Source organism: Gasterosteus aculeatus, chromosome X (assembly GCF_964276395.1).
Source record: "Gasterosteus aculeatus chromosome X, fGasAcu3.hap1.1, whole genome shotgun sequence".
Taxonomy (NCBI): domain Eukaryota; kingdom Metazoa; phylum Chordata; class Actinopteri; order Perciformes; family Gasterosteidae; genus Gasterosteus; species Gasterosteus aculeatus.
In genome coordinates this window covers 14,411,108-14,515,585 of record NC_135698.1, presented here as the reverse complement: position 1 = coordinate 14,515,585, position 104,478 = coordinate 14,411,108, and the positions used below count along the sequence as shown (strand labels likewise).

At 43.3% G+C, this 104,478-nt stretch overlaps 4 protein-coding genes across 6 annotated transcripts; all 4 read right to left on the bottom strand.

Moving 5' to 3' along the window:
* Positions 1-24,178: 24,178 nt before the first annotated feature.
* cd82b (CD82 molecule b) lies at positions 24,179-41,106 on the bottom strand. Its single transcript, XM_040162694.2, has 9 exons — positions 40,940-41,106; positions 36,541-36,613; positions 35,613-35,685; positions 31,179-31,303; positions 30,134-30,208; positions 28,210-28,308; positions 26,614-26,787; positions 25,913-25,996; positions 24,179-25,492 (listed from the first exon to the last, which is right to left on the bottom strand). The coding sequence occupies exons 2-9, from the start codon at positions 36,601-36,603 to the stop codon at positions 25,415-25,417; spliced, it is 771 nt and encodes a 256-aa protein (XP_040018628.1). The 5' UTR covers positions 36,604-36,613; positions 40,940-41,106; the 3' UTR covers positions 24,179-25,414.
* Positions 41,107-42,276: 1,170 nt separating this feature from the next.
* On the bottom strand, positions 42,277-65,576 carry tp53i11b (tumor protein p53 inducible protein 11b). Of its 3 annotated transcripts, XM_040162695.2 has the most exons (8): positions 65,384-65,576; positions 62,459-62,562; positions 50,952-51,091; positions 47,546-47,604; positions 47,329-47,377; positions 46,663-46,759; positions 45,147-45,248; positions 42,277-44,521 (listed from the first exon to the last, which is right to left on the bottom strand). In XM_040162695.2, exons 3-8 carry the CDS (start codon positions 51,078-51,080, stop codon positions 44,388-44,390), a joined length of 570 nt encoding a protein of 189 aa, XP_040018629.1. In that variant the 5' UTR covers positions 51,081-51,091; positions 62,459-62,562; positions 65,384-65,576; the 3' UTR covers positions 42,277-44,387. The 3 variants fall into 3 exon arrangements, with proteins under 3 accessions (XP_040018629.1, XP_040018630.1, XP_040018631.1); XM_040162696.2 differs by lacking the exon at positions 62,459-62,562 and having other exon boundaries at positions 65,384-65,575; XM_040162697.2 differs by lacking the exons at positions 62,459-62,562; positions 65,384-65,576 and adding an exon at positions 54,448-54,900.
* A 15,277-nt stretch (positions 65,577-80,853) lies between these two features.
* On the bottom strand, positions 80,854-85,420 carry LOC120809222 (tripartite motif-containing protein 14). The gene is made up of 7 exons (XM_040162877.2): positions 85,094-85,420; positions 83,505-84,427; positions 83,293-83,388; positions 82,634-82,882; positions 82,512-82,534; positions 81,928-82,082; positions 80,854-81,817 (listed from the first exon to the last, which is right to left on the bottom strand). Exons 1-7 carry the CDS (start codon positions 85,335-85,337, stop codon positions 81,273-81,275), a joined length of 2,235 nt encoding a protein of 744 aa, XP_040018811.2. The 5' UTR covers positions 85,338-85,420; the 3' UTR covers positions 80,854-81,272.
* Positions 85,421-86,491: 1,071 nt separating this feature from the next.
* LOC120809223 (LHFPL tetraspan subfamily member 3 protein) lies at positions 86,492-102,946 on the bottom strand. Its single transcript, XM_040162878.2, has 4 exons — positions 101,768-102,946; positions 90,007-90,243; positions 88,593-88,622; positions 86,492-87,918 (listed from the first exon to the last, which is right to left on the bottom strand). The coding sequence occupies exons 1-3, from the start codon at positions 102,192-102,194 to the stop codon at positions 88,606-88,608; spliced, it is 681 nt and encodes a 226-aa protein (XP_040018812.1). The 5' UTR covers positions 102,195-102,946; the 3' UTR covers positions 86,492-87,918; positions 88,593-88,605.
* Positions 102,947-104,478: the final 1,532 nt, after the last annotated feature.

Sequence of the window (104,478 nt, the reverse complement as noted above, 5' to 3'; positions counted from 1 at the left end):
TTCCATTTGAGTCTAGGCTCAGATAGCAATCTGAGTCGAAACCCCATTTTTTCTTCTTCTCGTGTAGCTCTTATCTTTCCCCACCGTCTGAATCTAGTCTCAGTGGGGAAATGCGTTTTCTTTGGAAGTGTGTGACAAAGTAATCGTGCATGTCACTGTGTTTATCCTGACGATCTTTAACACACAAACCGGGAGGCATGGTGGAAGTCAACATCCTATTTATAAAGATGAGACGTCACTTGTGGGGGAAGGCGCCTCATTAAAAAGTTAGATCACAACAGCTTACTGCTTCCAATGGTGGATCAGAAGGCATAAAGTAGCCCGGTATTTTGTTCTTAAGGAATCTCAACACTGTTTTTGAATCCATCAACAGATAAGTGACATATCTCAGATAGATAGCTGATAGTTATTGTTTGTCCCCTGTTAATTATTCATGCCGTGTGGCTCTCTCACAGCCAGAGAACAAGAGTAGTGTTTTTGTTTTGGGGGGGGGGGGGGGGGTTGGTGGACTGCGAGTAGAGGGGAGGAGGGGTGAAGTGTTTTCTCTCCCTCTGTGCTCCTCGTGTCACAAAATCCACTACAGATGGAGAGCAAGATAAGCGCCTCGGAGACTGATCTTTTTGCCTTCTCCACTAAGGTCGCGACACTGACATTCCCAGTAGCATACGTGATGCTTCCAACCCCCAGAGTCTCCGCGTGTTTTCTCCTGATCCCTTTCTTATTGGCCTTTAGGAAGTCTGCAATTATAGGAGCGTTGCTGAGGTCAAGAATGCGGCTTATAGTAAAGTTGTGAACGAGGCAGACATACGAACAAACCAAGCGATCCAGGACTCATCGGGAGCTCGGTTCAGATAAAGTACCACGGGAACGGCTTGGCTGCCGAGGGAACAGCTGTGAGGTATTTTCTTTTTGGCTCCTTGGGTATTTCCCGAGGGCTCAGAGAGTAAAGAAAGGCTGAGGTGAATGGCTGAGTGAACTCCCCCCCCCCCCACCTTTTGAGCGCTGACACGGATCACTGGTTTTGAGGAAAAGTCTTCATGCTGAGGGATGATTTGTTTTTGCTGAGCTGATCAGTGATTGATCAACAAATGTAGTGATAGGCGGCACCCTGGGAAGTTACACACCCGTCAATACACAGCTCCAAAGTTGGTGTGCAGTCACTTTTTTTTGGCCTTTCAGTGATGATTACTTTATTGTAAATTACGGAACTTTAATAAAATGATTTACATTGACTTAGGATTTTACAAAAGCGGGGACTGAATTCCATTTACTCTCCAAACTTTATTCATTTGAGGCGACTGATTAAGACGTGGAAGCTTTCGCCGCTTCAGGAGCTTCTGTGAAAGCTTTAAAAGAGACAAAGCGGGTGTTGACCTGGAGTGAATTTGGATTGAACGCTTTGCTCATTACGCGTGCAAAAATGATTTCACACCCCTTTTTTTTGTTGGATGATTTGGTGTACAGTCTACTTGTTCTCCTGCATCCACGCTGCCGGCAATAAAATGAACGCTTTTTTCCATGTTAACCACGTAACACACACTGATAGGCGGACTGGCTCACAGGCCCGTCCTCACATGCACATTCTTATCGCAGACAAACCCATTCAATTCAATTTACATAGACCGCGCTTCAATTTCACACACATAGCATCCTACCACATGCTATCTCATTAAACAGGCTGTGGACATGCTTCACAAGCTCTCACAAAGTAGGCCTCATTGTTGGGCGCACACACACACACACACACACACACACACACACACACACACACACACACACACAGATGCACACAGGGGATGAAGTCTGAAGGAATTTCCCTGGCAACAGCATAGGAGTAATTTAATAATGTATTTTCTGCCAGATTCTTTTTTTTATGTAAATTTTGAATTCCCATAAAGACAGGATGTTTTTTTTTTTTACCATTCGGTTGTTGATGCACAACAATACAACTGTCTCTTCCTCCTGGTGGAATCTGGTTCATGTTGTTCAAAAGCTCTGTATAGCTTCTTTAGCTATACTTGGCCTTTAGACACAGACAAGCCCAGTGCTAAATATTAGTTACACATACATGAATGTGCTCTCTTGCTGAGCCATACATGAGAAGATTGATACCATCCCCTTGTGCCACAACACACAATTGTTTACTTCATCAGTTAATGTCCAGATTACTTTCTTGGTTGGTCTACAAAAGGCTGTGAAAAAATACCTCTCGCAATTTGACCGAGCCCTTTCTTTTGTCTGACCGCCAGCACATGACCATGAAATATTTATTATTATAAAACAATGGAAAGCACCAGATCACACAACTTAACTCCTATTCTTACTTAACCTATTAACAGATTATCATAACAGTTGAATAATTCATTTTCTGTGAAAAAACAACTAATTATTTCAGCTCAATTATTAAGCTACAGAGCCAGAGGAAGACAGGCTTAGTTTAGCATAAGAATTGGCTAGACGCAGGGACTTAAACTTGAACGTGTGTTTGTTTGGATTCTAAATAAGAATGGCCATCAGAGAGCGACTCAGTGGGAGGATCAGCCTCTATAATACTGGGTATTTCTTTTATTTCAGAATTTGTATTTCAAATGATCGAGCAAACAAACATGGAGGTTTTGTCCCCCAACCGTGCGATTATTCTGCCCTTATTCTGATAAATGTAACACAAGACTCACACAGATGTACATTAACACAGATGTCAAACGCAGTATTGCACCCTCAATCTGTCAGCTGGCATCAGACAACGCCGGGGAAAGGCCATCATGTCGTATTGCTTCTTGCGCCCTCCAATCGGGAACCAGGATCTGTGAGACATCGTGTTGGATGGCAAGACTCATCTTTGTAGAATCCCTATAGGGGAACCACACGCACATTTGGTTAAACTGACGCTGAACAGGCTTTGCTGCCTGATTCCTTATTTTTTTTCCCCAGAATGTAACAAAAATGTATTTGTTCTTGAGGCAAACCTTTTGAAAAAATAGCTCTCCTTTTAATGTAGATATTTAAGCAAAACTTGTCAGGCAAGAGGCAAACATCCCCTTCCAACAACTTGTCTGTGACACCATTCAAAAATCAGTGTGCTTTCGCATAAAAATCGTCTGTGAATTCATGCATCTCCATCTGGCTCAGTGAGCCAGTCTGCATCCGTCTCACTGCCAGCCTGGCGGAGAAGGGGCAGGAGATGGTGACAATAGAAATGACTCCCTCAAGCTTGAGGGTACTGATAATTCTCTTTTTGAAAGCATCTTCATCTTAACAAACCTCCTTTGGTAATGCTGCGTGTTACCTGGCTGTAGCCTAGCAACAAGCCATGACCGTTTAGAGGAATAATTGGACAAATCCGTAGCAACAGGCGTAAAGTAGAAAACCAGAGCATTGACATGCTTAATCTGAAATAAGAAAGCTTTTAGAAGTATCATTAATGCTTTCAGTCCCGAGACTGGTTTACATTTAGGCTTTTTCTCTGTGGCTGTGTGCATTCCCCCTGCATGAAAAAACACCTGTAGGCACTTCAGTGAGAGGTTTTCCACCACCTTAATAATTATGGATGTCTACCTGCTGTAGCTCAGTCGGTGACAGGAGCCTGAGGATACGAGAGAGAGAGTTAGGGAGGGAGAGAAAGTAGAGGGAAGAAATGTATGTCAATCTGTTATTTTTACACCTCTTCCTTCAGGAATGCACACAACAGAAACATCTGCTGGGTCTGATCTTAACCAAGCAGCGATGAAAAAACCCCACACAGGAGGCACCACGCCGCTGAGCGGCAGGAAATGGAGGGTTTAAAGATTTAAATATAGAGTGACCGCTCCATTTTTGCCCTTGTTGCCTTTCTATGTACAGTAGACGTGCTGACCGACCCCCCCCCCCCACCCCCCCCATTCCCCCCCATCCTTCCAAACGGCCTGAGTGCAGCCATTTCTTTGCTGTCTTGCAGTGACAAACCAAGCGTGCTGAACTTCCTCCATATATTGTAAGTCCATCGTTCCTTGGAGGATTCTGACTGGTGAATGGAGGAAAGTAGGCCAGAGGAGCCACCGCTGCATCCCCGCCTCCTCCAGAAATGTGATTCACCGAGAGAGGGAGAGAGAGCCATTTGTCCGTCACACACAATTTCTCTCCCCCTCCGTGTCATTCAAGGATTTTGTTTACCTCAGAGATGCACACGCGTTTTTAACTTCTGTAGACTTATTTCCCATATGCGCTCACTTGCTGTAGGGGCACTTTCCATTCAGTGTGCGTCTCGACCAGACATCACGGTTTAATTCAAATAGTTCTTTCCAACCTCTTCTGTCAGAGGACTGTGGTTGTGTGTGCAGCACAAGTATGGAGGTCTGTGGTTGTTGGTCCAGCCCAGACACAGTTTCTGGTCTTGGAGCCTTGGAAGGTGGAAATGTGGGATTTAAAAGATATTCTAAAATTAATTATGATTTGTGGCTGGAGGAGTTGTGGCCTGGTGCACTGTAAAATATGGCGTGCTGCTTAACTAAAGAAAGGCGCTTATGGCGCGTTTCCACCGAGTGGTACGGTAAATCCGAACCGTACCGTACCACTTTTTGGGTACCCTTCTGTTGGGGTACCTGGCACAGTTGTTTGGTACCAAAGGGTGGAGCTAGACTCACTGCAGAACGTTGATTGGTTGAAAGAGTGTCGTCATTTGCGCGTGCCGCAAGGGGAAAGACAACACACGTAACACACTTGCAGTATGTAGCCTTTGCTCAAACAAAGATGTCGTCTCCTTGTGACAAACGGACGGATCGGCTGTATGTCCTCCATTGTTGTTTGCGGTTAGCTTTCAGTTTTCGCGCAATCGAATGACGTCAATCTACTTTCCGTCATATACCACGCCTATCAAGTGACGTTATCACTACTTTCTGGAATACACCACGCCTATCAAGTAAGGGTACTGTTGGCGGTGGAAACGCTCGCCAAATCATGATTACCAGACCAGACCCGACCCGTACCGACCCGACCCGTACCGCTCGGTGGAAACGCGCCATTAGAGTCTTTAACAACACATCTTCAAACAAACCGACTTTAGTGAATCAGTACTAAACGAATAAGTAACTTTTACCAATGGAGCTCCAGCGGTGGGTGAAAGCACCGTTGATAATAATACAAAGACACATCCTGTCTAAGAGCTTAACTACTCTTCTGCAAATAGTCTGCAGAGCTATTAACCCACAGGTGCTTTCAGACAGCAAATGGTTTCAGCTGCCACCTCCATTTTTTACCATGTGAACACAAAAGCAGGACGCGCTAAATGGGCTTTCACAGCTGCCAGGTGAACAACCAGATCGATGAAGAGAAATAGTAGTGGAGTCATTTGGGCCTACTAGTGAGTTTGTTAACCTGGTTAGCAGCTATCACAGGCAGCCGGAGCCTGAGGCGAACCACCTCTTTATAAACAGTGGTTCAGCAGGCCTAGTTTTGGACTGAACTAAATGTAACAGCTTGTGCCACACTACTACTCAACTGAAGACTGTCAGAATCAGAGCTGCACGTTGCAGTCGTATGAACAGGGATGTGTATTTGTAAATCCTTCTGTGTGCACAATATATTTGTGAATTTCTCTGTGCGCATTTGGGAATCTTTCTGTAATTATTGAGACTGATCTGACTCCATATGTGTTCAGTTACTGTCCAGAGGCTGCATGGCTTTAACATCTTTTAACTGGAAGTAACCAGGTGTGGAAACTATGCTGTCATGGTGGTCACAATTTCTTCCCCCCTCTGACCTGATGGAGACCCCCTTACCAAAATGAATATGGAAACCTGGTCATACAATTTGAGCTGGGGACTTTCAGGACGTTGGTCTACTCGACCCTGCTCCACCACTTATGCTTTTTTGTTCATGTCCATAAACCGATAATGACGTTGCCAGAGTTTACTTTGGACCTCCTATACTTTACGCTGCAGCCTTTCTACAGATGCCCAGGTAATTTTCCTCTTCCCCTTAAGAGACCTACTATACATACATGAAATATGGATGTAGCTCAAAATCAACTCCAACGGCATCCAATCTCTTGAATCAACTTTGGGGGGCGCTTCCTTGCCAACTCCTGCTTGGATACCAACACTTCCTTAGCAACTGCATGGCCAGTGGCTGCACATGTGCATTTAATGCTGACGGTGGCTACAGGGCTCAGCTGTTGATGGAACACGGTTATCCCTTTTCTCATTACTGTCTGCTCCAAGTGAGATTCACCAGGCCAAGAGACAACCATCAGGGACTTGGACGTGTGTGTGTGCACAGTGTGGCAAATAAGGAGCTCCGTAGAAACACCTGTCCAACGCCCTGCACAGAAATCTGAGCATGCAAACAAAGGATCTATTTCTCATCAAACTCCAGATGTCGTCAGATATGGATGTAAACACAACTCCTTGACTAAAATGAAAATTATTCAAACATGATTAAAGTGCCAGGATCCGCATGGATTATTTAACGCGAGATGATAAAACACATATCTGGTGCTTCTTTTCCTAACGTCAGTGTTTGTGTCGGTTTCTTCTTGCACAGGAGCTGCGGCCACGCTTCCATTGACAAACACATAAGACAGCAAAGTCAGTGTCCCAAACAAAACCTGCTGCGCTGAATGGATGTTTATTTTGGCCCTGTTACCACGGACAGATCAATAAGCACCTCAGCCAGGAGAAAGGGTGATGTTATGCTCAAAGAGACACCTTGACCTTTTATGTGCGATATACATGTAGCTGTTCAACATGTAGCTCTGTAGTTCTTCAATATCAGAGGATGCCTATAAGGTCACTGGTTATCTTACAGGAGAAAGGAAAACAATCACTGCATTTCTTTATCGATTCCCTCTTGCTATACAGAATTTGCTGTATGTGTGCTCCATACCAGCTTGTAATGGTCACACAAGGCCAGCAGCACAAGCTTTCATCTCCTGGAAGTCCAAGCATTTAAATGCAGCCTCGAGAAACATGGTGCCATCTGAAAACCAGCGTGACAGATCGAGGTAGATAAATCACAAATGATACCGTTTTCTTACGGCACATAATAATAAATCAACGGATAATTAACACCAGACTCGAGTTATACGGATAGTTTGAGTATTTTTAGCTCATTGTTTGGGTTTAAAACTACTATTTAGTTTACTAAAATACTTGCTCGGCACTAAATAGCCATAAGCTAAATATTGGACTTTATTAATAATATAGTCACAAACGGGCAAATACTACGGCTGCCCTACATCTGCTGAATGTTTTAACAGGCCATTTGCTAGCATGGTTCTTATCATCATTAAAGTAGTGTCGTTACGGAAAGAATGGCCTCTGAGCAAGGTGAACGCTGCAGTTCTGCTGCTCTACGCTCCACTCCACTCACGCCTCTTTATTCCACAGTCAGAAAAGAGAGGAGTGAGTGGAAAGGTATTCAGTTGGTTTCATCCCTGAGACCACATCTCAGGTCCTGCAAGCTGTTAAAGGTGATAATGGCCTCCACCCTTTTCCCCTTGCAATCAATCAACCAAATATTTATACTCGGGAAGTAGCTCGGGAAGATAAATTTAATCTTTTGCTGTTTTCACAGGAAGATTGAAACATTTTATCCTAATTATGAACATTTTATGATCATTAAATAAAACATTCAAAAACATATATTTATACAAATATACACTGTATATTAAATTATTGTTTTAGGATTATTGAAATTAAATTAGGATTGTACTATGGTTGGTCCTCACCTTTAGATGTAAAGGTCATGTCATCATAAGCAATGTGGAGGGATGGATAAGAAATTAATAATTATAAGTCTGCAGGGAAAAGATGATCCCTGTCATATCTGAGTGATGTTACGCATTACATTACCAATGGATTTTTGTGGTGAAGTGAACAATCCAGGTGACGGATAGGAGCGGTGTAGAAACGGGAGAAAAGAATGCACAAGGGGGTAATTATTTATACTAAAGGACAAGACCAGGTGAAGGTATAGAAAGCCTCATTGAACATTTAACCTTGGATCACCATCATGATTCTACGCTCAGCCAATGAGCTGTGGAATATTTTAATAGCAAAGGCTTATAGTATGGTCTTTTTTTTGCAGCTTCAAAGAAAAAGTGCCCCATTCCATATGAGACTCAGTGAATAGAATAATCACACAAGGGGAAATAAAGCAAATGGCAGAAGCGGAGCCGAACAGGTTGACTCTTAATTGCATCTTTGTGTCAAAGCTCAGCATGCGGCTTCAAGAGAAACAGCAGAGTTCTGGGGGAGGATTGATGCCTTTGTCAGTTGGCAATGTACGTTTTCTTAATAAAAGAGATCGGATTCTTGGATGTGATATTTATATTCCCTCAGGGTGAATGTTCAATTTGCTCTCACTCTGTGATACCACTCCAAAATTGATAGATACATGAAACTTTAACGTGAGATGTGGATTCAGGGAATACAGCTAATATAAAATTGCAGGCCTCCTCCATCAGTTTTTTCTCATTTGAGCTACAGGAAGACTTGTAAACCTGTTCAGACCTTGAGACCTTGTGTCAAGAGTTTCCAACTCTTCAGCCGCTTACAGATAGTCTTCATTAAACTGTATATCCTGAAGGAACACGCATTAATTACTGCCAACGATTCAAACGTTTGGAGCCCTAAAGCCTTGTTTAATAATAATGTAATTTTCCTTGTTCCTGGCAGGGATGCGATGAGCTGCACACTACCAGTAAGCTGGAGAAGATTACTGCGTGTTTTATTGTAGCGCATCGCTGGTCAAAATATTCCACCTGCACGTCAAACTCAGGAGGGAAAGGCAACCGTCACAACACTGTGTGAGATGCAAACGATGATCTCTTCACGTTCAGCTGTAGGGGCAGAGAACAAAACTACTTGTTTAGGTTCAGGAATGATTGGGAAACGCTTTGGTTCGATAGTACAGTATTTAGTAGGTATATTTTCGAATGCTGTATGAGATCATCATCGTTTGACACGGACAAATGGTTTTGATTGTCCAACGCTGTCATTTTTATCACAGGCTTTAAGAACACCGACTTAAAAATGATTGAACATATTGATATTGTATATATTTGTATCTAAAGTCGTAGTAGCTGATATATGTGAAGGTACTTCCATGTGATTGAAAAGTGGCAAATGTATTTGGATAAAATGATTGAAGACGAGATTTATCTGCGACCAAAAAGGCATTAAAACTTCTTCATGAAAAGTATTTGATTAAAGTTTAAAGCAGAACATGTAATAACGGCTTTAGCGCAGATTTATATCAGAGGAAGGAGAAGGAGAAGAGACTATTCCAACCTTGCATTTTCATAGTTTGCACAGTTTTAACGGAAAGAGGAAGGTAAAAGAAATGGAAATCCCACTTGATGAATAATTTAAGATGTAAATCAATGCGGATCAAATATATATTTTAATCATTTTCTCTAGCTGTTAAAAAAAAGACACTCTTAAAGACTGAAAGACGTATACACAATAATTGTGGCGATGTTTAACTGCCACGTCTGAAAAAAAGAAAACAACCTTAAGGATGAGTCCAGCACTGAGTGCTAAAATAATATTTGATATTCTTTTGTATTTTACTAATCCTCTAAATAAAAGAAACGTACTTCTCTGCAGAGCGAGGGAAGAGATGAAGAGGCGACTGAGGCCATTTCCTCCTTTCACCTCCTTCCCTGTGAACCCTCGTCTAATGGCTATTTAATTCATAGTACTAACGGATTATCAAAGCCATTTAAATGAGTCATTATGGAGAGGATAGATTATAAAACAGCCTTGGGAGGCATGTTAACCCAAAGGCCTGCAGGGAAAATGAGAAAAGCATGCAAATGAAATACAAAAAAAGGATGATTTTCCTTCTCTCCCCGCAGATTCTGTGTCTCTACTTAAGATTTAATCTGCTATAGAGCTGAGCCCGCTGTGGCAGGCGCTCCAAGACGAGACCCTATACTGTGCTTTTACCAGAAATAATGTTACAAATTCGAGAATCTTAGAGAAAGGGCAGACGAAAGAAGATGTGTGTGTGTTGGAGCACAAAGCTCGAGAGAGAAAAATGGAGGGGCGGGTTGAAAAGCATGAAGAACAGACGGCACGGAGGCCAATAAAACACCAATCTCAGACATCACATTGAAGTGACAGGGTGACCTTGTAGCCGGAGAGTTGTATTCATGAAAAACTAAGAAAAGGAAGTTTAGATCATTTATTTTATGTCAATATGTGTTGTTCTTTCTTCTCCCAGTGGTTTCCAGACTGAAATTTCCGTCACTATTACACTTCTACGCCTCTCTGAGTACCAAACCATTCGACCACGTCTGTATATAAACCGGCTGTGACTTTGACATCCGTCCCCCGACCTGTCCATCTGAGTCCACTGGCTGATTTCCTTGTCACTGACTGTTGCACTTGCCACTTGCCACCCACCTCCTCACCTGCATCCCATTACATCATCTAAGTCCACTTCCGTTGTTCCGTTGTCCTCATCCTAGTTGCAAAAGCTCTGTCTGCCTGTGAGAGTTACCTGCCTGTCATCTTCTCTCTTGCGGACTGCAACTGTCTGCGTTTCGGTCCCGTCCCTGTTCCCTTTGTGTATCCACCACGAAATTTACTCCTTTAAAATATATCAGGATATTAGTCACAATTTAAGCTACGAATTGTTCCAGCACTGTAACATCACCGCTGAAAATATCCTTCAGCATCGGGGCTCTGCAAAAGAGATTAATGGTTTTAATTTAAAGGGTCGCCGGAGATGAGTGAGATTTAAACGTTAGACACAATAAAAAGCCCACTTTCTGTGACTGCGACTGTTATTCTTATAACCATTTGAGATGAAAGGGTGCTGAGAGACGCACTCGTGCGTCCACACAAAGTCACAGATGTGTGACGCAGGGCGCCTCATCGGCTCATGTCTCCGATAACCTCGGGCCACCCGCTCTCCTCCACTGTGAAAATATCTTCCAAAATTGTATAAATATTTATGTCCATTAATAGTAAAGAGGCAGCACGAGGAGACGCATAACGCTCTGCTGGTCTTATTTTCAATAGGAGATGCACTCCAACTGCGACGATGTTTTTGTTGCCATGACGACTGAGTTTAGCGAGCGAGCCACGCAAGACTTGCCCCCCCCCCCCTCCCATCAGTCTGCTGAGACACAAGTAGCGTGATTCTCACAGCGCGGGGGAAACAATGTGCCTGTTAAGTGCGCTCCGGCAGCAACATGCATGTTAATGTTATCTTGTAGTTACTTAAACATCCCAAAGACACGAGTCCCGACCAAGAGAGAGTGTGCAAGACACGCTGCGACGCCGCGTCTGTGGGTAGGCTCACAACACAGATGTCGAAATAAGGACATGCACATGATTAGATGATCTCAGGCCAATTTCAAGACATTGTTACCAAATAGCAGGAGCCACAGAATACCTTGCCCATATAAAGACGTGGACGCTTATGAGGAAAGCAGATGTGAGGAATTACGGCTATCGCATTCACATTCCACAGACCAATGTGCGCATGTGAGTCCAAGTCCTTAACAATATCAACAAGACGCAGGAGATGTATTGTCCACTTGCTGTCAGATGCTCGTCTTTACAAGGAATTGTGAAAGCATAATTATACATACGAACAAAGTAAACAAGCAAATGATTCCTGTTGCTCTGGGCTTTTGGGGTTTGGTGATCATGGCCATAATTTCTCCTTGCACATCTCCTCTGGGAGCAGGGACGGTTCTTCAGACGGTTCTTCAGCCACAGCTGGTGGATGAGACTCAAATAAAGCTGAGGCGTGTGTCAGAAAAACAGAAGAGAAGAGATGTTGCGGTGTGTGTTGAACACAGCAGCTCCACGAGGGATTAGGAGGGAAAGCAGCAGGAACGACATGTTCCAGAGAGTACAACTTAGTGACTCTCGGCTTTCAAGGTAAAAAACAGCCTTCACTTCCAGAACCAGCATGTAGGCACACGCAGGCTCAAAGCTCCTGGCAACAAGGAAGCCTGGTCATTGTGTGGAGGAGGAGAAGACATAAAGTATTCTACAGGAAGACAGAGCAGGGGAAGTTGAGTTTGATGAATAAAAGAAGCTGGGGAGGTGACGCTTTGCATCATAAGGCTCGTCATTTTCCCTCCCCATGAGAGTTCCTTTGTAATGACGCCGGTCTGTCCCTCATGCCGGCCTCAAAGACTTTCACTTCCCCCCTCAGCGATGACCTTGTGAGGGACTGGAAGCGTGTTCGTGGAGCACTCGACTTCTTTTTCAAATCTCTGGAGAAGAAGATAATTCTACTGTTAGAGAAGATGAGCTCAATTCTGCTGGTTCTGTTCTGAACATTAGATGAAGTTATCTTTGTGTTTTTTCCATCTGCAAGCTCCATCTTAGTTGCATTTGTCCACCTTACTGGAGATGAAGGCACAAAAAAAAAAATCATTCTTTTTACAAAACGCGCACGCTCATCGACACTGCTCTGCACCGTCTACTGATTAGAGGTGATGTTATTTGTTCAGACTGCAACCCCCAACACCCCCCACTCCTATCTGAGTGGGACAGAGAGAGACCCCATGCAGAGGTACAATAGATGAGGCTGTGGATGAAGACTGCCCCCCCCCCCCCGCAGTGACAGCAGGACGTTCACATGTACACACACACACACACACACACACACAGCCACACTGTGTCCCACTGATATCCTCAAAAGCAGCAGGGAGCCCAGAGAGCGTGAGAGCTGTGTGATGGGAGGACTCAGCTGAGCCTGGGGACAGTGAGACAGCAAAATCCAGGACAGGAACACACACACACACACACACACACACACACACACACACACACACACACACAGCATTAACTGTTATTAATACAGGTCATCAATTAGGCCTGACCTAGTAAGCATGTCGACACGACAGGCTGAGACACACAAAGAATTAGAAATCCCTCCACTGAGCTCACTGTCTAAAAGCCTGGATTAACTCTCACACACACACGCACGCACACACACGTAAACACAAATAGAAAATGCCCCTTTGATAAAAATATGAATTAAGACACCCTCTTCAACCCAAAGACTGATTTGCAGAAGCAGTAACTTTCAGAGGGGCAGACATAGACTACGTATTGTAGTATTCCAACACAATAATTCAACTCAAATTCAGCTTTTGGAAATGATTTCTGTGGAGCTGTCAGCGGAAGAGACAATTAGTTGTTTTTGTGAGTCTGCAGGCACCGCATGCTGCAAGGAAGCCGGCAAACCGTGTAGACAACACTGACCTACAGTGCGTCACACAGATACCCTCATCTTTTAGTCTTCGGGTGGGGGGCGGGGGGGGATGGGGTCACGTTTGACTGCATTAGCAGAAGATGTGTGTGAAGAGGAGGAAAGTTGTCACCCTGTGCCAGGGTCTCACTTAGCGGGCAAGGCCGTGCCAGGGGCGAGGCGTCGCGTGCTGGCTGTGTGCGCTGAACCCTCACCCTCTGCTTTCATTCACGTTCCCGTCCTAAGAACATTTTCCTCCTGCATTGTTCCACAAAGCCTATCGAAAGGGTTTATGCCTCCGACTTGTGCTAAGCGCTCGGGGTTGACAGAGCTCACCGCTCATCCCAAATCCTAAAACCCTCTGCAAATGTTTTTTTGCCTCTACCAGGCTGCTTTCTGTCTTTATTATTGTTTTGTGTTTTTTACCTCCCCCTTCTCTCCCTCCCCCTCTCGGTCTCCCTCCCGTACGCTTTTCTCTCTTCATCTCTTAATGCCTCTATCTCCTCTCCCCTCTCACTGTGACAGCGGCGTGCAGGCTCGCTCTAATCTAAGCCAGATGAGCTGGAAAAACACAGTCTTCCTCCGCCGGTTGCTTTCCCCATTAACCAAGAGGCCCATCGCTTCTCTCTCCAATCATAGAGTAGACTTCTGAGGTTTACCAGCACGTCTGCATATGCACTGCAGCGCACGAGCCAGTAAAACTCTTCTACGAGTGGTTTACAATGACGCTCCACGGCTGCTGCCATCTACTATCTCCTCAACGCAGACTATTGGGCAGTGGCTCCAAGCCAGACTGGTGGCACCTGTTGAGAATGCGGCAGCATCAAAGCAGCTTTACATAATGTTCTGTTTTTTATGGAAGGGTTTGGATTACCGGTGTATTCTGGATCCAAACGCTACTCTTTTTGGAATATACGGGTGCAGTTTTGCATGTAAACGTGGCTCCAGATTAGACCGGACTGAAGGTCCAGTTGCCACCAGGATCGAGCCGAGGCTCCATCCCCCCACTGTCATGGTGAGTTTGGGCTGAGGCTTTCATTTAGGACCGGCTGGCTCTCGCTCACTGCTGAGGCAGAAGGACATCACGTCCCTCTGGGGAGACTTGCTGTCCCGCCCTGTCACTTTCACTCTCTGAACCACATGCCACAAAAGCTCATGGCATAGTGCAGACTGCGTCGAGGCAGACAGGCAAAGGGGGAGAAAAAGATGAACTGAAGACTTGGCAGAAGGGTAGGGACAGCAGAGATTTTTTTGCTCTATTGCTCAAAGCTTAGGGTTTATAGCTTTTATGTTTTGCTAAGTTGCTATATCTTCATATTTATTGTGATGTACCTCTAGTTTAATATCCAGGTTTCTGAAATCTGAAGTCTGTTTTAACTTTTATTTTCCAATTATTTTCCATTATTGTCTGTTCAAACAATGTAACTGTTGTCACACCTTTACATATTATTTTCTATTGTGTGTTTTTCGACATCCAATCCCAAAACCCAAAGATTTTCTATTTACAATTATATACAAATCCCACATTTCATAGGTTGAAATTAGGGAATGTTTTTGTATTTCTGCCAGATCAATTTCCAAAACAGTTATACATCTTTTGTTGGGTTGAAGTAATTTCAATCGACTCATCGCCGGTGTTCTACAGGTGTATAAATCCTTTTAGGTGGCTTTTTTCTATCCGAGCCCAGCTCGCTTTGTCCCATTGGATCAAGTCTTGACGCTAAGTTGACTGATATTATACCACATGCTTTAGCAACACGCATAGTTGAGCATCTCCCGTGTGAGAAAACAAAGTGTGGCTGACGAATCAGACACCAGATTGTTCGGCTGAGTTTGTGTGAACTCTGTGTTGGGTTAGAGGAACCCACGTGGCAGCCGACACTCGACTTTAGAGAAGGTGTGAGGTAAAAAAAAGAGGCTGTTACATCCACAATGATGGGCCGCTGACGGCGGTCTCGCGCTGCAAACCACATCAGACCTTTTCGATATCCTACCGCCTCCTTTCTCCCTCACGCCCTTTGATCTTCCCCCTCCCCTGTGGTACCCGCTTCACCCGCCCAACAGTTCACAGCGGAGGGAACAATAAGAGAAGATGGTGAGATTTTATTCGGCAAAAAATAAACTTTCCTCTAACAACTGATCATTTTCCGAGCTACCCCCTGGGACTATTCATCTCTTACGGGGCACAAAAGATGCAAAGTTAATAACACCGAGGACGAGAGCACGTTGTAGGCGGGGGGGGGGGGGGGCTCGGGGTTGCTCTGTAACACACTCACTAGCGAGCCCCACATGAATCAAAATGACAAAGCCAATCCGGCGCAAAATTCTCTCCTGCTGGCAGTAAACTGCTTGACTCTCTGGATGGGTGGATGCAGGAGTGCAAGCGGGGGGAAGTTGTGAGTTCAATTTAAAGAAAACAATCCATTTATTCGTGCAGCTTCGACAATCCCACCTCTATTGCCTGGCGGTGGAGTTAATCACATCCTGTATTATTTTGACTGGTGCGCGCCCCGGTGATACCGGCTTTCACTTCTTGTGGGTGCACATGTGCATCATAAAGGCCTCACAGCGGCGAAGGGAAGGTCAGTAAAAGTCAAGTGAGTGCACTTATGCAGCTGCATGTTGAGTATAAAACTCACCAGAGCCACAACCTGACCTCAAGAGGGTAATGCTCTGTGTATATATATATATATATATATATATATATATATATATATATATATATATATATATATATACCGCTGGCCTTCACTGGCCAGTTCTGCTGCCACTACTATCATGAGCGTAAAGGCAGACAACATAAAGACAACCTCGCTGCTTTGGGGGGGCGATGTAAACAGAATAATGACGCCATGGAGTCGGTTTGTTGATGATGTGTGATGCTGGTTAAAAACGAGCCTGTTCTTTGAGCCTGTATTTGCTTAAATACAATCAACCCATAGACGCAAAGACATCTATGGGTTCACTGAAGACACACAAGAAGAAACACAATCATTGTCAGGTGAGTTTTGGAGTTATAAAGAGGTTTTTCTTTTTAGGCCTGCTGCACATTTGATGTAATGGAAACTGTGAAAGCTCACAGTGATAAGTGGTGAGGTGGAAAAATGAAAGGCAGGCTTGAGACGTGAAGGGGTTAAGCTTAGTTCTCCATCCAGGGCCCAGGTGCACCATGTCCCGCCCTCAGGCTGAGAGCGTCTCGGTGCTGGGGAGACCTTTAATAGCTTTGAGATGGAAGCAGACTATCGCCAGTAGCCTATAAAAGACATTGTTCTTCTGCCCCATTTTCCCCTTGTCTGTCTGGCATGTCCTCATAAAAGACTTAATTGGTCTCATATGACCCCTCTGTCCACCGGTGCAGTGATTGGGTGGAATAATCGATCTGGGCTGCAAAGGACGGTGGATGACTGCTGAGCTCATCCTGTGCTGCTGCGGCCGGCTCAGTCTGGAGAACCTTCCTCTGAGACGTCAAACCTTCACTGGGTCAGAGTGGGTCAATGGGATCCAACGGTTTACATATTAGGAAATAAGAAATGTTTAAATACACAGTCACCAGAGTGGGAAGTTCATACTGTATTTAGAGCTGAGTTGTGTGCATTTCAGATCAATTACAACGGGCTCAATTATGGTGTACATCTACGGTTATGGGTGTTTCAAAGAGTGACCACTGAGTCTGCAGCAGCACAGTCTAGACAGAAGCTTTGCACAGCGACATGTGGCGGACACTCCCCTGGACGCCGGTGGTTTGGCTTCATTCATCCTCTGCTGGGAGAATTTGTGTGTCGGGACCAGAGTGCTGAGGCAGCACGCTGGGATCCATCCCTCCGTTTGACCCCAGCCGACCTCTCCCTGTTTTGTCACGACGCGGAGCCTGCAGCCGCTCATCCGACATGGCAGAAGAAGTGTGTGGCCTCGGGGAAGCCATTAGAACCGGCCCGACTTTTTGTTGTTGAAACCGGATCACCTTCACACACAGACACACTTCTTCTTAATAGGGGCCACTTTAGTCTGGCTGCAAATGCTTTGTCCCTTTACCGCTATCCACTATCACGGTCTCAACTGCTTCCTCTAAAACCTCTCTCACTGAATCCTTTGCACATTTGTTTCTGTTTTCTGCTTCTGGCCAATGTTTTACTCTTTCCGTGTTGGATCTTAAGTGCTCTTATTCCTCCAAAAAAACTAATCAGGTCAGTTTATCTGATCAAAACACCGAAAAAACAATATGTACACATATGTCCTCAAACTGGCTGGATTAAGAGTTCTGGGGTCAACAGAGGCGAAAGACTCAGATGTTCTCCCCATGTACTCATCCTTGAGCTTCTTGAGCAGAAACATCTGGTCCCTCTACTTTCCACACACAGCTCTCCACTGAGCCCAGAGACGGATCCTTCAGGACTTGTTGCTGGTGGGCAACACGCGCACACCAAAGCGCTCTGTTGAGTGACAGCACCCGACAGGATATGATGATTTCATAGGCGAAAAAAAAAAAAAAAACAACAGCAGTGGTCGGCTCGTCGTGGCTTCTGTTAACGTGGGCCAGCTGCCTGCCTGCCCGCCTGCCTGCCTGCCTGCCTGCCCGCCTGCCTGCCTGCCTGCCTGCCTGCCTGCCTGCCTGCCTGCCTGCCTGCCTGCCTGCCTGCCTGCCCGTCACGTGACGCCACCCCGTCCCTGAATCCCTGAGCGTGCTCGCCGGCTGCTCCTCCCGCATGAATCCCCTCTGGAGGAACAGACAGCACGGCCGTGCAAAGCGTGTGATGTTCAAGGTGCGACTCCACAAAGGTGATTGTTGGAAAAGGGGCGAGAACCCCTGCTGTGTGAACACGCTTTCCTCCGTGGAGAAGGGACGGAGCGGCTGAATGTGAGTGGCTGAGTGCGAAAAAGAGCAGAAACATGAGGAGAGGAAGGCGACTGAGACAGACACAGCAGGGGGCATGCTGCTTCCTGTATTAGTGCGTCAATCATGGCTTCACTAATTAGCATCACATAATATTCCACTGACATCCATCCTCTCATTTGGGTAAGACTGATGCATGCATTCATTCATCACAACTTTTTCTCCTTTTTATTGAATAGAGCACAATTCAAACTCGGGGACATGGAGAGGCATCTGCTGTTCTGCTTCCACCACGTCCCCTGGTCTGTCCTCACATGTGAAACACAGCAGGCCCCCGTGTTAGGGACATCCACTCTGTGCTTATCACATCAGGAGAGGCATGTTTTCCACTATTTCAGTCCTGCCCAATAAGCAGAAATAAATGTGCACTCATGCTGAAAGCAAATCCTTTCCGACTGACAGCTCATTAAATTCAGCCAAATGACTTCTAATCGTTGATTGCGGGGACAGTTAAAAAAAAAATGAAGGTAGCTTGAAGAAAAGGTAACATTCATTTCAAAGAAAAAGATCAATTTTTAGATTTGATTTCTTTCGCATCATATGATCTGTATATATGCGAAGATGGGATGGAAAAAAGTGGCAGGATGCAGCGCGGGTTTCCCCCCCGCAAAGGTCGAGGATGAGCGCCCGCTGACAAAGAGGTGTCAATGGCGTGTTGGTCACACGCTTTCCCAGGAAGCTGGCTGGTTGTTAAACAGGAAGGTGTGACCCCATGAAGGGATGCTCCTCTCTTTTGTTTCCCCTGTGCGTTTCCTTAATGAGAGCAGCTGGTATCCAATGTAAACAAACTTCCGCTATTGTCCGTAGAGATGGAAACAGTAACGTTTGATTCTCCCCGGAGACTTCTGCATGGCATGAGATGAAAGCGAGGAGGTTGGATGTTGGGGGCAAAGAGCCGTGCCAGCAGACATTCCTGACACCACACAGGCTCATTCTTTAATCATGAACGAGTCCTGCCAAATATTGGAAAATCTAAATTCCAAAGGCTGTTTGGCATCAAATGGGTCGCGCAGCCTCATCTTTCTCAAAGATCTGACAGAGTGACTAATGGGATCTACCGAGGCCCCCCCTCCCCTCCCCGCCCCAAAGACCCCAGAACCAAACACAGCCTCCCTTTGCGTCCTACGAAGAAGTCCCGACTTTACATGCTGCAGATCCTCAGGTCCGGACTGATTTACTGTCCGTCCAGCGAGTCCTCTCCCTCTCTCGACACTCTCCAGCGGCACAAGGCAGCATTCCCGAAGTCCTGTGTGCTCCCCGGGTGTGTTCCTGGCACCCAATGTGCAGATAGGATAAATAAATCACACACAGGCCCTCTGGAGAGCAAAGAAAACCGACTGGAACCGGCTGCAGGGAGTAAAGTAGACATCTGGTGGACGAGCTGAGGAAAAAATAACTTGAAGAACGATATTATGAAAGGACACAGACTACTGGAGCCGGTCACACCAGTCCTTCAAAAGTTCAACCTTTGAAATATGTTTGCTAAGATTAGCTGTCACTAAATGTTTACAGCAGAACACAGCATACAGATACTACTCAGCAGTATCAGTAAGAGTTTGTATACATACTTTCACATGGTAGTACTTCTACTTGCATGTAAGTACATTATGGAAATAGCCAGAAGTAGGATAAGTGTTTTTACATGAAACAAAAATAAACGTACATTTAGGATTGGTGCTGAGGATCAATATATCTAAAAGTTCTGAGGCTAAACTGACTTCATGTTTTCCGTTAACAGCTTTTGATGAGATGACGCAGGCTACAAATGTATGTTAGCAAGCAATGTAAACTCCTCTGTAGGCTGTATTTGCCCTGCCAAACAATAAATGACATTAGTAGGTAAATAAATAAATAAGTACTTTAAACACTAATAATATAGCTGGTGCAACCACACTTTGTTGCGTGATACAAAAGGAAACGCATACTGGAGACAATCACACACTCTTTCCACATACTGCAGTGTAATCCACATATCTACAACATATCCGGTTTCCATGACAACGTGAAAAAGTGTGATGTGTAATTGGTGGTGTTTATTTTTTACTTTGGACTCAAGGCTCTTTCCTTTAAAAGAGAATAAGTCATTTCATATTTCAAAACATCTGATAAAATTGAATGTTTGCATAATAAATCTGTGTAGTATAATCGCTGCTTTCATCCTCAGATTTCACGTGTTTTTCTTTAATCCTTCAACATCAAACCCCCATGCACCGTGCTCTTGGCTTGCCTTCCTTTGTCACGTCTCCACGCGTCTCCTGGTAACCACCCTGTTTAACGTCCCATTGCTATAAATGGTGGTTAATTTCCTTGTGCAAAGTGAGCAGAATTGCGGACCCAGAAAAAAGGTCCACAAAGGGCTGAAAGCATCTGCCAGCGAGCCACCAAACACTAATTGATTCGACAGCGCACAGACCCTAAACCCTCACAGACTTTGCGGGAATGCGCATCAAAGTCTGTGAGTTTGGAGATCCCGTTATTTTCGGCACACTGTATTTATTATACATTCCGACATACTAAATCTTCTTGTGGCGTAATGATTCGTACGGCCGTGTGGAGGGGTAGTTGGATTCGTAGTCCACGCAGCCATGAAACGTGGAACAGTTGAGGTCCTGGTGCGTTAGTGAACACAGATCCTATTAAATACTTCAGCTGCTGCGTTCAGTAGAGGTATAGAGAGAGAAATACACACACAACAACCTCCATCTGCTCTTTGCAGCTTTGGCCCGATGTCAGCAAGACTCTCCAAACGATGGGGCTTGCTTTACGTGTGTGCCAGGGTACAGCAGGGCAGAAGCCTTTGAGAGAGAAGATGGAAACAGAAGGAGACGGATGGAGCGGGGAGGCGAAGGAAAGAAGAAAAAAAAAAAGCGGCGAAGAGGCGAGAACAGCCATCCACAACAAATGTGCTGCCAGGCTTTTGTATCAAGGTGACAGGTGCATTATCATAGGTTAATGAGAAGCCCAGTGCTGACTGCAGCTCCAATCAGGGCAGCCCTGCCTCCACTGCCGCCCTCATTCATCAGATCAGACATACACTCCCACTCAAGCACACAAAGGTACAGTGGGCATGTACACACACACACACACACACACACACACACTGGAAGTATACAATACAATATTAAGGTTCAGTTTGGTACAAAAGATTACAGTGTTATAATGAAGTAGTGATGGACACAATGAGAGATGATTAACACCTTTCGCACAGCTCTCAGGTGTGAACAGCAAAAGATACTAACTACAGCTGGTAGAGTGTGTGATTTCCCTGAGAAGTAGACGGTGGAGGAGGATTCAGACCTTTTACTTTAATTACTATTTAATAACTAGTCTTAGGTAACGGACGTGTCCTTCTTTAGCCAAACGATTGGTTGTCACAGGAGGTTTTTGTGTTATGCGGGTGATGTCATGCAACATATTGCCTGGGGCATTTGTCGATCAAATCTAATTAAGACTCATCCACAGAGCCTGGAAGTTAAATCGCTGAGGTTTTAATTAACTCAAGGTTATTCTAAGTGATACAAATGTAACTAAAAATGACTTTCCTTATCAATTAATCAGTTTCCCAGAACTAATAGTGAATCATTTAAATGTCTGGTCTTGTCAGACCAACAGTGTAAAACGAAATCTTATCATAAAAGACACCAACATGAATAAATTATTGAGATAGTTATTTGTCATTGTATTAGTTGATTAATCGACTAATCATCTCTAATAACTTCATCTTTAAATATATAATGGAGGAATATGTATGATTACAAAACCAGGTTTTGAGTTAAAGTAACAGATGCAGTAATGCAACACTGTACAAATAATGATCTCATCTCAACAAATATATTGTCTTCACTGGAAGGATGCAGCAAAGCCTTTCAAACCAACATATGATTCACGCACCTTATCGAAAGCTGTGAGAAGAAATGTGGAGTTAAAAGGTAAAATGATGGAGTTTACTCAAGTAGAGTACTTTTTATACTTCTACCAATGGATATATTGCTTTCTGTGGAAGCGGTTTTGTGGAATCTGTGGGAAATGTGCACACAGCAGCTTTCGGGCTCAGTCCATACTTCTCATCTCTCCAGGCAGGAGTGAAAAACTGTGTGTTTTCACAAACCCATATTGCTGGTGTTCACCGGCGCTCGACAGGGCGGTGCAGCTGCAGCCGAGTGATTTCAGAGGTCTCTACTGTCCGCCGGCCATAGAGGCCACATGGAGAGAAGAGCTTGTGACGAAGAAGAAGCAGGAGAAAGGAGGGTGGGTCTGAGGGCGATCCGGGGTACAAACCTCCTCTGGTCCAAGCTGCTGGGCAGGAAACGAGGCGGAGGACACCCGCTGACCTGCAGCCCCTCGCTGGCTCTCTGCCTGTCACAGAAACAATTTAAACAGCTAATGGAACTGGGCTGATTGTCTCATACTCACTGTGACTCATACTGCTCATTTCTGACAAGAGCTCCTCGGGGTTCAGGTAATCTGCAGCAGACAATGGAAAAGCCCTGAACGTTGTTTCATTCCACACATCTATCAGGCGGGTTTTCATTTAAGTACGACCCCGCAAGATTCAAAAACAGGAAAGCCAGCGAGGGTCTGTGCGGGGAGGGGGGGGGGCATCCAGACAGGTCAGTGTGCAGGTGGAGGTGGCGTCCATTGTAGGGTGGCTGAGGGGCGTGTGGGGACATGTGAACAGGATGCACGAGAGGAAGAGCACAACAGCTGCAGAGACCCCCCCCCCCCCGCCCCGCCCCCCACACCATATGTGTTGGATGAGCAGAAGGCTAACTAAAAAGAAGACGCCGGTAAGGAGACAAATAGGGACAGAGAGGACGTCCTGATGGAACATACATCACGCCTGTATGCGTGAGCTCTGCACAGTGCATGTATGCTCTTTGTTAAGGAAGGAAGGAAGGAGAGTCTTACAAAGGACACTCGCTTTTCAAATCAGCATATTCTTTTCACTGCAGGTTACTTTTACTCGAACATCTTCATTATTCATACTTTTATTTAATTGCGTCTCAGCGGGATCATCATCATCATCGCTCCCACTTCCTCTGCCCTCGACTCTCTGACTGACAGCCGTGTGGAAAAAAACAGGAAGCTTTCCTTCCTCATTAGGTGTGGACAGAATGACACCACAGCCTGATGTGTGTGTCTACATTATATATATATATATATATATATATATATGTGTGCGGGGAGGGGGGGGGGGCATCCAGACCCAAAAAGGTATATTAAAAATGATCAACCGCAATCCTTACCACATTTCCCTCCTCCATTCCCAACGTTTTTTGTGATTTAGCAGTTATCATTTTTTGGGCTTGGTGGTCATATGGTGGTTGTTGCTGACTATGACTAAACATTGATAGAATGTCAACAGGGTGTATCAACAATGTCCTTTACGAAACTTGTGTTCTTTGTCACATTCTTCGTTCTTCTTCGTTTGCCAGATGACCCTTTCTTCAGTCCAGGAACATGTTTGGGAGCTTTAATGATCCAGACTGTGGAAAGTCTCTTTCTGGAGCCCAACATTGTGTTACAGTGAGAAGTTGATATTTGGCGCCTGAAGCACTGAGCATGGCCAACGCTCCCCGATGAGATGTGGCTATATTGAGTTATTTGAAAAGGCTCTCCTGAGAGAACACTAAGCTGTACTTATTACACTGAGGTTAATAATAGCTGGAAAGAGCAGCAAGGTCAGTGCCGAAATAGTGTTTAGTGTGTAATGAAATGAATGGACGTGGAACTCTGTTCTGTTCTGCCACACGGTAGTCAGACTAAAATAACAAAATACACACAAAACAAGAACACACAGGGAAATAATCCACATACAAATGTAATGAATATTCGGATGGGTGTAAAACTAGGAAGGTAATGAAATGTTATTTCTTTAGAATGAAGCTCATGATGAAACCTGCAGCTTTATAAAATTGAGCTTTTACTCGCATGCATGTCTGCTTGAGCGTTTGGCTCCTGAATATATAGTGCCATCTTCTGGTGGGGTTTGGAAGTTACCAAGAGAACGAGCGAAGCGGAACCTTCCTGGCAGAAAATCAGTCAAGTTCTGTCAGCAATGATTAACAGAATTGAAGGAATGCGAGATGGATTCTACTGGGTTAGGGTTTATTAATGATCCTCGATAATAAAAACAAACACACATCTTTCTATATTCTACTAAACAATATTCCTTTTTTTTGTAAAAGTGAAAAAATACCTTAAACACACAATAAAAAGCCTTCATCTCTCATTAAGATAAATTAAAGTTTCATTTTGGCAACCCATTAAATATATGCTGACTGTTATGACCTTTTTTTAACACCTTTTTCAATAATAGCGTGTTAGAAGGAGAGGAACTGAGATGACGAGTGGGCAGGGGGAAGTCAAAGCAACGTTGGTGTAAAACATGAGCATGATTTGATAGAACGTGCTCATGGCTGCCTCTGGTGTTGCAATCACTGCAAGCTACGTTTCTCAGTAAAACTCACGCAATGATAAAGAAATTAAAATACAGCTTCATTAGTGATGACAGATTCACTCTGAAGGATCAAATTTCTCAGATTCATACCCAAATAGTGCCGCTGTGGCCACCACATTCAGTACAGCATTAACAACTGAGAGGAAACAATAGCACGCTTAAAACTAGAGCATGTGGGTGACAGCTTTCTCCTATAAAACGCTGACCAAGCCCTCACCAGTCATATATACACAGATATAAAAAAGAAGATATGATGTCATGAGACTATAAAATTAGAAATAAAAAATACACTAACTTCAGGCCAAAGTAGCCATTTTCCAGAGCTACAGTCAGACACACCCGAGAGGAGGGCAGACAGGATAACAGATGGAGGGAGGAAGGAGGAGGCCATGATGACGGGTGTAAAGGGAGGTTAATATCAGGGCTTCTGGGTACAAGGAGCTGATGACAGAAGCCAGAACCTCCACAGCAGCAGCCCTGCCCTCTCCTCCGCCCTCCACACCAGAAATACAAAGTGGCATCAATCCTGGGGATTGTCCACCATGCACCCACCCACCCACCCGCGCCCCTCTCATCCTACAGTGTGTCCCAAATGTCACTAAAGTGCTCTCGCTACTAACTATTATGAGCTATTCATTGAGGTCCGCCAAGGAAAACAAAAACAAATCCTAAACAAACATTTGCGTTTTATCAAATAACTCTCGGTCATTAACAAAAATACACAATAAATGTCTCCTTAAAAAACATGAAATGATAAGACAAGAATAGTCCAATAAGTTGTGTTGGAACTTTGAGAGGTGTCTGTGTAGAAAAGAGACAGAAAGAAGGGGAAGGAGTCCATCCATCTGTGCGTGGTGTGAAGCTCAGTACTTGGGTACTTTGGTATAATCCTCCTGGACGACGCTCTTGCAAAGACACATGGAGAGGATCATCCCGAGGAGCTGCAGGAAAAAAGAGACGTCAACGTAGTCATCAGTTGAAATTGACCCGGGGAGAACTCCCTCAAACAGAACGCCACAGAGCCGCCGTGTTTATCGTTACATGAGTATGACGAGGCCGTTCTTCAGAATAAACAGTAGGAGACGGTACCCCTCCGGTTATCAAACGAGAACAGAGGGGGAGAGGGAGCATTAAACAATGGAGAACAATGTAATAATGACATGTAGGGTTTTTTTTGTGCATACGTCACTCCAAACACATATTTTACGGGCTACATTAAGACTCCACTTTGAAAAGATGGTGAAACTAGCAAGCGGGTTCTTTTGCCTAACGTATTAATATATAGTAGGCATTACAATACCAGCATCTGTGCTTTATTATCTGTGTTATTCTTTTAGGTTAGTCTGGGGAGAGATAGATACCTCTATGACTGCCACACTGACACAGATTCCCAGAATAACTCCACAGTTTTCCAGGAGCCATTTCTCCACACTGGCTAAACAGCCCTAGGAGAGAAAAAGACAGGGAGAGATTTAAAAAAAACAAAAAACATGGAGGCCAAAGTGTGGAGGAGAGACGAATGGCTACGTGATCTGAGCCGGACGCGAACAGAGCCTTTCACAAAGCACGCCTGTTGTCTTTGGACTGAGTCCGTGAGGGAAAGAATAACACGGACAAGCTGTGCGCGCGCGTGAGCGAGAGTCCAGTTTCTGACAACCCTCAGCGCAAACAGCAGAACAGTAGACCTTCCCCCGGTGTTTGATCAAATCACACAGCACAAACACGCCTCAGCTGTTGGTATTCACTGCGTTGATGAAGTGCCACCGCCGGGGCACAGCGAGCCGGAGTTACACAAACAAGTCGCGAGCGGAGGCGTAAGGTCTGTTGGAACAATGGTGGCCGGCGTGTTGCAGCACCCGTCCCCCAGCGGAAATAACACCGCGCGGGACTAATGCTGGCATTCCCTGATGTTCCCATACATGGGGATCTACTGACGCGGAATCATGGCATCAAATGGGAAAAGACAGAAACGCATTTGAATGAATGTTTTATTTGCCATTGAGGTATCGCTTTAAGATATTGTGACTCATACTCATAGGAGTTGTAAAGATTTGCCGTGTACCGTTTCGTAGATGGGCGCTTCTGCAGACAGACGCTGACAGAGGCCTACTTCCCTGACGTCCGTGCCAGGGAGGGATTCATTGCGACAGGAACACGAGTAGAGGTTCAGGGAGCTGTTCTTGATCAGTATGTTCTCAGACCAGTTGCCTGGACCAGTCCATCCACAGCACTTCATCTGGTGGCATGAAGGAAAGGAGAGGAGGCGAGTGGAATGATTAGAGGAGATAAAGCAGAAGGATTTAAATCGTACAAAATACATGACGGAGGAAAGGGAGGCAAGAAGGAAATGATTCTTGGAATAAATGGGATGATGGAAAAACTATCAAATGCATCGGTTCACATTTCTAACACGTTTCTATTGTGGGGAATGAGACCAATCTGTTCTTGGCTGCTGTTCCTCAGAAAGATCGGGGGAGAAGAGGATTGGCAAGATGGCGAGAAAGAAGGAGGGAGGAGAAGAAAATGTATCAACTTTATCAGAACTCAGATTTCAGCTCGATTCAAACATGCTTTTTATTTGCAATGGGCAGATTTGTTTAATGGCTCTTTGTTAGTAAGAAGAAAACTGAAGTGTGTGATTGTGGAAATAGGTCCAATTTCATGTGCCACGATTTTAAGATATCCTTTGAAACTTCTGCCTGCCCGAAACAATAAAAGTGGATGGAATTTTGTTTGTTCTCCTCAAAGCATTTAAAAACCCACTAATCAGATTACGGTAGAAAATTGTTCCAATTAAACTGTGAGGTTCTTAGAGTGAGTTACTTATACACGTAATTTCCTAATGGCTTCAACAGCCGTTTAAAAGAGCTGCACTTAAGATTCAGAGCAGTACTAGAGCAAAAAAAAGCTACTCTGGCCCAACAGCGTTGAGAGGCAATCAAATGCTCACTATTTTAGATATTGCGCCTTCAATAAAATTCCAATCCCTCATATTGTAATGGCATGGAGGCAGAAAACTTTTAAACAAATTTAAAAACCTGGGCTTAAAAAATATAAAAATGTCTACATAGTTACCACTTGGGATACTTAAAAAAAGTGACATCGTAGATTGGCCTCTGAGTATTTCCTGAAGACAGTCAAAGATTTCATTGTCATTTCCAGCAGCAACAATATCCTCCACTTGGTGAAAAAGAAACGCATTTGGTCTCCTTTGTAACCAAAATGCTCCATGGCATACGTAGCAAAAGTAGCTGGTTGAGGCCATTTAAATGATGCGACTAGGAGGCCAGCGGTGCAGTCAAACATGTGTGCACAACTTTCCCTTCTTGCTTTGCTGAGTGTGGACGAGACTTATAATGAGAAGAACATGAGAGTAGCACTGAACGAATACAAGTTGAATTCACACAGGAAACATGTCTCTAAATGTATGCACTCATATTGTGAGAGAAACGCATGTAAACATCTGGTGATCCGACCTCTATGGGGAACATTATAAAGTTACGGCAATATTAGCATGGTGTCATGGCTGTTTTCAAACTAAAAGGATCATCGAATTCAGACGGACACCTCATCCCAACAGGTGGTGCATCTAGCTGCTTCCGTCGACATCAGACTTGTGGGCGTGTCTCGTTCAAACCGGGCTGAAGGGTCGACTCACCGTCTTCTGAACGTAGTCCCAGCTGTGCTCTGTGGTCCTATTCTGGCCGGTGTAGTTGATGATCATGCCCTTCATGATGTTGGACATTTCGTGTTTTAACTGCGCATGAGAGAAGAATACATCATCAAACACCATTTACGCTTCACAACTACACAGAAACAACGTTCGTAGCGAGGCGGTGGCGAGGAAAAGAAAACAAACACGCCCACGCTAAATCTTTTCTAAAATTGTACATCTGAACCTAATGTTTGTCGGGGGCGACAACTCGGGTGGCATTTCCCTTTGAAGTCCCATGCCCGGCTGAAACATGGGCCAAGTAGTAAGAGCACAGCGCTGTGTTTATGTGTGCGAGGACCGCAGAGCGCGTCTTCAGGGCCCCGCAGGAGACGAGCGAAGGCCTCTCGCTATTCTGGGAAACGGGCCCCGCCTCGCCTCGTGGTGGGCCTCAAACACAGGGAGCGCTTCTGAAGGCCGCGGACGCACGCGGCCTCTCGGAGAAGAACACAAACGCACACACACACACACACATGCTGGAGGGCTGACCGCTGAGAGGGTTACGACAGCCTCCGTGCAGACGCGGTGCTACAGGTGTCAGACTTTTTAAAAGGAAAGACTAATTGTGTCCTATGGGAAGGTGTGTGTTTCAAACCAAACACTCCCTCCACGTGCACAGTGCAAACATGCGGGTTTGGGCGCGGTTATTAAAGGCGCATCCTTACGGATGTAATGTGGGTTTTTCTGGTACTAGCTGCTGGACTGGTCTCTTAGCAATAGGAACTCTTTGTGATATGCATGTTTATGTTATTATTGTGTGTCAGTGCTCAGCACACATTGTATATTACCGCAGTCTTGTGAAATTTGAGTTCATAATAACATCCTTGTTTTCAGCTTTGGCTGACAATGTCTTTATTTCGATAACCCAGCAGGTTACGAATTCATTTATTTATCTGGGGAAGTGAAACAATAGGAACACTTCAGCCTTCAGCTAAAATTAAACACCCCAAATCCCACATTGTGTTGATATTGCCGGCCCCGTGGACTGCTGGTTTTGGTTCCTTTCCTTTCCCTCCAGCGGGCCCAACGATATGACCTTCGCCCCCAGCAGTGAGGTCTCAGTGTCGAATCCTAGCAGGGAAGCGCAGGAGGAGACGCTGCCGCCAGCAAGGCACGGAGCTCTCCTCCTCCGGTCGGAAGCGGATCTGGGTCGGTCCACGCCGGGCTTCGCTGCCTGAGTCTGATCGACCTGCATCATTTTATAGGATTTTCATGCAGAATCAGACTCTGCTGTACAAATTAATTAGGCACTAATAATTGATGGATTGAAAAAGAATACCAAACGGGCCGAGAGTCGACTCGATCGAGTCTGCTCATTTCATCTCGCCTGTAGAGGGCATCGTTTCATTAATACTTCAGGAGAAAGCGCTTTTTGTCTCCAGGGTGATAATTGCTGTTATAGATGAGGTTTCGACAGAACACAAAATGCATCACATGACGGCAGCTTTAGCAACCATACACACCATGAAAAAAACACCCAGAGGGAAAAAAGACAACGGAAACATTCAGATGGCTAAATCCTCTGCAGCTGTCACACTTCTACCTCACTCCACCTGCTTCATCTCACTTTCTACTTCAAGTCACAATCCGACACAGCGTCACGTTCCACTTGTTGAGGTAAAAAACTGGGTTTCATCACAGGATGCAAAGGGCTTCCTCACAGCTTCAGCTGCAAATCTAAATGCAGCCGATCAAAACTGTGAAAGCGGAAAGGACTATTACCAAATACCCAGAAGGCCCCCGGAAGAGCGGGCGGAAGACCGAAAGTAAAAAGAAGAAGAAAAAAAAGAGACAAAAACAAATAGAGTAAACAGAGAAATAAAAGTTCGGGGATAAACAGATAAAGTACATTATGGAGCGAGTGTCTCACCCGATCTCTTTGGAAGTAGATGAGAACTCCAGCGGTGACCTGGGCGATGAGGATGAGCAGCAGGCAGGTGAAGTACTGCAGGGAATAAAGGGAAATGTCAGAATAACAACATTTATGATTAAAACACAGTCAACGCTGAAGGAAATCAATAATCTCCTTTCTCAAATTAGATTTCATTGTTTTTAAGTGGGTATAATATAAGCTAAAGAGATATTTTCATCAGGAATTACTAGAGAATAAAAAAAGAAATGAGACTACACATTGGACTCGCATTCAAATCTCCAAAAAAAGATAATTTAGCATAAATGCTGAATGTTGCACATTCAAAAAGAAATATGTCAATGTAAAGTCCACAAATAGTTTCTGGCTCAAAAATTAAGTTATTGAAGTTTCGAACACACAAGCAGAACAAAAAACTATTTCTACCTTTCATTTAAACTCTTAATCTGCATTTAGAGTCTTTAATCTCCAAGACTTTCCGCAAGAATAATGCAAGCCATTAATGATCCTGGGTGAAAAAGTGCATGTGTTTCCGTGATGGGGGAGGAGGGGGGGGCTATGCCAGCTGGTCTCTGGGAAAAGTAGGTCACAGCAGTTCCTTAGTTAACCCCTAGCAGGTTTATCACTGTAGAGGTTATGCACCCATACCCACTTCAGTTGTACCCCCCTACATCTCCCTGGCTTTATCCCGGTCACCCCCTCCCCTCCGTAAGTCCACACATGCTGGACCCTGGCATAAACGCAAAAGAGCTTTACTGTCAGCAGGAATCTGTCCTGAGCTCATAGAGAGCTTGAGATCTCAAGCAGGTGCATTTAGCTGAATATTTCACGAGTGGCTACAATACAATATATCCACTAGTGTGTCGCCGAAGGACCGGGTAGAGGCAACTGGTTGATTTGAGCGCTAAACACAGCAGAGGGTGAATAAAAAAGGTAAAACCACGGCCGGGGATGACGCTGGCGTTTCACATGCACATTTAGTTTTTGAAACTGCCCAAGCCGCAGCGCGTCAGGAGTGGTGCTCAAAGTGAACGTGCTTCCTCACCAGACCCAGCAGACAGCGGACTTCGTAGATGGCTCCGATGCAGCCGAAGAAGCCCATGGCCATGGACAGGGAACCCACTCCGACGAGAATGTAAGAGGCCACTTTCACTGTGTCTGACGATTCCTCTGGAGAAACACATGAATACAGACAGAAACCACAGGAGTTTAATGTACATGGAACCACTGAAACCTGCATGGACGCTCTAATCCAAACACCTGCTGCAGTATTTTTAAAGCAACAGTTTGCAGTTTCTACTCAATGCAGAAAAAAAACACACAAAATGCTATCACACATGTTTTTTTTTCCTGACTGAATATCAGCAAATGATCTCTTGTTTTTCTACTTTAACCACCGTGTGTCTGCAAGCAGATGGAAAGCCTGGTTCACACGCTAAATCATTTGGATAAAGTTGGTTACATCAAGACAAAAAATGTTCACAAGCAAAACCATCTACTTCTGCTGCTTTTCTCTAACTAATGTGAACAGAGATTAATTGATTTCCCTCTTCCTTATGGAGAGCTGCACAGTGGGGGAGGGACCAATAATGGAGGACTGTGAGGTTGGAGGGGAGATAAACTGCAGCCATGTGGCTTTGTGTTATCTGTGCTGGAGGAGCTCCAGAGAGTCGGAGCTCGGCCCGCAGATGGAGCCAGAATCTGAGCTCTGTGAAGTGGCTCCAACACTGATAGATTCCTGGGCCAAACTACATAACTGTGTCCCATCTCATTTGGGTGAGAAGTTGACAGACACAGCAGCTCCTCCACCCGTCCTCGATGAACATAATGCAATGGTGCTTCTCGACTTCCCTCATCACATTAGCTACTTTATGTTACAGGAAGTAAACACCACATACAGTACACACGCGTGCACAATGAGAATTATACAACTCCACAATGATAAAGTTAATGTACAAACATTTGTATCAAATGTATGAAATTGCAGCAACATTTTTGGGGGATAAAGTAGTTCCTGTAGAAAAAACCCAAACTATGTTTTATTTCGAGCTTCTCCTTGAATATCTACAGGATAAAAACAACAAATGTTTCACTTTGTGAAAATATATATTTTAATTTCCTTTCTCTCTTTTTTTTGCAATCAATAGACCAAAAGATTAATCCATAACCAGGAAAATAATCAGTAGATGAATCACCAGTTACTAGCAAAATACAGCAAAAATATGTATTATCCATAAATGGTGCCGTGCACGGAGAAACTGCACGCACAAAGACATAATTGCATGCATGTACATTGCTGACTCCATATGGAATAGTAGAGCAACACATGTTGTGGTGGTTTAGGAATAAAAAGTACATCAGTCAACATATGCAGACAATCTATGTGGCTGAAGGGTAGCATTTAGCATTTAAAGGGAGGCAGATAAGCATGTTGTATGTTCTATATCCGGCACTCTGTTGAAGCGTGTTATTTCAATTCCTCTCGCAACAGATGTCAGCACGTTTCTTAAAAAAAGGGAATTTGACTTTCAGAGCATTGAGACACACTGAACGTGAGTGTTGCCAAAGCAAAGCATGCAGGAGACGGTTCAGATTGATATCTAGCTATTTATAGGAGGGGAAGAACTGGCGCACCAGAGTTCTCTTAAAAGTGATTGATGTTAAAGTAGAGCACTATTTGACTCTAGCACATTTAATGAACATAATAGAGATTTGGTCAGCCACTTTTCTATGGTTATTCAGATTGGGAACTATCACTGAAAGATGAAAGAAAGATGCTGTGTGTAGCTTCCCTGCAGGCCAGCAATTAAACACTTGTTCCAGTAAAAACATACAGCCTGTAGTTTGAGGAAATGCCGTGCCACAATAATGGAACCTCAAAACGATTCTCCCCGAGACCACAGCAATCGTTTAGTAATCAAATCCGTTTGGTAATATATTTGGCACGTTAACGGCAATACAGCCAGTCTTTGGAGTTGACTTTTTCCTCCAGCACCGTGCAGGATCATTAGTTAACAATGAAACATATTAAAGCTGTGCTTTATGTATATCTGTTTTTTTATTTAAGACGCAAAACAATGTTTCCAGGCGGACCCTCTGTCTGGTGTATCGACGTTATCAAGGTTGCAGAGCAACAGAAACTTTTCTCTATATTCCTTCCTGTCAGGACGTTAGCATCTGTGTTCTGTGGTTACACGTGAACTTTCGGCAGTTAGCTTGTGTTCGCGAGGCCGTTCTGTCGTCTGCTACGCTGTTTCCATGTAGGTCACCGCTCAATGTTACATAATAGATACTCCATGTAGAGAGCCTGATCTGGGAGACTGTTTGGTACTGGATGGCCGTCTGTAAACGTGACCACGGCTTCACATTCCGCTTGTATAGAGGGGACTTTGTATACGGTTTGAAATTGTAAATAGAAGTAGTAATAATCATCTGCCTGATTTCCTAATGAGTTTTCGTTTTTTATGTGCCTGAAAGTTTGGAAACTGAATTAATCTGCAACATATTTCCAAACTGGCTCAAGGACCTTATTTCCGAAGCTGACTGTTGTTTAAACATAAGGCAAGCCGAGCTATGGAAAGTGCCTGCAAGACAAACCGAAGGCATCACGTGACCTGAGGTAAACCATTAACAGCACTGAATTGATACAGGGGGCTGTGCACTGAGGGGAAGATGCCCTTTTAAGTGAGGAATAGGGGTCCCGAAACCAAAACATTCCCAGAGCTCCCCTCTCTGAACCAATTGGGACAGCTGCAGAGGTCTCTATTAATATAACTCATGAAGAATGGAAACTAAAAACACAGAGATCCTGTTTATGGTCCGGCAACGGTACAACTTCTGAGGGGAGCACACAGTCAATAAACAGAATTGCCTGCGGCTTTGGGGATTTTTTTTCCTCTATAGAGCAGTTTGAGATTTTCAGTGAGGTTGGAAATCCGTTAGTTAGCAGCCGCTGTTGACCTCTTCTGGGCGCATGGAACAAAAACATATGGAGGAGAGAAGGTCACCAAGCCCAAGATGGGAAGGGATATCCTCAGGGTCTCTGCTATCTCAGGAGGAACAGCTGGATTATCGTAACAATGGGACTGGGCTTGGCAGGGATGATGGATACTGCGCAGCCTTTGTATTCGGACCGCCTCGCTGGAAATAGGCAAACTGAGCTCAATATTAACCTTGGAGTGATGCCTCGAGAACTGACCTCAAGAGCTGAAAAATCATCCAGAGGAAGACGAGCGTCAGTCTGTTCAGGTCACAAGGTCAGTTTTGGCTGGTCTTTGTCGTGACTTAATTTCTTTCAAAATTCATTAGATAAAGCAGCACAGACCTTTGGGCTATATATAGAATTCTCCAGCTCTGCTTGGACCTCAGAGATCGCCCCTTTCTCATCGTACAACTGTAGTAATGGACTGCGAACAGAGGTTTCAAAAAGCTACGGCAATTCGCTCTTATTCAAATGTGTTTTTAGAAAAATCCAATAGTTCTTTCAGATCGGCCCAATAAACAGTCGTCGGGTTAACAATCATCAGAGTCACTGTAGTTTTGCACATGGCATCATATGGGAATTTCCTTTAGAAAAAGGGTTTCATGGTATCATTGAAAAAAACGCTATAAATTTAGCTTCAGACACATGATGCCAGATTATAAATGGTAAGAATTCGTTTTTATAGAAAGATTTGGGGGGAAAACCTCAATGGTGCTCTCTGCAATGCTCCATCTGGGATGAACACAAAGAATTTCTAACAAGATTTATGGCAACTAAGAGTTTCCATCCACAGCTTCTTTTCAGCTGGCGCTGGATTTCATTATGCTTCCCCAGTGCCTCCACAGCAGATAACCTAAGTAAGACATATTGTTTTCTATGACAAAGCAGATAACTTTGCCTCTAAGGAGAACGCCATCCAGGGCCTGGTTTCTTTTTCACTATGCAGCGTCTACAAATAGATCTGTAAAGGTGGGAGATTCTATCCGAGCACCTCCGCTATCTGGGGAGCCCGAGAGAGACGGCAACTCCGTGGAAGCAGTGGGGAAAATAAAGCCGCTATTCGCTGACATACGATTAATCGAGTTGACATGCCTTGGTAATGGTGGGCCTGTCACCTCCCCTGACTAAACCGAATTCCCAGGCTCTCCACAGTTGTGTCTGTCAGTGCGAGTCTAAAAAGGGAAGCTTCCGCATTGCAGAGGAAGTCAAAGTTTCATTTGTGAGTTATATTTTTGGTTTGTTGCCAAAAATGCCTGCGTAGTTCAAGTGTAATAAGCCCAGATGAATTCACTACTCGCTCTGCATAAGATGGGCCGATGGTTATAGGATTTAACGAGCACACCCCCCCGATCTCCTTTTTCAAATACTCGTGCGTTCAGACCTGCTGAACTGAGAGTAGGTCAAAGGGGCTGACTGTTTGTAAATGGGAGTGTTATCCCTAAACGTCAGTGACGTGGCAGCAGCACTGTGGGTGTGTGTGAGTGCTGCAACACTTACGTAGAACAACGATGAAGCTCTGGTTATCAAAGAGGACCCACAGGCCGAAGCCCATGATCAACCCTCCGAAGATCTGTGGAGATGGAAAGAGAAGAGAGTCAGGCACCAAGTCTGATCCTGGGATCAAACTGAATCCGTCCTGGTGTGTCTTCAAGCGAGTGCCTTATTTATGTTTCCGCAGTCCGTCACATCTGGGGCTCATCAGGACCCACCTCCTCACTGCCTTCTCTCACAGCAACGTACAGAGAGAAGGAAGATGTGGAGAGGCTCGAACAACAAATCTATCCGTCATACTCACCCATATCAGATATGCAAACTGAATAATGTTGTAAGGCTAGAGGGGTCTAATCAGACCAGAATATTCTGTAACAGGCAACTGAAAGCCCAGAAAGGAGGAACTGAACTATGTAATTGGCACTTGTTTAGAAGTTGCGGGACAATACCCCCCCCCCCCTCTCCACACACACAAAACAGTCATTAGAGCCCTGTTTAGGAGGTACAGTTGGGCAGCCATCATTAGCCCACCACTTCCTGGCTCTCCCTCTACATGGACAAACACACACACGCTTCCCATTAGACAACAGTTGAGTGTTCACATCAAAGTCAAGTTTACAGCCACGGTTTAATTGGAAAGGCTTGGACATCCTCACAGTCACTTTTAAGCGTCTGGAGTTTTATCAACCTTCTTGGCATCAGGTTGTGGTCTGCGTTTTTTTGCTGAGCAATCTCTCGCTCCGGGCATCTTTTTAGCCACATTTCGCACTGTGGCTCCAATATTCGTAGGTGCCGGAGGCCAAGAGACAGCAACACAAAGTCACGGGTGTCTCATTAATTCAGCATAGCTGCCTTTCTATCTCTGGGTAAATAAAGCTGCTGACAAAATCCAAGTCATGTGACTGAGCACCGTGGAACAAATGGGAATACTCACAAAGAAGAGGAGGTTGAAGATAAATAGAAAGTACTTGGTGACTCTGAGGCATCCTTTCCCCATGGCTGCGCTTCTAGAAGACAGAAATAAATAAAGAGTTGAGTTAAACATCAGAAGGAAATGTTGCATTGTACTGAGGGCATAGGAAACAAAAAAGTTTAAATTAGATTTAATTCAGTCTCATTTCACTTGTCTTTTAACGGCTCAACCCATCTTTGGGCTGTACGGCGACATAGTACACTTTTGACAGACTATAGCTAAGTGATTTTCAAACAAAAGGAACCACCCTGGTGAGACGGATGGGAGGAGAGACCACCACAAAGGGGGGAGCGGTGATGTCATGATGACATGCTACTGCCGCTTTTATCAAAAGAGGAACCAGGTCAATCTACGACTGTGTTTAACACTGGGTTCAAAATAGTGTTTACAGGAAATGTCGTCAAATTTGGGGGGGCTGGACGGTGTCATTCTAAGATGGGACATTTTAGGTGTGGGCGCGTTGCAACAACCTACACATATGACACCACTCTGTGAGTAGTGTGTTCCTATAAGGAAAGACCTGTGGGCTCCGTATAGGGAACACCACTCAGCCTGGGGCTACGCAGGTCAAAAGCAAATATATTTACCACAACCAGACCCTTTCCTTCACTGGGAGGGCTGAAAATATAACCAGCCATTGTGGTTATTTGAGGAGTCTGAAAATATCCGACAGTGAAAACTCCCTGAATATCAGATGACATGCTCTTCTCTTCTCACTTTCTCTTTTACATCATAACTGCAGGTTCTTCCCAAGGCCCCCGGGACTAGAATAGTCTGCATGTATTTGTATTTTACACAGTGTACAACTGTTGAAGGCAGAAACCTGTGACTTTAGTGATGCCGAGAATCTCTTTGTATACATGCAAGGAAAAGGGAAATGAATCCTCTCCAAGCTGCCGTCTCTGGCCATCTGCAAATTAGCTACAGCCTCATACATACGAAATGTATATCTGCCCGATGATTTAGTTGGCAATGTATTATTAAAAAATAAATTGGAACGCTTAAATTATTCTTCTCAAAAAGCGATTTGGCAGATCTAATCTCAAAGATTCAGGGGGTCATTAGCAAATAATCACACTGAAAGAGTTTCACTGACTAATACATTTTGAGCTGCTGGGAAACATCACAAAAGCACGAGTGATTCGGGGGATTAAATAATGACTTTATATCTATCGGATCCACCGTGCTTGGCTGGAAGGCACAATCCGTAGAGAAGGCCCGTCAAAAGATGGCTGGGCTTGATAATAACCACGCATGCATACTGTTAATGCACTTGATAGCCTAGATACTACCATAATTCATGTTTACAAAACTGTAAAGGGTACAAAGCCCAAAGCAGATAGCTCTGCAAAGTAGATAATCCCTAAAGGAGATTGCTGGTTTTATGTCTGGATGGTGAGCAGCGTTGTAGATTAAAAAAGGCTTAGTTATGACAACCGTTGTTTGTTGACGAACACCCCCCCCTCCATCTGAAAACAATTCCCCAACAATCCCTAAATGCCACTTATTATATTTTTTGAAGAACAAATGAAACAACAGGAAGGGCCCTACTCATGCTGAAGCAGCTGACCGAGCATGTTGAGGTGAGCAGCGAAGCCAAACCAAACCATGAATACACATTTTTAACCGAATTTGCATGCAAACTCACACGTTCACAGCAGATATGGTAAACTTTTGGGCAGTTTTAAAAAAGGTTTATTTTTCTAGACAAACCGGATCGCACTGCACTCCCCGAAGGCGAATGACAAATATTTTCCAAGCTGAAAATAAGGACTGGAAATTGCAATGGAAATGCAGAGCAGAGCCAAACTGCGATTCCAAGAAACAGTAACCTCATGCAACAGCTGGTATTCAACACGTTGCAGAAATCATAAGACAACGAAGATTGTCCAAATTGAGACAGCAGAAAAAAGACGATGACTCAGGAGGACTGGTGCATTTACTCACGAGATGTAGTCAATTAATCACAAGATTGGATATTGCATTTGGTAACCCAGTGACAATGATTAATTTTTGTCAAAAAAGGTCTAAAATACAACCAGTCAAGGGTCAACTCAAGTGGGCGGGACCCAGCTGTGGGCGGGGGAAAGAGCAGAGAACGGGCTGTGATCTGATTGGGCAGGCTGAGCACGACATACTTTTTGTCTTCTGGTAACAACGCGTCTGATTTTTTTGCAGTGATAGCGGGCGGATCTACACACTAGGTCTGTTTTATCTAAGACAACCTTTAGCGCCACACATTGCAGGGTTAAAGAGATGTAGTGTTGCCACTGATTCATTACTGCACCGTAATAAAACCACAGATGAACCATTAGTCTACAACGAGGCAAAGTGTCCACCAGGGGTTTTAGCGGTACTTTGGTACTTTTCGGTTCAACTTGAGCCGAAAATGGAATTACTCTCTCAAATAAAGCTGAAAATGAGTCACCTGAACTCTCCAAACTCTGTGACCTCATTCAGTCATTTCTTCCCCATCATAAAAAAATCCCATTTCCCACCAACTGATTTGGCAAAAGTTGCTCGCATCTGTGTTCAGTGTGTTCTAAATCAGTCAATTAAAACAAAAGACAAATACACATGCATGGGACCCACAGAAGATTAAGAAAGCAGCATTAGTGGCAGATGGCATCGGCCGTGTCCGTAATGGACCCAGCGTGGATCAACTATAGCCTAAAAAACAGCCAGTGTGCCAACCTCCATCCACCTCCTCCTCACTATATTCATATTTGACCCATTAACACATCGCGCAGGCCGCCCGGCTGCCACAAACCTGCCGGGTATTAAGCTCTTAATTCCACATGCTTTCACATCTGCAACAACGTGGTTTGTTCCGCTGTGCCGACAGGATGTCGCTCATTATCTCAGCAGCATTTTGGTGACTGAACTGAAATTTGCATTTCTTCTTTGAGTAAGTTGCGGGTGGAAGTCAAGTTTTGTGCGTGATGTCGTTAGTAATGATTATTTCAAACAATTGTTTTTGTAAAGTGCCCTCTCGGTCATTCATAATCTGGAGTGGTGGTTATTTTTCATTACATGGGTTGCTTCAAAAGTTGATAAGTCAAAACTAATTACGTAGGATGGAGGGGATTGCCCATTTAGAGACTATTTACTGTCCCGACATAAAATAAAGGGGCTAAATCTCTCACAGTTCAGTACCATGTAAAGTCCCACTATCCTGTGAAAACAATGAAGCATCTGTTACAGAGATGAAAAGGAGCTCAACTTATTCTTACTTACTCATCATCTTTTGGCACTTGATGTACGTACACGAAGGATAACACCTTCTACAACTTACCCCATGGTAAATAATAATTGCTTTGTTCGTGTGACCAGCATATTATTATTGATTTGATTAAACAAATATACAGCAATAAGGATGGGGCCTAGTGAAAAATACGGGCTTTAAGCCGATGTAAGCTGCTGATTTAACAAAAAAACAGCGTTTCCATCCCAGCGAGCTTAAAATATGATGGAAACACCACTATCGGATGGATGAATCTACTTGGCTTTTCTGCAGGAAAACCAAATGAAACTAAAACTAGGACAAGGAAAATAACCAGAGCAGGGAGTAACAGTTGTCTGCTCGGATAGGAATTTCTGCTTGCAAACCACAATTTTGCTAAAGAACCTCAGCTACATGCAAGAGGGCTGCAAAAGGCACAGAGGCAGCTGGCATTTCGGTTTCAGAAATGAAACACGATGTGAAGCCTTTGCTGTCAAATCTGAATAAAACAATAGGACAGCTAAACATCCCATGTGCATAACCTGAATATTTGCGGGACGAGCCTCATTTTTGCGCCGATAACACACTTCATCGAAGTTTATGCCTCCATCTAATAACAACAAAAAAATGTTCTGTCTGCCAATTCTATGTAGTGAAAGGCGGTAATGTAACAATAGCCCCATGAAAGTGAAGCATGTACCGCAGGTCTCACTTCCGGGACCTCGCGACAGCTGCTTTTACGTCAGCGGTCTTTATTAAGACCCCAAAGCACGTTAAATAGCACGTTAAATAGCATTAATAACCCATTAACAGATGCGGAATAACTGCACTCAACGTGACCGTTCACCGAACACTGCGATTTACCGAAGACAAAAATAACCCGCTGACATACGCTTTATTATCCGCGGGTTTCTAACGTGAACTTATAAACTAAACGAGTCGGTTTTAGGCTCCTGGTGGCTTTGCATTAACGGATAAAGACACAGCTGAACTACACGTTAAGTTTGTCGGACGAGTAGTCATTAAAAGGCTTTTTTTTTTAAGGAGCCGGACAGTTTTTTAAAAGGGCGAAGTAAAACGCGGAGTAACTTACACGAGTTGCACGTGGTTAACGCGCAGTTGACGCTAAAAACTTACTTTGAATTCTTCTCCCAGATAAAAGGCGGCTGAAGGGTCGACGGTATTCGGCCTCTCTGCTCGGAGGACTAAAGCGTCTCCAGTGAGAAACGAGACGTGTGTGTCCCCGTCTGTGTGTGTGTGTGTGTGTGTGTGTGGTAAAGGGTTCACACCCCGCGTGCAGCTCCATTAACCCCCTCCTGCCACTAAACACCGCGTGCACAGAAGGTCTCACAAGACCACACAGGTGCATTTTATAATAAAGTCATTTGGAACTATTATAATAAAGTATCGTCTCATCTCACGCATTTCTGAAGTTGCCCACTTTTTTTCTGCTGCTTTAAGAATATTGTCCTGTTTGCATTTATAAATGTGACGATTCAGAATGACAAACTTATGAGATTGTGATATAAGACTAACAATAAAGAGTGATACACATTAGAGCATCAAATAATATACATTAGTATTAAATATATATTAACAAATGATCAATTCTGTAAGTTCTATGGTCGTCATTTCATTGTTTTCTTTTTTTAAGGAACAAACTAACATGTAAATCGTACTATAAGGGGACAAACTAGTTTTACATGTATATTGCTAATAAGCAGTTGAACAACAATGTTTTAAACAGCCTTTTCAGCTTCTGCCCAGCGGGACGCGGCGGCACCAGGGAGGATGTTGAGCAGTATGTGGAGGGAAGCTCTTACGCAGACCTGGAGATGTCATGTTATGACATGTTGAAACTTCCAAGTTAAAAAGAAAAACACTAAACATTTGGTGACGTGAAACAACAGCTCTGTAGTTCTTTGTTGAGACTTGCTGTGTTTGGATGCGTTTTGAAGAAGGCTCTTCGAGGATACTCCAGCTAGTTGGAATCCCGTTTGATGCCGGCAAGGCAATTGGTGATTGTAAAGTACGTAGACCTGTGCCAATTTTAATTAATTCCTTGTTGCTGGGAAACCGCAACACAGAGGAGCATTACTCAAGCTTCTGTCAGTGGGTGTAGGAGTCATGAGTGGACTTTCCAGAACCTCAAGATTTCTCATGTGAAAGTTGCGTAATTTGGAAAATTGTGTAAAGTGTAAACCACAAATAAATAAGAAGTAGATATCATTCCCCCCAAAATGGCAAATAATCTTTTGCTTAATATTTTTTACCATATGTGACAGTAAACTGAAAAGCTTTGGGTTTTAGAGTGTTTGTTAAGAAAAAATAAACATGTCACACATAATGTGGGGTTGTAAGAAATTGCGATCTCGGAGTAATCTGCACATGAGTCAACGGTACGTTACGTTAGCCATGCCATTTAAATAAAAGATCTATCATAAAGAAGAAATAATGAGGATGGATTTCATTGCTTTTGCAGTCTTCAAAAGAAACAGCAGTTACCTTTATTTGAAACTAAAATCTTGGAAAGCCATAACAATTCATTTTTGAGGTACAATATAGCACGTGTATACATAAAAACAATGCTACAACTTGAAACATTTTGACTGGGTATGCTATTCACAACAGTACAATTAATGTTTGATGTACATCAGAGGGAATCAACAGCACTCTAAAACGTCAAGGACACAACTAACCGATGTAATATGTGAGCTGATTCACATCAGAGAAGCAGGAGGATCAAAGAGCCGTCTCTTCGCCTCTTTTTCTGCCCATCTCTCCTAAAATAAACCGCCTCACAGACCCTCGAACATCTCACAGGGCTGATGATTTGAGGCCTGTAGCAGACGAAAATGGAACAAGATTTTTTCCTCTGAACTCCATAATTACAACGCTACTCAGGACCGAGCAGTACGTCGGGGCACACAATTGCACTTGGGAGGGGGATCTAATTAAATGCTCGGAGAAAAAAAAAAAAAAAAAAGAATATAATTACAACTTTTGAGGGCGTACGGAGGACCTCCTTCACGTTTCCCCTATTTGAAATGAAAACTCACCCATGTAAAGCACATCTGCCGTCAGCGCTGGACTCACAACTGCAAACCCACAATCACCCCGACCTCAGGACCCCTCCCTTTTAGGGCAGGACCCAACGTGGTCATTTGCAACAATATGGACCTCCACCTTTGGAGGAGGCAGACAGAACGTTCCTTGTTCCACTCAAAATACATCTACAAAATGAGTCTTGAATGGGGTTTTTGTTTTTTTTGGTAAAAGGTCAAGTGATGGGTTCAATGATGAGCATGTTCCTTTAGGCCTTTTGTAGCAAATTCTTTCATCCATTCACCTCCATTAACATCTTAATTTATCAGCTTTGTGCTCTAGTTGGTGGCAGCAAGAAATCTCACTTATTGACAGAAAAGTCATTTTATCAATACTCAAGTTCCCCGTTTGCGTCACACAAAAACCACAAAATAGCTAATACTTTTCATTTACATATGTACAAGTAGGACGCAGTGTTGATGACTGTTCTTTGAGTAGTTTTAAGGCCAAGGATCAGGTGAGGAAGAGGAACCAGCACAGGTTTGCGCGCTCGGCTTGTGAAATCATTGGTCAGAATGTTAAAATACTTTCTGTAAGATCACTCAGGGTGAAGTCCTGCCACACACACGCAGAACTAAATCACTTCTAGGAAATAGGAAAAATAATTCCTATTCACTTGGGTCGAACTTCCTGACTGATAAAAAATAAAGTACAATAATCACAATGTCCCTGAAAAACGTTTAGATTCAGCATTTTGTTTGGAGTAATCTAAATAGGACTTTGGTTGATTGGGAATAAAAACAGACCTTTAGGAATGTTTTGACCAAGAAAGCTGCCGGCAGTATAAGAAAAAGGTTCATCATCACCCACCCAGCATTTAGCTTATCCAACTGCATCTGGATTTACACGAAGCAGCGGATGCATTTCCAGTCTATGTGTTCAATGACGCGTTGTCAGAGAAGCATGCAATAGCAGATATTCAAGCTTCATTTAAGCAAACCTAGAGTATGAGTCAACATCAAAAACATCGACCAGGAAACTAATTGGAACACACTTTGCTCAAGAGCGATTAAGAAGTTGTGTCAAGATGCAACTTTAGACAACACAAAATACTGAATCAGGAAATCTCGTGGCTGCACACAAACAAATTCGATGCACTGTACAAATTAAATAAAAAAAAAAAAAACTAAATGACAGAAGGCAATGCCCTTTAAGCTGCTTGCTCCTTCTTTATAAACAGCTCTGGGAACTGCACAAAGGAGGGATGTGTGCGTCAGGAGGGGCTTGACCTCCCAAAGCGCGATTCACTTTCGCTGAAATTCTCAATCTTGTTGGTGAGTCTGGAATGTGAGACGGTGCTCATCGGTTGGATGCTCGGGGGTTACAATAGGCTAGGTCCCATGGGAGGGGGCATCCACCGGCAGGGCAACGCTCCAAGCCCCGATCAAATAATATTCCACACCTTCTGGTCCCTCGTCTGTGCTCAGCTGCCCCCCCCCCCCTTCCTCCTCCTCCTCCCTGGAAGTGTCAACCAGGCAGCTCAGATCTTCTTCAGTTTACGGCCAAGTTGGTAGTAGTACGCCAACGTGACCACCAGGAAGAACACCCGACTGAGGAGCAGAAGAATGGCGGCGTTGGGCAGGATGCCAACCTCCATTAAGGTGATGGACGTCACTGAAAGCACAGAATCACATCAAGTACCTAACATTTTAACGGTATCGTTTTTACTACATTGAACAAGTTTTTCTTCTAATCCTCAGGAACAGGCACTTTAGAGGAGGTTAATCTAAGCACAATAACTTGTCCATTAGTACATTGGAAGGGTTATCTGCAACAGTCAGTGAAGTGAATACTTGCGGTAAAAAATGGGACTTTTGGCCTTTCCCAGGGCAGCGCTTCCATACAGAGCCGGTTGGAGGGGGATTAACACAAAGAGGGGATTTTGGGCTGTAACCAGCTTGATTTATGTAACAGACTCCAGCTGACCTTTAGAAGTATCTGTACCACATACAAGAGGAATGTGCCACCCATGACTCACAATGAAATTGTATTAGTAAAAGGCCTCTCCGGTTATAGTATCGACATGAGCAACGGTTATAGTGACTATAGTGATGCAATGTTATGACTGAAACGAGTGAACCTATCCTTTGATACGATGCGAGGCTGTGACTTCTGACTCTATCCACAAGGGGGCAGCACCAACACAAATATGCTCTCAACTCAAAGTGTGACAGCTAGGGACAAAAAAAGAAAAGAAAAAAAAAAGAAGGTAAAATAGTGTATTGAGTAATCAAATCACCAAGAAACTGGACGGCAAAGTAGCAGGCTTCGCTGAGCAGAGTCCACTGGATGACGATCTTCTCTGCCGTGTAGAGACCATTCCAAATAATCAGGGCCAAGCCTGGAAAGGGATGTGATAAAAGAAAGATAAGAAAATTATAGGTGCATTGGCATACAGACAGACATTTAAGAGTCCTGTTTTTGCTGATCTTCCAACCACAGCGTATGAGAATGGTTTATTTGTAGCTGTTTTGCGTAAGTGTAAACTGTGATGCACTGTGATAATTGGCCGTTTGATCATCCGTTGAATGCTCTGACTCATTGACGCCGTGCTCAGTCATGCAAAACACACACACACACACCCTAAAGTTAGGCAATGGAAGTAACAAGGTTGGGCAGAAAGGTGGGAAGGGCGGATCGATGGAGTCCTCTCGCTGTCAGGTTCCATCTGTGTAGCAGATGAGATCCTTGGCTCTCTTCACAACTTCAAATGAAGTAGCCCTCCTTTCGTTGAGAATGAGAGCTGGTTCGTGCGTTTAAGGGTCACTCTCAGGAAACATAGTAATCATCCACAGGGTTATTTTTGATTAGTTCAGACCTTGCTTTCTTCAGATTTATCAAGTTAGTCGTACAATGAGTTAAGAGTGCCGTCTGAGGGTTCCTCTTAGTATTCACACAATCTTGTGGAGGTAGAACACGTTAAATTATATATTTTCTGGTCGTACGTCGTTCCGACACACATTATGTCCTGATTTAGATTAAAGTCACAACCTGGCTACCTAATAATGTTTGTGAAGCATTTGCGCGCATGCTTCTTCATTTCCCGGCTTACTTTCACCTGAAGTTCCTCGCCTCTCTACCACACTCACATTGTGCCTCTCCAGAGAGATTACAAACCCTCTGTCACTGAAGACAGTAGAAAGTGATTTTGAATAAAAACCTTCAGTTTCAAGCCGCGCACCCAGTCGACAACCTATTGATATCGGAGACTCCGCCATATGCAGTTACATAATCTCCATGTTTGTGGTGTCAAAGTTGTGGGATGAGAGAAAACTGGTACGGCCGGCTTCCTTTGAGACATTTGTTTTTAGAGTCAACAGAGTCCAATAGAGCACTTAAGGCCTGATGAGACCGTATGGGCCACAGTTAAGTGTTCACAACAAAGGCCCATGTATGTGGACTGTTGTTGTCGCCGTTTGTGATTTCCATGGACCGATTACCGATCAGGCCAGAGTTTTTTTGATGGATTCTTTTGCTTTTAGCGTTCCAAACCTTTGTGCGGTTTTTGATTGAGATTGAGGACATGATGAATAAACTCGCAGGATTATAGTCATTGTGTGCTAGCAGTCAGCGATCACATAAAAGGACTGTGTGCAGCGGAGCAGTGTACATTATTGTGAGCGGCAATGAATACATCTTAAAAAGAGTGTCAGCATCATTGAAGCACAGTGAATGAACTGACAAATACATTGTCGCGTTACATTCACTGTACCGCAGTAATGCACCAAGATGCATGAATAGGACCGAAGACTTACTGAGCAGCGCTCCTCCATAAAGCCGAACAGAGATGCTAGTTGTGGAGAGCTCCTCCTCGAAAACAACCTCATATAGCTGGTTGGGAAACACTAGGGCCTGTGTAGGAAAAAAAACACAAGCACAATACAACTCTGTCATATCCAAGGCGTTCTGTCCAAAACTGCAGCAGCATTGACAACGTCTCCCTGTCTGCGAGATGGAAATACGGTGTATGACCTCAACACAGAGGACATTGAGCAATTCGGTGCTTTAGTGGCTGAAGCCGTTCTCTCCAGATGAGCCTCACTGATAAGTTGGGAAAGAAGCACTGCTCAGTTTGCAAAACATATCTCATACTTTAACAGGAGGGCCTTTTCTCCTTCAATCGAAGTCTATTAATAGAGACCGTAACCCAATACAGTAAGTAAGTCATTTATTTAAGAAATTAATTATTTAAGATCTAGATAACTTGCATGCTTTCTCAGATTTGAGTATTCGCAAAACGAAAACAGACATCCTTCATTTCAAAATAGCTCATCCTTTCTTGGGTTGGTTTGGAGTCTCCTGTTCTGCTCTGCATTTACAACCGCACAGGACTCCATGTCTGCCCAGATCACAATATATACACCATCATGTCACCCCACCCTAAACAAGATACCATCAAAATGGATTCAAGCAGCACTTACCATCACGGCCATAACTGTGAAAGCCACTGCAGAGATGAGAATCCACACCCTGGGAACAGAGAGCTTCCATGACACACAGCATCCTTTATGTAAGCCCTTCTCAATGTGCATTTGTTTTACAGGATGTTGACCTTTACTGGAAGCAAAAAAGAAAAACATGCACACACGCGGCTCCTTACAGCGTTAACGGAGCTGGTCCGAGCAGTTGAATTCTCACCTCAGTCCGAGGGGCTCCCGCACGGCAAACTTCATCTCATTTCCCAGCATCTGACTGATCTGTGAGCAGACGAGGCAAAAGAAAAAAAAAAGAAGAGGAAATGACTTTCGAGAAGGGAAAAGCAATTATGTCATTTTAACAAATACATGTTACGACCACATGCAACAAAAGCACCACAAAAATCAAAGAGCTCTTCGTTCAGGCGTATTTCACGTTCGCTATGGGATAGAAGCAGGAAGGAGAGCGGCCGACTGTCAATAAGAATCTGATAAGATGCTAATTAAACTACATTTCTTCGCTTCTAAATCACTCCAAGAAGATTGAGGGCGCAGCTTTGTTTATACTCTGGTCGACCTCCACAGATGGCACAATGTAAAGACACGCATGGAGGCGTTTACGCTCCTCGTAGTGCTCTCTGTAACGACACAAGGCGCACAAACTAAATACACTGCGAGGAGACGAGAAGTCAACCAATGTTACTGGCAGACCGCCATCAACAGGGTGCAGAGGAGGAATTGTAATCAAGTGCAGGCTCAAATCCCAGAGCCCTCGCACTCTAAACGCAAGCTGTCATTTCGAGGCGCGCGGTAACCAGCGCCGGCTTCACCCCGGCAACCGTGAACGTGGCTTGAGCGGTCACCACATCGCTCCGTTAAAAATGGATGTCGTCACGCAGTGATATTGAGTTGACACACTGTTGAGATTTCATCAGATGCTAGAGGATTCTGGGATGCTACCCTCTGGCAACTTGCATTTCCAACTCTGGCTTTTATATATTCTCACTGAACCACACATGTGAAGCGTGAAAGGCATAGTCATCTTTTGACTGGTTGCAGCCACCAAGATTGTAGATTTACTTATTTTTTGTGCAACTTTTAGATCAGTCAGACAAAATAAGCAATTTGTAAACACCACATTTATTTTGCCTGGACAGACAGTAACCCACAGATAAAATACAACTGTTTGGCCAACGTTTTATTCTTTTATCAAAAGCAGGGCCTTGGGGACTTATCCCTCCCTTTACATTGGCGCGTTTCCTCCAACATTAAACATCTCCTCCCTCAGAAGCTGCAACACTTCCCTTGTGTTGCAGTGAGCCACTGAAGCTTGAAACCCACCAAAGCAGAGAAGATGAATTACTTTCTGGCTAGCTGTGTTCAGAGGGAACTCGCCATCATTTTAAAGTGGTTTTCCGCTTGATGCTCCTGTGAAACAAAAAGGGTTCACAACATAGACTAGAAAGATCAACTCTAATGTTCAACAGTTTAGCAATTTGGATTTTCTGTGATAGAAATAATAGTGTCTGGCATTGTGAAGGCCCAACAAGTATTGCTGAGCACTGCGTCAGGAACACACAGGTGGTCCACCAGCTGCTGCACTATGTGAGATCATCCTCATGAGTTCAATAGCATTTAACGTCCAAACATGATCGCCATCAATAAAACCTAAAATGTTCACAAGTTCCTTCCAACGTTATTGTTTTGCTCTTATCTTTTGTTGTCCAGGTACGTTCTAATCCCAAATGCAGTGATACTAATGGCCTTGGTAGCTTCGTAGAACCATCATTCTATGTCAAAAATAGAGCTTAAAAATTTAACTTAAAAACTAAAAAAAGCAATCTGTGTTCCTCATTTTTCTTTAAACTTGCTGCTAGTATTGATATCAGAGCCCTTGAAGTTAAACAGAAGCTGAAGCTTCACCCCCCCCCCATTACGTATCCTCCATCCTGCCATTGAGGGTCATGAACGAGGCCCTGCCAGCTGCGATCATGTGACCAGGTGAATCAGCCTTCCTGCGCAGCCGTTTGACGGGAACACAGATATTCACGACTGGCATGAGAAACGCTCAGAAGGGAAATGAGCGTCAACCGGTGGCAAAGAGTCGGCTGGCGGTGCGATACAGCGGAAGGGAGAGGGGAAGCGACAGGAAAAGGAAGAAATGCACAATGCCCTTTGCGGAGATAGAGGCGCTTAATCGCAGCTGCCGTGCCGCGGCCTCGTCGTCCCTCATTCAGCAAACAAAGCGCAACTTATCAGCGGGAAGGCGTGAAAAACATTCAGGCGCAGGAGAGAAAGAAGAATTTCCTTTTCACCAAAACACGTGGTCAGCTGGTGCGGACACATTAAACAGCGGCCACCAATCCGGACGTCTCAGTGCTCCGATAAAAACATTGTGTCGCCTCATCTACGAAGGCTCAGGTTTCAGGCTCTGTTGTTCATCCAGGCCTCGAGCATTAAAGTAGAGTACCAGTGGGTTAAAATGGGACGAAGGGGCAATCATTCTGGGTTCTGGGGACAGTTGCCCCCCCTCACTGCAGTGCAAGTAATAGAAACAGCTTTCTTATCTACAAGCAGTAAAAGAGACAGGAAGAGACGGCCAGCTGACGACAGGGGAACTTCCCTCCTTTGTTTACAGCGATAAAGTTAAACGTTTCCCTTCCAAGGCAGCGCTCGCCATGCAGTTAAACGTCGGATCCAGAGGATCGCTCACTGCAAATCACTCGCGGGAAGGAGAAATTCAACCAGTCACTGCAGCCCATTGAAAAAACAGGGACACCTATCCAGCTACTGCTGGATCACCTTTCAATCAATACAACCTGCGTCTGACCAGGGTGACCCGCTCAAACGAATTTACTGCCATGGAGGTTTTTCTCCACCAGTAAGTAAGAGGTGAAAGTGATCCAAGTGGCAGATGCCCGGGTTAGCCACCTTGCTAAAACATTGAGAGAGAAAAACGCTAAGCTTCGGAGGAGACGTCGTCGCCCCCCCCTCCTCTTTCTATGAGGCACCACCGTATGCTTGCTCCCTACTGGGACGCGCCTGATTAATGTTTCAGTGAGGAACAGTCAGCTCTGCCTATGGTCGTTTAAAGGCTATCTGATTAAAAATAAATAAGTCTGTGAATCTTGTGAAATGGAACAAGACATTACGGGGAGTCTGCAACTGTGCAGACTGATGTGCCCGAACACAGAAACAGAACAGCTTTAAAGTCTCATTGCATGAACCGGCATTTGTGCCTTCAGGGTTTGGGTGTGCACCGTCTATACGAGGCAGGAATAGAATACACGATATGCAAAAAAGGGCAGCGAGAGCCTCTCGGGAGCCAGTCACATCTCAGTGGAGCTGCGGGAGCTCGTGGGATTACGTGATCTAGATCCTCTGAGGCATAAACAGCAAATGCACGAGGGGACTGATGAGAAAATTAGCAGCATATTGTGGCTTTTAAAAAAGCAATCCATAGCTCTGCTCAGGGTTAATGAATGCCTGTGGTTGAGTGGCTTTTGTCAGGACACCGATGTGATCAATGGGACTGATTGAACACCAATCCACTGGCTATCTGCATCTGCTGTCACTGCACATATTAGATAAAAATGACATGAATACAAAATCATGCGACTCAATCAGACCTTTGAGCGGTGCACTTCACCGTCATCATCCTCGCCGCCGACGCCAAGGATCTTGCGGCTCTTCAGGCGGCTGATCAGGTCTGTCTGACTGTGCTTCTTCATCAGAGGAGCGTGAGGTTTAGATGCCATGGCGCACACACCTGACAAAAGAGATGGAAAGAGAGGTGCACAGTTGTTCAGGAGGCAAGGGCGGCAGAATTGTTAGATTACGAAAATGTATACACTTTTTTTATACAGAAACATAAATTTCTGAGCTTTTCCCTCCGAAATACCGCTCACTCTGGAAAAGACATGTCTCCACAGCAAGGCGGGAAGAAATATCTACCAGTGTACAAATAATCTCCTTGAGGACTTGACTTACGCAACACAATGACATAACATGAGTGAAGCAATCACAGGCCACCCATAAAACCTTCCTCTTAAAGTCAGACTGGAGGCAGGAGCCAGACATCCTACATCTGCCAGGAAGCCATCAGACGTAGGGAGGGGGGCGGCTCAAAGAGCCAATGGATCACTGCACAGGTAATTGCTGTGCACACAAACACAGGTAAATGCAGCTTGACTGTCTGTGCCACAGTTTCCATATTGGCCATCGTTATGCTATATAGAACAATGAATGTTTCACTTGTTTTTTTACTCAATTTAATTTTCCTTGAATTGTCAGTTTCCAGCTTTAAGCTCTCAGCAAAACTTCTTTTTATCCCCACATGCTGCTTTGATTAAAAAAATAAAAAAAAAATGCAACACTGCTGCACAGCTGGCCACCTTTGTTAGATTTGAAGTAGTAACAAATACTTTTTAAAATTATAACAAAATTGCGACTTGCGCAGTCTCAATCGCTTTTAGTTGAAGACATTTGAGCCTTTTGATTCGTTAATGGATCCAGCCCATTACCAAGCACTTCAGTGAACCGAACAGTAAATGCTGAACATTAACATGCGTTTATTTTTCTGCCTTTGTTGGCTGCACACTGTGACAGCGGGATCCGCTGCAGTGCTTCTATTGATCCGCGTTAATGAAGCGCACCTGTGGATTCAACGGGGACGAGCGGTGGTCCAATAGAGATAATCAGCGACTCGGCAGTACAAGCATGTAGCGTAGCCTCCTCCGTGGTTCAAGAGGAGGTAAAAAAAAGAAGAATTATTGAACTAGTTGGTCAAGTGAGTGGACACCAGCGTGAACAGAGATCATTGGCCCCAGGAAAGGAGACACACACACACACACACACACACACACACACACACAGAATATAAAACAAAGTGCTCCGTTTCCCACCAGTTAAAAACACGTCGTCCCAGTTAGAGGCACATAAGCGTAACAGCTACACACTAAAAGCTCTCCAAAACAAATTACAGGAGATATATTGCATTTCATTGATGGCTCAGTCAGCGCTATGGATTTTAAATATAATGTTGTTTCTGAGGCGGTACAGTTTTAATAGATGCTCAATTGGAACGCCACACCAGTGAGTTGATCCGCATTACATTGCAGATGCGTTGCATGCATTGCCTGGGACGGCCAGCAGAAAGGGCACTCCTCTGAGCACATTTGTCTCTGCTATACATACAGCAACATTTAACCATATCCCCAGTGTTGGCAGGTCAGTGAGGGGTTACACAGCATGTGTTTTTAAAACCTTCTACTTCGACTCCCACACATTGCACGAGGTGCCAAGCTTTCCCCTTTCTCCAACTATCAGCAAGAAAAAGCCCCACATTACAGTTCAAAGAAGAAATTAGAAAGGGAAACTTTGGTACTCATACAGGCACTTAATTCTCACAGCTGTTGATGGGCTGAATAACTTTACAGGGGAAAGAAAACCAATGGCACTCTTTTCTAAACAAGTTACCCAATTTGACAGAAATAGTAGTCATTAGACATTGCCTATGCATCTACACAAAGATAAAATGATGTTCAACCCTACATTCTACCTTCCTTTCCTTCCTCATTACATGCATGAAAAAGCAACCACCTCCGGAGAAGTTAACAGGTTAATCACCCTCCCTGCTTTCGTCAACACATAACGAGGCTTAGTTGACAGTAAGAAAAATGATCTCGCTGTAAATTATGTAAAACAGCAACAGCATTCTGGCCTCCTAAATCTGCATTTTCCACCAAAATCTGTGATAAAGCACAAAAAAAGGACACGGCACTCTGCATGCAATGGCACATCACACATTTCTCCGCACATAACATCCCATCGCATGTCTTTCCATTTAACATCTCCTTACCAGGGCTTCTCCACTTGCCAATAATGCTGACGGTTGCCTAGCAACTGATGTAGCAATCACTTCGTAATTATTAAAAGCATCTTTACAATTGAAACTACTTTTTAAGACTAGGTGTCTGCTGTCGTTTTCCTTGCAGATTGAAGTTGTATTTTACAGTCATTTAAGTTTCTTTGATTTCTGTTCAGCTGGAGAGAACACATGGTTTCCTAATGAATAAAACACTGCATAAATGCATAAAACACTTTAAAAGTAAAAAACTGGCTGGTAATGTATATACACTCCCACCATAAGAACGGCAACGTACATATTTGCAAATCAAACCACATCTCGTCTGGAAAACGCTACGACTTGCGTAAAACAATTCGTTATTGATAGAGCGGATCAAAGTGAATTAGTGAGAGCGCACCGGAGACAGCAGGGCCTCCATGTTCAAGCTCCCCAGTTTACAATGTCAACATTCATCGAGGTGTTGTACAGATGGTTTGCAGAGGAACAGGAGCTCGATACACAGTGGCGGTATGGTTTATTTTAAAATAGTTCAGGTAGCAAGTAGAAAATAAATGAAACATCCATACACAGAAACCCCAAGAGGCGGTTTTCCCACCTATGAGACTTGCATGGCGCGGATTCCTGTTCTTCAGGGTGATTGTGCATGTACGGAATATCAATGCATTTATTTCTTAAATGGAGACACACGGAGGGGAAATCGCCTCAAAGAAGAGGATTTTAAAATGAATTTGTGTGTGTGTGTGTGTGTGTGAGAGAAGAGAACAGCTTAGTCCACCTGAACAATGAATCATAACCTGAGACCACAGTACAATGAGAAAAAACAACAACAATATTCTTTGTGACAAAACATGTGGGGTTGAAGAGGAAAGCCAATAAACACGGCAGGAAGCTCGCCAAGATCTCTGGTAAGTGACAAGAAAGACAATTTGAAAAAAGAGAATATAACGGTATCAAATCAACAAAAGCAGTGTGGGTGTGGCGGAGTAACTGAACAAATGTGTTACTCAAAATAAGACGGCAGACTCTGCAGCTAGCACAACTCGTCTACTCTATAATTAAACACAAGACACAGTTGCCCACAGTTCTTATTTCACACCAAGTTTTTGGGGATATCTAGCAGCAATATGAACTGCCAGAGGAGTATAACGCACAAAACAACACTTCTCCACAACAGACGCTTGAAACAAGCGCGTGCTCCATGAACAGCCTGCCCTTTGGGGCAGCGCCTAACCACGCCGACCCGAGTGATGCATTACCTGGAGCGGTTGGTCTTAATCATATGGATTCATCCGGGAGCCCGAGGGATCCTGGAGCTTCAGCATAGGATCCCGTTAAGCCGACGACAGGACGATCCAGTCCCCCGACGGCGTAACATCAAGCAGATTCCGGATGTCAAAAAGAGTGACTTGTTTGTGTCGTCCTCCTGCTGATGCAGAACAAGCCTCCCCGACTGCTGGCGAGGCGCGAGTTGCAAGACCAGAGCGCTTTTTCAGAAGCATTCAGCCACTTAATGTGGCACAAATGCCCACGGCAACATTTCCTCTTTCCACTTATCCAGAGAAATCTCTGCATCTACAAAGCATCGTTGGTACGGACATTCCGGGTACGCTGCACAAAGCTGGCTCAGACCATCCTTTTCATTTAGTAACGCTGTGAAAATCGTCATTCCAGGTCAACGTAACCTTTCACGTCTCACTACGCGACCCGTCACTCCCAATGCGTCCAGGAAATGCTTAAAGAGACGTTTTTTTTGGTCTTTTTCTACGTCGTGCAGAGCCACAACGAGAACAGCGGGACAAACTGGCATCTTTTAGCTCGACGTGGTGTCGGGCATCCCTGTTGGCCCCCGCTTGTATAAAAAGTTAAACTTTATTTTAACGTTTCTAACATGAGGCTGACCTTTCTGATGTGGTGGAAATCAGAAATGAGGTTCAGCGAAGGAGCAGAGAAAATGGAACAACGCAAAGAGAGGCGCTCACGACAGCTTCCGATAAACAAAAAAAAAAAAAAAAAAGAAGGACAAAAAGGTGGAGGCAATGAATTCCTACTCGGAGTCTGAACAGGCCACCGATGCAAACCGCCCCCCCCCATCCAACTCATGAGATCTGTGCTCGCACTCAGAACTCAGCCAGCACCACCAATGGATTATTGTGCCACGGCCAACAGATTAATGCCCTTTAAACACCTCGGGACGGCCACCATGGAATGAACTTGTACTAATGAATCCTGGGATTTGGGAGTTTCCCCTCCTAATATTCTGTTATTACGCCGCGGCAAACTGAGGCAAATTACCCTCTCGTTGACAGAGTTACTCCAACGTGATTAAGCAAGAGAGTTCCTCCGCTGTTTTTTGAAGATCTTTTGGGAGTCATAATAACGTACAAAGCAGAGAATCGCATTAGTCACTGCAGGATGTTAACACTACAGGTTTAGGGGGGAAAACCCTGTTTTGGCAATTCAACAGAATTAGAGATCCTCAGAAAGTGATATAGCACCCATAAATTTGCATTCATGGACAACAATTTCAAGCATTGAGCTCTGCTGTGGGGATGGTAGATAATGCCAGAGTTCAAATTACAGCAGTCCCGCTGAGCTGCAGTGGCCTTTCTTTGTGTGCACTACAAGGATTCCTTCATGAATCAATTACTATAAATCAAAAGGACTCAGACAAGTGTCTGGATTGAGCATCGTCAAAATGGATTACAAACTTTCTGAAATTATTATTGTGATCACATTTACATCTCCTGAAAAGAAATATTAACAATAGACAAAGCCAGGTTCACACCTCTGGTTTCCATTTAGCATCACTCAATGAATCAGAAAATACCGTTCGTAGACCAAACAAATCCAGAAAATAAAAAAAGAAGTTCTAAATAAATTGAAACAAACGACTTAAACAAAAGCCTTCAGAATCAATGTGAATGAAACTGGAAAGGTTGCTATAAAGGAGATTTCATTTAAAGTATGATGTAAAAATATCCATAGATTTTGTTAGACTCTTGAGATTAGATTATATAATGAATATGGAAACTCAATTAAAAAAAAAAAAAAAAAAAAAAAGGCCAACATGAAAATCATCCCTTATGGAAAAACCCAACGATCACTGGCAGTGATCGTTGGGTTTTCTTTCCATCTATGGTCATTTCGACACGGCAGGCTCACCGCCAAACACACGCAAGAGCAGCAACGAGGAGCTGAGGTAAAGCAGAGCCGACACTTGCACACACTGGGAAGGCGCAGGGGGGGGGGTGTATCTCTTCGAAAGGAGCAGAACCCATCAGAGCTCATCGCAAATCCATTGCAACAATAAGAGAGGACGAGAATGAGGTCTCTCATTCCGATGTGCACGCCGACAAAAAGGCTTGAAGTGCGCTGTACCGCACTGGTACATGTCAAACAGTAATCATGGCTACGCATGTAATTACAGTGTAGTGACTAACAATTTGGGTTATTGTGGCTTCCTCCGCAGTGGCATATTACTGCACATGGAATATCATTTTAGGGCACGCTGTAAATATTAGGTTTATAAAGCAGAGGAATTTGTTATAAAACAATAGTTGTATACAAGTGTATGATCATACTAGAAGCTGTGGTGTGTTGTATTTATTCAGAGAGATGCTATAAAGTTGAAATAAATTAATTCGGTGGGGAAAAAAAAAAAAAAAAAATGTATATAGAACCTCCCTGCCAGTAGAACACATTGCAATTCAACAGCATAAAGCGCCACCTCGCGAAAGATCGTACAAGGGATCCGACTCAGTTTGAAGTTAGAACATATTAACAGAAGTCGAGTCACAGGCATGAGGAAACAGCATACGTCAAACACTTGTTGTTCCAGGCAAAGCATAATTAAGTGACCATTGAGACAGGCTTTAATGGTGCAGAAGAAAGGCTTATTAGTGGAGTAGAAACTTTGTGCACCCAATTATTTTCCCATCAGTGCTAATGGCATCTTACAGGAGATGATTAAGCACTATTCAAGGGTCCCCATGAACGCACACAACCCATCAGAGTAAAACATTTGGTTCTACTACACTTTGCAGAATAAGGCTAATTATACTTTATTGAACAGTGTGGGGGAACAAATCTGACTTATTACTTCCTGAAAAACAAATTTTGCATTAGCGTACAACAGAATAATTGTGGTTACAGGGTTGTTTTGGATGTACAACACGAGTAGCTGCTTAATAAGTAGATTGCAACGGGTAATGACATTTTGAAAAGGGTAATGACATTTGGAATTCACAGCAGTGTTTCCCATGAATGCATCAAACAGCACAGCTGCTAAATGGAAATATCCCCAAACAGAATAAACATGCTTCAGCAGTGGGTTATTGGTCGTTCAGAAGAAGTTAGCAGATTGGATCAAATTCATGGGGAGATTTCCCTAAGTAGGGTTTGCCAGTTGAGTGCTGAACTAAACATTAGGGGCATCAATTAATCTTCAATTTATTTTAATGATACTATTCACATGGATTCAACACACGTTTCTGCACATCTTCATCACGCATCTCACAGAAATGTTAGTATAATTACACTGTGTTTAATTTTAGAATATGTGTGTCATTTCTGGCCAGTGTTGCCGGACCACATTTCTTCCACAATGAGATCCTTGTAAATCTTTGTGCACGAAGCTCGACGTCCAAAACTTGGATTTGGTAAACTGGTTAGTGTGGAAGGGAAAGGCAGATGATGTCATGAGGAATCAGATTAGCTGGATAATGGTCTGGTATTTTATCAGCTGTGTGTGAAAAATGAGTTATCGGATGTTTGTAGGTGGTTTACTTCATGTATTCCATCGTGAGACAGCAGCAGGTAAACGGGTGTGATGGGGAATTATGAGATGCAGAGTAGAAGGACAAGAGTAAGATGGAGGCAAGAAGTCTCATTTAAAATCGACATAACTTCACATCTACAACTGTACAAGTGCGTCTAAAGCTCTTTTCATGCTAAACACACAACGGCGGCGCATTGTCCTTTTTTTATAATTTGACACAAATCCAAAAAGGGCACAGCTGCTGGAAAAAAAAGGTCCTTGAGGAAACACTGCCAAGCAGCTGCTAGATTAGTCTATAAATTGTCGGGAAAAATGGTTACTTGTCAGTTTCATAAAAAAAAAAATTTTTTTTTTTTTTTAAAAGGCACTGCACACTTGGCTTCATGTGGGTACATTTATTTTGAAGGATTAAAGAGAATTGCACAATTGGTCGAGGTCTTCTGATCTTAAAATCTGGGTTTGATGTACGTCGATACGAAAACCACTAGTTTATATATATATATATATATATATAAATACATTAGTATTAAAAATGCAAGCAGTCATGTTAGTGCTCCTTTTCAACTGTATGCCAGCTTTTTTACTTTCCTGTCTTTATTCTTCTGCCTCGCCAATCTTGTCGACCGTTTTGCTGAAGAACTCAAGATTCAATGTGATTTTCTGCATTTATTAAAAGTAGAGCAGACATATTTTCGGCGTTCTTTGGGAAAGCCACAGTAGGCAATTACTTTACTCTCCCTGTCACTGATTGAATGTTAAATCAAAAGACAGCTTTCTCCTGGAGCATCCTGCCCAACAGCATCAGAGGGGAAATGCTTTCTCTTAATGAATAGACAAGCTGCAGTAATTAAACACATAAGAGATGCATCTTTTTCCATTACGTCCTACCCAGGAAAACCGTCTAGAGTCTTTCACAATAAACTTTTCAACGGATTATTGATTCCAGACGTGTCCCAATAAGACTATCTCAGGCCTCCCCACTCCTTCTCCCGCGGCTCGTCTTCCACGATGAAAGCTCTCTGGTTGCTAGGCAGCCCCGCTGGATGACGAGGACTACTCCCAACTGCGTCACTTTAAGATTTCTTCACGTGGAAGTTATTTCTAGGCAAAAGGTCAAAGAGAGAAACACCCTACATGATATCAGTATTAATGCCATGTAGTAAGATGTCAATTTCATTAAGTATTTGCTTTTTACTAATGTTCTCCCCATGACATGAGAGAGCTCGTCATGCACCGCGGATCATACGCTCATTATTCCGGGGATGATAGTGGTACGCACACGTTTACACAGCAATAGGCACACCATTACACTTCTACTGGCTATAAAGTGCAAATGAGCAAACAGGAGGGTTCCCACGGTAACAGTAATGGTTACGTTTTAAGAAATCGGGCCAGAAATATATCCCCTTCCATTTCTCTCTCATCTTTTATCCAAACACCATGCTGCTTGATGGTTAAGCAATTCAAAACAACTTCTTCCTGAAGTCATTTAAAAGTTGTTTGTTCCAAGAGCAACTTGGGTGACGTTGACCTTTCATTTGCTGGTTGACCAGTGTGACAAATCGCCTCGTTCTACAGCTCCCACTGCAAGAGCGACGAATACAGACATGAAAAACAAGAAACGGGACAATGATTACCAGGGAAGCGCTACCTCGGTCAGGCTTTCCAAGCAGCTTAGTTATTAATGGATTGGGCAACTTACCTATCTGTGACATTATAAAGTACAATACAAACGTTAAATAGCCTAAGAAACAACGGTGTAGAATAGAGAGCAGGAGCCTGGGAGAAAAAAAAAAAAAAGAAGCTTTTCAGCCTGCGTGTGTCATCTCAGCTGGTGCAGCAGGTGTGCCGCTGCTTTGTGATCTACTTCTTACATCAGTTTCTCACGTGTCTTATTCTATCAGAGAGAACTCTCTTTAACGTGTAGACATCGCTGATGATAGAGATTTACGAGAGACCGCCATTGTTTCGGGGCGAACTCGCCTCTGACGCAACGACAGAAGCACTTGAAATCGATTCCCCCTCATCAGTAAGCAGAGCGTCTTCCGCAAACAGTGCAACGCACACGCATGCAGCCGCACCAACACACGCACGTAGCCATCTTGTTACCATTCAGACGATTGGCGTGTCCATCACTCTCCCACACGGCAGACAGAGCAAATAATAAAAAGGTTCTCCGGGACAGAAAATCCATACTTTGAACATCGCACGGCAGTCTCCGAACGTTTAACCTTCTTCGCGTCTGCGGAAAATGCAAAGCACTCATTATTTCAATTGCAATGGAACGGCATGCCATTCAACGTCGGCCTGTGCACAGCAGAAGTGGTCTGGAGATTGTTGTTGGGCGGCAGGGCATTGTGCAAAACATATCAGGTTTCAACAAAAGGTCCAGCCATTTCTATTGAGACGTCGTTAGGTCTCAGGGAAATGTTGCGTCCTTGTTCACGAGGTGGAATGTGGCCTGCAGCGCACCCGGAGTAGTAAACACGGCCCACTTATCCAGTAGCCAGACAGGTCTGATTAAAGTCGCAGTTTGTCAGTCTCAGTTTGTTTTATGCAGGGATATCGCATTTTTACTCTTAAAAAAGAAAAAACAACAGATTGATGCAAAACCGCAGGATACCAGAAGAAACCGGTCAGACAACTTGTCACTCCAATTGGGGGCTGAATCAGCTCAGCAGCGCACAAGAAGCAAAACAACAAAAAGGCGTTTCTGAATAATGGGTTTATGTACTTGATGTTTGCTCTGATATAAAAATAAAAAAACAGGTCTTATCAACCACAGGGCCATTACTGCAAAGTTCGGTCACACTCAATTCTACCTTATCTTCACATATGCCAACGTCGCCTCTTGGTGAATGTGGAAACACCCACACTGGTTGCTAATCAGGGTTCTACCGAGCACCGCAAATGCCACGAGGGCACGGCTGCGTTCACAGAGAAACAAATAAGGGAATCAACCCTTGCTAGTGGCATAAGCCTGGAAAGGATGGCCGATCTAGATTAAAGAAGTAAACATCTAAAAGCTTGGATTTGTGTCTACGGCCCGATTAACAGTTACAGGGATACTGCTGTGGAGGATTGGCAACAGAGTTGTTTAGGCATATGGCCAGATTTGGTAAAAAGACCAGTTGATTCTAAACTAACGCTGAACAATAACTGAACAGCAAGCGCTCTACAGGTAGGAACAACACATCCTGTGCAACGATGCTAAAGTTTTGCTGCAGAACGTTGAACAGAATGTTGGGCCAAGTGACTACAAGCTGCTGCTGAATGCATTAGTCAACAATATGTGTCAATTTACACCAACTTCTGGTTTTGCTCTTTGCTTATTTCCCTGCATGCATTCCTCAGAACACCTGAAAACCAGATTACCCGTTTGATTTGACAGAAAACCAATTAGCAACAATCTTGATAATCCGTTCATCATTACGTCGTTTTTTTTTTTTTTCAAGCAGTAATGGCAGCATCCTCTGGCTTTAACATTCTCAGCCCGTGCTCGCAAATTGCTTCTTTTAGCCAACTAAACAGTCCAACAGGGACGTACAATCAATGCGATTATGTCTGCTTAGGCTCTGGTGCAAGACATTTAACTGCATGCTGACATTTTGAAGTCCAAATGACTAATCGAATAAACAACCAAAAGGTGAAATGAGTTCTACATTACTCAAATATCACATTTGTTATGTTATCATTACCAAAGTGATTAGGGCTCTATTACAGTCCGTTATGACAGTTTAGTGAAGAAACCTCTGGCATGTTCAATGCTTGGTATTGCAGTGAACTACTACCACGCAAACAGTGAGTGCAGTAGGAGCCAAAAGGTTCAGCGATAAACTGCTGCTGTCATCAGTGAGTGGATAACAGGACTGAATGCCCATAAGTTAACAAGAGGAATATACCCTGAACGTGTTTATTTCTAAGGAGAGAAAAAGAAAAAGTTCACAACTCTACAATTTATAGTTTGTGAAATCCATCGTTGCATAAAAATATTTGAGAGTAAAATGATTGCTTCTTTTACAAAATATAGTTGTGCTTTGTTCTTTGTGCATTGGGGTGGCTTTGCGGGGTGGGGGGGGTTACCGGAACCTATGGAAAGATAACGTCGCCGCCTCAACTCTCCACGTCAGTATTCAGTCCTTACAGTGCACGGCGGCCGGGAGGTCATCTAAGCAGACACACTGCACCAGGCCTGAGAATTGTAGACGTGATGTACGAGCGACGCTGAGGAGAACTGAAAAGGTGACTTGTGTGCAAATGTTAAAAAGGGGAAATGTGAAATCATATTACATTTTTTTTTGCCCGCACGCCCACGCAGAGCCAAATACGATTACAATGCTCCCCTGTGAGCGTGAATACATACTGGCTTCAAACAACCAGTCCACACAGCGTAGCTCTCTGGACAGCTGACCAGCACATTCCTCATTTCAGCCACAGGCCATCCGACTGATAAACTATCACAAATCAGTTAAATAAAAACTATTACTTACTGAAAACGGATTCTAGTAGCTGGGGACTTTCCTCCTTGATGCTAGGCACAAATGATGATGTTGGTGCTGCTTCCCAATGTCCCCCAGAGGCCTCTAAAAAGTTCCTGTTAAGTGAAAATAGTGGCATGTTTTAATAACTGAAAAGAATCTTTTCTGTAAAATAACTAAAACCAAAAAAAGCCACAGCAATATTTTGAGCCAACAAAAGAGGACGCAAGCAGGTCAAACAAAAGGTGGCGCCACGCTGTATTACAATATGAAGTGAGGCGCTCATCAAAAGATAATGCATCCAAAATGAGATTTTGCCGGGTTTATGCAGACCGCTCCTGGGGGAAATTACTTGCCAAATATACACAGAAATAGTCCAGTGTTTTGACACCACTCCACTGAATTGCTTTCCTGTCTTCACCAGATGTAATCAATGACTTGAGCAGCCAATCATTGAAATCTGCAAAGCAACATATGGTCTCCTTAGCTTCTCTAATCTTGTCCACTGGAATACAACACATCTGCTGGGGTCTCGTTGTAAAAGCCTATTGCAAACCCACCGCCGCAACAGGACTATAGGAAAATAAAAGAAGATGCCAGGAAGAAAGCCATCACAACATGCAGAAATGCAAAATATAGCTCCAACCATTTTGCGGAGGCAAATCTGTTTAAATCTAGTGACAAATATCAAAAAGTCCCTACAAGACATCCTTGAGCATAAAAAGAAAATCTTTCAAGTATCAGTGAATAAAATCATGAGATAAAAGATCCTTCACGGCCACTGTTAAGAGATTAGACGAAGTAGCACGAAGGGATTTCTATGTGAGGACAAAGGCCTCGGGCGGTGTGAATTCTACCCTCGCACTGTCAGCGGCATACAACAAAATAAAAATACGTGAATAATACTCACAAGTTTGTTGTAGAATTGGGAGTGCATTATGAATACAAACGTTAATGAATCATTCAGGAGTTTAAAAAAAATGGGGGGGGGGGGGGCACCATCTGCTTTGATACGCAGCGTGCCAACAGTGTGTGCAGGACCTGTGGGACTGTAGGGCTGTGCTGTGTGATGCTGCCGCTTCAGAGCCCCTTCATTCAAATCTACAATGACACACACACACAACAATCTGCAGAAGCTACTGCTAAAGTCTCTAAGGACATCTTCAGCTTCACAGCTCCATTGAGACCAGATCAACTCTATTCAGTTCGGTGTTGTGCACAAGGAGGCTTCGAAAAAAACGCAATTGCAAAAAAAAAAAAAAAAAAAAAGCTCACTTCAGCAGGTTTTTTTGTGAGTTAGGGTTAATATGGAACGGCCATTTCCAACAACAGATACTCTGCAGTGGATCCGTGCCCTCGGATGGGCCGGTCGCGTCAAATATTTCCATTGGCGAGACCGTTGCAAGGCAGCGTGTGCCACCATTAGGTAACACAGCGACCCGTGCCGCCCTTCAGCCTGGAGAGAAATGCTCGCAGCTAGGTGACCATATCCTGCAGTCACAGGGAGGAAAACAGTCTGGAAAGGTCACCGCCAGACCAGACCTGACCTACTTACCAGAGCCACTCAGGCGTTCAGACGGTAGGGTTCAACTAACAATGAAAATATATCAATATAGATTTTATTCATTTTCAAAGAGGCTGAAAACTCACTGAACAGATGAGGATGCCTCGTTTCATCGGTCCGGTTTCCTCACACAGTCAGAACCGCCCCCACCTGCCCACAGAGCCTCAACGCCATGTTGATTCCTAATTGCAAGGCAATTTGCAAAAGAAATGGTGCAACTGCTGCCATGTGAATAAGGCTCGATCCACAAAAGGGACCAAATCAGATACTTAAAAAGGCCTCGTGCTGGGGAGAGGGGGTAAAAATAGCTCTCATCCGTCTCCTGCAACATCAGTATTTTTATCCCCACTTTGCGATAGAAGGAATGTAAATTGGCCCGAGCCCGCCTAATGCAGCAGTGTCGTTTTGAAGGAAAAACATTTATAAAAACAAAAAAAAATTCAGTAGAACTGTTAAACTGACATTTCAGTAATCCAGTGAATCATAGCAGGAACCCTGCAGATTGCTCAACTGTAGGATACAAGTCGTCGTCGTCAACAGTGACAAAACACTGCGAACAACACACCAAGATCCTGAGCTGAGGAGCGTTTGAGACGACTCTCACACGTGACCCACCTCTCCTAGGAAAGAGCAGCAGATCATTGCCTGAGCTGTCAGCCTCCTCTCATCACTGCACCAAAGCTCAATTGCAGCTTCAGAGGAAACAACCTCCCATCACATTTATGTGAACATTACTGATCGCAACTGTGGAGGTCTACTCCATTTCTTAAATCCATACATTAAATATTTTCTTTTTTTTTTTTAAATATGGAATCATCAGGTGCGGCACTAATTAGGTAATTATTCAACCACGTTAAACTATTCCCTTAAACGATAGAAACTACACATGTATTGATGAAATAAAGTAAGATCCACTCGGCTGGGTCATCTGGAATATTTCCTCATCGATGTTAACCTCGTACTGCTGAAATAACTTCACGGTCACAGGGTGAAGCGGCTCAGCCGTTAATACGGTTACACATAAACCTTTTATTAAGAAATCAAGGGGCTTAAATTTGAAACGGACTTTTAACTTTAAAATGACATGGAAGGGAAATAATGTCATGTTGTTTTCCCTCGCTGCTCAGAGCCGTCCAGCACGCTCAACTTCGCCTCTCCAGCTTTTCTAACCCTTTCACACAAACTAGCCAGCGTTAATATTACAAAGACATTTGATTCCATCCAAATAAATCTTCAAAAAAAAGCAACACACACAAAAACGAAAAAGCGACATGACTTATTTGAGTAGAAAACACACACACAACTCGAAGCGCGTTTAAAGTAAAATAAAATGCGCTCCTTGTCGAAGACCACGGTAGACGCGTGTCACTTACAGCGGGTCGTGGGGTGGTCTTCAGGTTTTCAGGTCTTCGGGCTGTAACGTTGGCAGGTTACCGGAGAGATTGTGAACCCGCGTGGACCGAGAGGCGTCGCAGCGGTGCGCTCCGTGCTTTCACAGACCCCGGAGCAACGGACACATTTAAGGGAGCTGCGCATTACCGTAACACCGCGCGCTCTCCCCGAGGCGCACTTTGCATGGTGGGTACCGTAAAACCCGTGAAAAAAAAACTATTAAAAACTACCCTGTTAGTCGTGGACAAGTTGCAGTATCAGAAACCCTGTTACAACTAAAAGTAGTGCACCCGGAATCCTACTAAAGTAGTAGTGGCTATTATTGTCATGAAATATGATTTGTAGTACAAAAAGGCTGATTGTAAATAATGTATAAAATATCACTGGATTATTAAAGCATCGATGTAGATTACGTCACTCTAATGTTGCAAAAAGTGGGATAATTCTTTATGTTCAGATGGGTCTCTAAATAGTCCATAAAAATACATTATGCTTGCATTCTTATGTCGTAATAATAATCTGAATATTCAAAATGATGTGTCACCAGTTCAATATTTGCCTCTAGATTGGAACTCAGTGGGCCAGAAGTATAGAGTAGCCTAAAATGTTTGAGAAACCTTTGTTCTCATTTAAGCCAAAGCATCTGATAAAAGGCAGGATTCCCTGGATGCATCAATAACAAAATAGTTTGCTTCTACTCAAAGGTAATGGCTTAAATGTGTTACTCACTCCTTTTCACACACATGCAAACGGCCGGAAGTGCAAAACCAAATCATCTGCATACCAATATGTACTCACTGATGTATATTGTTATTCATTTTGCTCAGCAGCTATTCCCATGAACCTCCTTTACAGTAGCATGTGTGCATTATTACTAGCCACTATTATTGTAAATTAACAAGTGAAGTAAGAGTATAGTCCTAATTCATTTTTATCTCTATCTGACTGTCTTTTCAGAAAACAAATGAATAGCTGGTGCAATAAGCTGCTCCTGCTTCCTTATTATGTGCCCGGTATTTCAACATCAAGCCTTTCTTAATGTTGCTGAACAGTTAAAATTCAACAGCCTTCTATTTCCACACTTGGCCTTCAGAGTGCAAATGGATGAAACAGGGTTATTTGCCTTTAATTGCTTTTGTAACAACATCGAGGATGTTCATGTAGGTGCTAATAAAACAGGCTCCCTTGCTTTGAACACAGGTGCTGAGTTGGTGCTGGAGAAAAGGACCTCCGTGGGATTGCTGGTATGGAGCAAATTGAAAGGTGTGGGAGATGAAAGGAGCATGGAGGTTCGCAACATGTAATAAACAGCTTACCAGTACCCCACTGTACACACAGTTCTCTCAAAAACATCATACAGCACTCCATACAGCAGGTCCAAACGGTATACTGTGTGACTTTGATCCATTTTGAGACAATGACCAAATTATAATTTTCTGTTGTGATTTGTGGGTTTTCCATATAGTCCTTTATATTTAGTCAGTCAGCATGGATTAACACTGTGGCTGTTCAAAATGCCTGCTGCAACAGTAAAATAGCTCAAGACTGTGACATTTAGTGAATTACATTTTTCACTCTGACACTATGTTGCACTCAAAATCCAACCGCGAGCCTGTCGAGAGACATGTGGTGGATGCTGAACTTACCATTCAATTTGAGCACCAACGTTTTGATGTTGTATTCTTGCTTGGGTCTGTGAAAGAAGGGTTCTTCAGACTTAATATTTAGTTTGTTTCCTGTTTTAGTTTGAAATTCCCTGCCTCGTGTGTCCTGCAGTATTTGATTTCCTGTCTTTGTGGATTATGGTCCTTTCTTTCTGTGATCACCTCTGCTCTATTAGTCTTACTCAGCATTGATCTGTTCCACCAATCAGCCTTCAGGCTGCCCTCATGTCCGCCCACCTGTGTCTTGTTGTCTGATTGGTTTCTTCCTTATTTATAGTCCTGTTTCTTTTCTGCTGGTTGTTGGCTTTTACATCACAATTTGCCATCTGCTCCCCGTGTCTGTCTGCACTTGGGTCCATCCCCTGTTGTCTATTTGCCCCAGTGGGAAATTTTGCAGTAAATAAGAACATATCATTACATAATGTCAATCAACGTTCCCCAGCTGCAAAACTCTGAAAGAACAGATTTAACTATATAATAGTAATATCTCCAAATATTAATTATACAGCCAAACTACATTACTTATGTTATACAACGATACCCATTATGAGATCGGGCATCATACTATTATGTTACAAACTCTTTTTCAACATGTGTTTTTACACAACAATGGGTCTTTGAGCATTTCAGGGAATATGTGGGATAATGTAAAACATTTTCAATCGTGTAGCACTTGTAGCACTTAAATTGTACTTGTAACGCCACTTATCTATAGCAAATTGTAAATTAGCTTATTTGAGGAAATTGCACTTTCTTGTCTCTTGTTCTTCTGAGTTTGTACCCTATGGTTGGATGCACTTATTGTAAGTTGCTTTGGATAAAAGCGTCAGCTAAATGACATGTAATGTAATGTAATGTAATCAAGTTCAGGGTCACCTGCACGATTATGACATCCACCCTACAGTTATTCATCAGGTTGTCGGAAATTCAACGGAAACAGTGACGTTTGAGAGGAGCCATCATCGTGAGTGGGTGAAAGGGCGGGTGACTGTTACCGGTGATTGACAGTTATGGACATTTGGTGAACTGCGGTAAGAAAAGATGTGTGGGAGCATCATTGGGGAGCGTCGTTCCTTCAACATTTACTTACACAAAGTTGTCAAATGAGAGACGCCCTGTGTATTTTCTTTCCATGGTCCTCTATGTGTGAACCCCCAAAAGGAGCCACTCCTGTGCTGTAGAAGATAAATGGTCTGTTCTCCTTCCATTGGAATGAAGGTCTCTTCCAACTGACGGATCGGGACCGACCTACATTCCCGCACCAGTCTCAGTGATGTCTTTTCCTCCTGATCCGAATCTCAGAGCGCTGCGATGCAACACGTCTAAAGAGTGAAGGCTAGATGGTGGAGGGGGCATGCAAATCATATCACCAAGATCCAGCACTGACAAGATTGTAGACCGAATCGGGTTGAGAGACACCAGGGATTGAGGAAGGAATATTTTCACATACCAGCCCCCCGAAAAAGGGGCTCTGTGGGAGGCATGTTGTCTTCACCCACACTCAAACTCGTCAAACGAAAACACTCTTCTTACACCAACAACCGGCGGCAACCCACCGGGTGTTTGATTATTGTGGAAGAGGAGAGGGATGCATTAGAAAACCTTTTGTACTCTCATGGGATTGTTACGTGAGGTGTCAAGTCAACAACAGTGTTGTGAAAGTGGAACACATATGATTACTTCATGTCAAGGTAAGATCAAAGATATTGCAGGGAAATAAAAGGTTTCTTGGCCCCTCATTTGAACAGGCTGACTGAGGTCCAAATGAGTGTAGTCTGATCGGCCTTTTCCCAAATAATGCAAAGCTTTCTTTAACATCACCTAAGCGAAGCCTCCAATCTCTTGCTCTTGCTGCTCAACACCTGAAAGGACTGTGGCGACATCGGCTTTCACACCCACACCCAAGCGCTTCAGCTAATCGTGTTCGACAGCTCTTTCGGGCATTAATCTTAAAGTCTCCTGCTGTGATCGTCTCAGTCGTCATCTTCGGATTCTAGGATGATACGAAAGCGTGAAATATATCCGGCGCATGGCCTTAAAAATGAATTAAGAAATCACATCCCTTATAATCCCTACCTTGCCTTAAAAAAGCAAGATGTGCTGTTTATGGGTAAGAGGGTGACATTTGTTTCATTTGAAGGAAACGACTATAGAGGCTTGTTGCCAGCGCGCTGAGAAAACTGGAACCAGTTATCACAACAGGAAGGCTGTGGGAAGTCGAAGAGGACAAAGATTTCCGGTACAAGAGCAGGAATCTACCGATAATGGCAGGTGGAAGGATGTGTTGAAGCAGAAACTATACAAAAGGAAGAAGGGTGTTTTCTAGAGGTTCATTTTTTATATACGTAGAGGGAGGTTAATACAAGGAGATAAAGCTTTCCGTCCTCCACATTAAATGATGAGCAACAGCTAGCTGTGGTTTGGCTGTTTCCTTATCAGAGAATCTCCTGATGTTCAGCCACCGTCCGAAAGTTGTCCTAAATAAAGGCAACAGTCGAGTATTGGCTAAATACAGTCTCTCTATGGCCTCAACTCTGTATGCATGCAGGTTTTTTATTGACCTGGCCTTCACCAGACCGCACAAATGCCAAGCTAGTTAATCATTTCCTTAGCTCATCCGTCACTTTGAGATTAATCTTTTTTTTCTCTGTCCGATCTTGGAGGGAATTATTGAACCCATTAATCCAACAATAATCACAAACTAAATTACCTTTCCACTAAAGAACTTGTACAAAAGGGAATAAAAAAAGGAACAGGGTAATGTCTTAGTGGTACACATACTGAGTCTTAAACACTGCAGATCGCATAAATTAGTCAATTTTAAATAAATTATCAAATGGTAATTGTCTTTTGATATGAAGGAGCTCTGCAAGGCTTTGGCACACTGTGCTTTTATGTGGGATACAACTAAATATTTAGCTGTTCCCATTATAGAAACAATGGTTTGTCCCCTCTTTCCAGTATAATTCAATTTCCTCTTTGCCTCAGCCAAGAGCTATTTTGGGAACCTGGCCCTTATTGGTTCCATGCAGGAGAAAATCATTAACCTAAACATGTGACGAATCACATTTCAGTTCAATTTACCTCCCGGTTTTGACAGCAGTACATTGCCTAAAAAGGAGCCCAATCATATTTAGTGTGATATACAAAACGATGTCCCGGGGGTAACGAAGAAATAAAAACATGAAAGAAAAGGGGAATGGAAGCTGGGAGGTGCCAACAGGTCTCAGATTGAAGAGTTGCCAATGAAGTTCTAATGAATTCACGCACAAACAAGACTCGCCGCTAGGAAAACAGCTGCAGTATTTTGGACCAAAGCCATATGATGGATCAAAGGCCTTTTCTATTATGCCGACATATTCGTGTTGCATAGCGCAGATGGACTGTTCAATATTTCCCTCCGGATCAAAACGTCCGTCACCCTCTGGGATAGGCATATAGGACTTCTTACACATGGTTGCACAATTGACATGCAATTTTATCTTTAAGGAATACAACTTCTCAGTGTAAGAGGTGAATAAATTCATCACTGATTGGGGAAGCTTCTACTCTCCATTCATGAGCAGTTTAGCACCGAAACTAAACCCTATTTAAATATATTAAATATTTATCGGGACAATTTAGTTTTGAAGGTGCAACACACACTTGGATCAACTAATGATGTATTTATATTGTAGCAGGAAACCCTTTATAGAACTGTGTGAAATCACAATGTGACTTCCAAGTGTATCTGATGCCAATAAAAGTGATATTCATAATAATTGCAGGGTAGAACATGGTATCACCACAGTGAACTGACAGTAGTATCATTACAGTGGCAATTCTCCCCAATCAGTACCTCACAACGAAAAAGGGATATAATAAAAAAGGTTCAAATGTACCAACCCCATGTATACACAGCATACAGAAAATAATTTGTTTTGCGAAAACGAAACAAAGTCGACCAAAAAGCAGATGATGTTTCAAGCTGAGGTTAGCATTTAGTAGAAAGCTCCACTGTGCCAAAGTACACCTTTACACTGTAAATTGGCTTATTTGAGGAAATTGCGCTTTCTTGTCTCTTGTTCTTCTGAGTTTGTACCCTATGGTTGAATGCACTTATTGTAAGTCGCTTTGGATAAAAGCGTCAGCTAAATGACATGTAATGTAATGTAATGTAATCAAGTTCAGGGTCACCTGCACGATTATGACATCCACCCTACAGTTATTCATCAGGTTGTCGGAAATTCAACAGAAACAGTGACGTTTGAGAGGAGCCATCATCGTGAGTGGGTGAAAGGGCGGGTGACTGTTACCGGTGATTGACAGTTATGGACATTTGGTGAACTGCGGTGAGAAAAGATGTGTGGGAGCATCATCGGGGAGCGTCGTTCCTTCAACATTTACTTACACAAAGTTGTCAAATGAGAGACGCCCTGTGTATTTTCTTTCCATGGTCCTCTATGTGTGAACCCCCAAAAGGAGCCACTCCTGTGCTGTAGAAGATAAATGGTCTGTTCTCCTTCCATTGGAATGAAGGTCTCTTCCAACTGACGGATCGGGACCGACCTACATTCCCGCACCAGTCTCAGTGATGTCTTTTCCTCCTGATCCGAATCTCAGAGCGCTGCGATGCAACACGTCTAAAGAGTGAAGGCTAGATGGTGGAGGGGGCATGCAAATCATATCACCAAGATCCAGCACTGACAAGATTGTAGACCGAATCGGGTTGAGAGACACCAGGGATTGAGGAAGGAATATTTTCACATACCAGCCCCCCGAAAAAGGGGCTCAAATGAGAGACACCCTGTGTATTTTCTTTCCATGGTCCCCTATGTGTGAACCCCCAAAAGGAGCCACTCCTGTGCTGTAGAAGATAAATAATTTGTTTTGCGAAAACGAAACAAAGTCGACCAGAAAGCAGATGATGTTTCAAGCTGATGTTAGCATTTAGAAAGCTCCACTGTGCCAAAGTACACCTTTACACTGTTATATGGCACTGACCTAACTTAAGCTGCCATCAACCAATTCGGCATAGAGCAGAGACACTATGCTGAGTGAGTGTATTGACTTTAGACTAGTAATATACTTAAAACACACTCGGTGAATACATCATTTCAACCACAAACTAACCAAAAGGGTTAAGCTGTCAACAAGCAAAAAAGTCTAAAAAGAAAATGGGAGCAGGAAAGGAAGGAAAGGCTTTACTTCTGTCTCAGTAAAGCAACCTCCATAATCATAATGAAAGTGCTATTTGTCTCGCACAAGTAAATAAAGTAATCAATTAAAGGTAATTTGCACCAAATGTTGGGTGAGCTTTGCTTTGGAAGCGAACTCAAGCAGCAACCAGCTGGCCAACACACACCGTGGCAATTAAACACTTAAACCAAGTTGAATTTCCAGGAAAAAACTTGTTAAATAAGATTGTATTGAATCTTGATTGACCAGAGAAATAGAAAATTAGAAATTCTAGACTGGTAATTACTGATTCGTGCAGGCCGACTCAGACCTTCCACTTAAGGCAAGGAAGGCAAGCATTTAAATGAGCCACGAGGCAAAGTGGTTTCTTTTCCTCACACCAGGCTTTTAGGAGCAGGTTGTTGTGAATTGTCAGTGAACGAGTTATTGGAAATTAAGACTTTTGACTGCGGATTTACTAACTATTCACTCATCACTCGCACATCCCTAATGAGTATGAGAATGACTCTGTAGTCAGAGCCAACAAAGACATCTTTATTATTGCTGAAAAACTTTGACAAAGACAGATTTTTGTGTAGTTAATTCACCACACCCTCGGTATCTAAAGACCTAAAAGAGTGTTGTGTACATGGACATCTGGGCCCCCTGTCATTAAATGGTGTTTCCTAATTTAAGGCCACATCATGTGGATCACGAAACAGAAAAGTTTCAAAGCAATTCAGCGACTAACTCAGCAATTGCACGCGAAACAATAATATGATACACAAGATCTGGTCTTAATTAGTGCTAACCATCTCCTGAGGGATTTGTTTTTTTTACAGTCCCTTTAGCTGCCCCCCATCACAGTGATCATTGCAGAATGGTGCTATGAGAGTGGTGAAAGTCAGTAAAACCATGGGAACTGTTTGATTATTAGAAAAAAGGAGGGACACGCCCATATCTCCAGCAATTTTCAGTAATTTTAAACTCTTTCTAGCTGTATAGATTAAAAACAGGGAAATTGGCAGCAATACATAACTGCTGGGAAACTTAAATCTTTGAATTGGATGGCAATGTGGAATGTCGTGAGACGCACTTACAGGGTTGGTTCCTGGGTCAATCAGGCCACCGCTTTGATCCGGACTGAAATATATCAACTGCACATTGTACAGAACCTCGTGTTCCCGAGCCGATGAGCTGCCCAAAAGGATGAGTGACCCACCAAGTGAAAAATTTCCATAAGTATTTGACGGATTGCCAAGTTCTCTCTAGGCATTCATCTTCCCCTCAGGAGGAATAATAATGTTGGTGATCTCTCAACCTCTCAAATATTCAATTTTAATTTGCCTTTAGAAGTGTACCAATTGATTCAGCGTAGCCGGGAGCCACTCATCACTCGTTGACTCCGGGGATATTAAGAGGAGTTTGGCGTACCGTTAGTATCATATATCAAGGATTCATCACCCGTAAAAGGCCTGCTGCGGGCAGCGTATACCAGGCAAATTAATGTCAAAATCCTGAAGTGCAAATGGCATCCATGTGTGCAAGGAAAAAAATCCTGCCCTGAGCACGAACAGCGTCCCCTGTTACGCAACTCTTGTCACCCAATCAACATTGTGTAACTAAATACAAATGATAATTCCAGACACATCAGATAGGTGGCAGTAGAAAAGGTGGTTGGCGATATATTGTGCTTTTTACTCCAATACATAGAAGTTGCGTACGCTGTTGTTCCCTTTACAATTAAAAAAAAGAAAGATTCTAAACTGTGTGATGCGAAAGCACTCACCAATGTCAGTCTGTTTGAGTCGCTTGCGTAGTACCTCTGCACACGCAGGCAAGTAAATCTAATTTGGGCTTGATTGATTTGCCATTACTGTGCACATGTCAGCATCGTGATTTAAGCATTTAGAGAAAGACAAATGAGCATGGTCATATTACTGTGTTACAGGTACTAAAAAGACGAAATGGTGAGTCCAAATAATTCCGTAAAAAGTAGTTTTCTTGTATTGTCTTGAATCCATAACGGACACTTCATTTGAGTACACACCATGCAAACCCTACACCTACACTGAAATAAATACCACTCATCTTTATTACAGCCTGTGGCAGTCTTTTGTTTGCAAAGTGCTATAAAGTACATTCTTTTTTACTTGAAATACCCTGTCTGATACATTTCCTACCACTCAAGGTGTGTCAATGGACGATTGCGGCAAACACCACACACCACTTATCTCGTAACACAGTTGGCTGAAGCAAAGACCTTTTATATATTTCTGCAAAACTAAAAACAAAATCAATTCTGCAACATTTAATTTATACATCAGTCATGCCCTTCTCATTAATTGTTGGGCATCCAGCAGTTTTTTGCCATGTCCGTGTGAAATAAGGATGTAAATGCTAAATGAGTGTATTCAGATGATGACCAGTCTGATGCCTCTGGAACACATTTCGTCTGTGAATCGGAGCTGGGAATAAATTGCTTATGTCAACAAAAGCTTGGAGGAAGATAAAGAGAGTGAAACGAGGAAAATCATAATGGGCCGAAAGAAAGATGAAATAAAAAGAAGAGAAATAACGAGGCCGGTGAAGATTTCTCGCTTTATTTGTGGGATTTCGGGACTCATCAGGTCATAGCTGAAATCATATATTATGCAGAAATAAACTTCTTCCATAACTAATATTCTGCGCATTACAAGGACAATAAAAACACCCAATGCTTGATAATTCCTTGCGTTTGAGACACATGGACCAAAGATGCCCTGACAGGCAGATCCTCGTGGGCATAAGTGTCCATAAAGCGAGCCATAACATCATGATTCATTACGATTATTTCCATCCACAGACTCAAACAGCCACACACCAATTACCTTGAAAACCGTAAAGCCCCGGTCTCCGTTCGTGATAGAAAAACCTTCCAGACAGCAGAAAGCAGGCCCAGGAGGAAGGATTCGGAAATTAAAATGTGGGAGTAGTACACTGAGACTTCATCTCCGCGTCACAGAACTACTGCGAGTGGAAAAGAGCAACATGTTCTTGTTCTGGCTGACAGTGAAAGGTTCTCCGGGTGGGACCATTAACATTTATGTAGTCACATAAAAAAATGCTAATTATCTTGGTTACTTAATTTACAATATTTCATTTATCACCAGCAGTAATGAAATCTACACAGGGAGGGATGTTGTTGCGCTGATTCTTCCTAATGGGTCGTAATGACTCTATGGGATTCCCTTTGGCGCTCTTTTCAAACACAATGCGAATTGACCTCACACTCAGTGCTCGTGCCACACAATCTATATTATCTGCTGTTTAACTGCCAGTCAGATGTTGGCTTGTTGATTGTTACACTAGATGGCTTTTCTCACATTAACCAGTAGTTTTATTTTTACCCAATATCATTTCTGACTTCATTATCCTAAACGTTTACAGTACTTGGATCCTGCTGTTTACAATCCAGCATTTTCAGGGTTTAAATGAACCCACTTTTTAAAGAACAGCGTCAAGTTTCCGCTGTCTGATTTGGGGGGTTGTGTAGAAAAGTGAGCTGGATTTGAACTCTTTCAAGCTCTCTTTTTTCATTTGTTACACAACTCTTTGTGTGAACACAGTAAAACACTATGAACGCCTTCCCGGGGGAGACAGTCTGTGCCCGTTATCCCAATAAACATCCCTCTGATTCTGAGTATTGTCAGAGACGTGCTTATGGCTTTGACTGAACCAATGAACTTTCCATATACATACTATTTATATCTCTATATATTTTGGTATACAAATATGATATATGCACATCCAGAAACAGCAGTGAGCAACCTGTAACACCAGAACGAGACACAGCGTGAGAGGTGAGAGAGCTCAGAAGTGTCTGTCTGGATGGTGAAGTTGCAGGATGATTAGAGCCAAGAGCTGGTTCAGTTCCTCTACTCGTACTTTGGGAGTCACAAATTACAGCTAAAAGGAGCTAAACGTTAAGAAATAAACACTCACAAATAAAAAGTCTCTTTATTAAGATGTGACAATTAAATTTAGTGTATCTGAAAACCCCTTGTGGAATAACCAATAAACACATTTGGCACTCCAACAAATACAGTTATTTCTTGTACGCAAGAGTTTATGTAGATCACCTTGTCATCATTAGGAGATTGCGTTTTTAAGAATAAAGCCCTGTGAAGAAAAGATGTATACCTAATCAAAAAAATCAGGGAGAGGCTACACACAACAAACCTTGCTACATTGTACAATGCAACATTGAGATATACTCTTAACTTCTTAAGTTGTTTTCGGTAATATTAGGAAAAGTAAGTTGTAATGGTATGGTTTTGTTTTTGTTTCATGGTTGTGAAAAGTGTTTTATTTTTGTGTTGCATTCACGATGCTTTGCATCTTTCTGTATGGAGAAAGTCTGTGAACCAGACACTGATTTCCATTTTAAAGCTCACCCTGAACTCCGAGCCTCCTGCAGAGGGGCCAAATGCAAAGGGCAGAAGGACAGACCAATAAATAAATAACGCTAAAGACACTGCGGATATTCTCAGACACGGGAGGTCGGTGGTGGAGGTGCATCATGTGGGATCAGGGAAGTTACAGGCAGGCACCGTACAGTTAAGAATAGTTTGAGACAGATACTGATGTTTTTTCTTCTTCTTATCTTAATGTGGAGACTTGTTAATAGTGGATCAGCCACAAAGCCAAATAACAAACAAATTAGACAAAAATAGATGTAAGATATAACAGTGTGCTGGTCAAATACGTTTACAAATAATACCTTTCCCCAATACACTTTAATCCAATGAGACTGGGCAGCCACACACACACAGATGTGAGATTTTGATTTTATAATGTTTGATTTCATCGGCCCTGGCTGGACAGACACAGAGATAGAGCCGCTCATGAAAGTCATGAGGCCTCATTTTATGTGGAACAGTGGAGAGAAAATTGATTTGCCTGAAGAGGAGTGAGGGAAAAAAATACAGGCTCGTCACTCAACAACAGGCCCACCACTACTTCTATCTCAGATTTCCATGGAACTTGCCAAGCCTGGCAGGTGACTGGATGAGACACATGCGACTCCCCGTTCACCTGAGCTCACCATCTGTTGCCATGCCAACAGAAGATGTGGCCTCAAGGCATAACGGGTGTGTGAATAGATTTGCGCCGACCCCAGGCAACGCTTGGATATGCAGTGTGGCGTCACTCTTATAGTTTCACATAATGCTGCATCCGTAAAAAAGACACAACTGTAGATAGAAATAGATACTATATTTATTATTATTCATAGGCTGAACTGAACAAAATCTACCCATCCTGTCTCTATTATGCGATTTATTTTGCCTTCATCCCATTTTAAGTGTAGTTTGACAAAGAAAGAAAAAAACATTAAGTTTCACATTCAAAGGGTCTTTATATAATTCAAAAGGACCGACAACCAAAAGCATCCATTTATAGATAAATGTCTCTCAGATCTTAGAAATGAGGTTCAACTTTGGCTACAGTCAGTAATTGTTGGTTAAATCATGGCTAGGATCATAATTGACAGCATCATTCTTTAATAGAATATTACTTTCGGATAGATAAAAGAAGATGGTTCAGACAGAGAACTTAGTGTGCTCTGCTGCAAGGGTACAAATAGATTTCACATGACTTTTTGTAGATTAATACTGTGTGAATTTGGAGGTAATCCAAATTAACGACTGTTAAAGATATGTAAGTTTTGCTTGTAATTGAGTGCTGCAGGAACAAGAGCTACATCCAAGAAATTAATTCTTTGTATTTCCAGCTAACTTACTCACCATCTAGCTGGTAAATGTTATCAAACAGAAACACGCTTAATACGAAGTGGTTGTCTACAGACTATCGCTGCCTTTAGGACCAAGGAATCCCCAACCTGCCCTCCTATTGGCCCGGATCCATCTCCTCCAATCTTTTAGCAAAGGCCGTTGATTGCCACATTAACCATTTTCCATCCATCTTTTCTTTGATTGGTGCACAACACCTCTGTGCAATCCCAGCTTTGGAGCTTGGCCCAGGGGAGGGAGGGAGGGACGGACGGGGGGTCGATAACTGATAGTGGCGAGCGGGTTGCATCGCATCGGCAAGCCTGGGCCTGCCGTCAGGCAGAGCGCGGTGGCAGGAGAGCGGCACTCGTTGGCCACCCGTTGAGAACCTGACGAGCTGAGAGAATCAACGTGGCAATCAGTCCACCGCTCTCCACGAGGACGGGCGACAAATTTAGCGGGAAAAACCACAGAAGGCTGTCACAGCGTAAAGCCCCCTCAATGTGTGCACACACCCAGTAATGTTTGTGGACAAGTAACCGGTCAATGGAAAAATTTGAGATGGCCGAAGGAACCAGAGAAATTCTAAACCTCCGAACTGACCTATAAAAATCCGTTGTCCGTGCGCCGCTTTAGCCGAACTTCTCTGTGCTAAGTTGCCATAGCCGGCGGGCCTTTTATTGCATGTTAGTGCATCTGAGCGTGGCCCCACTGGCTGGCACACAACAGCCATTAACGCGCCGCTCTCACACATCAATCTCCGCCGGGGGCGTTGATGCAATCAAACTAAACGCTTGTACACAGGCCTTTAAAAAAAAGCCTTGTATTCTGTAGCAACCGTCTAGATTCAAATAAATATACAAATGATTTGTGTCCACTGTGGGATAACTTGGTTTTAAAGCCATTTTCCAACTTTAAAACAAATCTAAATAAAGCTTGTAGCCAGAAATAACAAGACCCCAAATTAAAGTTATTAGTTTCTTTCCATTATTTATAGATAATGAGCACTTTTTAAACTTGTGTTGAACAAAAAAGGAACCAGGGTAATTTGCAGCATCCTGGATTAGGCAATACAATTGCAATGTGGTGAACAGGTTTCAAGCAAAAGAAAATATGCTGAGAACAGCTCCAGCATGCAGACACTCGGTGACTCAAATATAAAGGCAATAACACATGAGAGAGACTGATGGTCTGCTTGAATATAAATGCAACCTTTTACACGCCGAGGGGCTCAAATGAGTGGCTTTTACTGACCTTGACCCAGAAGCTGATGGGTGTCTCAGGGCAGGTTTTCCCACAGGAGAATGCAAATTGAATTGGCTTCTATTTTAAGCAGAGGTGCATCTGTGCTGCACGGCCACTAGTACTTCCACAAGAAAAGAAGAAGAAAGAGTGGCTTTAATGTTCAGTGGCCGACATGGTGACATTTTGTGGCATTAAGAAGGCCGTGGTTATTTCACGCCGTTCCACTTTCCATCCCGACAACAATGAGAGGTAAAAGCATCCAATCTCAAGGAGAGTGCTGCAAATTACACCCAAATTGACCCAATTTAGTGTCCTGTTCCAAATGAACTGACTGGAGGAGGACATTTCCTGCATAAATGTGATTCATGAAAGACAAGTCACAATATTAGTCTATATGACAAAAAAAAAAAAAACTAACTACCCTCCACCTGCCTTTTTTACTCCTTCCTGGATATCTGTTTATATGCCTTAGAGGGCAGGAACAATGCTTTAAATCAACAGATTATAAGAGGCTTACTGTCATTGTAATTCAAAGGTTTTTCAGATGCAAGGCCACGTAGTCTGATTAATTTATCAGACTGTACAATGCCACGTTGTCATTGAGGATTAGATTCTTTGTAAATCCCCCCGAGACGCGAATCGTGCTTTTCCCCACGCCAGATGGAGGTAGGCAGAGCCATCCTCCTCTGCGATGCAGTTGTGACAAGTGGACATGTGGGCTGCTAACCCGAAGGTATGGGGGGCTCATTAGATCCCGAAGGAGAAGACCTTGACGCTTGATTCAGCCACGCTCCATTATTAGCCACAGCAGCCACCCAGAACCTTCGATACCTCATCACGGACATTTGGATGCTTTTCTAACAATTATCTGAAAAACATTTTTCCCTAACAACACTCAATGGACTCTCAGCTCATTAAATTTAATGGCTGTGTGGAAAAGCTTGTAGGAGACAAGCTGAATGCTAGGGACCACCGGATAGACAAGGAGAGGAGAATTTAATTATGCTGACAGTAAAGCCCCCTCCCCCCTCTCAAACATGTCTCCTATTCTGTGCCAACTTGGGAAGAGAAAAAGGAGGAAAAAATGGCTGACTACCTGTGGCTGCTGGGGTCAAATTGCTGACATGGTCAACCGGTGCACCTGCGTGGATTTAAATTAAAAAGATAAGGAAGCAGACATTTTACAAAGCTCAACTCCCCCCAAATGAATTCATCGAATCAGTCCTTTTCAACTTGCTACGGTCGATCCGAAGGACTTCGAATTAGCCAACAAGTTTGGATGCAACCCGATTATTGGCCAGCGGCCCCTGAACTTCTGGCATGCTGGTGCTCTACCAACCATCCAGAAAGGGTTTATGCAAACACTGCGATGATCCCGCTCAATGACGTCAACCACACAGACCCCCCGACAGAATAAATGAGCCTCAGTTTACAAACTGTAGCAATCTGTGAGGCTGGAAGCGGTTTGCGCCAAAGGCAGTGTTTGTTGTCAGTTAAGCTCACATGCTGAGGGGGGGGGGGCGCGGTGAGAGTTCAAAGTCTGCACACCAACGGTCCCCCGACTCACAGGTGCCTCCATTTGTTTCCAGGAGATCTAAAGACAAGACAAAAAGCTTTGCTTTTGAAACTTTGACATTTAATTGTGTAAAAAAAAAAAGAAGAAAGAACAGATGAGACGAAGAACATTTGGGGAATTCTAAAACAACGTATTGGTCTGCCCCAATAACTTGCATGTAAAAACGTCAATGAATTGAAATTTAAAATTCGGTGAAAAAAGGATATGCTGCCACTTTTCGGAATGCTGCAAGTATATTGTATAATGAAAGATGTGACTGTATGGTTCAGTACTATAATGACAAATGTATGTCATGAGAGTGATATATATGTGTATAAAAAGGCAACATTGTATGCAGTGCATGACTATCATCAACAAGAAATCTAATGATTAGCACAGTTTCACAAATAAAAAAAATAAAAAAAGGCACAACACTTTCCTGTAGCCTACACATTTCCATCACAACGGATTGCCCGGTTTATGACTCAAACAGATCACAGATGGCCAGGTGTGTTTTAGACACAGACAGGGCCGGGTACAGAGGGTTGGTAAATCTGTGCTTGTAGGAATGCATTAAAGCTAGACTGCCCCCTGGTGTCACATTAAAGAATGACAAAACGCCCTCCTCAAAGTCAAGGAACACTCCCACCCTGGTCAGCCCGTCTCCATCCACAGGAACCGCCACTTTGTTATGCAGCGCTTCCACCTTCTTTCTGTCGCAGGCCAGGCACCAGGAATACGTGTTGAAGCCCAGACGAGAGTTGTCCTTCTGGCCCTTCCTCTCGATCTGACCCTCACACAGCCCCACCTTCCACCGGCCCTCGTCCATAGACACATTCACCTCCCAGTACCAGGAACCCTTCTCCAGGGGTGAGGGGGCCAGGACCTGTGGAAAGGAGCTGAATCGAGCCTCGTGGTCCGTGTAGGCCTGCTGGGCTTCGCTGTAGGTCACCGCCCTATTGTTATCAGACAGCTGCAGCTTGGGATGAGCAGTGTCTGCATCCAAGAAGGGACTGATACCATCTTTACAGGAAAGGAAATTACGGGAGAAATATATATGAGGAGAGTAAGACCAATTGTCACTTGGTGAGCGGCAAGCAAACAGGTGTTGGTACAGAAAAATGAACACCTACAGAGTAGTCTGTAAAGGTCTCTGTGTTTGCCGGGCATAATGATGACAACTGTGTCCAGACGTTTCTCGGTCCAACTCTGCAGGCATTTGAGCCGAGCCCGGTCCACCTCCTCTGGAGCCTTGAAGTGGTCCACAAAGCTCCCCATGTTACTAGTCCTGGTGAAGAAAAGCAGAGGAAGATCTGAAAACACAGAATATACTCGTCCATGAATTCCCATTTAAATGCTAGCTAGGATGAGCCTGAAGATAACTTTCTTATCTTTCAGGTGTTATCCGTTTTAGGGCGTTCTAATGGATGGACAAGTGGTGGAGGGGAAATCCAGGAAATGTTTTTTCTCTAATATTTACTTCAGTCAGGTGTAATCCAGGTTTTCCAGGAGGCATGGGGACAGCAAAGTCTGGATATCCAGCTTTACAGGGGCACTGATTAGGTAAACTTCTTTTGATTTTTTTTTAATGTAATGTAATTATTGGTTCTTCAATGCTATGAGTACCAAAACAAATTCAAATTGGAACCATCTAAAAACCTTGAAACTTTTTTATTTAAACTCTTTACATACAACCAGTTAAGAGAAAATCACTTACTGTTGGGCAACCTTGTTGTATTCCTGTCACACCAGAATGAAGAAAAGGGTTAGTGTTCATACGTCAGTAAAGTCAAAAGGTAAAAAAAGGATCTTAAAAATTGTACTTCTATCCATAATCACCATAATGAAGAGCTGGTCCTGAATGCGTTTGTCTCCTTTGGCATCAGCCAGCCCCTCCAGGGTGTGGAGTCCCTTCTGGATGGTTTGCAGGGAGCTGCGGAGGTTGCAAAGTTTCTCCTCAAGGCCCCCAAGAACTTTGTGTTCCTCCTTGGTCACACACTGAAGAGCTAATTGCTCCTCCTGCTCCAAGGCCTCTCTGATGGCTTGGTACTGCTGCTGCACTCCAGCTCGAGCCTCGCTTAAAAACACCTGGAACGACACAATTTTTTTCTCAAGCAAACGTTAAATAGTAAAACATTTGAACAAGACTCATAGATTTCATTAATCTGGGTTTTATAAATGCGGAATGTGTAATTAAAAACATACGTGTTTCCATATCCTGAACTCATAATACAATTAAAGATGTACTATGGAGATTGCCGGCTGAACATTTAATGAAAATTAGTAAATGAAGATTAATCATATGATGAGTAGTCTTCTCATTTATTTATAATAAATGAATGTGTAATCTACTTAACTATAATACATTACTATGTATATTGTAAATTAAACCTCACCTAAACATGCACACAAGTCTCACATGTGTAAAATAACATTTACATCAGCCCCCCCACCCCCAAAATGCATGACATCGTTGGAACTAAAGCTAAACGTCTTACATTGCAGGTCTCTTTCTTCTCTGAGAGTTCAGTCACCCTGTTCTTCACTTCCTGTTCAGCCTCCTGCAGTTGTTGGATTTCATCTTTTAGGTTCTCCTGAGGGGAAGAGGAGGGGGAGGAAATTACTCACCAATTATTCAGGCTTTATTTACACGCATCTCAACTTCGACCACCACCACTGCGTATATACGGAGTACACGCGCACTACTCACCCTGAGCTCTCGCTCTGCCTCCCTGATGCTGATGCAGACGTGGTCGCGGTGCGAGCCTATGACAGTGCACACCGTGCACACACACACTCCACACTGCCGACAGTAGATTCGGTTTATCTCCTGGTGCTCCTGACATCTCCAGGGGGAAAAATCCTCCATGGGGGGAACCAAGGTATGATTCCGGAAGACAGGGGAGTCCAGGTGGGGACGCAGGTGCTCCGTACACATGGAGGCGCCGCACACCAGACAGGTCTTGACAGCAGACTGACACCGAGTTTTGGGGCAATAATGGCAGGGCACAGGGGCGGCATTTGTGTTGTCCAACCCCAGGGAGAAGCCAACATGCCTTGGGAATCCCGGAGCGGCAGCAGGAAGTTTGGCGACAGGAGACTTACCTTTACCTGGAGTTGAAACTCCAGAAAAGGAATCAGAGTCGGCAGATTTCATTGGGGATCTGCAAATTCCCGTCACTTCTGCGTCCTTCTTTGGAGTTGCAGGAGCATCGCATATATCAACCTCATTGGAGGTGTCGGAGTTATCCAATGAGATCATTTCAACTGATTTATGCTGCTTCTGCTGGATAGAGATGTCTGGTGGAACGTCCCTTGCAGGCACTGCCTTGCTGTCAGAATTGTCACTGAAAGACTTCTTGTCATCAGCAAGCTCAGACCTGGTGAATTCTTGGAGCCCTGCTTTCTTGGATGTCCCCACACTCGTAGCCTGCCGGGTTTTATCCGAAAAGGAAGTGGTAGGAGTCTCGGTGTCATTGGACCGCTCACGGGGGGACTCCTCAGTTGATCGTTTGGTCTCAGGTTGCTCGGATACTGATGTGCTGGCTTTTCTCTTCCCGAGAAGTCTGCTGGTGAGCGAGGGCCTCCGCAGCGAGGGATCTGATGGATTTTGTTCACCATTACCAGATTTACCTTTAAAATAGAATGCAAACAAACCAAAACAGGTTAGAGGGAGGGTTAACGGAGCACCTTTAGAGCAATATTTCAGAGGGGAAAAAAACGACTGCGAATCGTCTTCTGCAGAAGTGACTTAAAACTGCACAATGTGCACTTTCACTAAATCACTTATAGCAGTGATCTAGCTGGTTTGCATCTGTCATCCATTATGTTGCCTTGAAAGCTGTCACTGAGTCTGCGGCCCGCCCTGACTAACTGGCACGTAAATGGTAGGGAAAACGTGTATTTTACGACACGTGTCTAAAAATCACGTGTTTACGTGAGAGGATCCTAGATATTGTATTGATGCTGCCTTACAAGTTGCACAAGTTGTTGTTCACTCTTTGAGTGAAACGTTAAGGAAGCGGATGTTACCTAACGGGTGCCAGAATGACTAATATTGAATTATGGTTAACGTTAAGTCAAGGATAGGGGGGAACTTTAGTGAACGCCCGCATTCAAAGCAACCCACTTAAACGTCAAAAAAAATAATAACGTTTTCTAAACATGCTATTAAATGAATATAACGGAGCTCAAGCTAAGTTTAGCTTAGTTAGCTAGACTGTGGCACATTCACTTCCGGCCACTTCAAAAAACGCTATATTCAGCGTTTGAGCATGAGTAAGTCACGTGTCCCGTTACCTGCATCGCTGCGAGGCGGCGCCCATCGACTGCTGGTGGACGACAGCGGGCGATCAAACGGCAGAGTCTGGTACACGGTTTTACACCTCCACTCCGGACAGTGGTACGGGCCGTTCGGGGAAATACTCCACAAGTCCCCGAGACACCGCTGGCAGAACCGGTGGTTACATTTCAGAATGACGGGGTCCCGGGTCAACTCGTTGCAGAGAGGACACCTCGCCGGGGTGTCCAGAGACGCTCCCATTTTGTTTTGGCTGCTGTTAAGCGTTGTTGTTTCCAAGGTCGGGGAGCAGAAGGGGGCGGGGCGCGATTCAAACACGTAGCCCCGCCCCCTTCTGCACCCCCTGGCAGTTTATGTCTTAAAGGTACAGTCCATGAATTTCTGAACATAAAATATAAAATATATCTCAAATGAATGGTACACTCTAGTCAGCCACTTTCATCTGCCAAAGGTTTGTCCTGAGAAACCTAATGTTACATAATAGTAGTAGTATTTGTGGTTTTAAAACAGAAGTAAATAATTCTTTAGCCATAACACTTCATGCACTCACTCATTGTACTGCAATTTAGTCAAATGTAAGTTGTTCCTCATATAAAAAGAACCAATGAACAAATACGTCCATTCACCACAACATTAAGATTTTGGACTATTTAAGTTTGATTATTTCTGACCTTAAAAATAGTAGCTTGCCAAAACCAACTCAAGGTCCTCTAGTCCACTCTCGATGTGTATCACACTCGTCCTCAGCGGGTGAACGAGCTTGCAACAGATCTACGACAAATAAGCAAACTCTCCCCATCGACAAAGTCTGTGTCAAATGACTGTTAAACGTTTTGTAATAGCATTGGATGATTACCAAAGTCAACTGCAGAATTGATTATTTCTCTAAATAAAACTAAACTCTTCCGTGTGCAGTCGTTTTGAAATCAGTATTCATAATTATGTTAAATGTGCAAGTACTATGTGTATTTCTAACATTCGTATGTTGTTCTATTTCCGGCTATGATCCTTCTAAAACATAAGAAGTCATGTAACCTACTACTTTCACTACGATAGAAAAAAACTAAGTTCTAACTATCAAATTCCCCACTCAATGTCCACATTTGTCCCTTTTAAAGGGCAATTTTGCAATGTGTTACATAAAGATGGTGGACAGATGATCTAACTGGATGCAGCAGACACTGAGATATCTTGATGTTTTGCAATGTATTAATCTCCAAAAAATCCTAACATCCCCTAATGCAACTCGACAGAAGTAGATAATGCATCATAGAAGCCTTTTCATAGGCTGAGTAGTTATACTATAATCAGTCGTTAATCTTCATGTGAACAATCAATACATTTCCCCTTAACTCAAAGTTAACTTTCGTCAAAACTAACAAGAAAACACAACAATATTTTACAGTGAAAACCTTTATTAAGTGTTAATATATTCTTAAAGGAAACTCATGAATTGGTCTAAGTGAACCTCATTTTTTGGTATCTATAGATTATCTATTTACATAGGAACATATCCACAGGTGATGCTGGGACAGGCTTTACTAGCCCAACACCAGAGGAATTCACTCCTCGGCCACACCAGTCATTATACATAATACTCCATCATGTTACCCTGTAAGTCCCAACAAAACAAAGCAAGAAAGGGAGTCAAAAGTCAACGAGAGAAAAACAGAAAGAGAGAACTAGACAAAAAGGGAGAGGCAGACAGCTAACCAGCAGGACCGTTGTGTGTCGGCCTGGCGTATTGGTTCTTTAAGCCAACTGTTGCACACCAACACTCACAGATGTGCATGCACTTACACTCACTCAGACATGTCAACAGACCTCCTTGCTTGCTCTCTCTCTCACATACATACACTCATGCACACACAGAGGTACCCTCACACAGCAGCATACAAGTCCTGCAGCACACAGTCCTAATAGCCTCCGTCACAGTGTAGATACCACAGACTATAAAATATTATATGCCTTCTCAAACTGAAGCGCTGTGCAAACTTAGCTAGCAGGGCATTGCATGGAACTCTTAAAATTCCTCTTTAATATTCACTGTACATACTTTTAAACTCCTTTTAAATACAAGATTTTCTTCTCTTTTGGATGACAATATTCTTATAAAATATCTTAAATATATATTTTTCCTTCTAGTAGTTGAAGAGAAACAAAGGGGTGTTTGAGCAAAGAAAAAAACTAAGACTGTCATTTCATTGTCAAACTCCACATATGAAACACAACAGATTTACGTCAACGATATTATCTAAAAGTGAGCAGTTTCTTCTTTTCACAAATAAAACATGACACACGTTCTGACGGTGGTACACACGGCTAAGTGTTAACATAGTTTAATACTTTAATTACAGAGTATGCTGATGTTTGGTTTGAATGTACTGTGCGCGTGTTGAGTCGTGTTTGTGCATATGAGTGAGTTGTCGGCGTGTGTTTGTGTCTGTGCTCATATATTGCAGGTGTACCATGTAAACCCTGTGCCTTCTCGGGTAGGTAGTGGGTAGTCCATACATTTCCCAACAAAATAACAGTCTCTGCCCATGCCATGGTGTAATCAATGTTACCGAAGGGTTACGTCTGCAGACAGATTGGGATAAAAGTGAATTGGGCTCCATCTAAACGCTGGGGATGATTTAGGGACTGCAAGCAAAATGTATGGGCTTTCATGGCAAGCTACACTGGGGTTACTGGCAGGAAATTGTGAAAGGCAGCCTGGCTGTTTCCAAAGTAATCCTCTCCTCCACAGACCGGGATGGCCTCCCTCCTCCAAACTGATGTTGAGGGGTTGACTGGTACTTCATGAAAACATAAATTTAGGAACCTTAGAGAGAGAGAGAGAGAGAGAGAGAGAGAGAGAGAGAGAGAGAGAGAGAGAGAGAGAGAGAGAGAGAGTTTGTGTTTGTAAGTCCAGAAGACACTAGTATGTTTAAAGCACTGCCGTACAAAAGTCATTGAACTTAACATTATGCTTCTTCAAACTTATAACTTATAACATATAACAAACATATGTCACAAAGGCTATTTGACTGCAGATAGAATGCATTTGAGTGCATTTGTGTTTCCATTTCATGCAACTTGCAACTCATGCAAAAAAAAACTAGTCAGATTATGATTTGACATACTTAACTCATGATCAACTCACACATTGTAATATATTTTAAATTAGGCAGTCTAAAGTTATTAGAATTAATCAGCTACGCTACGGCATTAAAATGTCTCAAAGTAAAACATCAACAAATATGACACAGACAGTATTGTGGATGCATTGTGATATGGCTACTTTATCTTAAATATTTAATCTAAGCACTTTAATCTGGCTAATGGGGGCAATGGGAGGCAAAGAATGAGGATTTGTATAGATTGTAAAATGTATTTACATTACACTATTGCACATGGATATTAGATATTAAGAACAATGTGCATGACGGCTTGTTAATGCCACATATTGATTGACGTGAACACATTTCATGTTGATTATGCCCTGTCCTGACTTACCTAGAAGATTTGGTTAGGCGTTGCCTCCCTCTGCAAAAACAAAAACACAGAGTAAAACATAAAAATGCCACAACAGGTTCTCAAGGTCATGCTATTATTAGACTCCCACTTTCACACATTGCCACAAGCATCCATCCCTCACTATGACTGATAATGTTGCACACAGACACCAGTAGATGGCACCAGGGATGAGCTGATCGGTAAAAGACTAACGCCCCTATGAACTATTCATAAATGGGCGATTGTCCAGAGACTAAGAAATGGTAAATCAGTAAAAGGGAGGCTGTTTATTGACTGCTGAGACTACAGATAATCCCGTTCTGAGTTTGACTTTAGATCTTTCATCTTGTCTCCCTCTCTCATGTTTGTCATTTACCGGTAGTTTGAGATGAGAAAACAAAATTGCACTCATCTCATCTGAGAGCTGCTTATGAGACCCTGTGAATGACATTGAAGGCCTCACCCACAGATGATCAAACACAACGCCATGAGGAAGCTACATGTGTACTGTCATAATAACAAAGTCATATTCAAAGCGTCTTCTACCACGCTAGAATATCGCCCTTTCCCTCCTTCATATTACATTACATTACATTACATGTCATTTAGCGGACGCTTTTATCCAAAGCGACGTACAATAAGTGCATTCAACCATAGGGTACAAACTCAGGAGAACAAGAAACAAGAAAGTGCAATTTCCTCAAATAAGCCAATTTAAAATTTGCTATAGATGAGTGACGTTACAAGTACAATTTAAGTGCTACAATTTGTTAGTCTTTAGTCGAGGTAGAATCTGAAGAGGTGAGTCTTTAGTTTGCGGCGGAAGATGTGAAGGCTCTCTGCGGTCCTGATGTCTTCAGAGAGCTCGTTCCACCATTTCGGCGCATATTGACTCTTTCTCCATTTTATTTATTTATTGGGTTGTTGGGTGGCCATACCGGTCCAGTTACTTTATAAACCACAGTGCACATACAAACTAATCCAATTTCCCACTGGGAGACATACTGTTCCGGGACCCTGGCCTCTACACAATAGTTCATACATGTGATAATAGGTGTATCAGTAAAGCATATAGGCAAGGGCCATTACCATGACTAAACCATTACATCCCGGGTCGATGAGTAAACTACTTTCTATTTTAAGCCTGGTGGAAAGCATGCGTTTTATTTAGTCTATTCATAAAGCAAGCTTTAAAGTAATCTCATTTAATTTAAGATGATATTACCAGCCAACTATTGCAGACATTGCCATGACAGTGCAGTTTTTGAGTGAATAAATAATTTGAAGTAAGTCCCAAGTGTGTTCCTCGAGTGTTCTGCTCTGGACTCAGATCTGATTCCTGGCACAGTGCACAAGAGATGACTGAATCCCAATAAAACACCACATTTAATCAGATTGGAAAGGACATTCTCACCCTTGCTCTCAGCCAGCAGCTCTTCGGTCATGAGGCCGTCCTGCCGGTTCCCCAGGACGAAGGCCAGGAAGGACAGGATGAGAGCGTCCAGGATGCCCATAATAGCCAAGATGTAGGCCCAACGCACTGAGCAGGCTCCCAGGCTGTACTTGTCTGTCTGCTCTCCGCACATCCGCCGAATCTCGTCACTGTCCCAACCGTCAGGATAGATCATGCAACCCAGCACCAGACAGACACCTAGTGAGAGGCAGAGAGGAGGGGACGGGTTATAGAAGGAGGAGAAATGTGCAGTGAAATAAATGGATAATCAAAGATAATGAGGCTTTGTGGGGAAATGAACTATGCAGTATATGGCCGAATACTCTTTTTGCCGTCTTCTATTGCATTAATCACATAGTTTCTTTTACGGCTGCATTAGATGAGAAGTGTCTAGACACAATGAGTGCAAGGGGAAAAGCTATAAAAACAGCTGTAAACATCCACGGCAGCAGTCAGAGAGGGACACAAAAGAAACAAGTTATTAGAGCAAAGTAGCTGTTCTGATGGTATGAAATTCCCTAAAAAACTGCCAATGATTTACTCACATAGTTAACTTGTTTTTTTACAACATATTATGCTGTCTGTGAACTGCTGTCTGGATTATAAATTGTGGTAATATTAGATTTTACTTGCTGCTACTTGCTCATTGTCAGTTTTCAACAGACATTTGGGTCTCTCTCCTCTTTAGTTCAAGCCCACGAAAGCCCTTGCTGCCTTTTTTCTTTAGATTTTCAACTAAGCTATTTTCATTCTCAGTTTTCACCCGAGGGGTAAAATCTCTCTCATCTTCATTTAGATTAGGTTCTCCTTTGAGGTGATGTTGCAGCAGAACTGCAGATGACCTGGAAAAATAAGCTGACTGCACAATTATCGGCCATGCATTGCACATCATTAATAGAGTAATTCTCCCCACTGCTTCATCCCTCCAAACGATTGCAATGTTTCCTCCCTAAATACTGTTGGTTTGCATACTGGATTTGGGATTTTTTTTATTTATTCTAGTCTGCTAATCATGTAATCAGCATCTTTAAGGACCTTTATGTTGCTCATATTGGCATACAGAAATGCATGTTTATTTAACTTGCTTATTAGTGACCTCATTTGTGATCTTCTAAAGTCTTATAACCAAAACTGAGAATAATATACTCTTTCATTTTATGCATACACAATCAGCCAACATACGCATTAAAGCGCTCACACCCTGCAGTTTGCTACAGTAACACTGCCGTCTTTAACAGCGCCGAGAGACATCAGGGGGGTGTCGAGAGACTCTCAATGAAAGGAAGTAAGTACGAGTGAAATTACAGAGCAATACATGCTGCAGTCAAATTGCATACTTAATCGGGTGGAGTATCCCCTGAACTCCTCTTCTACCTTCCCCCACAGCTCTCAAGTGCATATGCACACACCGGGTCAAGAAAGCAGGGCCTTATTCAGGCTCAGATGCACACAAAGCAGAGCACCGCAGTGAAATGTTCTATTTTCAGCATTTCAATTAGGGCTTTGTATGGGTGAGAGACAGATTTATGATTCAATAGATTAAAAGATACTGTAAACAACTTCTTCTAATCAGATCAAATCAAATTGTATGAAGAAGAGGCTGCATTTTATTCATCGTATTATAAAAGCTCTCATTCCCTGCAGCTAATGACAATTTGGGGTTTATATCGACAGTCCCACAAATACATTTCTTAATATTTTTGAGCCATAATGTCTGCGCTGTTTGGCACATGTTACTGAGTGACCGAGGCTTCGGCCACATTGTGATCGGTGCGAACAGGTCAACTTCTACCTGCATCACATGGAGTCAAATCAGTGGGCCTGTTGGCCTGTGGCTAACAAGTCCCTGGTGACAGAGACGTTGATTGAGTCTAAAGAGGCTAGAGAGCGGCTCCTGATTTAATACATTAACACAAATGTGGAAGTGTTGTTGAAGCGAATCACCTTTTAATAGCAACAGCTGTGCTAGACCTCAGCTAACGTCTTCGATGCAGTCAGTGCAGAAGAAAGGAAATAAAGGTTTAACCTTGTGACCAACACGACTGCACCAAAGCTAATAATCTTTCGGTTTGTCTTGTAGTGTCACTAATTCACCAATGAGCCGGTTTGTTCCCAGCACGTTATCTTTACTTCATCTGTCTCCTTTATTCTGTGTTAGCAGAGGCTAACTTGGTACTTGGTGAAACACAAGGTCAAAGAATATCAACGATCCTTTTCAACTTCATCCGCAAAGCTCACATCTCTGCAGAAGCGGCGTGCAGAACGAATACAAGGGAAACTCTGACCAGTGTAGCCTAATCTTTATTGGCAACATAGTTCCACTAGGTTTAGACAAAATGAACTGACCTGCAAAATCAATTCAAGCTGCATTTAAATGGTGAACTTCAATGTTGAGCTTATGAATGAATTATTTAGAAAATCAGCAGTTCCTTAGCAACATTTCTTTGGAGTTGTATTTCTGTCGACTTGCTGAATGTAAGTCCAATATTCATTTTATTTGTAGCTGTTTTTGTCTCCTAACATGTGTCTATTTTGCTGCTAACTAATCCACTGTGTTCACCAGTTACTTGCTAACTGAGTACGTAATGAAGACCTTCTGTATTTTGTTTTTTTTTACCTCATCATTGAAACTTTTTTCCCGTTTTCATTTCAGGCATTGTTTTTATAATTACAGCCGTTTTAAATATTGTGTGTTTTCATTTTTTAAATGACCTGCATTGGATTGTTGGGCTTTTTCTAGAACCACAAGTCAAATCCAATCAAGGCCAAAGGCTTGCATTCACAGCAGTGAGGACCTTAACATGTTGTGTTTTGGCTGGGTGAAGAAGGGTTAATTCATGGAGAAGGCAAAATAAAATACACCAATAAGAATATAAGTACAAGTAAAACAATAAAACGTTTTAAACAAATCATACATAACAATGAAAATAGAAGTGACTTTAAGAGGAATTGTCCGTCCATCCTTCAGCTGAACACGTTAGTTAGCTGTTCTGTCATGTGGTGACCTGTAAAGCGGAAGCAGTCCTCCAGTGGCAATATGAGCAATCGTGAATAGTGGTGTGGACGAATGAGATCCTACCATCCGTGCTTCTCCAAACAGCATCAAAGCTAAGCAGATCGTTGGGTTTTATGTAACAGCTTTCACTTAACCAATTGCCATTTGATATTTTATGTGCCCATCCACTTTTGTTTTCTCTTTCCCCTCATGATGCATCTACTACAAAATGAACAAATGTTTCTTCTGGGTGTGTCCTTCATGGGTATCTTCGGCGCCATTGTGAATATTACATTGAAAGTCAGAAGGAGAGAGAAGAGGAGCACAGTGCGCTGGGGCGGTTGAAAGAAAGTGCAGGATGAAGAAGAATAAAAGAGTTGCGCTCAGACAAATGGTGAGAAACGCATCAGGAGACGAAGACCAAGGAGAGCAAGAGGTAAAAGACTGAAGGAAGAATCTGTCACAGTCATGAATGCCATACATCAGCCACGCCTGTTTCTGCGGACAGAAGTCTCGGGGGGGCCGCAAAGGTCAGGATTACGCCACATATGCTCCTGTTCCCAGAAACAGCTTGTGGGTAGCCTGGAGTCGACTAATCCATAACCGCACAAAGCAACCCAGCAGGCCCGTTCCAGCATCCACTTACATAATAGGGAGCATAATCAGAACTAGAGCACCTTACAGCGTACACATGTTAATATATAGTATATGGTGCATTTATTATAATACCATTTGGGATATACTACTATATTGTGAAAGTAGAAAAATCACCATAAATGCAAAATGCCAATCAATGTGTCAGGGATGCGTGGGGGAGGCAGAACTCAAAGGCAGACCTCTCAGGAAAACAAAAGACTTTATTAGTCAAAAGGCCAAAAAACAAAGGAACCAGGGGAAAACCAGCAGGCATGAAACTACGGACATCCACGACGATAGACAATGACGCGACCAGTGACACAAGAGACACACGGCCTAAATACACAAGGGAGGTGCAGGTGATTGGACACAGGTGGAAACTATTAGACAATCACAGGGGATGACGGGACAAGGCAGGAAGTGAAGTTACCCGGGGACACGAGTGGCAGAAAACTACAAAATACAACAGGAAGTGAACCACACCGTGACACAATGCTAAATAAATGTATTACAGAACGTATTCAACAGATAACTCACAACAATTTGAATCTTTTATAAGCAAGATTGACGGGCCAATTGTGTTTTCTATTGCCACAGATAACAAGCCAAACACACAAAAAACGTGTAGGCAACATTATTTGTTAATCTTGGTCCCTCAGAGTTGAGAAGTTGGCATTTAAAAAAATCATTGATTTTGTAAAAAACAGCTACAACAAAAGAGAGAGGTTAGTTATAACGCAGTAAATAACCTAGTTTTTATATTTGTTGTCCCACATTACAGTTATTGTGGTAATTGTAAGAAATCAGAGCCCACCCTAAAAGTACATTAGTAGGTTGGAGGGAACATGGCCCTGTAGGTGACAGAGATACATTAGGGTGTGTTAAAAACCAAAATGTTGCTTGGAATGCCAGATATGGGACACGCAAAGTTAAGTATTCCCAAGTAAACATTTTCTCATCATCTTTTGGCATCCAAGTTGCTTCACCCACTCACACTGCAGAGGAGCAGAACCTCATGCTGCAGAAACAAATGGTGTGCTCCAAATCCTCCAAAACGCGGCTGTCAGTCAGAACCAAGTCGCTGGTTCGCCGCCAGCAAGTACCCAGCACCCAGCTAAAAATGACCAGAGGTGTATTTCACAAGGAGATGACTAAATCCCTTCGATACTGACAGAATGCCCTCGCATACTGTAATATGTGATCATCATTTGCTAGTATAGTCTTGGTGACTGAACATCCAATGTAAGCTCCAAGAAGGAAATCAGAAATATATCACGTATACTGTACACTGCATTTGGGATTTAATCCCCAAAGCATCTGAGTCATGTTTTACAAAATCACTGTCAACGCAGTTGCAATTTTGCTAAGTGTGTTTCAGCGTGTCATTGATGGCACTGGGTGGCAGATGGAAACACTGAGTTATTTCCATCACTTACTCATCTGCAGTGCATCTAAGCAGCCATGAAAAGGGATTTTGATTTTGTAACTCCGACAGTGCTTTGTAGATCACATTTCTCCTCTCTAAACTAAATTATGCATACACACATCTCATACTGATCACACACACACACACACACACACACACACACATAAACACGCACAGATGTACTGGTAACCAAGGACCTCGAAGTAAAGCACACACGGTGGCTAGAGTGCTGAGTATCATCTGCCCCATCTGTCAAAGTAGCCTAAACGGCTCAGAAAAGACAGTCATTTGCTTTAATGCAATAGCTAATGTGACATTCCTTGGATGAGTCAAGGAGAAAAGCACAGTGAGAGAAAAGCACGGTGAGAGGGAGTTGTGAGCAGGAGAAAAAGCCTAAAGTTTGAATGACTAAAAGCTTCATGGCAAACCAAAACATTTACTGGTGATTTTTTCTTTTAAAATCCCACCGGATGCCGGACGCACTTGAACGCATCAAGTATGTTTTTTCTGACCATTTCGAGTTTTTCCTGTAGTTTTTTTAAGTATTTGCCTGCCGTCCTTATATAACAAATGATCTCTTTATAAATTTAGGAGTTACATTCTTTTCATCTTGTTCTGCTATCAAGGGAGACTTCTTTTCTGAACTCAATTCCACATGATTCCCGCTCTATGGCTCCTCAGTGTTTCTGGTATTCTTCAGTCATAACTGTGCATGCTTTGTATTATAGCCTTCTAAAATAATTTCTGCAATTCCTCATCTAATTATCATAGTATAATAATAATAAAGACAATAAAGTTGCTACTTCACCCAGAGAGATACTTCGTGAGATTTACCCGGCCCAAGGAGAGGGCGTGAAATGAGACTGATTAATCTGATTTTTCCCATGGCCAGTCCGTCTCTAACGGAGCGTGGGCCGCATCCACCCACTCTCCTCCGTACCGGCTCCAAACTCTCACTATTACAATAGGGAACGATACAGCAAGAACAACGTCTTTAGAAATATCATCTTCTTGCCTTGATCCTAAAAAAAATTCTTAAAGCGGGTTTAAATAACTTGAGAAAATCCTCAGTTAGTCATGTGAAAACTGGTTGCTAGGATACATCTCCATCTGTCTGTTTGGCTCATCTATTCGATCTATCACATATTTCATGACGTGTCATCTTTCCGTGACTGATAATAACCGCCTTGTGAGATGGCGCCTCACTATTACACATCGATTGAAGTTGGTGTTAGAAAGGAGAACAAGCTGCAAATGCCTCCAGGAGAAGCAGGACGTGTAACAAGGAAGGACACGCTGTGCTCTCAAATGATCGAGTGACTACATCTCAAGTGATATAAGGCCGAGATAAGAGCGCCCTGGTCGATAAATGTAGCACCTCAGGTCAAAGCAGAAGCGAGGAGGCGAAGGTAGAGGGTGGAGGAAGGGTGGAGGGGGGTGCAGTGTAAACCGCAGCGAGCAGGCTGGGGTGGAGGGCTTATGTAACAGGTCCAGATGCCAAATGTACCTTCGCAGAGGATTAAGATTGGCAATGGGATTCAAAAGGGATCTTTTGAATTATGAAGTACGGGCCGGGCCACCGGTACAGAGACGATGGAGGCAAATAGCTACGGCCTGGGCGATGCATTCTCACGAAAGACTGCAATCCTGCAGCAGAGCACCAATGATGTAGCTGTAGAAAAAAATGTAGAAAAATTCCAAAGCAGAACTTTAATGTTCTACTGACTGACGGTTCTGTATTAGGAAATGACAAGTCAAAGTGAAAGTGGGATAAAAGCTACATTTCCCTCTGAAATGTCGGGAAGTAGAACTATAAATCAGAATGAAATGTACATTTTAATTAAATGCATTTAGTTACTTTCCAAGTGCACCTACACACGTCACACGGGAACAAGTGCATTACTGTCACTAGAGCATCGTACTTTTCTCTTTTTTCGTAGGTCACAATGTCCTTTGCCTTCCAATTTCATCCCTCCCCCCTGTGGAATAAATCAAGAGCTTTCCCCTTTACTTTCTTCGATCACATGGATTAACTCAAATCTATAGCGCACATTCAGTTTCAGTGCTGCTCTGAAGAGACTCAGCGAGAATACGGATTGCTTCTGCAATCATCCCAAACCAGTCATTCTCAGTATCTCTTTTCACTGCTATTTGGCTGTTAAAAGCAGTAATCAACCTAATAACAGAGCACAACGCTCTCCCCCTGTTATTTCGAAATCTGGCGTTGCACATGTCGGCCCCACTGGGTTTCTGACTTGCTGTGCTGCAGAGAGACATTGCTCCTTACCACGAACGAAGATGCAGCAACACGAGTGACTGGATGCATCAAACTCTTTCTAACGTGACGGCGGTGACCAGCAAACGTTCACATACTGCTTTCACAAGAAGGTCCTCTCGTCACAGAGTGCAGCTCTAGTGTAGCATTCACCAAGGTTTCAGGATGCCGTCCATTCATACGTTGGAACAATTCACAATACACAGAGCGTAGAGAGCACACTTATCAATTTAATTAGAATGCCCACAGCTAATTAGTTGCCTCAAAGAGCAAAATACGACCATTATTTTTCCATTTGCCGAAAATAGACATCGCTGGTTGATCCGTCACTGGTTTAATTAGATTCACTAGAATTATAAATTAATTTAACCCCATAACCCCGTTATTAATATAAGGAATTCACTGCTTTAGCTTCGTCACTCAAATGAACCTTTGAACAGTGAGCAGTAAACGGTCGAGGCTCAGCTATGTTCAGTCACGCTGAGTTCAGGTGAGTAAACTCAATGCAGATAAGAGGCAAAAACTCATGTAAGGATGAATGACAAAAAAGCTGCAGAAGTGGTTAAAAAAGTGTCCCATCAAGCTCCTAGTTAATATAGAACGTCTCATAACATTTTGTTTGTTTCCAATTTTGGGATTATAGCAATTATGGACAAGGTTTAACAGTGCTTCAACAAATTGAAGTCCATTATTTTCTGCATTTTATTGGAAATGTGTTTAATTTGTATGCTAATCTTTGCGATAGAATAATTCGTTTTTGTAATTGCCAACTTGAGGAAGTTGTATTTCAACAAAGAAGCTTTGTTGTCAAAAAAGTGAATTAAGCCCCAGGCACGGATGGTCACGTAGCACTCAGACAAAGGAAGCGAAATAATTGAATGTCGCACTGTAGCGTGAAAACATACACAAACAAGGCCCAGAAGTAACACAATCACCCTTTTCCCCAGACAAGCACTCGCCTAGGAAGGTCGGGTAGGTTTCCATACCAAGTGCTCACTTGCAGCATTAACTCTGGAAACCTGGATCACACTTTGCTTCTGGGAACCTGCTGCAGGGAGAAGTGCAGCTCTGACAGCAGCTCTTGTACTGAGCTCCACCATTTTCCTCCTCTGCCTTCAACTGGGCTAACGCTCCGCTCTCATCAAGCCTCTCAATGGACCACAGGGGCCTTCCAGAGAACAACAGACATGGAAACACAGTGAGAAAGAAGGAGGTGACCTACAGGATCAGCGTGTCTTCTCTCATCTGTACTCCGTCTCTCTTTCTACATGTTTCTACCTGTCTCATATGTTATCTCAGTTGTTTTTATCTCTATTTTCATCTCTGTTTTTCCCTTTAGCTCCCCACTGTTCGCCAATACAGGTTTAAGGTTGTTGTGTTGGTCTCTTATTTTCCGTTACCCACCTTTTTCGAATAAAACTAAATGCCCTATTTGCTGTCTTACAATACTGGTAGACACACGTACATATTCACAAAGGGAAAAACAGCCACAAGTGCCTTTTTTATACTTTAAATGTTTAAAGCCTTAGTTTAAATGCTGAATGTGTGCAGCTGTTCAATTCCCAGGATCAGTGATAAGTTACAAGTTATATATTATATTCTGGTTTGGATCTAAACCAAATAATAAATGAATTAGCTGATCGACCAAAATACAGTTTTTACTTTTTTGATCATTGTTAGATGCAAAATATTCTCTCCAGCTACTCACTCACTCGACGGGAAAGAACTCACACTCACATTTCATGGACAGAGCAGATGCACAGACAGAAATAACTCTGTTTAGGTAAAAGAAACATACAATTCCATCTGAGGCAGGATGGACACTGGAGCATTGTCGGACTCTTCTTTCTTTGGTTGAGGAAAACATTGCAAGAGTTCAAAGGTTTTTCTGGTGCTTTGTGTTCTCATCAAAGATTCAGCCTTTTCTTTTCACCTGAACACCTTTTCTTGGAGATGGCTACTTGCTCTCACGGGCAGATTCTGGGGATAGGTGCTTTTTGACACAGTTTGAATACCGTATATGGTGTCATGTGCTTATATGCAACCCTCTGTGCTCAGCCCAAGGGGATTTGTGTAAGCTGCTGCTTAGTGTAGCGTCATTTAAATTATATATTTTGGGCTACGCATGCACAAATGCCAATATCGGATATAGGGCCAGATGGGGTATTGGAGACAGTAGGGCCGTGGATTAAATTGAATTGTATTTATAAACTATATGAATTACACTCCATTTTATTTCTTCATAAAAAAACTTTAAACTTTAAATTCATTCCCAGTATGTATTTATTTGTAAAACGATTAAAACGGATCATTCTTTTGGTAAAACGGACCCAAAGGAATGATCCGGAGTGAGTGAGGCCTACTGCTTATAAAATAAACTGGGTCTCAAATCGGTTTATCTGTACAAATTGGTGCATCCCTATACTGTACGTTCCAACAGATATGACCTTGATATTGAGTCAGTGTAAAGCCCTTTATTCAGTCAGGCATGGTGTTGTCATATGCTGTTTTTCATTTACCAATTTTTCAATAAAGACAGAGAAAGAACCATTTGGAAAAAAAGTTGCCTTTCTATGAGGAAACAACATTGGTGTTCATTGGCTTGAGAGGAGATGTGGCATCATCCTGTGTTGCTAATTAAAGTGGTTTCTCTTTCTCTGGCACCCAAACACACACACATACACAATTTATTCCTGTCTTTTATCCCTATTACATTAATGATTTGTACCTCATTATCAAAAATATCAGCGTGCTTGTAAGGGGCCCGTTGCAGATGACATTGGGCCACCTGTCATCCAGAGTGAAGGCAGCTGAGAGCAATGCTCCCTCATTAGGCGTCCCGGCGCCGGCTTGCTGTGGTCAGGGTCTCTCCTCTCGGCTTCCTCTTTCATCTCTCAGCTACAGAAGCAAAAAGCCCGGCGGCCTCCTCATTAAACAGGCTTATTGCATTAATTCAGCCCCAACATAGCACACTGAGCTGGAGCTTGTCCAAATACTCACCCCCCACCCCTCCCGCATTTGTTTTTCTTGCCAACAGGAAGCCGACTGCTTCAACCACTGGGTTCAGGTGGGCAGACGCAATGTTTGGCAATGTTTGGAGTCCTTTCAGGTGAATGAGGCCTCCGCTCGCACTGGATGACATCGGGTCACAGTAACGGGAACAAAATGCCGCCAACAGCTGAGCCACTGACCTCGATTGCATTTCAACACCCCCGAAACGACTGACTCTATCACAAAAACACAACCGCACACAGCTGCTGCAGGCAGATGCACTGCAAGTCATAGAAAGAACTGATAATATAATTATGGCTTTATTGTAGCTATACCTCTTCTTTGCTACAAAACCATGTCTCATCATCATTGAAGTGTATATCTGATGTGGTAATGTTGTCTCAAAATAATGATAGCTTCAAAACATCAGAAACATAATTTTTAACCAAGAATGACAATAGTTTTTTCCAGAGGTTTCATCTGTGAACTTAAGTTGCGGTGATGCATTTAGAGAAAGCTTCATGATGACATACAAAAAAAACATAAAACATAAAACCTCAAGATACCAATGGTTCTGTACTGATATGCATGCGAATGCATGTTCCCTAATCTTTCCAAATGGACCACTACCCACCGAAATTCACAACACAGGACTGGAAAAAGAAATGTTCACAATTCATCTTTTTTTTTCTCCCGATACTGAGCCCCAGTGTATCTGTTATTACCAAGAACCAGTCCAATATTTGCATGATTGGTATGTGAAGTACACTGATCTAGTAGTGTGAATCATTTTAATTGGCCATCATTACGCAAAGGAGTGCGAGGTCGATGTAAAGCTGCAAAAAAAACGTAACTGATTTGAATAATTACATTGAGAAATACAATATAGCGAATATGACTTGGTCCCTTCATTGCCAACACCTGGTATGTATATTATAGAGCGAGCATAATTAACCTGTTGTTTCTCTTAAAAGGGAAAATAATCAATGTTTTCAGTTACAGGGGCTTTACTTATATTAATAATTTACACTGGTATAATGGCTTTTCATTAAGAAATGTGAAGTAAAATAAGGGAGGAAACTACATCTATAGCTGTAACATGAAACACACTCAGCAACCCTTCAGCACCACGGACAGCACCGTCTGATCCTGCACAAAGAGCTTCTCTCTTTGGCTGCAAACCAAATGATCAACCACCAGTTCAAAGCTTTCCAAAACGCGTCAGAAAGAAAAACTTCGGATGGGATTCCTTGAGATAATATTTAAGATAATGATACTAACATTAGCCTGTGTCACAACCTGCTTTATTGCAGCTGAGAGGATAAAAAGTGTAATGCTATCATAACCATGCCCCCCAGCCCCCCGTGTCCCACTTTAGGTGCTACTGAACGGCACCTACCCGACAACGCCTGCATCCAACCGCAGATCTTGTACACGGTGGAGGTGCTGAGGAGGAAGAAGAGGCTGAAGCAGCCAATGCAGGCCCACACCAGCATCATGGACATTCCGACGAAGAAGGAGGCGGCCTTGAACGCAGTGGAGGGGATAGCGGCGAACTCGGTGAAGGTACCCTGGCAGGCCAGTTCCCTGGCGATGCCGTCCCCGACGCAGTAGTGGAAGAGGCCGAAGTAGCCGGCCTGCGGCGTGTCCATCCCATCCCCGATCCAGTAGGGCTGAGAGAAGATGGTGACGTTAACGATGCCGAACAGGATAGTGAAAATGGCCCATAGAAGTCCGATGACCCGCGAGTTGCGGACATAATTGGTTTGGTACAGTTTCGCGGCTTCTGCAGACGGTAGCATTGATGCGGCGGATCCAGGGATCATTTTACGGGGAAACCCGAGGGCTTAAACGAGCGTCGCGATCCGTCCGAGCGCAGAGCGACGACTTGGCATGTATCGCACGGACCGTTTTCACAGAATCATCCGTCCAGAAAAATAAATAAATAAATAAAGCGAGAGCGCGGAGAGAGACTGTGCCCGTGCGGCTACAACACGGCGACGTCCGTCAGGCTGAGACCGACTCAGTGACGTCGCATCCCACAAAAAAGGCGGTGGGAAAAGGGGAAGCAGGGAGCCCAAAGCGGAGCACTCGCAACACCCCTGAATGTGACCGACAACTCTGCGAAAAGTCGACGAACACAGCGGCAGAGAACGAGCCCCCACCAACCCCCCCCCCCCCCCCCCCCACACTCCTCCTCTGGATCCGTCTAGCCGTCACACCGTGCGCATCGCTGCCGCACTGTGTCGCCCGCGGACCACAGAACAACAGATGTTTCATGTGTGACCTTATGTGCTTATAAAATCAACCATAATAACCATTAACACACAAATACCACCGTTAAAGGGGAATTTATTCTCTGGTTAATGACAGCACCATCCGGGCTGCTAGCAGAGAGGGAGGGAGGGGCGGTGAGGGGCGAGTATCTATCCGCGCGAGTGCGTCAACAACAACAACAACGACGACGACGAATTGACAAATCATCTATTAAGACGATTTGAGGAAGAGTAAAAAAAAAAAGTGGGGTATTTCTGTCAAATCACGGCAGTGTGAATGTGTCGGCGTTACCTGCCGTGTGAAAGAAGCAGACAGCGCGCGCGGCTTTGCTGCCAGCGGGTTATGTAACACTCAATGGAACCGCTCATTGTGACCTGAAAGAAAAGCACAGGCTGAGGACAATATGGAGTGAATACTTTATGGCAGACTTAATTGAATGAGAATTGTCTCAAGAAAAACACTTGAAAGCTTGTTATTCATGCACACACAATTACTCAGGCAGGACATGAGACACCAATTATTGTTGCAGTGATACAAAAGGAACATATGACATCTTGCGTAAAACATTTGATAAACCCGTCTCCAAAGAGCTCAGCATCTGCCACAAAATAAACTGACACATCTTAAATGTTTTTTTTATGCAACCAGAAGAGGTAAGCGGAGGTTTTAGTGAGCATCACACATTAATATGGTGTCTAAAGCATAATCAGGAATATCCCCTAAGGTGCTGCTCAGCAATTTCAATGGTCTGATATCTGCGTCACATGCATCATTCTTATTTATGCCTCAACCATCGGTTAATTCTTTTCAGCTATGTTACGTCCCCAGAGTTCTGGGATCGTATAATGATTCCGATTCGGGGATTGCTTGTAGTTGCGCGCGTGTGTGTTTGTTTTCCAGGTAGGATTGGGACCCGTAGCTCCACCCCCTCGTCAGTGGTCGCAACTGGCTGGGCTCTTTGAAAACCCCAGTTTTGGACCAGTTCCCTCTCGCTGCATATGCTGTGACTTGGTCTTTGGTTTGTACCCTGTGTGGGGAGATTTCGATAGTTTGTGTTAAATAACTTGACTTGTGTTGTGTTCCTTTTGGAACGTGTAGCAGCAGGAGAGAGCAATTGTTTGTTTGTGTCCTTGTTACGGACCCCTCGATAAGGTGACGGCTCGTTCAGCCGAGGGGTCAGCCACAAAGAAACGCGATAGGCAGGAAGCGATGCAAAGTTCTTTTTATAGTTTTCCAACCTCCAGCCCCTCCGTTTCACACATTAATATATCACAATAGTAGCTCGAACACAAAACACTGGTCTCCTGGTGTTGAAGCCGGGGCCTGGCGCTCTCGCAGGTCTCCTCCTTCTTCCGGCGCTCAGTCGCTCTCCCCTCTATATGCTCAGCCTGAGCCATCACCGCAACCGCTCTCAGGTGCGCAGGGGCGGAGCCTGCACTCAGAAGGGCCAAACCAATTAATAATCACAAAAACAAACTCAGAAGGCTGTGGCCGTAACACTTCCCCCCCTAGAGGAAGAATCATTTTTTTTTTTTTTTTTTCTTTTCCTCCTTCCTTAGAGGGAAAAAGAAAAACTGATTCTGCATGGGTTCATACAGAAAATCCTGTTCCTAAATTAATCCGCGAGACAACGCATCTGCAACTACGTTGTCAGAGCCTCTTTTATGACGGATCTCAAGATTGTACGGCTGAACCATTAAGGCCCAACGCATGAGTCGTTGATTTTGGTTATACATTTTGCTCAGAAAAACAAGTGGATTATGATCTGTATAAACAACGACAGGAGACGCACTAGCCCCCACGTAAACGTTAAACTGTTGTAATGCTAGCAAC

Excerpts from the sequence above, each read along its gene's own strand:
- LOC120809222 (XM_040162877.2), bottom strand. The coding sequence starts at position 85,337 with ATGGGAGCGTCTCTGGACACCCCGGCGAGGTGTCCTCTCTGCAACGAG. Across the intron at positions 84,428-85,093 it reads GCCGCCTCGCAGCGATGCAG|GTAAATCTGGTAATGGTGAA; the intron begins GTAACGGGACAC and ends TCTATTTTAAAG. Across the intron at positions 82,883-83,292 it reads AGAAGAAAGAGACCTGCAAT|GTGTTTTTAAGCGAGGCTCG; the intron begins GTAAGACGTTTA and ends GTGTCGTTCCAG.
- tp53i11b (XM_040162695.2), bottom strand. The coding sequence starts at position 51,080 with ATGGCATCTAAACCTCACGCTCCTCTGATGAAGAAGCACAGTCAGACA. Across the intron at positions 47,605-50,951 it reads GTGAAGTGCACCGCTCAAAG|ATCAGTCAGATGCTGGGAAA; the intron begins GTCTGATTGAGT and ends GTCTGCTCACAG. Across the intron at positions 45,249-46,662 it reads TTATGGAGGAGCGCTGCTCA|GCTTGGCCCTGATTATTTGG; the intron begins GTAAGTCTTCGG and ends ATCCCTTTCCAG.
- cd82b (XM_040162694.2), bottom strand. The coding sequence starts at position 36,603 with ATGGGGAAAGGATGCCTCAGAGTCACCAAGTACTTTCTATTTATCTTC. Across the intron at positions 31,304-35,612 it reads GAGCTTCATCGTTGTTCTAC|AGGAATCGTCAGACACAGTG; the intron begins GTAAGTGTTGCA and ends GTGTTTCTCCAG. Across the intron at positions 26,788-28,209 it reads GGGACTACGTTCAGAAGACG|ATGAAGTGCTGTGGATGGAC; the intron begins GTGAGTCGACCC and ends TCATGCCACCAG.
- LOC120809223 (XM_040162878.2), bottom strand. The coding sequence starts at position 102,194 with ATGATCCCTGGATCCGCCGCATCAATGCTACCGTCTGCAGAAGCCGCG. Across the intron at positions 90,244-101,767 it reads TTGGATGCAGGCGTTGTCGG|GTGTCTGTCTGGTGCTGGGT; the intron begins GTAGGTGCCGTT and ends GCCTCTCACTAG.